The sequence below is a fragment of the Emys orbicularis genome, chromosome 2 (genome assembly GCF_028017835.1).
Source record: "Emys orbicularis isolate rEmyOrb1 chromosome 2, rEmyOrb1.hap1, whole genome shotgun sequence".
NCBI lineage: Eukaryota > Metazoa > Chordata > Testudines > Emydidae > Emys > Emys orbicularis.
In genome coordinates this window covers 65970935-66115113 of record NC_088684.1, presented here as the reverse complement: position 1 = coordinate 66115113, position 144179 = coordinate 65970935, and the positions used below count along the sequence as shown (strand labels likewise).

General features: G+C 42.4%; 1 protein-coding gene across 1 annotated transcript; it reads right to left on the bottom strand.

Moving 5' to 3' along the window:
- Nucleotides 1-45018: 45018 nt before the first annotated feature.
- Nucleotides 45019-93137, bottom strand: CA8 (carbonic anhydrase 8). Its single transcript, XM_065399774.1, has 8 exons — nt 92831-93137; nt 91892-92083; nt 87345-87469; nt 60284-60379; nt 56473-56535; nt 54233-54281; nt 52289-52401; nt 45019-45153 (listed from the first exon to the last, which is right to left on the bottom strand). Exons 1-8 carry the CDS (start codon nt 93135-93137, stop codon nt 45019-45021), a joined length of 1080 nt encoding a protein of 359 aa, XP_065255846.1.
- Between the last annotated feature and the right edge of the window lie 51042 nt (nt 93138-144179).

Below are 144179 nucleotides of genomic sequence, written 5' to 3'. Positions count from 1 at the left end.
GACCTAAGAGATGGGGTGGTGCAGACTTGACTTTGCAGTAAGGACCAACCAGACCACCAGGGGCAGAGTCGATGTTACAGAGTTGGACCACTAGCTTCACACTGGAGCAGAACCTGCTGGTGTGGACTTCTTTGGACAGGAGCACACAGATAGAGTAGAGTCACCCCTGATCCTCCCCTGACAACTGAGTCTAACTGGACCCATGAATGAGGTTTTAGGAGACTAGGGACTGTTTTGTGACTAATCAGCCCAGATCATCATCGGTATTTACAGGTATTGATTACAATGTAATAGAAGTTAGGAGCCTACATATCTCTGAGGGTCTGGGTCTAAGTTCTGGACCACAACAAGCCAGACGACTAATACTTTGAGCTGTGCTATATCCATGCTTTTGATACTGGTTGACATTTGCTCATTTAATTGTGTGTGGATCCTAAATAGGGATTTCCCATAATGGACTATAGAAACAGCCTTATGATTTGTTCACACACAACAAAAGTAGGGTACTAAACTGCCGGAGGATTTTCTGCGCTGCAGATTACTTCTGTTATCTGGTCCTGCTTCAAGGAGACACTGGATGGTGAGTTACCTTCCACCTTCAGAGGGAGAGATTGTGCCACCTGATGTGTTACACGGCCCAGCAGACATATATATGTGCTTTTGGCTGTCATCCTGTGTTCAAAGCTGGAGTAAGTGACTAGTTATATTGTTTAAAAAATCTGATGGGTTTAAAAAATGAATCCTAGTGGAAAATAATATGCTGTTAGTTAACAGAATTCACTGTATTGACTTAATGACTTTATTCCTAATATAATTTCTGTGTCAAATTAATATATTAATCCACTATTTTTACTACAGCAACTGAAGCTGCTCGTAGCACTATAATTGGGACAAAATTATTCTACTCATTTTTATATTGACAAAGCCATAAAAAATAAATGAAATTGCAACTTGTAATACACCCAGAATAACTTTTTTTCCACAGACTTTCAATATTCTGTTTATTTGATATACTACCATAGGAACAAATCTGGACTAGGAAAATAGGTTGTGTTTAAAATGTTTGCTAAGGTGTTTTAACTAAGACAGTTTTAAATAAGACACAAGATTTTGTTTAGTGTAAGAAGGGCAAATCATGTTTTAAAATGTTAGCTAGTCATGGTCAAAGTATAATACAACCAGCTAAAGTTTTTAAACATCATTTGTTCAGCCTACACTAGATGCAGAGTTCTGTTAAAAATCATCTTGGTTACAATGTGTTAGCACAATCAATTTTTCTGGTCTGGAAAAATAGCTAAATTAGGGCTTGATCTTGCACTATTGGATCCACTGAATTGTATGGGATCAGGGTCAGACCCTTAATGAGGTATAAAAGCAGAATTAATGCATGGTAAGCATACCTGAAATCTATCTGTATGATACATTCTCAAAGTACATATATTAAAGTATACTTGTAGTAGTCTAGAAGTATACAGTTTATTTAATAATAGGCAAAATTGGAGGGATGAAATGTGCTTTTTCAGCTACAAAGTATATGCTTTCTTATTGACATAGGATGTAACTATTAAGTAGTCTTTGACATTTCTCTTTGAGAAGATAACAGACCTTGCTCTAAGACACCAATTTTAAACGCTATCCTGTTATCTTCAGCTGAGGCTCTTACTACTCCTTTTTACTGTAACCATTTTTCAAATGACTGGGAGTCACTTTTTCAGTCTAGTAAACATTGTACTAGACTGTTACTTTAAGCACTCCTCATTCTTTGCTGCTCCTAAATAGCTGACTGTCCCAGATCTACCACATGAATTAGTGCAATGAAAAAAAAAATTCAACCACTAAAATGGCTGCTGTCTTTTCAAGAAACTGCAATAGAGACTGGACTTTGGTCTTGAATAGACATTCCCACTATTAACAGTGTTTTCAAGTAATGAATCAGACATTTTTGCCATTTAGTATCATGCTAATGACCCAAGAACAATTGGGAACAAGGCATCAGAAAATCTAATACATAACAACCCTCTTTGCTTCTCACTATGCTCTGTCTTTTTTATGACCTGTTGTTTACAATGAAATTTCTGATGTCTTTAGAGAAGTTATACTACCTCTGGTGGAAAGTCTGGTTATTTTAATCTGTTTATATGTTGATCCAACAAAAAATGTGCTTGGTACATCCTCTGGTGGCAGCATTTGGAAACATCAGTTTGATCTGTAAAGAACCAATTCTTTAGCTCAATGTCTTGTTGCATATGAGCTACCTTTTACAATTTATACAGCTCTAACTCTGAACAATGCATATTTCACAATGAAAGCATACAAGCACCAAGAAAAGCCACAGTCCCTCAACATACTAAAGTGGCTCAAGTTAACCACTGGAATGCATATTGGTTATATAGATTCAGAACAGCTGATGGCACTGTCACTCCACAGGTCTGAATTTGTATGTTGCTGTTATTCCATAATCTAAAATTTAGGAGTGCAGCTGTAACTCTAAAATGGAAGAGACAAAGCTATGTAGGTCCTGATTCCACCACCCTTAGACTAGTTAAGACTTAAACAAATAGTCCCAGTAAACTCAGTGGCACTGCCCATAGGAAAAAATACTACCCAGTGTGAATAAGGGTGGCAAAATCAGTTGCCAGGAAGTTAGCTAATTTTTAAAAGAGAATGTGGTCTCAACCTTGCTTCTCTATATATTTCAATATAAATGGACACAATTATTATTGCAGCACTTTTCCACTAGGCCAACTGGTCTAATTTGATTGTTTAGAAGTTGTGATGTCTCCTCACCTTTGACTGTATATTTCATTGCTTAGTATGACAGATGCCAATCCAGGACAGACAGTTCGTTGTAATATAGTAAACAACATTGACAGCGGTACTCCGAGTTGGATAAGTAAGGTGTCATTTATGAATGAATGAAATGTTTGTGGAAAGAGAAAACCATGAAATAGGTGTGAAGTGATATTAATTTTAAATCTGCTAATAAAAGGCTGTCTAAACAGCATTTGGAAATAGCATGCTTCTTGATCAGGAAACGGTTCCCTCCCCTCAAAATAGGACTTTTTTCATTTAGGAAGATATCTATATATAAATTTTTTGAATATACATATATATTTTCACAAAGCTATATAACTACCGTATATACTCGTTCATAAGCCGAATATTTTTGGTAAAAAAGTGACACATCAAAGAGCGGGGGTCGGCTTATAAATGGGTCTACACCAAAATTTGATGATTTTAAACTCTGTGGAATCATTGAATTGAATATCTAATACATTGTCATTTTGTTTACCTGGAGCATCTGCAGGCATGGAGCCCCTCAGCTCCCAGTGTCCGTGGTTCGCCGTTCCCAGCCAATGGGAGCTGTGGGAAGGAGCCAAAGTTTGCCAACACCTGAAATATAGGGTCAGCTTATGAAAGGGTCGTACAGTTTTTGCTATTTTTACCTAACCATCTTGGGGGGTCGGCTTATAAATGAACAGGATAATGAACGAGTATATACAGTATATATTTGTGGTGTGTGTGTGTGTGTGTGTATATATACATATACACTCATGTTTGTATGTGTTTATGTATACACATACACACATATATTGTCAATATCTCCTAAGATGACTTTTGGTTAATAATAATCACTCCTTTGCATTAGAGTGTAAGGTAATATAACATATTTTATATTTAGAAATTATAAAGTATATACATATAAAAGATGTATTGCCTTACACTCTAATGGAAAGGAGTGATTAAACCAAAAGTCTTCTTAGGAGATATTGACAATGCCTTCCGAAATAAAATAGGACAAATTTATCTTCTCACATCTACACAGTAGATTCTGACTCGATAGATTTTTTATCCTCATGCATTGAATATACAGCAGACAGACAAACAAGTAAGGAAAGCAGGCTGTTAGAGTCTTGAGATCAGCCATGCAGTTCTAAGAAGATATTTTTTGCTTATATACTCCAAGGTGACCTATGGATTGTACTAACATTATCTGGTGTTATTATTTAGTTGAATTACTGTTCCACCCAGAGGCCAGAATCAGGCTCAGGGCCTCATTGTTCTCGGTATTGTACATACATAAAATAAATTACAGTCTCTGCCCCAAAGAGCTTACTGTGTAAACAAAGATGAGACATGACAACAGAGACTGTCGGAAATAACTGAGGCAGGGAGGGGGCAGGAAGTGATGACAGCAACAGGAACACAAGACTGTGAATATTAGCAAGTGGATAATGTGGAAGCAGCACAGTTTTGGTGGTGGCTATTTTCAATAAATCAGATGAGTGAGCACTAGATTTTAATGAATAGCTAGTGGGCCATCTGACTGGCCCTCTTCATTAGACAGTTTGCCAGGAACTGTCATTAGGAACAGAAATTCTTGGATATCTGCTAGGTTTGGCCAATGTACATTGCAGAGGGGCATTGCTGGCACATAGTCCATTGGCCAAACCAGACAGTCTCTACGTAAAAGGATAAACGGACACAAATCAGACATCAGGAATGGTAACATACAAAAGCCAGTAGGAGAACACTTCAATCTCCCTGGATACTCAATAACAGATTTAAAAGTAGCCATACTTGAACAAAAAAACTTCAAACACAGACTTCAAAGAAAAACTGCTGATCTACAATTCATCAAAGTAGAGATGGGTTTTAAGATTGGATTTGAAGGAGGACAGGATAGCGGCATTGCCCCATTTGCCATAATACTCAGGGCCGCCCAGAGGGGGGAGCAAGTGGGGCAATTTGCCCCAGGCCCCGGGCCCCACAGGGGGCCCACGAGAATATAGTATTCTATAGTATTGCAACTTTTTTTTTATGGAAGGGGTCCCCAAAATTGCTTTGCCCCAGGCCCCCTGAATCCTCTGGGCGGCCCTGATAATACTTCTGAATTCTATTGGACCACACATACTGATCCTCCCATAACTGGAAAAAGGGTGAGGGCAAAAGGAGAAGTACCCTTTCTAAAATTCACTTAACAACTCTGTTGATATGTGAGCCAAACAAGACTCCAGCTCACCTGTCCATAGCTGTAAGGGAGTAAGTAGTAGTGAAAACTAACTTTTGTCAAGAAAGTGAGCAGATCTCACTCTGAATACACACACTGCAGAGTCAGAAGATGCCCTTTTTACACACACACACTTCCTTAGAGAAGTACTACACTTTAGTCAAAACTGTATTCCCAGCATCAGCCAGAGCAATAACCTAGTTGGGCCTGGGAAATAAAATAGGGAAGAAGAGAGGAAGAAATCCCACTCCCACAATGAGACAGAATCCAGGGAGTCCCAAGAGAACCAGGCTCTGTACTGTACAGGGGGCAGTGCAATCCAACTACCGGCTTCACAAATCCTAATCTCCCACACCACATACATTTTTGGACAGCAAAACTGCACTGGCTTTGCTGCACCAGGGACCTTGACACCCTTGAGCAAAGGGGGGAAAGACTATAAGCTCACTCCTGCTGTCTATGATTTATTTTCTCTATAATATCATTAGGAATAGAAATTTTTGGATATCTGGTAGGTGTCACCAATCCCTATTTTTAGGCTGGGATATAAAAAGTATTTGATTAATAATGGGTTGTCTGCACACTTGGTTTACTGTTGTGGACGGGTGAGGTTACATTAAAGGAGACACAAACACTGAGGAACAGATTTTTTAAAGTATTTTAATAATTAAGGAAATGGCCAGAACTTTTTGGGGTCCATCCATTTATTAGTAATTGCCATCCACACTACTGGGAATCCCAGTACATTTGCTGTGGAGCAATGGAAAAAGAACCATCTTGTGTTCAGTGAATTAATTTAGTCCAAAGCAGACTAAACCTCAGCCTTCGCAGGTGTCTAACCTGAACCCAATCTTCTGCTGAAATTTGGATTTGCTCTCAGAAAAACAAATGCTTACATTGTTTCCCAGATATAGACTGAACTCTGGCCACACAGCGAAGAGACGCCATTAACTTCACACGAGGACTTCCAGCGGAATCTCTCTCATCCAGTCCCTCAGCTGCCCGTCCAGTCTCACATGCATTTATTCACAGAAGATCATGACAATGTAGCCTAATAAAGTTTAGAGTTCAGCATTCTTTAAGCTTGGTCTAGAATTTGGTTATGGTTTTCTCCTAGATAAGGGTTGAGGTGCGTGTTGTTTTTTGTCCCCTCTCCCCCCGGTAGTTTCTTAGGTTATGTATTGCAATTTTCAGCATTGGTGGTACAACATTAATGATACAGCATCAGAGCTGCATTGATCACTCTTGGTACCATTGTATTATTTTATACTTTTTAAATATTTTTATCACAGAATTTGGGTACAAAAGCAATAATACTGCAAGTTGTTGGACTTGATATGGGTATTACTGGCTGAAAATCTGTGTTATGCAGGAGATCTGGTTAAATGATTATGATGGTCCCTTCTGGCCTTAAAATCTGTAGAATCCGTTATTTCAATAAAGCTACTCTGGATTTACATGGGTGTAACTTAGATCAGAATCTGGTCCATTGTGTTAAAATATAGGCACTATATTATTGAAAGAACAAACACATGAGAGAGAAGGGATCCAGAAGAAGTCAAAAAATTCTAAAAGCTCTAGGAAAAATGAAACAAGTTTGATAAGAAGAGCAGCAATATGAATAACATTTTCAGGATGCTAACCAAGATAATGTATATAAGTCTTTGAGGTCACATTAAATTTAAGAAGTTGAGAGCATGGGATTATGTACTGGACAAAAGCTCGGCCACAAGTTCTGGGCTTGATGTAGGAATTATTGAGTGAAATTCTATGGCCGGTGTTAGACTAGATTTTCATAATGGTCCCCTCTGGATTTAACATTGGTAGAGAGGTAAATAATAACAGGTTACTTCTACAAAGTGATATGAATCTCCTGGTAAGTGGGTCTCACTTGAAGGTCATGCATTTTAATGAAGCCAAATGTAAGGTCATACATCGAAGACCAAAAAACACAGGTCACAGTTATTTTGGGAAGCAGTGACATAGAAAGGGATATAGTTGAAGACGGGACCACCAGATCAATCAGTCTGACCTGCTGTGTATCACAGGCCACCTTCACCACCCAGTACCCACATGCTAAACCCAGCATACAGGACTGGCATCGTTGCTCACCCGAACCATGTCTACCCCCCGTGTGAGGCTGGGGCTGACGTCGCTGCTTGCCTGAGCCCTGTCTCCCCCCTCCTCACCCATGCGAGGCTGGCATCACTGCTCACTTCCCCACACATTCCTCCACATCCCACATTTTTTGACAAAAGTGGGCTTCTTTGGCTTGTTTGCTCTTGCCAACTTGGTCAGTTGGCAAAAGGAAATGGGACAAATGCCCACCTTTGTAAAAAAAAAGTCGGGATGGCTGGGACAGGACTTAATAAAGGGACTCTCCCGGTCAAAACGGGACATATGGTCACCCTACAGATAGTCCTGGCAAGTGACCTGCAGCCACACACTGCAGAGGAAGGGAAGAAAAAACCCAAGGTCACTGCCAATCTGACCTGAGGGAAAATTCCTTCCCAGACCCACATATGGCCATCAGTTAGACTTGAGTTTGTGAGCAAGAACCATCCAGCTAAGCACCAGAGACAGAAAATGTTTGGTGCCACCTTATAGCCCTGGTCTTCCCACCCATCGTCCAATCTCCAGTTGTGGCCATCCCTGATGCTTGAGAGAAACGAGGTAAAAAAAGCAACCCTAGAATACACTGAGTGTGGGGAAATCCCTTCCTGACCCATGTCAGTGGCCAGTTGAAACCCTGAAGCATGAGCTTTTAGAAACATAAGACATAAACCAGAAGTTTTAATATACAATAAAGCAAAAAAACTGAGCCCTGCCATCATAAGCAAATTGTCATACAATTGCACTCAAATTTTCCCAGTTCTCTCTTAAAACCAATTACATTGTTTGCCCCCCACAACTCCTATTGGCAGGTTGTTGCATAATCTCACCCTCGGATAGTTAGAAACATTATTCTAATTTTCAGCTTGAATGTGGTCATGTTTATATCTATTTGTTCTCCTGCCAACATTGTTCTTCAGCTTAAATAGCTCTTCACCCTCCCTGGTATTTACCCTATTAATGTCTATAAAGAGAGCAATTCTACCCCTCTCCGCCTTCTTTTTGCTAATCTAAACAAGCCAAGCTCTTCCAGTCTGCACTCATAAAATAGGCTCTCCATTCCTTTGAACATCCTAGTAGCTCTTCTCTGCACCTGTTCCAGTTTGAATTAATCTTTCTTAAAGTGACCAGAACTGTACACAGTATTCCAAATGAGATCTTACCAGTGCCTTGTACAATGGCATTAACACTTCTCTATCTCTTCTGGAAATACCTCTTCTGATACATTTGCCTTTTTCACAGCTGCATCACAGTGGTGACTCATAGTCATCCTGTGACTGACCCATACAACCAGGTCTGATTGGATAATCAACTGAACATGAGGTCACAGTATGATGACATGACTAAAAGAGCAATTGCTGTTCTTGGATGTAGAAGCAGGGGCTATCAAATCAAACTATGGAAACATTATTACCGCTATATATGGCATTAGTGAGATTTATTATGATACTGTGTCAAGTTCTGGTGTCAACCTTTTAAAAAAGATGTGGACAAACTGAAAGGGGTTTAGCAAAAAGCTACAAGAGTGATCTGAGGTCTGGAAAAAACAGCCTTATAGTAGACACTAAAGGAGCTCAATGTATTTGGTTTATCCAAGAGAAGGTTAAGAGGTGACTTGATCACAGACTATAAGTGACTACATGGGGAGATGACTGCTGACAGACGAGGACTCTGCAATCTAACAGACAAAGCAATAACAAGAGCCAATGGCTGGATGCTCAAGCTAGACAAATTAAACTAGAAATAAAGTGCAAATTTTCAACAGTCAGGATAAGTAATCATTGAAACAATTTACCTGGGTATGTGTTGGGTTCTCCATCACTTGAAGTCTTTAAATCAAGACTGGAAGCTCTAGTTCAAACATCTATTATGGGCCTGATGCAGGAATCACTTGGTCAAATTCTATGGCTTGTGTTATGCCGGAGATCAGGCTATATGATCATAATGCTCCCTTCTGGCCTTCGAATTTATGAAAAAAGAATTTAGGAACAACTAAGGGGATACAAAACTTTCATAACACTACAGAAAAAACATTCTACGTAGGTGATTTGGACTTGATGGGCTCATTAACCTCTTTCTTACTTCTAGGCCCAGCTCCTCCGAGCCTGGTGTGATCACTTTGTGGTGGTATGTTATGTCTCTAAACCTGTTATGTTGCTAAATCCTCCTAAACATGGGAGGATTATCACCAAGTAGTGGAATTTTCTGGTGTCAAGGAGTCTTTGTTTTTGGATACCCCTCTACCTACTTCTGGCACTCAGGGCCAGGGAAAGTGGAGGTGGCTGGGCATCCCACTACTTTCTGATCCCAGCTACTATATCAGTGTCTATGGCCTTGTCTACACTACGAGAGTACTTCGATTTTAGTTAATTCGACTATGTGGAATCGATATTACTAAGTCGAACGTGTGTGTCCACACTAAGGACAGTAATTCGACTTTGTGAGACTTTGTGAGTCCACACTAACGGGGCAAGCGTCGACATTGGAAGCGGTGCACTGTGGGCAGCTATCCCACAGTTCCCGCAGTCCCCCCTGCCCTTTGGAATTCTGGGTCGAGCCCCAAATGCCTTCTGGGTAAAAAAATGTGTCGAGGGTGCTTTTGGGCGCCTGTCGTCATCCGTCCGTCACTCAAGCCCTCCCTCCCTCCCTCCCTCCCTGAAAGCGCCGGCGGGAAATAATTTCGCGCGCTTTTCTGATTACTGACAGCGCGGACGCCACAGCAGTGCGAGCATGGATCCCGCTGCGACCATCGCTGCAGTTGTGGCAGTTCTCAACGCCTCGCAGCTTCTCCTCCACCTGTACCAGAGGCAGCTGCAGATCAATCATGAGAGGAGGCTACGGCACTACCGTGACGGCATGAAGTCGGACACTAGCTCCGACCTCTCTGAGAACATGAGACCCAGCGCCCAGGACATCTCGCTGTCACTGGGTCTTGTTGATACTGTTGAACGGCGATTCTGGGCCCGTGAAACCAGCACGGAATGGTGGGACCGCATAGTGCTGCAGGTCTGGGATGAATCCCAGTGGCTGCGCAACTTTCGCATGCGGAAGGGGACTTTCCTCGAACTGTGTGAGTTGCTGTCCCCTGCCCTGAAGCGAAAGGACACCCGGATGCGGGCAGCCCTGACTGTCCAGAAGCGAGTGGCCATAGCCCTCTGGAAGCTCGCAACGCCAGACAGCTACCGGTCCGTCGCTAACCAGTTTGGCGTGGGCAAGTCTACCGTGGGGGTTGCTGTTATGCAAGTAGCCAGGGCAATCGTCAAGCTACTGCTATCTAAGGTAGTGACCCTGGGAAACGTTGAGCTCATCAGAGATGGCTTTGCCGAGATGGGATTCCCAAACTGCGGTGGGGCTATAGATGGGACTCACATCCCTATCCTGGGACCGGACCACCAGGCCAGCCAGTACATAAACAGAAAGGGATACTTTTCCATGGTGCTGCAAGCACTGGTGGACCATCGGGGACGTTTTACCAATATCTACGTTGGATGGCCTGGCAAGGTTCATGACGCTAGGGTGTTCAGGAACTCTGGTCTGTGTAGACGGCTGCAGGAAGGTCTTTACTTCCCGGACCACAAAGTAACTGTTGGGGATGTGGAGATGCCTACAGTCATCCTCGGGGACCCTGCATACCCGCTAATGCCCTGGCTCATGAAGCCCTACACTGGCGCACTGGACTCAGGGAAAGAACTATTCAACTACCGGCTCAGCAAGTGCAGAATGGTGGTGGAGTGTGCTTTTGGCCGTCTCAAGGGCAGATGGAGAAGCCTACTCACTCGCTGTGATCTCAGCGAGACCAATATCCCCATTGTGATAGCTGCTTGCTGTGTGCTCCACAATTTGTGTGAGAGCAAGGGGGAGACCTATATGTCAGGGTGGGAGGTTGAGGCAAATAGCCTGGCTTCTGATTACGTCCAGCCAGACAGCAGGGCGATTAGAAGATCACAGCGGGACGCACTGTGCATCAGGGAGGCTTTGAAAGCCAGGTTCCTGACTGAACAGGGTCTCCAGTGACTTTTTACTTTGTGGACACAGATGCTGAACCTGCCCCCGTTTCTTTACCCAGTTACTGTTGACTATCCTTCCAAGTTACATACCCCCTTCCCCACCTTCCCAACAAATAAAATCTGTTCTGTTCTGTTAATGAACAAGGTTCTCTTTTTTACTGTTTTCGCGGGAATGTTTTAAACCGGGGACGCAGACTGTGGCGGGGGGCGGGCTTACTGTTTTGATGCAAATGATGCTTCTAAAGTCCGGGAATGACAGGCTCCGCAGTGCTGCATTGGTTGTTTCAACGCAGCCTGCCAGCAGTCCTGGGCGGGACTGGATGTATGTGTCGGCCAAGTGACTTTCTGGCAGGGGGCGGAGGGTAACAGATCCCCTGCTGCGTGGCTCTGTGATCCAGGATAAGGACCGCGGCATAGGATCTCTAACTGCCCTCCCCCGACACAAAGTCACAGATCAACCCCCTCGCACCCCAGAACAAGAAAACCGCCTCCCAGACTGACCAGGGTAACTGGTGACTGTGCTGTGTATGTGTCCTGATGCTGGACCTGCCCCCGCCTCTGTAGCCTGCTACAGGTGACTGTCCTGTCCAAGTAACAAACCCCTTCCCCCCCTTCAGACAGAATCCCCTCCAAAAGACACTCTCGGAAACAGTACTTAACAGAAACAGATGTTTTATTACGAACCGCACATGAAAAGGGGGGGGGGAAGGAAACTTAGACATGGGCTAGTGTGAGATGGGTAGGAAAGGACTTTTCAAAGTTTGGAACGAGAGCCTTCCATTGCTGCAGCAGTGTGCAGTGGCCGACTGACAGTTTTAACGGCCCTTGCCGCCCCTCCTTCTTTGTACTTTTGGTGAGGGGGGTGTGGGACTTGGTGGCGGGGGAGGGCGGTTAGAGATAGACAGCAGCAGTGCTCTGTCCTCCTGCCTCCGGTCTTGCAGAACATCCACTAGGCGCCGGAGCGTCTCCGTTTGCTCCCTCATTAGTCCAAGCAGGGTTTGAGTAGCCTGCTGGTCCTCCTGGCGCCACCTCTCCTCCCGTTCCATGACTGCTCTGTGCATTTGTGACAAGTTCTCCCTCCACTGTGTCGTCTGGGCTGCCTGCTCTCGTGAGCACTCCATAAGTTCATAAAACATGTCTTCACGAGTTTTTCTCTTCCTTCTTCTAATCTGCGCTAGCCTCTGGGAGTGTGATGCCAGGCTGGGTTGGGAGACAGTCGCAGATGTGTCTGTGGGAATGGGAAAAAGGGAGTAAATTCCTGAGACAGATAAATGAAGTTGCTAACAAAGAGCATAGTCTTTCTCTGTGAACAACACCATGCACTGCACCTTTCACATGCGCACTCAGGACAAGGTCGAATTTTCGGCCCTCGCCTTATGTGTCTGGGGTCCTGCAGTTGCGATCAGAGAAGCGTTGCAGGACACCTCTACTTCTGCTGCGGGAAAACATGGTAAGCCGTAGACTTGTGGCAGCTTAAACATGTAATAGTAGCACTGGGCTCCTTTCGCACTGAATGCAAGGCCACTCTCTGCTGGCAGCAATCAGGGAAGCATGAGCTCTGCCCCTGTCCCACCACCTCGCGGCTGTCCCCGGGAAAGATCCCTGTATGCTGCCCCTCTGCCGCCTCCACCGCGTGGCTGTAAAGCAGTCCAAATACTAACATTCCCCTCCCTAATTTAAAGCAGGGCGTCATGTGTGACATAACCCTCATGAGGATCTCGGAGACCGAGAGGGGAAGGATGCTGCGTGAATGCATGCAGAGGCCTGGGCCATATGCCGCCATGCTGTGCCGCGCACTGATCCCCGACTACCTCATGGACTCATGGCGTGGGAACGTGTGCTACCACGGGGGACCAAACAAGATTGCCCTGCCGTTGAACCTCGTGCGCATGCTGGAGCGGTACCTCCAGGAGAGCTATGCGGAGCTATCCCAGGAGGACTGTCTGTCCATTCCCGGGCACATTGACCGCCTTTTCCTTTAAGTTGAGCATAACGGACTACAGAGTGGAGGGGCCGTGTTGTGGACTAATCATGAATATCCGGACAGTACTTGATTTTCTATACATAGTTAGTAGTAAAAAGTTTACTAAGCCAACTAAATCATGAACAACAAATTACTGATATAGTTATTATTCCTGTTTTGTTATAAATAAAAGTTTCTATGTTTAACTGAGTGACTGAAAAGCCCATTCTTAACAATATAAATATTCCACTTATGTTAAAATGAAATGTTTAGATGTTTAAAGCACTCACTGCTTGATCCTTCCCCTGATTCGGTGTCCGGGGTAAGGGCTGTGGACGGTTGGTAGGGGATCTCGGTAAGGGTGATGAAGAGCTCCTGGCTGTCGTTGAAATCAGCGGTGCAAGCGCTGTCGACTGCCTCGTCCTCCTCATCTCCTTCCTCATCTTCCCCGTCACCTAACATTTCCGAGGAGGAACCGGCCGTGGACAATATCCCATCCTCGGAGTCCACGGTCACTGGTGGGGTAGTGGTGGCGGCCGCACCTAGGATGGAATGCAGTGCCTCGTAGAAACGTGATGTGTGGGGCTGGGATCCGGAGCGTCGGTTTGCCTCTTTGGTTTTTTGGTAGCCTTGTCTCAGCTCCTTGATTTTCACGCGGCACTGCGTTGCATCCCGGCTGTATCCTCTCTCTGCCATGGCTTTAGAGATCTTCTCATAGATCTTTGCATTCCTTCTTTTGGAGCGCAGCTCTGAAAGCACGGACTCATCGCCCCACACAGCGATGAGATCCAAGACCTCCCGATCAGTCCATGCTGGGGCCCTCTTTCTATTAGATTGCACGGCCAACTCTGCTGGAGAGCTCTGCATCGTTGCTAGTGCTGCTGAGCTCTCCACGCTGTCCAAACAGAAAATGAGATTCAAACTGGCCAGACAGGAAAAGGAATTCAAATTTTCCCGGGGCTTTTCCTGTGTGGCTGGTCAGAGCATCCGAGCTCTAAGTGCTGTCAAGAGCGTCAACAGAGTGGTGCACTGTGGGATAGCTCCCGGAGCTATTACCGTCGATTTCCATCCACACCTAGCCTAATTCGATATTGCCATTTCGAATTTAGCGCTACTCCTCTCGTTTTCGAGGATTACAGAAGTCGAATTTAAAAGAGCTCTATTTCGAACTAAGTAGCTTCCTGGTGTGGACGGGTGCAGGGTTAATTCGATGTAACGGCGCTAAATTCGATATAAGCTCCTAGTGTAGACCAGGCCTATGTCTAATAACTGGGGTCTGCTTTCAGACCCCATTGCTTTTTCCCTGGACTCCTTTCCACATCTTCTGGTTCACCCCCTCTCTGGGTTTACCAGCCCAAACTCCCTCCTCCCAGGAAGTGACTGCAGATTACTTCTCCTGTCACCCTTTTCTGCTGCCACCTTCCTGGCTTTATACCAGCCCTGCCCATTCCTTCTCAGCTTGGCTCCATCATCAATCAGCTTTTCAAGCCCTGGCTCTCCCTCAGGTACAGCCTATCAGGTTCATTAACCTAAGTTAACCTGCTCTGCCTTGGGTGCGGTGGATGTTCCATCACAGCTTGTGATGGCAGAGGGAGTTACTGGTTGTTCTGCACTTTTCAAAATCAGGCCACATACTTAGGTGCCTAAATATGGATTTTGAAGCCTAATTTTAAGCCTTCACTTTTAAAAATCTTGGTCCAGGTGTTTATTTACCTAGAATATGGGGGGAGGGGGGAATCATTCTATTTGTAGCGCCTCATATGACTAGCTGGGATTTCAGATGTTTTCCTGGTCTAGTAAATAATATGTGTAAATTTAGGTTATTTAAAAAATTCACCTCTTTCCATTTTTGGGTCTTTCTCTCCATAAAAATTGATAAAGTCAGAGATTTACTTTTACTTCAGTTGGAGGTAAAACTTGGAACTCTTCTTTAACAAAATGTCAAAAACTTTAAAATCATATCTCTTAATGAGAGAAATTGATTAAGCCTATAATGGGCAAAAACACATGAAGAACAGATGAGAAATTTCTATCAAACAGAGTCATAGAGTTTAAGGCCAGAAGGGAACACCAGAACATTTAGTCTGACCTCCTGTATAGCACAGACCACCAACACCACACAGCACCCAGACGCTAAACCCAACAATCAAAATTAGAGATTAGGAGGGACTGAGGTGCACCAACGCTAGAGGCCCCCACAGTGGCAAGGAAATTATTGAGATGTCTCTAGATAATCCTGGCAAGTGACCCACCCACATTGCAGAGGAGAGCAAAACAAACCCAAGGTCACTGCCGATCTGACGTGGGGGAAAATTCCTTCCTGATCCCATATATGGCAATCAGTTAGACCAGGGGTAGGCAACCTATGGCACGTGTGCCAAAGGCAGCACGCGAGCTGATTTTCTGTGGCACTCACACTGCCCGGGTCCTGGCCACTGGTCCGGGGAGTGGGGGGGCGCAGCTCTGCATTTTAATTTAATTTTAAATGAAGCTTCTTAAACATTTTAAAAACCTTATGTACTTTACATACAACAATAGTTTAGTATCAGAGGGGTAGCCGTGTAAGTCTGGATCTGTAAAAAGCAACGAAGAGTCCTGTGGCTTAAAGACTAACAGATGTATTGGAGCATAAGCTTTTGTGGGTGAATACCCATTTCATCAGGGCCATGCGTCTGACGAAGTGGGTATTCACCCATGAAAGCTTATGCTCCAATACATCTGTTAGTCTTTAAGGTGCCACAGGACTCTTTGTTGCTTTTAACAATAGTTTAGTTATACGTTATAGACTTATAGAAAGAGACCTTCTAAAAATGTTAAAATGTATTACTGGCATGTGAAACCTTAATTTAGAGTGAATAAATGAAGACTCGGCACACCACTTCTGAAAGGTTGCCAACCCCAGAGTTAGACCCTGAGCATGCGAGCAAGACCCAGCCAAGTACTTGAGACAGAGAATGCTCCATGCCCAGGGCCGGGTCTAGGATTTTGGCCGCCCAAAGCAAACACAATTTTGGCCGCCCCCCCCCCCTCCGTTTTTTAATTACCCCACCCCCGGCCCCGCCTCAACTCCGCCCCTTCCCCAAATCCCCAGCCCTGCCTCCTCCCCCCAGGCTCTCAAGCCTAGGAGGGAGGGGTAGAAGCGGCGCCCGCGCCGCAGCCACTCGGAGTCTCCCCCTCCCTCCCAGGTTTGAGAGCCAGGGAGGGAGGGGGAGACTCCGAGTGGCCGCGGCGCGGGCGCTGCTTCTCCCCCTCCCTCCCAGGCTCTCAAGTCTGGGAGGGAGGGGGAGCAGCGGCGCGCGAAACGGCCGCTCGGGATCTCCCCCTCCCTCCCAGGTTTGAGAGCCTGGGAGGGAGGGGGAGACTCCGAGTGGCCGCGGCGCGGGCGCCGCTTCTCCCCCTCCCTCCCAGGCTCTCAAGCCTGGGAGGGAGGGGGAGCAGCGGCGCGCGAAACAGCTGTTTCGCGCGCCGTGGCTGCTCGGGATCTCACCCTCCCTCCCAGGCAGCAGCAGCGGAGGTGAGCTAGGGCGGCCGCGGCACATTTTTAGGGGCGGCATTCTGGCGCCGGCCATGCCGCCCCTAAAAATGTGCCGCCCCAAGCACCAGCTTGTTTTGCTGGTTCCTAGAGCCGGCCCTGTCCATGCCACCTCAACTCTCTGGCCTACCCTGCCCAATGTCTCATCTCCTGGTGTGGCCATCTTCCATAGTTTGATCAAAAAATCTTGCATTCTGAGATGTCTACTGTATTTCCAAATCCCTGTGTACATGTAGGATGGTCTTCTGTTATTTGCTCATATATCTGTATGTTCTTCAGTTCCCCCAATTTCCACCTCAGATAGAAGGAGGGGGAGATAGTTTCTTTCTATGACCTAAGAACGATGGGAGAAGATTTAGAGCTGATCGCCAATAGACCCTTAATACCACTAGGGGTTCTAAACGTTATAAGACCAGAATCTTTATATTTTTTAACATTTGAATGTTGACTTACACAGGGGCAAAAAGAGTGTGTGTGGTGGGGAGAAGCTTTCCGTCCCTCCCTGCCCTGTAACGATTAATGCCGCTTATGCCTACTGTTGAGACACTGGGGTTAGGAAACATTGTAGGCTCTTCTTGTAAACTAGTTCATCCACCAACAATAATTTCAGGATTTCTGTGAATAAGAAAAGATGTCCCAGTAACGGAAGGCAGTGAACCTGGCCTGGTTGATCACTCCCACACAAACGGAAAAGGAATGCATGCAACTGTTCTGGTTTAAAAAGATGTGGCTGTTACTAGGGCTGTGAGGGTTTCTCCCTCCTAGGGAAAGACACCACTTAAAAGGAAAGGCTAAACTAACTGAAAAACTGTTCAATCCCTGTTCCTAGCTTAATTTAAGTGAAACACTCATAGTCTGATGCTCACTGTTACCAATGACTAAAGAAAACCTCTGGAACTATTGGCCAGAAAGAAAAGCAGTTTTCTCTTCTTTCACTGTGTTTAACAAATGAAATGGGTCTGAAATGAACATTTATAATGCTCATTAGCCATTAACTGACCCCCAAAAATGTAAATCTTGATGGTACGGTAAGCATAGCTATAGAAATCAATCCTAAAATGAGAATGAATGCTCTAGGATGAGATTAGATTTTGTAATTTTGTAAACAACTGGTGTATTTTTAATTGATCAACAGTTGTAAGGAAATGGGAAAAGCCTGAGAATGACTCATCAGCCAAGTCTATACAGAAATGACAAATTGCCCTGTACTGCTAAACTATAGAAAATCAGGCATGTTATAAACTATGCATCCACTGACTGAACCTATTTGAAAAAGGAATCCATAATACTAGGAATAGGCTCTATTAGGGAAAAGTGATAGGAGGGTGCATCTTGCAATGGAGAAAGAAAAGCAGGGTGAGATGAAAGGTGGAAAGCCATTGAAGACGGGAGTGGTTGTAAACCCAGAATTACAGGATGTTGAAGATGATCTGTGAATTTGCAATTTCTTCAGAGCCTAAGCCTCCTGTTGGAGGAAGGTTAAAAAATTATGTTGTTTGCAGCTAGAATTCCTTGACATCTGCTAGTGTTTATCACAGAGGCAACATCCATCCTGAGTATGTGAAGCATAGATGACAGGGACCTCTGTGTTTGTGTCTCAAACCTAGAGCAAAATTTGAGCTCTTTGAAATTGAAAAAGCTCTTTGCCAATCCATATACTCTTCTAGATTAAATTCTTGTAACTTTGACATAGTGTGCATACAGAAAGGAAGCGCTGGGCAATGTATCCTCAGTTGTCTCTTGGATAATTCAGTATGAAAGTTTCTTTGAAATAGAAATCTCAGATATTTCCTTATACACAATTTCTGCTTTTTGGTTAAGTATCTTGCTTGGGCTAGGATGCTCTGTCACACAGAAAAAGTAGTATGGGCAAAAAGGTGTGTTTATTGCATTAAATTAGCTCACATTAAAAATAAGAATAATTACAAAGGAGTATTATTTTGACCTCTAGATGTCCCAGTTTGTTCTGTCTTCTCAATGGGCTCTATTCTGTGAAGCACTGAGCACCCTCAAGTCTCACCTGAGTACTTCTGTACTTCTTGACCATCTTTGTTTCTTGCACAGTGCTGAACACATTATTTGCACTGGACAAATAAATAATAAATAACAGTTAAATTGCACAAGTATCAGCCAGCGTAAAAATGCAGCGAGAATGTCTTGCGATTTGCCACAAAGACAACTTCTGAAAGCATGGCAGGGGCTAAAAGTAACTGGAAGTTCAGCTACAGGCCCCCACAATAAATAGATCTCCATCGCAGTACAAGTGCTGCCAAGGAAACGGATGCTAGAAGCAGCAAATATGTGGAACACCCACAGAGGGAGCAGAATTGCACAGCTGCAGTTGCTACAGTACCTGTGGCTACTTGCTAGGGTATGTCTCAGTGAGTCTGTGTCATGGCTGGAGTTCTCAGATCTCAGGACCCGGTTCTGCCAGGGAGGTGGTGACCCTGCCCATTTCCCATGCTGAGTTTCTAACTTTCCTCTTGAGGACCCCCTTGTTAACATTGACATTGCATCCACCCTTACCCACATGTACACTTGCTACAGCTGCCTCACAGCAATCTTTGTTATGTTTACCGCCTCTTCTTTTGAGCCAAATAGCCTGCTTAATGGGAATTCATACCAATTTAGGCAGCAGTAATTTCTATTTGATTGTAGCCATCTCTTTCTGAATTTTCTTTGGGACATGATATGACCAGGAGAAAGGGTCCTATCCATAGATTCCTCTTAATTTTCATGGCTCTGTTTTTCCATATATAGGACTTCCCTGCAGGGTCTGTCCAGATCTATGCAATCAAAATCTTTCTTAAGCAAGGGGCACTTGTAAGAGAACACAGCTACCAACTTCAGACAGAATCCACACTGCTTGAGTTTCATCTTTGTCTTCCTTGTTTACCAAGGACCACACCCTGTCTGAAATGCTATATAGCACACAGACACCTACTGGCTGAATAATACATTGCAAGTAAACATCAGATCCATGCAAACTTTTCTCAACCTCCTCTTGGTCTGAAGGCATCATGCGTAGGACCCTATCAGCTTAGACTTCTGCTGCTTTTGAGTTTCTGTGTGAAATAAAACCCTTCACTTTGGTCCGTGCTGTGCTGTGGATCCTTTGGGATACCCTTGCCTCTTGTGTTTCTAGAGCTGATTTTTTTAAAATTCAGTGATGGCAGGTTGGCTAAAACATACAATGCTATGAAATCAAGTGGTTCAAAATGCTGAAGCACGTTTGCTAAATCACTTTCTCTAATATCACTCTAAACCTCATGCACTAGGTAATTGTTACTGTCTTCCTTCCCAATACTAGATTGCTTTCAGGATTTTTTGTGTTTGTTTTTGATTTGTCTCTTGAGTAAACATTTTCTTATCTGTGTGAGTTACTGCAATTTTCTAAGCCCCAACTAAACCTTTTCCCTACTTCTGGCTTGCTTTTTGCTCAACCCATATTAGATTGTTCAGCTAAAGAGATCAAGCCTTTCTCTAATTATGATCCACAATCATGGAATTCACTTTCCACTGATATTCTTCAATCCATCAGAAATAAAAATCAAGTTACATACACATTTTTCAAAGTTTCTTTTAAATATATCATATAAAATATTGTTGACATGACCTACCATATGCAATTGTATGTGTTTCACTCTGTTACCATACCTTTCATCTGTTTTATATTCAGCACTGTCAGATGTTTACAGGGGAGGCAGTTTAGAAAGCTCTATTTGTAGTGTATATTTATAGTAAAGCCTATGGGAAACTGGGCTTTACCTCTGTGTGAGAATAAGATGTTTTTGTCTCTGCCACAGAAACAGATATCATCTGAAATAATGAGGACATGCAATTCCCTTTGTGCTTCCGAAGCGCCATCCTTAGAAAACTCTTTGCTTTATAAATGCTGGAGTGTATGGTAACAAAGGGTGTCTATTGCACGTGGGATGAAATGCAGTTTCTCAAGTAAAGCTTTGTTTACTGTCTTCCTGGAGGAAACAAAGCAGAGAGTAATGTTGGGCAATGGACATGGGAATTTGCAAGATGCAAGTCTTGTATTATTATTATTAATAATAATAATAATAATAATAATAATAATAATAATAATAATAATTAATTAATTAATAATAGAAGAGCTCCCAACCACAGACTTGCTGCAAAGATGGAGGCTTAATAAGCAAATTCCTTTTTCCCCACTGTGATATTCAGAGGCTTGAACACTGATTATATATATATATTATACGCTGATTATATATATATATTATACGTGGGTAACACCACCTTTATTTAGGTTGCCCTATTATAGGGCCCTGTTATAACATTGCCAAACTTAAACCATTTGGACTGAAATTTTCCATACTGGGTATCTGCCTCAGACTGAACATGTAGGAAAATTCTAGCCAAAACAGTTCAGTTGTTTCTTAGTATAAGGCTAGGGAAAAAATCATTATTTTGTCCACTTTAAAAAATTCTGGTGACCTTTTATTTGAAAAGCGTCAGCGCCCCCCTGCTTTGGAGCAGGGACTTGAAATTTGAGAGGGTGGGGTGGCCTTTGTGTCATGAATGCAGCTTTTGGTGTCTTTGTGAAATTTGGCCAAGTTATAACCTCTTTGAAAAACTGCAGTTCACACATGCTCAGAGACTTCTTAGAATATAGCAGCTAAAATCTCCACGGCTCTGTGTGCACTGGGAATGCTCCAGCCTGAGTCTGAGCATTACTTTCTTAGCAATTATAGATCTGGGCTGCTCTGAGTCGAGACAGGACTGGACACCAGAACCAAGAGCAGGGAGCCTGTCTCTCCTGTGCTCTCAATGACTCCCTGCTAGGCCCAGCAGTATGGAGGAGGAAGCTGCCTGATTTAAATGCAGAGTAAATTGGGACAAGGAGTCTGGGGAGGAAACTGGAACAGGAATCTGTTGTGGTGGAGAGGGAAATAGGGACCGGCACTTGGTGGGGAGAGTGGGAGCAAGGGGAAGGAGACTGGGAGCTTGAGGGAGATCGGGACTGGCTGGGCAAAGAAACTGGGACTGTGAGCCAGCGGGACACTTGAACTGGCTGAGCAAGGATATTGGAACTGGGAACAGAAGAGGGGAATAGAGGGGAGCTAGGAGCCAGTGAGTTAAGAGAGAGACTGAAATCAGATGAGGAGCTGGGTCAGGGGAGACTGGGACTGGTTGGGCATGGAGACTGGATTAACAACCACAGGGCACAGGGGAAACACATCTGATGAGAAGCTGGGGTGTGAGGGGAGGACTAGTATAAGGAGATGGAGATGGAGAGAGGGGGTAATGAGATTACACAAAGAGCCTGGGGAGGAAAACTGGTACTTGGAGTCAGGAGAAACAGGAAACCGGGAGAGGGGCAGGGAAGAAAGGGTGCCTAGAAGCCAAGACTAAGAGACAGATAGGATGAAGAGAAGAGCCCATGAGGAAATTAATTATTCTATCTTCGGAGCAGGGTTTGAATATGTGTGGTAAAGAAGGTCTGGGGCCACACACTGAAGAACAGGGGAAAAACAAAAGGTTGAATCAGCACAATCCATCTTGTGCACTGAGTGAGAGAGGATTCCTGAGGGAAAAAATAGTATCTGATCATGTAATTAAACACTGTATTATAATGCCTATGCATTTGGGGGGGGGAGGATTAAGGTTGCACAGGCAGCCTTAATTCTAGTATTTCCTAACTTCTTGACTTTGCTTGACTTTGTAATCTTAACTACGTTCTTTTAATGCATTTTGTGTGCAATATATATAAAATTATATATAGACACATACACACTGTCTGTGTATTGTCCACCATTCCAACATAATGAGATGTGGTGTGAATTCTTCCTCAGCTGCCTGACATTCAATCAGCAGGGCACGACTGTAAAGGACTGACCCATCCCAAAGACCAATGCCTGGCTGACAGTTCCATTGTGGAACTCAGCTAGGGAGGAAAAAGCCATCCATCAGGTCAAAGATTTTCCTCTTGCCACACTTCCAAACCAAACAGTGATCTCTCTCCTCTTTCCCCCTCCCCATACCTGACAGTGAGGGAGTCCCTCATTTTTACAAGCCAGGAAGTCCTTTCTCTCTCCCGCTGTGGTGTACGTGACAACCATGGAAGGATTAATTTGTAAAAGGCCGCTGCCTCCACAATAACCTAGGAACAGCATCATGCTCTCCAGGTACAATCAACCAATGAGAGTTTGGTCTCATCATGTAATGCTCGACTTGATAGGCTATGGTAGAGTTTTGGTGGGTGGGGTTTCTGTGAGACAAGAAAGATCTGGAACTCACCCTCTCCAACTTGCTTATGCAGTGTCAATTAAGTTCAGTTTAATAATTCTCTCAATAAAATTTATTTTTCTAACTTGCGTCCTCATTTTTAAGCATTTTTACACTAAGCTCAACACATCTACAACAATGATGGGCCCTCAGTTACTCTTTGGAGGTGAGGCAGACACGCAGACAAACAGACACATACCAGATAGTCCTTTCTGAGACAATTTGTATGCCACCTGGAGCCTGTTCCGCTTCTCCTGTTGGGGTTACATCAGCTGGAAGGCTGTAAGAATTCCTGTGGGCTATCGAATGGGTCAAGGAAAAGAAATTTCAGCCCCTAGGCAGTGGGAAGACCAATTAAAGAAAAGGTTCTTCCCCACACACCTCCCTGCCCAGAGTTGGGTTTCTTTTGGTTTTCTGCCTCAAGACTAACATTCTCTTGAAGGCTATAGAAGGTTGGTTTGGATCATGCCAGGAATCTTTTGTCCTACACTGCAGAAATTTTGTCTGTGAAATTATTTTATGCCCAGCACCCTTAACTCAGTTTCAAAGAAGTCTTTGAAATAGTATTGAGAACTATAAAAATTAAATATATATCCTTAATATTCTTTAAGTGTTATATGGCAATCTGGATCAGAAACTTATGTTGTTTTTAAATGGAAATTATTAGTCTGTGACCATATATTGTCCTCAGTTCACATTTATTATGTACTATTGTTTCTTAGAATTTTTCAAATATATTAATAGGCACCCATACCTGTAGATGTCTCACTGAGGCGTTCTGTTACACTGCTCTACAGCCAAAATGCTTCTGAAATAAATGTAGTCAAACTTTACTAATTCTGGGTCACTGAGAACGAAAATGATGCTTAAAATTGTTGATTGGCTCTAGTTTTCAAGATATGCTATTGGGTCAGTATATACGACCCTTGACTTGGGAATGGCGGAGGATAAGTGAGTTATAAAGGGAAGGGATCTCAATTTAAACCAGAAATGACTAAAATACATCTTTGACTGGATCTATGAATAAATCTATGACTGGGTTTGGACAGTACTTGCTTTTTAGGCAAAACAATGAATGATGCAATCTGAAGCTGGTATTGCATCATACATGATATGAATTGCATCATGTTATTCCTAGAAGTCATGGATGATGCAATCATAATGAAGCTTACATCACTCTGCTGAACAAATTGCCCTATATCAGCTCTAGAAATCATACAGTGTCGTGCTCTCTTATTTGTCAGTGTTTGATTTTGCAAAGGGACACATTTCTGTTTAGCCAAAGTGAGCAGAGATGCCTCGTACTTGTGTGAACAGTGCAGATAACTTCTGCTATGTTTGTGGTGAAGTGACTTTTGCATCACAAAAGCACAGTATAACCACTATGGTTAAGAAACCCTATCACCTTTATTTTGGCTGCAAAATTGGAGATCAGGACAAGAGGTGGGCCCCACACATATGCTGCAACACTTGTGCAACAAATCTTCGCCAGTGGTTGAACAGGAAAAGGAAATCTATGCCTTTTGCAGTGCCAATGATTTGGAGAGAGCCAACAGATCATACCAGCAATTGTTACTTCTGCATGGTGCCTCCAGTTGGGAAAGGTGTGTCAAAGAAGAAAAAGTGGACTGTGCATTATCCAAACATTCCATCAGCTATACGCCCAGTACCCCACGGAGAAGAACTGCCAGTTCCTGATGCACCAGAATCATTCTCACTTGAGTCAGACGAGGAAGAGGAAGAGGATGAAACTTCTGGTCCTGAACCATCAATGTCACAGGACCCACATTTTCTCCCATCCTCCTCCTCTGAACCACACCTCATAACAAGGTGAACTGAATGACCTTGTCAGGGATTTGGAACTACCCAAGAGTAAGGCAGAGCTGTTGGGCTCCAGACTACAGCAGTGGAATCTCCTGGCAGGTGATGTTAGGGTTTCCATGTTCCGTGACCGTCAAAAGGATCATGTCCCATTCTTCTTCATGGAAGGTGATCTTGTAGCCTGCAACAACATCGATGGTGAGATGGCAGCCCTCAACATCGTTCACAATCCAGATGAGTGGAGACTGTTCATTGATTCATCGAAGATGAGTCTTAAAGCTGTTTTACTGCATAATGGCAATGTTTTGCCATCAATTCCAGTTGGTCATGCAGTCCATATGAAGGAAACCTATGACAACATGAAACAACTTTTGAGGTGCATAAACTATGACCAACATCAGTGGCAGCTTTGTGGTGATTTGAAGGTTGTTGCTCTCTTGCTTGGTCTGCAGACCGGATACACAAAGTACTGCTGTTTTCTCTGCGAATGGGATAGTCGTGCAAGAGATTCCCACTACATCAAGAAAGATTGGCCACTCCGACAGTCATTGGAGCCTGGGAGGGAAAGTGTTCAGCATCCACCACTTGTTGAATCAAGGAAGATTTTGTTACCACCCTTACACATCAAGCTGGGTCTGATGAAGAACTTTGTCAAGGCCATTGACAAAACACAAGCAGCTTTCAAGTAACCACCAAGGTTAAGTGAAGCTAAGATAAAGGAAGGTGTCTTTGTTGGTCCTCAGGTTCGTGAACTTCTTGGAGATGATGCATTTGACCATGAACTGTGTGGCAAGGAAAAGACGGCATGGAAAGCCTTCCAGTTAGTGGCAATAAATTTTCTCGGAAACAACAAGGCAGACAACTACAGGTTGTTGGTGGAAAACCTCCTCAAGGCATACAAAAGCCTTGGTTGCAACATGTCACTAAAGATACATTTTTTGCACTCTCATCTAGATTTTTTTCCACCGAACTGCGGAGCAGTGAGCGACGAGCACGGCGAGAGATTTCACCAGGACATTGCAACAATGGAGAAACGCTATCAGGGCAAATGGAGCCCATCAATGCTTGCAGACTATTGCTGGACAGTGACAAGAGATGCTCCATTTAATGAATACAAGAGACAAGCCAAGAAGCGTCGAGTAGACACTGAATAGGACTAAACTATGTACAGAATAGTTTTTTGCCTCTTGTTTCATAATAAATTTTATTTATATAACCCTTTTGCTGATTTTTAAAGTGTTACATAAACAGGACAGGTGAAATATTATCATGTAAAGCAACCATAAACACATGAAAAGACCTAGGTTTACAATTTATGATTAAAACTCTACTATCTACACAATATACATAGACATAAAATGTAAAAACTTAAATATCTTAGAAACAGTAGCCAATCAGTTGTTTTAATTGTCATATTTGAATTCAGCACATCAAAATACATAATAAATAGCACATTTTATCTCTGAAGCAAACGACTTCTCAAAAATTGTAGACCAGTGTTATCGATAGAAGCTGTGTGTGCAGAATGATGGTAGCATAAGACAAAGGACCAGGTCTGCAGACCTCACACCTGAAGAATTCATATTGAAGCCAGAGAGATTTATCCATCTTTATTTACCAAAAGGAAAGATTTCTTAACACACAGAAATCGGTTTGACAACAACCCTTTATAATTAGGACAGGTATGATATGTGACCATGTTTGCTGTTAGGATGAGGTTTAGCTGTAAATGCAAAATACAGTTTTATGCGATTGCTTTTTTGTTTTTCTTTCCTTCAAAAGTCTAACCTTCAAAAATAAAAATAATGTTGAAGAGCCAGGTCTGCTAAGCTCCCTCCCTTCCTCAGTGTAGCACTTTTACCATTATGACCATCAGTGCACAAAGCAATGCAACAAAGTACAGTAAACACAGGAATGGAGCACAGGAAAGAGAAATAATGGATTTTTTTAAGGGAGATATTACATCATTTGCTTGGCAATGTATTCCCTATTTCACAGCCAGGATAACATAGTACAGCCCAAGATAAGGGACACATTTTATTTGGAGAATATATATAGCTCAGATTTCATCATAAGCTCAATATTTATCATATTAAAATTATAGATCCATCAGCTAATATTCAGCCATTAACATGTTATGTGCAAATGGGGAAAGACCTACCACCAGTTTTCTTCTGAATGAGCTAAAGCTGGACCCAGGAAATCAATGAGTTCAGAGCTTGATTAGTTTACATTTTGAGGTTTCCCAAAGGTTAGAGACCCAGGGCCAGGTACCCAGCTGCCAAAAATTGGCCTAGGTCCATCGACTTCTGGCCCCTAATTATTTTTTAAATGAAAGCTGAGCTACTGGAGCACATCATGGCAGCTAGGAAACAGTAGCAGTTCACTGGCAAAAGTCTAGCCGATCCAATCCAGCCCCTGCAGAGTAGAGACTGCTTTATGTTTGTCAGTCCTGACCCTTTTCCCTGGAGGGGGAGTCAGAGACTCCACCTTCCCTGACAGATAGAGGCTCCTCAGTGGAGGAAGGATCTCAGGCAATTATTTTGTTGTTATCAGTGGTTGCTAACTGCTGCTGCAGATAGTGGGAGTTGCTGTCCAAGAGAGGAGGAAGCAGCAGCAGCAGGCAGTCAAGTGGCTCCTTTGTTAATAGGGTGGTAGGGGTAGCGAATGCTCCGATTATATGCATGCTGATTGCCAGTACTGAAAATTTGAGTCCCAACCAGATAACATGGTTGTTGGCCCCATGGGGAAAAGGTGCTAAAACCAGGTAAAAAACTGGGGGTGGCAGCAAGTTTAACCCTAAAAATTCAGGGTGAATTTTTCATAGGCATCCAACTCCCCTTTGAAAATCTCATCCAGTTATTAGTTATAAGGCATTGGCCTCTTGTATGCTGAAAACAAATGGGCAATTTCATTCTGAACATATGTCACATCTGCTGCTTATTGCATGTCCTGTGTGTATTTGTTGCATTGTATGGTATGACAGACAGTTTTATTTATGTCTGTGTTCCCTCTGTGTGATAGTGATGGCTTCTGTTATGTACAGCATGCCCCGGACACATACGGTAGTGTATAGCATCCACTCTGCTTCCCCACCTCTGTTTGATGTTTGGGTCTGCTCTATTGTTCCCAGCTGCCCTAATATGCACATAAATGATTGTGAGACTCCATAACTGTTTATGCAGCAACTGCTCATTATGCAGTGCTGAAAACCTGGATCAAACATGCATTGTGACACTGCGCCTAGCATAGCACGGTGATGCCTTTGTGATTGATGATTCACCAGTCTGCTCCTCTGTATTAACCCTCCTTTTGTGAGCCCTGTGTTTGCATCTCCATTGTGCCCCTGCATGGAGCTCACCATCTGTGACTGAGAGTTTTTCTGCTCACGCAGAACCACGCTCGAACCTGCCCTCTCAATCCCTGGCTCCAGCATTGATGATGCAGGGTACGCTGTTACCTATGTAGATCCAAGCCACCTCTGACAGCTTTACTTTACAAGATATTTTAATCATCTAGGCTGCAGGTTTCATCAATCTGGCTCTGCTTCCCTTTCCAAAAGCTACTCCCTTCTTCCCTGTGTTGTGTGTGGACTGGGCTCAGACACCAGATAGTGCTGCCCTCACTACAGTACAGAGTGCTAAGGGGCAGCACAGCATTGCACCGGTTTTAATCTAACTTGCCCCTTTCATCAATGTGCAGCACCATGTATAACCTCTCCCTTCCTTGTGAATGACACAGCACATACATGGATGAAGCCCTGTAATTTTCTGCATAAGGATAGAATATTTCTCTGCAAAACTCAACTATTCAATGCATAGAAAATAATTAACACAATTCAGTTTATTTCAACATCAGTTAATTTTCCATACTTTAAAAAGAATCCTAATAATGCAAACTGCATTCTGCTACATTTCAAATAAACTATGCATTGAGGTTTAAGGGCACAGTTTTTGCAGGGATGGTGAAGGGAGATTCCAACCAAGTTCTTTCCATCTCTGCAATTATTTCTGAAGTTGTATAAACTTCCCCATGAACAAACAATTATTTTAGTAACATTGTAGAATGCATCTTTGATCCCTCCTCTACAAGAGAAATGTTGGCTAGTGCCAACACATGAAGAGATACTACTAAATAAAATAAAAAAATCAAAATGTCCAAAACATGTGAATTTGATGTGTGTGTATATATTCACATTCAAACTTAAAACTAGTATTATTTGCATTGTAGACAGCTACAGAGTGCTACAATACAGAAACTGTAGTATGTCAGTAATAGTAATTAAAATGTAAAAAGATAACAGCGGTGACTGGGAGGTTTTTAATGTGTTTCCCAGAATTTCACTGGACCATGTGGACAGGCCAACTGTCACAGCTGTCTATCAAGACTGAATTAGATGAAGGCAGACAATACAGGCTTTGTGGTTAAACTGAAGCAGCAGTCTCAAAAGTTTCCATTTCTCATCCCAGGGCACTGTGGGAGCATTGTCTTCCCCCTCTCTGAAAGGAGAGTGGAACAATTATGTTACTGAAATTCCTCCACAGTGGGTCTGAAGGACTGTTTATGTCCTGCTAGGGAGACCAGGGAAACTGAAGCAGGAGTTCAATGACAGCAGGTGGGGAGAGTTGCAGAGTGTATCCTTCAATGACAGGATGGACTGATACTCACTTACACCAGTGTAAATCAGAAGGAAATTCACTGAAAGCAATGGAGAAAAACTGATGTGAGCAAGATCAGTCATGCCTGATATTTCTGTGTAAGTATTCCACAAAACCCACTGAAAAAAATTAAGCCTTTGTTGATCTGAATTTTATAGCAGTTCCTTCTCTTCTGTTTCCAGGAGAAGCTGAAACATTTAATAGAGAAGGAAAAAAGTCGACATGAACATGTCAAAATGTTAAGCATACTGGTAAAATAGTACCATCATCATAACTTCAAACCAACCCTAATGCTGTACCAAGCCGTGTGTTCCCCAGCCGGACCAGCTGGAAAACTGCTGTTAATGTGCATAATACAAGCGGTCACTAGAGAAATAAATGTAACTGTATAGCCTGAATTCAGGGGCCCAACTGTGTGAAGTGCTGAGCACCCAGTCATTGTATGTTTCTTGAGGTTACTGTGTACCTTGCAGGAATTGCTCAGCATGTTGCAGGCTGAAGTCCAATTTTCAATTAATAAGGAGATTCATTTAGGTCTATCCTATAGACATACCTAGGGAAATAATGTTATTATTTATTATTTGTATCTTGGCAATGTCTAGGATCTCAGTCATGGATCAGGTTCCCATTGTGCTAGGTGCTGTACAAACACGTATCATCCATATCCTTCCAATCAAATAACCTGTGATGCTCTTCACCTTACCTGTCCAGAAATGCTGGTGTGAATGTAATGAACTATTTCATTGTATTTGACAAGTAACCTTACTTTACTGTTAAAAATACCTCATCTAAATCTATAAACATGGAGCACCAAACGCTGAGGTGTGAATGTTCCTCTGAGAATGTGTTGGCTTTTAGGCAGAACCCCCTCCTCTCTGGAGAGCCCCAATTCTTTAAAAGGTCCCGGGACAGCTACTCCCTGGCAGTACGGCTATGCTGTGGCTGTCCTGTCAAGGAGCGAGGGAGAGCTGCAGGGAGCTAAGGGTCTAATGTGGAGGAGGCGCAAAGGCATCTATACAACTGTCCCCATGCTTCCAGGTTATTCCCTAATCTCCTCACAACTCTCAAGGGATCCATGGAGCTTGGGGATAGGCCCAATGGAAGGATGTGAAGTAAACACCCTGATGGCAGCCTTGCCGAGTTTTCCTCCCCCCGGGCTCCCACCACTGGATGTATCTTGGATTGTAAACTCAGGTGTTTATGCAGTGCCCAGCACAACACAGTGGCCCCCACAGCCTTACACATGGTACATACCACAGCCCTGAGAGGAGGAGGGAGGAGCAGTTTGCCTCAAGCCCCCCGTTTGAGAGGGTCCCCACAATGAGTGGTGTTGTGACCTGGCGCAGTAGGCTGCAATGACACTCAGTAACATTTGGCCTGGTGGCCCCTCCATCATGACAGAGGGGCAGCTGGGCCAAACCTGAATGGTGCTATGTTAAATTAAAGTGCGAGTGGTTCAGTTGTGTGTTCTGTGTGAAAAATGTCTAGGGGTGCCCCTGCAATGGATCCCCACTCCTCACTGTGGCTTCCTTGGGGCCATAGCCTAATAGCATTTCAAAAAATAAATAACTGGTATTGTCGGCATAGTTATTGAGGGGGTTATTAGGCAGCTAGGGCATAATCACTGAAGTGAAAACATCAATAGCCTTAGTTTACAAGTTCTGGACCACAGTTCTCAAAAACAGCTCTATGTAGGCAAACCTACGTTATGCCACATTGACACTTTCTCAATCTCAATTAGTGCTAAACTAATTAACAAAACTGTTCTATACACTACAGTGAGTAGAATCTCTCTTCTTTCTTGGCTAATCCCTCGTGTGATGTAAGGGTGATTGAGAATCTAATTACTCCTTAATTGAATGCACACATGATACATTTTTCACTACTTCAAGCTTAATGCTTTTGGTCCAGAAATCAAAGTCAGTGAAATTAAGTTGAATTGGGATTTGGGCAACTATTGTATTAAAGGAAGGTTTGTGGTAAGGAGTCTAGTTAAGCATAAATGTGAGGATTTTGTATTGTGTTTATTATGCAAATATATGTAAAGTAAAGTATTATGCGACAAAATGTTAATTTTGTTAATTAATAGTATTACAAGTTTACCATTTATTCTTGTTTAAGGATAATTTTACTACCATGTTATATTAAAAGTAGTAATGTTCTATTAGATAAATCTTGCACTAGAGATAAATATTGTACAAGATTTTTATCAGCCAAAACAACAGCTTTTTTTTATGTTTATGAAACGTGTTTGGAAAAAAATGTGTGTGTGTAATAATCAGAAAATTCCCCAGGTGAAATGTTTCTTTTCAGTTTATGCCCCTGATCCTGGAGGCTGCTTTCCATGGGTAGAACCTGTACCCATATCGAGTCTCATTGATTCCAGTGAGGTACTATGCAGGTAAATTCATAGACAGCAGCTTGCAAGATCAGGGCCATAAACTGTAAACATTTTACCTGGGAAATTTTGGGGGCCTATTATTAGAATACCGCAGTTTAAAACAATGGCAAAAGAAGTAAATATTAACACATATAAATAGCCATAAAAAACAACCGATAATTCATTCCAAATTCTGAAAAGCATTGTTTCCAAGGCAATTCTGCTGATCTCTTATTTCAAAGGTCATTTCTTGCATTAAAGAATTTATTGCTTAGGAGATTACAGAAGCATCTTGATCAAAACTTTTGAAATCACAATGCTCCACCCAGTTGGTAGTTTTTGTGTCACAAACATAAGTCTGGGACTTCAGATAGGAAATTAGCAGTGGAGGAAGTAGAAATCATTTCTTGGCAGCATGCTGCACTCATGGGAGGGACACAAGGGGGGGGCATATGACCTCTCCATGTGACCCGCTACATGACTCCTCCCCACCCTGCCCCCAGCCCGAGATCCCCGCGCTGTCCCCATCCCCTCCCCATGATCCACATCTATTCCATGTTGCCTGTGCGGGGACTCTGTCCTCCTCCCACTGCACTGGAGACTTCTTCTGTACAGACCCCAGGCGGGAGGACTCAGGAGACGCAGCTGCATGGAAGGGATGCGGGCTGGGCTGGGGGTGGTATAGCCGCGCCTGAGGAGCTGCTGGTGTGGGGCCACCTGGCAGCCCCACGTTCTGCTCCTTTTGCTGCTGTGGTTCCCGGGAGATCAGGGCTCTCTGGAACCTCAGCGGCGAAAGGAGCAGAAGATCATGGGGCTGCTATCTGTGATGATGGTTTTTATGATGTGGATTCTTGTCTACATGGAACTAAATGAAAATATGTACTAGTGACCTAAAGGTAATGACCCCAAGCCATCTCTTGATTTTGTTTAGCTTTAGAAAGAAAGCAAAATATTTTGTTGTTGTTGTTAATAGTCTAAAAGATTTTGACGTGCTATGTATGTATCTCTCTACCTATCTCTATTTAGGTATTTATAAAGCAGTTCAACTACAGGTTAAACAAAGACAATTTCAACACTGTGTTCATTCTGAAAATGTAATTCCAGCTCAGAGACAATTCCCTCCTTCTCATAGGGATTCATAGATTCATAGATTCTAGGACTGGAAGGGACCTCGAGAGGTCATCGAATCCAGTCCCCTGCCCGCATGGCAGGACCAAATACTGTCTAGACCATCCCTGATAGACATTTATCTAACCTACTCTTAAATATCTCCAGAGATGGAGATTCCACAACCTCCCTAGGCAATTTATTCCAGTGTTTAACCACCCTGACAGTTAGGAACTTTTTCCTAATGTCCAACCTAGACCTCCCTTGCTGCAGTTTAAGCCCATTGCTTCTTGTTCTATCCTTAGAGGCTAAGGTGAACAAGTTTTCTCCCTCCTCCTTATGACACCCTTTTAGATACCTGAAAACTGCTATCATGTCCCCTCTCAGTCTTCTCTTTTCCAAACTAAACAAACCCAATTCTTTCAGCCTTCCTTCATAGGTCATGTTCTCAAGACCTTTAATCATTCTTGTTGCTCTTCTCTGGACCCTTTCCAGTTTCTCCACATCTTTCTTGAAATGCGGTGCCCAGAACTGGACACAATACTCCAGCTGAGGCCTAACCAGAGCACAGTAGAGAGGAAGAATGGCTTCTCGTGTCTTGCTCACAACACACCTGTTAATACATCCCAGAAACATGTTTGCTTTTTTTGCAACAGCATCACACTGTTGACTCATATTTAGCTTGTGGTCCACTATAACCCCTTGATCATACCTGGTGAGAAGCACTCTGGCCCAGATCCAGCGACACAAAATCATAGAAATGTAGGTCTGAAAGACATCTTGAGAGGTCATCTAGTCCATCCTCCCTGTGCTGAGGCTGTTTTAATTATACCTAGACCATACCTGACAGGTGTTCATTTAACCTACTTTTAAAAACCTCCAATGACAGAAATTCCACAACTACTTAGATAACCTCCAGTGCTCAACTACCCTTACCGTTAGAAAGATATTCCTAATATCTAACCTAAATCTTTGCTGCAGACTGTCGATTACTTTTTGTCATATCCTCAGTGAACTTGGAGAACAACTGATCACAGTCCTCTTTCTAACAACCTTTTACATATTTTAAGACTGTTATGTACCTGCTCAGTCTTCTCTTCTGAGGACTAACCAGGCCCAGTTCTTTTAACCTTTCCTTACAGGTCAGTTTTTCTAAATCTCTTATTATTTTTGTTGCTCTCCTCTGGACACTCTCCAGTTTGTCCACATCTTTCTTAAAGTGTGGCAACCAAAACTGGGCACAGTAATCCAGCTGTGGCCTTATCAGTTCCAAGCAGAGCAGAACAAAAACTACCCATGTCTTATATTCCTGTTAATACATCCCAAAATGAGATTTTCCAACAGCATCACAGTTGACTCACATTCAATGTGTGATCCACTATCTCTGCAAGATCCTTTTCTGTGGTATTTCTATCTAGCCAGTTATTCCCCATTCTGTATTTGTACATTTGATATTTTTTCCTTCCTAAGTGTAGAACTTTGTACTTGTCTTTACTGAATTTCATCTTATTGATTTCAGACCAATCTTCCAACATACCAAGATCATTTTGTGTTCTAATCCTGTCCTCCAAAGTGCTTGCAACCCCTCCCAGCTTGGTGTTATACACAAATTTTATGTATTCACTCTACTCCATTATCCAAGTCATTAATGAAGATATTGAATAGTATTGGATCCAATACATATTTAAGCACACACAGTGTAAGTGTAACGCTGACAGACCCTGGTTGTTGGTGGGTGGGATGAACCTGGGACCTCTGGAGCTTAGTGCATGAACCTTTACTGCATGACCTAAAAGCCACATGGCTATTAGCTTAGGCTGTAGAGCAGACTCATTAATCTCTAAGTGGTCTCAGTGCCACTAGAGGGGACAGAGCACCACACCCAGGAAGTGTGTGAGTTACATAAGCATGTAGGTTGTCCTGTTGACTTCAATGGGACTAGTGCTGTGCTCAAAGGTAAGCGTATGTTCAAGTACTTTGCTGAATTGGGGCCAGAGAGCTAAGTCCCATACAGCAGTCTTTGCAAAAGGAGGAAACCCAACACTAGATTTTGGCAATATACAGTACAGCCTTTTTTAAACCTGAAACTTAACAGTAAAACTAACCTGTTTTTTAAATACTGAACCTTAACCAGTGGATACAGTAAGAGGAATTGAAATGGCTGTGATGGAGTCATTAACTGAAAAATGGAACAAGGTTTAAATGCGCAAATGTTCCTATTTCTTCACTTCTAAGACATCAGTCTGTACATTTCGAACAAACACATGTTGATAGTATTTCTTAAAACTAGGGAGAAGAGAAGAATGGTAATCACATCAGAGTGATGAATGACTGATGAAAGCTTGTTCCAGCTTCTGTATCAACATAACAGGAAAGAATAAAATCCCAATGTGTTGGAATTTCCCCAGGGCAGCTTCTTTGTGAGCCTCAAGAACCGCAAAGGCTTCTAGTAACTGGGAAAAAAGATACTTATTGATTGGTAATGTCAACATCTGTGAAATGTCAAGTTTGCAGAAATCTGCCTCAGCTGTTTACTCAGCAACAACAAACTAACAGAACCATAGTTTCCTTAATTCAGTCTCATAATGGCAATGCATTGCTGCATATACCATCCCTTGCCTGGGTTTCCATTCATGCTCTGCAGTGTGACATACTTTACAAACATTATATGAAATGTATGGATCACATCTATTTATATGATGCTCATTCCTGTGGGCTACACTGACCCTTTCCGCTGTGTAGGGGGAGGTGTCTAGTTGCACCATCCCAGGACAGCTCTCTAGCTCATGAAGGGAAACATTTGCACCACCTGTTTATTGGGTGTAGACTATTACAGTGTCTTCTCCCCTCACTCTGACATCCTGCCAACTCTACTGACTAATATGTTAGGGGTGGCACCAAGGCTCCACACAATCTATGCCCCTGCTCAGACATGCAGCTCCATGAGGGCAGGGGACTGGACGCAATGACCTCTCGAGGTCCCTTCCAGTCCTAGAATCTATGAATCTATGAGTCTACTTCTCCCCACACCAAGTTACTCCGCTCCCTGCTCTCCTGTGCAGCCATCAGAAGGCCAAGCCTAATTTCACCCAATGGTATTTTAACACCTACTATTTATTTTTCCTACTACTTCCATTCCATAGTTTGGAACACTAGTGATTTTATTGATCAAATTATTTATAATCCGAGTTACTTTCTGTTACTGCAATAAAGGCTGGTGTACATTGGACAAACATTCAGTTATTGACACATTTAGTATTAGTTAAGGCTGAGTACATCAGCAGTTCCATTGTAAATAACATGTTTTCAGAAACTTTTAAATCATCCATAAAAATCAGCATAGGCTGTGACTTGGAGGAAAAAGTGTCATTATATCTGAAAAAAATCTATTTGATTTAGGGCTACAATATAGAAAGAAGTTATTTTTAACTGCAAAAATACTTACATCTGCAAATATTTTTCCACCAACAATTTTTTTAGCACATGAACTTGGGGCCTGATCCCATTGCAGTCAATGGAAAGATACATGGCCTTTAGATCAGGCACTCCTGGCCTCATCCTGCACCATCCAGGTTTATGGGAGGTCTGCCATTAACTACAATGTGCACAGGATCAGGGTCATAGACCCCAGTTCTGCAAGGTACTTAAAAATGTGTCTAACTTTCCACTGAATGCAAAAGTTTAAAGTGGGAAACATGCTTAAAGACCTTGCTGATTCAGGTCTAGAATGTTCAGCACCTTCAGGATCAATAACAAAGGGTACGTCTACACTAGGGTTACCATATTTAAAAAATAAAAAAAGAGGACACTCCACGGGGCCCTGGCCCCTCCCCTTTCCCACCCCGCCCCAACTCCGCCCCTTCCCGCCCCAACTCCACCCATTCCCCGCCCCTTCCCCAAAGTCCCTGCCCTAACTCCCCCTCCTCCCTCCCAGCCACACGAAAAGGGCTGCCCGAGAGCTACTGGCTTCACGGTTTGCCGGGCAGCCCCCAGACCCTGCGCCCCTGGCCGGCGCTTCCCCAGCGCAGCTGGAGCCCGGGAGGGGAAGCGCCCAGCCGGGGGCGCAGGGTCTGGAGGCTGCCCGGCAAACCGTGAAGCCGGTAGCGCTCGGGCTTCGGGCAGCCCCCATGCCTCCGGACCCTGCGCCCCCGGCCGGGCACTTCCCCTCCCGGGCTCCGGCTGCTGTGCTCCTCCCCTGACTCTTCGGCTCTGTTTAAGAGCCAAGCTGCCCGAGCGCTACTGGCTTCGGGCAGCCCCCATGCCTCCGGACCCCGAGCCGCCAGCCGGGCACTTCTCCTCCCCGGCTCCAGCTGCCTCTGTTCCTCCCCTCTCAGACTTCGGCTCTGTTTAAGAGCCAAGCTGCCCGAGCCAGCGCTACCGGCTTCGGGCAGCCCCCCTTGCCTCCGGACCCCAGCCGCCAGCCGGGCACTTCTCCTCCCCGGCTCCAGCTGCCTCTGTTCCTCCCCTCTCAGACTTCGGCTCTGTTTAAGAGCCAAGCTACCCGAGCCAGCGCTACCGGCTTCGGGCAGCCCCCCTTGCCTCCGGACCCTGCGCCGCCGGAGCAGAGCAGCTGGAGCTGGGGAGGAGAAGTGCCCGGCCGGCGGCTGGGGTCCGGAGGCAAGGGGGCTGCCCGAAGCCGGTAGCGCTGGCTCGGGCAGCTTGGCTCTTAAACAGAGCCGAAGTCTGAGAGGGGAGGAACAGAGGCAGCTGGGCTGGAGCCGGGGAGGAGAAGTGCCCGGCCGGCGGCTGGGGTCCGGAGGCAAGGGGGGCTGCCCGAAGCCGGTAGCGCTGGCTCGGGCAGCTTGGCTCTTAAACAGAGCCGAAGGCTGAGAGGGGAGGAGCAGAGCAGCCACGGGAGGGGAAGTGCCCGGACAGTATTTTTCCCGGACATGTTCGGCTTTTGGGCAATTCCCCCCAGACGGGGGTTTGATTGCCGAAAAGCCGGACATGTCCGGGAAAAAACGGACGTATGGTAATCCTAGTCTACACCAGGGGTGGGCAAAATATGGCCTACGGGCCGGATTCGGCTTGTCTAACATTTCTGTCCGGCCTGCCATGACTAACATATCTGTCTGGCCTCCTCTGCCACCTCATGATCTCCGAGTCCGGGCCACTAAAAGTCCCGCTGTGCAGTGGGACACTCAGGCAGGCTGTCTGCCTGCCATGGCCCCACGCCGCTCCCGGAAGCGGCCGGCTGCTGCTGGCATGTCTCTGCACACCCATGGCGGGGGGAGGCGGCTTTGCATGCTGCCCCTGGCCCCAGCACCATCCTCACAGCTCCCATTGGCTGGAAACTAGCCAATGGGAGCTGGGGGGCAGTGCTTGTGGGTGCGGGCAGTGCACAGAGACCCGCTGCCCTCCCCTCCAGGGATGCGCAAAGATGTGCCAGCAGCAGCCGTCCGCTTCCGGGAGCGGCGTGGGGCCATGGCATGCAGGCAGCTTGTCTGAGCCCTGCTGTGCCACCGGCCGGGAACCGACTGTGGTAAGCGCCTCCCGGCCACAGCCTGCATCTTGCACCCCCTCCGACATCCCAAGCCCCTGCCACAGGTCAGAACCCACTCCTGCACCCCCTCCTGCACCCCAATCCTCTATCCCAGCCTGGAGCCCCCTCCTGCACCAAACTCCCTCCCAGAGCCCACACCCCTCACCCTCTGCCTGCACCCCAACACTCTGCCCCAGCCCGGAGCTCCCTCCTGCACCCAAACTCCCTCCCAGACCCCACTCCCCCTCCGTTAATATAGTAGAAATGTGCGGTCCATGACAACTTACCAAAATTCATGGAGTGGCCCCCCTGCAAAAATTATTGCCCACCCTGGTCTACACTGTAGCTGGTGGTGGCACAGGTGGCGGCTCAGTCTAGCTGCCCGAATATGTACCCAAAGGTCTGGGTGGGTTTATACTCAGGTAACTAGCCCAAGCTGCGGCTCATTCTACCCCCAGCTACTCTGGTATTTTTAGTGCACTAGCTTGAGTAGAGCTAGAGCATGTCTGTCAACCCGGGCTGGGAAGCATGCTCCCAGTTGCAGCGTAGACATACCCTTACTGAGTATTCAAAGAGGCCGCATTGATACTATAGAGCAAAAGCAGAGCAAAAAGCATGTCTATCAAGTCAGTGGCTGACAAAATATTGAAGATTATCATGAAAATAGAGGGTAATAGAGCCATAGGAAATTATATACAATGCAATCTCCAGTCAAAAATACATGATTGAAAAAATGCCTATCTGCACATTAGATAAATATTAGCCCATTTCTGTGTTAGATCATTTGTGTGTAAGACTCACACATTCAAAAATTGTGAGTCAGGCCCCAAATGACATTATAAACTCATGTGTTTTAAAAAATAATAAATATGAGGGTTTTTTTATTTGCCTTCTAGTGTTGCAGCATTTAGGGTTCACAGTTTGTAGCTTTTCTCAGCACCTATGGAAGCTGGTAACATACTTTTTTCTAAAGACAGCTGAGATTATTGGGTAACAATTGCATTCCAGCAAAGGAGGTTCTTGGAAAAACACCATATATTGAAAGATTTGCGATATCGGTCATAAAGGTTCACAACACTGCTCCTGTTTTCAGTTGCTCAGAACTTCCTGAAATGAATTGCTATTGAGCTGAAAACTGCTTGTGTGGTATTTGCCCCAAAATGATTTTTTAAATAAAAGTTTTATTGGAATCTGTGGATTTTTTTTTAAGTCCTGCATGTCGTAGGACAAATATACTGCAATGAGCTTTTCCTGCACTAGTTGTGTTGCAGGTGGTGGGTGTGGTCTGAGAGAGACTGGAAATGGAAACAAGTCTTCTGGGATATGTGTGTGTGGTGGGGGAGAGGGGCTACCTGTCACCACAAGCTCTAGGAGAGGCAGGTACTATTGTGTAAGGGATCTGGCTCTACTATGGTCATGTTGACAATATGGCTTCACCTCAATTATTTGAAACCCCCTGCGGCAACATCTTTTCTCATGGGTAATAGTAGTTCAGAAGAGGGGACCCAGCTTCAGCAACTTCACATAATAAACCCCGATCTCAGATATTAACACTATCAGGTACTGGTGTTAACTCAGAAGTTGAGATGTCAGACTACTAGCACTGAGAGATAACACTACCTAGGTAATTTTCACTTTATAGAGCTGCTAGTGGATTGTTGAGAGTAGAAGGCAACTGCAAAAGAAATGACTCATTTGTTTAAAATTTGAATGAAAAACCCCTACCCAGAAATATGTTCTCTATATCATCTCTTCCTTTAATTTTTGTAGCTCATTAAATCCACTACCATATATTGCCATCAATGTATAACACATCGTTTGATGATAATCGCCTAGACCTTTGCTCAGCTCTGTAAAGATTTCAGTCAATGTTGAGGAGCAGATGTTCTGCAAATTTATGAATGTGGCATACACAGAGCCCACATCCTGATTCACTAGGAAACAATGAAACCTTTCAAGCACCCTCTTCTCTTCCTTGCTACACAATACATTCGTCTGAATCATTTGGTTCCTCCTCCCCCGATAGACTGGTGAACTCGGGGGGAACTCTGATGTTACTGGAGGGAGCCTCCATACTCAATGGCAGCAAGCCTGCTGCCAAACCATGCTAACTTAAATAATGGGAGAAAATGGTCAGCTCACCTACTCATAGGAATACTGATAACCCTGTGTGTACAGAGTCTGCCAGCCTTTATAGATATAATAGCTAAGGAATAATAAAACCAGAAATATATATGAGTGGAAGTGACCCTCCAAAAAGTAACCTTCCCTGCGAAGGGAGGGAGCACTCCCTCCCTGGCCATTATGTAGATGCCACTCTGTGAATTACTGGGGGGAGAGCTGGGTCAAAGAGATGTGCAATACAAGAGATGGTGCTATCACTGGCATCATTCGCTGTTCTTTTCCGGTCGGAGCTCTGAATTCCACAGCTGCTATTAAGTAGAGCTGGTCCAAAGCTTTTGGGAAAACATTTTTCTGTTGGAAAATGCTGTGTAAGCAAAACTGAATTTTTTTTGCCAAATTGTTTAGATTTTGACAAAAATGGTTTTGGAGAAAAACTGTTTTGAAAAGGTCAAAACATCCTGTTTTGATGTTTTCAGAATGAACATTTTCATTTTTTTATTTCAAAATGTCTTTTTGTTTAGCAATGTACTTTATTTTGTATAAAAATAAATAGGGTAAAAATCACAATGAAACATTTTGATTAACCCGAAAAGAAAATTTTTTTTTTGACATTTTTGTCTTTTTATCCCAATTTTGGATGCTTTTTTCCCCAAATCTCCAAATTTTTCATGGGACAGAAAATCCATTTTCCGACTGGCTTTAATAAAATTCACAGGAGGATCCAGCCAGTGTCAACACAGTTCTTATTGACGCTACACTGTCATTGGGGAGAAGAAAATGCAGAGCATTAGCCATCCTGATGTGATTGCTCTACATAGTAGGGTAGGTGCCTTCCCCATGGATCCCTGATGCTATAGTTCCTCAACCCCTCCCACCAGTGAGGACAGTGCCAGGAACACTCTAGAAAGTGAACATAGAAGTGAGATGGGGGAAGAAGACAGGAAACTCTTTTCTCTAGACAGGGATGATCAAGGCTGGACTGTGAAGGGGCAGTTTTTAGCCTTCATAAATCATACTCTGAGTTCCTCAGAGACAAACTCAACAGTGAGGATATACTCTTCCCCCTTGATTAGCTTGATGCTATCTTGACTAATGCATCCAAAACTAAAAAGAAGACTGCCCTTGGCAAAATGAATTTCTGATAAATAATTCAATCAGGTGTAGAGTCGAGATCCATGTTTTCTGTAGACTTATAAAATGCCCAGAGCCACAGATCTTTCTCAGTACTGTAGAGTCCTTAACTAGCACAGCCCGACAGCGAATACTAGCATTTTACATATAAAAATCCATCATTTGGCAATTGAAACTACAAGTTATTTTGTGAAGCAAGGCCAAGGCAAATCTGATTATTTAAAACCATTATTTGTAGGTGTTGACAAATGTAATAAAATTTCAAACATAAAAGCAAAGGGGGACGTTTTCACATTTCAATTCCAACAGTTATAAAAGAAACTCTTTCATGCTTAAAATTCAAAGTCAGCATGTAAAGTAATTTCACTGTTTCGGAGACCTGAATTACCTGCAATGGCCTTAGGGCATTATTCACTCACAGAGGGAAAAAATGTAGTTAAATATTGCTGTGATTTTCCTAAGTAATTTTTCTGCAGGAGACAAGTTGATTTGAATCACCCATTTCAAGATTAAAGTGATGACATTTTGTGACTGCAGAGGCCCATGTAATTGAGGTTTCAGTGGGCTTAGGGATGTGTCCAAAAATTAAATATAGGAGTGTGGAAGCAATGCTGACAGAGAGACCAGTATTTCATTTTCACTGTTAAAATCTGTGCAGCCGGTACATGACACAGGTATGAAATACATGGTAAGTACTTACCTAGAAAATGTTTTTAAGGATTGATTAAAGCCCTCCACCAGAATGCTAGGCCACTGCACTAGCCTGTTTAACGGTTTCTGTCATTCATATTATCTCTATATAAAGGATTACTACACTAAGGGTATGTCTACACTGCCGCGCTAGTTCGGCGGCTGGGGATCGAAGTTCCGGGTTCGATTTATCGCGTCTGGTGTGGACGCGATAAATCGAACCAGGAAGTGCTCGCCGTCGACTGCGGTACTCCAGCTAGACGAGAGGAGTACCGCGGAGTCGACGGGGGAGCCTGCCTGCCGCGTGTGGACCGCGTCTGAACCGCGGTAAGTTCGAAGTAAGGTATGTCGAATTCAGCTACATTATTCACGTAGCTGAATTTGCGTACCTTACTTCGACTTGGGGGGTAAGTGTAGACCAAGCCTAAGAGAGACCATTTATAACCCATTGGTTTTAATGTCTCCATTTTCTGATCGTTTCAAGTTACCAATCTACCTGAGGGGCCATCTTCTGCCTGATCACTTGTTATGCCAATCAAGATTCGGAGCTGGAGCTCAAAACATAATCTCATAAAGATGAGGGATGAAATCCTGGTCCCACTGAAGTCAAGTGGGAGTTTTGCCATTGAATTAATCAGGCTAAGATTTCACACTCCAGCAGGATTCTGAAGTACTCTCCCCTCTACGTATAACAAACCAAATGGTGGCATTCTTCCAAGTGAGGTTCAATATGTGCTTGTTTTCTTTTTAACCAGTGGTTCCTGGGGCTACGGAAATTGTTGCTTTTATGTATTTGGATTCTTCCTGCAGAGCTGAGCAGTTTATTGGATAACTGTAGCCTAATTGCTCTTGTATTTTGGTACAAAACTCAGACACTCCAGGGCTAGAGAAGTTTTATAGATGTTCTACTCATCCATTTGCCCAGGGTGAGAACTTTTCTTAGTGGTTGAGCAGAATGTTATTAGTTTTTCTCTTTTGTTTGCAGTGTTGTTGTAGCTGTGTTGGTCCCAGGATATTAGAGAGGCAATGTGGGCGAGGTAATATCTTTTATTGACCAACTTCTGTTGTTGAGAGAGACAAGCTTTTGAGTTTACACAGACCTCTGCTTCAGGTATGGGAAAGTTACTCAGAGTGTCACAGCTAAATACAAATTGTTAAGCATAAGGAGTTAACATAAGTTGCCAGAGACCATTCAAGGTGAAGTGGGCAGTTAACACCTCTGCAGTCATAGAACAAAGGAGGGTTAGTGAGTTACCGATTGTTGTAATGAGCCATAAACCTGATGTTTTTACTGAGTCCATGATTTTTAGTGTCTAGCAAAGTTATGAATTTAAGCTCCCAGACTCACCTTTTGAAAGTGTTGTTCAGGTTTGCTTTGTGGCCTGAGAGGTCAGAGATGGAGTGATCACTTTGTGAAAAGTGTTTGGCCATGGATGATATGATGTTTTTGTCTTTTATCATTTTTCTGTGAGTTAATTCAAGAAACATAATGATTGTCTCATTTCACCCACTGGATGAGGTACATCACATTATTGTGACAGGTATGTGTAAGACCTATGGATCCTGAAATGTATGTTGTGGGGGGAGTGTGTTGATCATTGTAGCTATGGAGATATGTCTACTTATTGTGCATCATCAGGCATTACAGAGAGCAAGTGAGTAGCTTGTGCATCTGGAATGGACCATTTTCTTGACAATGTTGGAGGGCTGTTAAATAATAATGTTGGTTACCAAGTTGGGGCTGATCCTATTGTCTGCATAGTAAGTTCTCTTTTATTCAGTGTTAGTATATCCCATCACCAGGCTGCTGTGTAGTACACTGATTATCTAAGTGTAATGAGGGTTGGTGAATTATGCTGGAATATTGAGGGATTTTTAAACGTAAGTTCAGGGGAAATAGACTGTGGGAATTTTGATTAACTGACGTGTGGGTAGTGAAGGTTCAAATGTGTATTTGCACCTATGCACGGGACCCAAAGTCATCTTTTACTTCTTGTTCTTCAAGCCCGTGGAAGCTAAAAACATTACCTAGGCAAGAAACAATCATAACTACTCTAATTAATGGAACAACAGATTAACATTAGCCATGAAAAGGCCAAATATTCAGCATCCTCTTCTGCATGCATTGGCTGTGCCTAACTAAACATGCAGCATTTGGAGTAAAAGAGTAACATTTAAACAGAGGACAGAGGAGATCCAAATGAAACAATCCTCCTTTGAGACGAGGTCATTTTCTTCCATCTTTATCAGTCTCAAGGAGTGGAGCTCTGTAACACTAAAACGACTCATTGGTGACTGGAGTCCTAAAAATACAAAATGTAAAAATCAACCAGTGCATCCAACTAGGCAAATCTCACTTGTCCTCAGGTTTAGCACACTTCTTGTCACAGGAAACCAAATTGCTCTAACAGGGCCCAATCCAATGTTCACTGAAATCAATGAAAAGACTCCAATTGACTTTACTAAGTATTGGACAGAGCCTATATTGAACCTAATTATTACAAGGTGTTTGGGAGTGCACATAAAGGCAAAACATATTGTGGTATCAGATGAAAAATTAAAATAATGCAAGGCTCAAAGTACGTGGGTTACCCAGAGCATTTGTCTAAAAGCATTGTCTCCTAAAACACAATCTCTATCATGAAAATTGTTTGAATAGACTTACTTTCCACTTTTTTTTTTTTTTTTTGAACTTTCCCTTACCTGAATAAAGCTTTGTTTTCATTGTTGTTTTTTCTTTTGCTACTGGAATGCAGCCCTGATAACTCTGTCGCTAAGTGGCTGAGTTGGTCTAAAGTTATCTCCTAACATCCCATCACAGCCTTCTAAAAGTTCTGCACCTTTAACGTGTGTCCTCAGTCTTCGAAACTCTTCTATCTGAAAAAGTAAAGAAATGACATGCAGAATATTTTAGATATTTTGTTCACGGTGGGGCCAATGATCTAATCTTAACTATAGTTGAATGTGTGGTTTTCAATGCCTAAATATCTGAGCATATAAATTCTCATAATCAAGTAATTGTGGGTGGATAAATTAATTTGTACACAAAAACTGCATTTGCCTGGGCAAAATGATTAGCAATTACAACAGATGTCAACCTATTCGATTGTGTGCATAATGTCCCAAAGAGTTCTAGCTCAAACTACAGCTTGCTCTTGAAAAAGTGCTCGCCAAATATTTGGACATTCATACCTCTCCATGCAATTTTAGAAACTTCTTTTGAAAAATTAAATCAATAGATTAAAAACTGAACATAACTGGGGAAGAAAATGCAGATTAGCCAATGTCTGTATTTTTTAAATTGTTGGTATAACATGAATATGGTATTTTGAGCCAATTATTTTTAAAATAAATGCCTACATTGTAACTGCAGAAAAATAATTGCACATGTAGAATATGTAGCTGTGTGGGCAAAAGAAGAAAGTGTGCGCATATGGTTTTGAAAGCTAATCTCTGCATATTTTATCACCACTTTTTTTAGAGCATATATTCAGGGCCAGCCTTTGGGGTGGGCAATTGGTGCAGCTACCCTGACTGCCAACATTTAGGGGTGCCAAATGATCACATTCAGGGGTGCCAAATCCCTGGTGTGTTAGTTTTTTCTAGTTGTTGTGTTTTGCGTGTGCATTTTGGGTTGGTGCAGGAGGGGCCACCGAAAACGTTTTCTGCCATGGGCAACAAAGCACCTAAGGCCTGTCGTGCAGATATTTCCCTATCTTGCATTTCATTTTAGATCACCTCCTATATATGCAATAACACAACAGACAGGGGGCCTCTTTCTGCTCTCACTTAGAGGATGGTAAATCAGGGATAGCTCCTTTAATAGCAGCATAAGTCCTCTGTGATATCAGAAACGGTGCCAGAGGGTAAGTTCATAGTGACATATCTTCATTTGTTAAGCATGAGACAAAAAGTAGTCTTGCAGCACTACTGAACCAGTCTGTGCACGTTGCTGCAATAGCACACTCTTTTTGACAGTTTGTTTTTAAAATAGGATTTTAAATGAATGCAAATCACATGTATTTTAAACAGAAAAGAACATCATAGTAGAAGGAAAGTAACATGAAAGAGTGATCTGTTAAATAATTAAACTTCATAGAAGAATTACATTTCTTATCTTTTCTTTGGCATAATAACAAAATATAGAGGGTAGATTCTCCCCACTCAAAGTAAAACCCACCCAAGGGGGCTTTTTGCATGGAAATCTCTATAATGATTCTCTCACAGAGACTCCATTGTGTGTGGAAAACCATTCAAAAACTTTGCCATTTTACATTGAGCTTCTGTATCTCTGCCCTGGCACCCAACTCCCCAGCAACCCAACTCTATTGCATCCCTAGACTGGAGCTCCACAGAAAAAGTGATGGAGCCTAGGATCATATCATCATTTCCATGTAACGTCTGTGAGGCCAGGGTGGGGGGGATGATGGGTATTCCTACTATCCATTCATCCTCCTGCATGACTCTGTTTCCACACTGATCCCCCAGCATGCAGAAAGGGCTCTGCCAGCCCCAAGAAGGGAAGTGTGTCACAGAGGACTCCTCTATGCATGTATAATAGAGACCAAGGGGCATGTAAATCTAACCCCAGATTTTTAGGAAAGTGAAGTGTTCCAAGATAGCTAGTGGTATTTTCTAGAATCTTTGTAGCTGCTATATTGGCTGGGGACACAGTTTCCAATTGTAATTCAGAAGATAACCACGATCACTGTTATTTACTCCAAAAAAGTACAGAGTCGCTTCTTTTCAGATGTATGTGTTTGATTTAGCAGCTAGCTCTTCCCTGTAGCTGAGATTCTCTTTCCTCAGAGAGCAGCATGTTGTGCCTCTCACAGCTGAGATGTAAGGAAGACAGCTTGGACTGAAAAGATGAAAGGAGGGAAGAGTGGTGAGGCTCTTTTAGAATGCTTTTAAAGGTAGAGCTGTTGTATTAATTTAGCTGGAATACAGACGCCTATTCTTGAAGATTTTTTTTTATTATTTTATGATTATTTAACTCAAACTGAAAATAAACACATTTCAGGCCTGGGGACTGAAGAAACCTGCAGAAGTCAAGTGCTGGTAGAAGCAGTGAGCGGCTTTTCTGAAGGTGGCCTCTTCCACCAGAGCTGAACTGAATCAATAGTGGAATCGTCTGAAACCACTGTAGTTTGGGAAGAAGCATTTCACAAGAGCACAGCTTTTGTTTGATCTTTGGAGGCTTGGAGACTTCAAATAAAAACAAATCAAGCAGGAAAAAGCCTTTCTGTAAAGCCAATATTTTGGAATTATCCACTGCTGCAACTTCAAATGCGCTGCAGTGTACGCCGAGCTGGATCACTCACCTCCTGGAGGCTTTCCTCACAGAGCAGCTCCAACACCATTCAGTCAGGAGGGCAGGGTTCACCCCAGTCCCACATACTGAGTTCTGGGGCCCTATCACAAACCTTTGATCTGCAGAGGGTCAGAGCCATTGCACTGAGACGCACTGTGCGTCTGCATCAGCTTTGGAGCCCCACTGTCTGCCTGCCCAATTCCTGATAGCATGGTTCCAGGCCAGACACACTCCATGGGCTCTGCTAGCCACGGCTGTCCTCATGACCACTGAGGAAGTGGCTCTGTGGGAAAGATAATACAGGCCCAGGCTCTATTACCTTTCTCAGATAACTTCCACAGGGAAGAGAAGGGAAACTGTGTAACCCATTGGCTCTGTCCCACCCAATGTGTAGTTTGCCACCCTCTGCCAACCTTCCCATGCCTCCCCCCTCCCACAGACACCACCATTTGAAACACACTCTGCAAGGCCCTGCAGGGAAAAAGGATGTTTCGGTAGAGGTGGTTCCCTCTCCCGGCAAAAACCCATTCCACCTGGGAGCGGAGATCCAGGCACAGAGGGTTCCATCCATGTTCAGATCCAGGGTGCATGAGCTGACCTTTTGAATGGAATAAGAAGGCCCAATCCTGGTCCCACTAAAATCCATCCTAACAGTCCCTTAGAATTCTATTGAGAACCAATTCAAGCCCAAAATGTTAACTATATAGAACCCTAAACCAGATTAAAGCTCTTTGCTGTATTATAAACACTGTGTAGACACAGCTCATCATTTATATCACAGCTGGTGACAAAAACACGATTAGCTTCTATTTTTCAGAATTAACATTTAGGTCAGATTTCCTGATTTCAGACTTTAAATTTTGCTTTATTTATGGTTTCAATTAAATGGCTATTTTCTTCATAGCACAACACAAACCCAAGAATGTTTCCTCTGTGAAAATCAGATTTGCTTGGAAAATGGACCCATTATCATGTAGGTGTTTTTTTGTTTCCAGTTTTGTTTGAAAATTGCATGTACCTTAGTGACACATTCTATGAAAACAGGTACTTTTTTGAGTGAACAAAATACTATGAATCTCCCATAGTTCTTTATTTTGCTGAACATATTTCCACACCACTCCAGCCACAATCATCTATTCCAGTGACTATTTATTTTCTTTTAAAATGATTCGGTACGAATGAGCTAGACAAAGGGGCTAGAGATCTAACCACTCAATTCAAAACTAGCTAACTCTGGCAGTGAGTATAGTGGAATGACAGCTGCTCACTGTATCACTGTTAGAAAGCCACATTCTGACTGGCTCAGAGGATGCAATTGTTCTGTGCTTCAGTGAACCACAAAGCAAATTCTTCGTAAGTGTCCAGTTAGAAAAACAAATTGTCCAGGAAAGTCTGAACAAGCTTTTCCCTTTTTTTCCTTTCCTTTGGGAACACTAATACTATTTGGGGAGAATACTATTGGGGAGAATACTATTCTTATTACAATGTTATATTTCTGTAGTGCATAGGAATGTGCTCGGTGTCTCCCAAAACAAATTAAGACATTGTCCTTCCCATTGAAATAAAGGTAACATGAGACAAGTGAGGGTCATAAACAGACAAGAGAAGGGAAGGGCGGAAGAAGGAGAAGGTTGACACTAGGAGGGAGCAGTTATCCAGTAAAGGCTTGATCTTCTTCCTATTGACATGAGTGAAAAAACTCCAAGGGCCAGAGTGTGAACCCCTTGTTCCCACTGCTGAACAGTTACTGGCAAAAGCCATCCAGACTTCAATAGGACTGCTTGTGAAAACAACTGCGCAGTCGGGTCCCAGTTGACTGCCGGGGGAGTAGGATCAGGCCCTAGCATCCTGATAGTTCTGTTCCTTGTTTGTTCTTTTGTTACTCAGGTAATTAATAGGTTCCAATCTCAGCTACCAAAGTGACAAATATGTATTGGACCTGATTCTCCTCTTACACTGGTGTAATCAGGAGTAACTCCACTGCAGTCAATGGAGTATAAAACTATCATAAGTAAGAGGAGAATCAGGCCAACTGGTTGGAATCCTTATCAGCCACTCATAATTAAGTCTAGATCAAACCAGTTTATACAAGAACTTCTCTACCATCTTTGTGCCCATATTGAGCAAAAATGAAAATGTGTTGGAATGTATAGGAATGGGAGATCTAAACTTATGTTACATAATCTTTATACCCTTCAACTGAGGTGATATTCCCTGAGCTGTTTAGGCCAAGTTAAGGCCTAATCCAACCAACAGTGCAGCTGAAAGATCTGGCCTACTGACACTAATCACTTTTCTTTCCTTTCTCTGCACATCATGTATTCCTGCTTTCTTTCTTAAAGAAACCTGACTGAAAGTGAACTTGGGTAATCAAGGTGAGAGGATGAGGCTGAACCATTGATTAATATAATAGCAGCATAATATGGGCCACATTAAGCTCTATCCCCTTCACAATACATCCTAGCATCTAGTTTGCTTTTTCAACCATTGCTGTGAATTTGTGTGTCTTCATTGTAGTAGCCATGACCTCTAGAACTTTTTTTTCTGTATGTTAACTAGTGTGGAATCATCGGTGTGTAGGTAGCTTAAATTGTGCCAGCCACTGTGCACTAATTGCCTTAATTTGCCTATCATATACTGAATTACTCATGGCTAGCTAACAGGACACAGGGTTGCCTGAGCTAGTGACTTAGGGCAAAATGGCCACCTATCGAGGTGAATAAGGGACAACTTAGTCCTTTTATTTCATCATGAGAATAGCCTCTCTCATATTGCTAGCAATATTTCTCCTAATAAATACCAAAATCTCCAGGAATTTCTGTGATGAAAAAAGAGATTTAGTAAACTTCTCTCCACAATAGCCCGCAAAATCTATTAGCATTTTCAGTTGTGTGCATTGTGTTCAAGGCTTTGTATTTACATACTAAAATATTTTATTAACTATCAGGAAATACAGAATATAGGCTAAAAATATCTAAGTAGTGTAAAGCAGAATGTCATTCAAGGCCTCAATCTGATAGCCACAGTATTATTTGATGCAGCTGAAGAAGTGGTTTTTTACCCACGAAAGCTTATGCCCAAATAAATCTGTTAGTCTTTAAGGTGCTACCGGACTCCTTGTTGTTTTTGTGGATACAGACTAACATGGCTACCCCTCTGATACTTGAGTATTGTTTTGTTTACATTCATATTTAAGACCTTTTAACACTATCATACTAGGATGGTTATAGCAGGTGACATAGATTAATACAGAGTACATTTTTCACAACAGTTATTCTGAGTCTGCTGATATCAACAGATGTGTTTTCATTCAATCAGTGCTAAACTGTCATGAGACCTGTCCTTTCAGCAAGAAAAGAAGTGTCAGACTCATGATTAGATATTTTTTAGTTGCAGTCACTTAATTTAAAAATAAGTTTACTGGGAGCTAGTGCTTTTATTCTATGATCAATCATAGAATATCAGGGATGGAAAGGACCTCAGGAGATCATCTAGTCCAACCCCCTGATCAATGAATTATATTGTTGAATTAACGTCTCATATTAAAACAAACACTGTCAACTTAAAATAAATTGTGAACAAACACATTTCTTTACTTGTGTTACAAGTAATACCTTAGATCAGGGGTGGGCAACCTATGACACGCCTGTCGAAGGCGGCACACGAACTGATTTTCAGTGGCACTCACAGTGCCCGGGTCCTGGCCACCGGTCCAGGGGGCTCTGCATTTTAATTTAATTTTAAATAAAGCTTCTTAAACATTTTAAAAACCTTATTTACTTTACATACAACGATAGTTTAGTTATATATTATAGACTTATAGAAAGAGACCTTCTACAAACATTAAAATGTATTACTGGCACGCGAAACCTTAAATTAGAGTGAATAAATGAAGACTCGGCACAACACTTCTGAAAGGTTGCCGACCCCTGTCTTAGATTATTAAAAGTGAAAAAAAAATTAAAAATCCAGTTCGTCACTGTTTATGTTCTTTTGTCTCTACTGTTTTGCCTTCTCTCAGCACGGACAATGAAAAATCAATGCATTCATATTCTGTGTTATAGTTAGGTTCACCTTGCTCATTGCTGGTGTTCCTATGACTGGGTTTCAAACACTGCCGGGGAATATTTATGTGCTCAGCACCAACAGTTTTCTTTGGTATTTTTTATTTATGTTGTGCAGAAAGGCTTATATATATTATAAAAGCATATTTTTTTAAAAAATGGGCCAAATTTATATTGACTGTTCATTTGCCAACTTTTATTATGTAGGATTAAGAAAAGAGTAAGATAAATTAAATATAGTCCAAAGTAATAGAGTTAACCTGCACTATTAACAATTTCATTCTCCAGGACACTGTCTCCTAGTGTGTCTTTGTTCCTTTAACATCAAAAAGGAGTGCTATTTGAAAGCTTTTGATTACAAAGGATTGAATTTCTTTAGCTCATTGATTTCTTGCTTTCACTTTAGTAAAGAATTATTTTAAATGCAGATGATAAATGATAACAAGATTTGTTTCCATCTTTGACCTTTCCCTGCATTCACTGACTCAAAAGGTTTAACATTTACTTGAAAAGCCATGTACAGATCTAATGGGATCTTCAAGAAAAACTAGGTATAGCATCCTGCTATATATTTGCACGCTATAACCTTTAGCTCAGAACCATATTCTCAGGTCACTTTAAGCACAGTTATTACCTGCAGTTGGGATACAGTCAATGGATATCGAAATAATATCCAGGTAACACTTTCACTGCAAGGAGGGATGGTAAGGGAGCCCTCATATACCCAATAATCACGTAAAAGAGGATCTGAAATTAAAAGGATAATTTAATGTTAATGTAGTAATTAAGGAGTTTCTATTCACATATACACAGATTTTATTATAATAATTTATACTTACTCTGTCCAAGAATCTAAAACTGCTAAAATCTACAAAAATGGCTATTATTATCCCTATATTACAGATGTGAAAAACAAGGTTCAGAGAGTGTACGTCCTCAGTCACACAGCAAATATATGACAGAGTGGAAAACCGATTCCAGGTCTTTTGAGTCCCTGGTTCTCTGCTCTAATCATTAGTAAGTGCTGCCTCCCTTGTGCCTAACCCTGCCTGTATAAAAGGGAAGATGAAAGAATTAGTTCCTTTCTTGTTCCCTGGTCAGAGGAGATCAGACACAGTTTCTGGCTCTGATCCTGCAAGGAGCTCAGAGCTCTTTGCTGGATTGGGGTTTAAATTCTTGTGCTCCCACAGTGATAGGGCCAAGAGCTGCAACAGAAACCCCATGAGGAGGAGCAGGTATGGCTAGGGCTGTAGTTATACACTCCCTCCATATCCACATGTGCACCTTGGCCATCATGAGGAAGAACACTTGCTGCACCCTGTAAAGGTGCCACTGTATGCATTCTCCTAGTTCTCCCGTAGGCATTGTTCCACTGCAAACATCTTCACCCTCACCCAACATGGGCACTGACTTAAAGCCACAATCCAGTCCTTAATTTTAGGCAGAGCTGGTAGGCAAGGGTCCTGTGGAAAAAAACAGTATGTGAGCATGTAATTAAAGACTGTATCATAATGCATATGCAACAGGGGGCTGAATTAAGGTTGCATTTGCAGCCTTAATTCTGGCATTTCCTATCTTTTGAGTACTTGACTTTCCAAACTTAAAAATGTTCTTTTAATGTAGTTTTGGGTCTGTACTGTGGAAAGAGACTTCCACAATGGCATGGAATTTGGCATGGAGGCAGCCCTTACAATGGAAGCTTTGTTCTGAAGGAAATTGGTAGAACTGGTCAAAAAAGGGGTCAAATTTTCATGACAACCTGCAATGGGGTTGGTTACAATTATTTGTCTTTGTTGATCTAAGACTTATTCGCTGTGTGACTTTGAGCAAGTCACTTAACTTCTCTGTTACCCATGTGTGATGTAGATATCCTAGCATTTGGGGCATGCTTTCCATTGACATCAAGCCCAACGGAGCTGTGGGGATTAATTATCAAACGTTGTACAGTAGTTGTTTAGAAAAACAGCTCTGTATAAAGAATTACTCATATCTACCTCTGAAGCCTGGAGTAGTAGAGAGCACTGCACAAAGAAAACACAGAGAGCCAGCAGGGATGGGAGATTATCAAGCTGGCTGGCCAGAAAGTAGTGGATGCTGTACAATCTTAAAGGATGTACTGGCATCCACACGCCCCAGGTACACTAGAATGCTCAGGGAAACACTGTACCTCCACATCACCCCAGGCTGGGTCTGTGCCTCGAGGGGACCAAAGAAGCCACTGATGTAAATTGTGACTTCCTGTGAGTATCATGGTTGTCAACTGCATGGCAGAGGCCGCAATCTTGGAAACAATGATTCCACACGATGAGAAATATAATGGGTACTCAATGGGTAAATTGCTGATAGCCAGACACTGTTCATCTCCACTGTTGGTCAATGGAGCACTCATGTCCAGATCTACAGAGAGTTGTGCTGTTGATTCAACTACATTAAAGCTGTTCTCCAGGAAAGAATGAGTTGCAACAGGATTTTATAAAGTGGCACAAGGCGTTCGACTGTTCAGAACGCATATGTAACATATGTAACAGTACATCTACACTAGTAAGTAAAGGTTTGCTGTATATGAAACAACACCTACCTGGTAATAAAGAGTTGGGATTAAAACAGGGTATTGTTTTGGACTTCCCCTGAAAAATCAATACAAATCCATCTCATCTCCAGTTCTCATTAAAAAGATGTTGAAGGGGAAAAAAAGGAGCCTTTGAATGTTGTCATCACAGTAAGCCTTGAATTTCTATCCCTGGCAACCACTGATGACAGTCTCCATTGAATCATCATTACATTAGTCCTTGCAGCTATACAACCCTTTTATTTATTTATTTTATATTTTCTGTCTAAGGCTACCCAGCCCATTTTTGTAGATCTCTGCTAGCTTAGTCTCTCCTTTTGGCATGGAGCCCTCTGTAAGGCCTTGATCCTGCAGCTCACTGCATTAGCTTCAGTGGGGTTCCACATAGGTGAAGCTGTGTGCCTACACGCAGTGAACTGAAGGAATGGCCCCTAAGTGAGCTTTGTCCCAAGCAGCCTGTTTACTCCATTATTTCTAAGGGCCAAATTCTGCCCATAGATTTCTAATAGCAGGTGGCCTTTGAGATCATGGATGACAACATGTGCATCGAAGGACAGAGTTAACTGCACAATTGAAAATGTCTTTGATTTTCAAAAGTGAATTTCAAAGCTTTGGGGGGTTTTGCAAAAAGGTGTTTTACACCAACATTAATGCTTTATAAATGTAAAAATTACCAGTGAGTGTGTGTGTGGGGGGAAGGGTTATCCCCTAGAGGAATATTTTGTTATATGTTGCATGTGGGTTTTTATTTAGTAGCAGATGGTGGGATCTCTGCAGTGGCTGCCTTGCTCAAGGGAAGGGGAAGCATTTTAAGGAAGCTCCTTTTAATTGTTCTTTGTTTACATTTGATTTCATTTTTATTTTAAATTGGAAGCACCTAGAGATTATTAACAGGTGCAGTAAAATTAATTAACTAAAAATGCGTTTTAAAACAAAGCATCTGAAAATCAGTTCCCTCCTACACTTACATGCCAAATCCTGAGCTTCTGGATTTGTATTTCCCACATCAAAATGCCTAACACAAATCCAATCCAAAGCCCATTGACTTCCACTGACTTCAGTGGGTTTGGATCAGGCCCACTGAGCAGGAAGTGTTGTGCTTCACTCTGTGATTTGGAAAGCTTATTAGAAAAACATGTAACATACCAATTCTAAGTATTCGCGAATATATTATCATAAACTTCTCATTAATCTCTTTTGATTATGGCAAAATTGGGTTGAAATTGAAGATGTGACTTTTGGGTGTGACACTTTATAATATAAGACTATGTTGATGTGCTTAGTGCAAATAAAATGTATATATTCACAAAGCACGTATCATGCTGGCCCTCTGAATTCATGAGTGAGCATTCATGATCTTCCTATTTTTATCTGTGCTACCAATAGAGTATAAAGAGTTCTATACAATCTCTTTCTCTCTCTCTCTCTCTCTCTCAGACACACACGTACACAAACACATACACAAAATAATAGTTTGTAGAAATGAATGCTACACCTGGAGTACATGAGATATTGTTCAACTAAAACAAGATTTAAAATTCAGATTAATTAATAATAATACATAGTTCCTAAAATTCCTATACTTCTGTCTTTTCAGACCTATACAGTGCTTTTCATTCATTGATCTCAAAGCCCTTTATAATCATTATCCCCATTTTACAGATGGGGACAGTGAGGCAGGGAGATTCAGTGTCTTGATTAAGTGGTCACAGAATAAATCAGTGTCAAAGCTGGGAAGAAAACCCAGATCCCCTGAATCCTATTCCAATGCCATATCTAATTCATTGACTTTCTTAACAGGGTTCCACTATGCTATAGCCATATTGCAGTTGTGATTTTGCCTGGGTGTTCGCTTTGCATATTCTGCTCTTGTATAACTTGAAACCTGACAGGTTGGGGAATACTGACACTGGGGTTCTCTGAACATTCAGTACAGATCTTTCTTGGTGGTTGAGTTCACACTGACAAAGTATTGGTATCATTAAAAAAATCAATACTTGTGAACCGTCACTGGTATATGAGATTAAAACTTTCCCTGCAGTCAGAATAGGAAATAACTGTACTAATTGAGTGGAATTTATTGTTAAATGTTGACTTTTAATGGTGACCACTGTATTATGCCTCCCACATGATATCTTAGCACAAACATTTCTGATACTGTACTCTCTGCTTCAGTTTATCTTCTTTGCCCTTCCCCCATTCAGTCCATCTCTGTCAAGTATTTCTGTTTCCCTCAGACAATTCCTCACCTTGTACTGGATGTCCTGGAGAATTTCAGTTACGGCCTTTAGGCCTAAATGTTCCTTTCCTATCTGAAACATAACAAACAAACAAGCAAACCCAAAAATGAACTTCACTGCTGTGTTGTTTCTGAAAACTAAGAGAGAGGTCAACAAGTCTGGCCAGTTCAGTGCTTGTTTGTACACAACCTTGGATTAACCAACTATTCTGTTACATGGCAAATTCAAACAAGAGGTACTAATTCCCATACAATAAAGACCTTGGCCAGAATGAAACTAGGTTTAAGTAACTTTAAAACAGTAACGGAAACTGACAGAATTAAAAAAAAAAAAGTCAAAGTCAAGGCTGATAAGCCTGAACTCACCTTGTTTTGCCTCAATAGTGCAGCACATGCTTCATGTAAGGGTCAAAGCCATGCAGCATTGTGAGATATAAATGCCAAGGCTACAATTTGTCCTTACACATTTTTGTTAGAAAAGTACATAGAAAAGAACTTAGTACACAAGCATGACAGAAACCTTTGAGTTTGTTCCCATAGTATTGCATAGCTGAGGCTGTGTGCTCCACTCCTTATTGAGGATAACCTCTCATTGAAGCTAAGGAAAGTTTGTTTGGATGAGAAGTGCAGAATCATAGTTCACCCCTTTCTTCCCCACTCCCCCCCCCATACACACCCACACCCCTTTTATACTCCCAAAACATTCCCATTGACTTGAATGGGGCCAGGATTTCACCCCACATCTTTATTGAATGTCTTTGAGAAGCGGACAAAAGACACATGTAGAAAGAAATGTTTAAGGTGAGAGATCCTGATTATTTAATGTAGATGTAAAGTAGCCAGGTTGCATTGTAGAATCAGGATTTGATTCTAACCTGAGATATATACATATGCTCACACATACATGCACGCCTGCCATTGACTTCATTAAGAGCTGTATGCACATGTACATGGGCACAAATGCGCTCAGATAGTTTACAAAATGTCATTGTTTAAATGCAGTATGTTTCTGAGCTAGGTACATAAGCACTAATAGAGCAGCATGGGCATATTTTAAAAAAAAACCTACAGAAGCCAAACACTTCACTGCGCACACACAATTCTCCCCCTCTGGAGAGGATGAGAGAAAGAATGAACCACATATGACCAATGTTACTCACATTGCTTAATGCCTTATCAGATACTAAGATGGTGAAGGGGGTGTGAGAGTCCATAAAGAATAGAATCATAGATTCACAGTTTCCTAGGATCAAAAGGGACCATTGTGATCATCTAATCAGACCTCCTGTATAACAAGGGCAATAGAATAAAATACAGGGAGCATTTTCAAAAGCACATAAGTGATCTAGGAGCACAGGACCCATTGACTTTCAGTGGGACTCATGCTCTTAAGTAGGTGATTTTGAAAATCCCTCCCCCCTAAAAATCAGGAACTCACAAAACTTCCTGGGCTTGATTTTGATGTCACCATGCATCATGATTTCAGCGGAGTTATTCCTAACTTACACCATGCATTGTGAGAGCAGAACAAGCCCCCTCCTCTCCCCCCCACACAGTGATTTTACATTCATAAGAACGCTAACAAGATTGAAAGACCTAAAATTTGACTTTTTTTCTAATCTGCCAAATTTTTGTAAATGCCCGTGCATGAGTGGAATTGGAGTGCAGGGGGAACTGGCACCAAGGCAGGAATAGTTTTTTTTTAAAAAAGCACCCAACACTTCAACTGACTAGTGGTGTTGGGGGTGTTAGAGCATGTGTTTGTGCGTATAGGTTTTTAGGAGGAAAAAAGTTTCAGTAGGAGTTTGAAACCTCCAAGAAGCAATTATAAACAGTGGCTTAAAAAAATCACTCTTTCTGCCTTTAACAGAATTGAAAAGAAATGTGACTTAATTTGTTTTCTCACTGGACCATTAATAAGTAGCATAAAGCAAACTATGATTTTTTAGACAATTTTTAATTATGTGGAGCCTTTCTTGGCTAATAAGAAAACACCATGGAATGCTTACGGCGAGAGACAGAAGTAGAAAAAAAGATATTGGTTACGTTTCAAAGATTTATTTAAGAATTGTATGTAACTTTGTACGTGACTCCAAAGTTACCTCTGCTGGAATTAGAGGGCGACTTACATAAGCAATTATGACATAAGCCTGTAGGATACGAAGCTGAGAGAACTGAGAATTTCTAGCATTACTGTTTAACAATTCTATCTCAGCGCTGAGACTGTAACCAATGTCCCTTTACATTCAAATACAGGTAAATCTCAGAGGTACTCAGAAGCTCATTATGGAATATGACTAATTAACAGTACAACTGTGAAAGAAAATCCATTTGATCTAAATGTGAATCATAACTCTCTTCCTCAAACCTCCTTAAACGGAACCGTTCACTGCTTGTCATGACTAGGGCTATGTGAAATCGATGCTTTGGGTTCACGGGGGGTTTGGGAATCAAAACTGGTTGGCTTTGTTCATAGCGTTCACAGCTCTTGAAGCCACTTAGTGTCACTTAGAGTCAGGGGATCACATGAACACCCAATTAACACCCAGGGTCACCAACAGGCCACACAGCTCCTTTATTTTTGACTTTTCAGGAAGGGCTGCCCTGTGAGCCCCATCACCCAGCATCTCCCAGTCCAATGTCTCTGAAGAGGGAAAGTCTCTCCCCACCTTATACTCCTGTGCAGAGGCCATACTATGCTGGTGTCCTTGGGTCTAGCACAAACTCTCTACAGGGTTACCCCCACTGGCAGCACTGGGGCCAGAAAGTAAGTGGAGACTAATCCACACAACACTCCTCCCGTCCCCGTATCTCCCAGGGCCTGAATAACAGGATTGGCCAAGAATGTAAGGGAGCAAACTTTAAGTGGACATGGTCCCTGAGAGCTCTAGGAGGTGTCATATCCCAGGGGCACACTACCTCCTTCTGTTCCCACTGGAAGGGTGTGATTCCACACCTGTCCCAGCAAAGGCCTGTGTTTTACTGCCACCATTTACAGGTAGCACCATGCCGCTGTACACAACAGTTTAGGACAAGAAACTAAGAATTTCCTTTTCCAATTGAAACTTCAGGGTGAACTGAGGTAGACAGGATGTAATTACCCCAACGGAAGTTTGGCCAGAACATCAGAGCTAACCGCCTATTTCTTATTAAGAGTGCTGTGGGACTTTTAACGAACAAAAGAGTGGTCAGCACTTCAGTTTTTATACAGCACCTGCAGCAGCACAGTACCACCTAGCACTGACTGAGTGAGAAGGCAGCGTGGCACCTTCTAAATTTCCTACACCACTTCCTGCTGCCACCTAAGTGTTCTTTAAAGGTATGTCATCCAAGTACCCAGCCAGCCCACTGCTCTTTAGCTTATATGACATGACAAGGCTGCAGGACAAGACTGTTAGATGGTACGTTTTCCATTCTTTAGTTACATTATTTTAAATACACCTCTGCCCCGATATAACGTGACCCGATATAACACTAATTCAGATATAACGCAGTAAAGCAGCGCTTCGGGGGGGTGGGGCTGTGCACTCCGGTGGATCAAAGCAAGTTTGATATAACGCGGTTTCACCTATAACACAGTAAGATTTTTTGGCTCCCGAGGACAGCATTATATCGGGATAGAGGTGTATGTTGCTTTTAATCAAATATCATTTTAGTTACCATTTGCACTGAAGATACGTGTAGACAAATACTTGTTGTATTAGAATACAAGCAACTGTCGATTTCTTTTGTTTTCTGAAATCACTAACAGTAGAAAGTAGAAGGGGACTCTTTTATAGGAGCCAAATGATAACATGTGATTACCACAGTAAAATATTTACCTGCACAAACAGAGCAATGATAGCTATCCCGTGCTTCTTCCCCACTGCCTCATCAATACTGCTGTACAGTGTAGAGTTCCAGTGGATTAGATGGAGCTAAAACAAAATGATGCAGACAATGTCACCAGTAGGTAAAAGTTTGTGTGTGCCTGAGAAACAGGAAGGTGATTTTAGCTAACAAAGCCAGCACATATTATAAAAGATGGAATCCCATGATGACCATTATAAGTCCAGTAAGAAAGAAGGTACTGTTGATAACTTCCCCTCCTATTTTAACCACAGAAAGGATGTCTTGCATTCAGCTGCCAAGTATCCATGACAAAGGCATGGATCAATGTGGTAACAGACAGTGCATTACAAATGGTGTACTCCCTCATTTTGAGGCACTGAAATAAACTCTGCAAACTCAACCCATCGACATGGCCTCTGTCACTGCCAGTTAGCTCTCTTCCAAGCCACAAATTCATATTCGTCACGTTAGAGTATGGCTGTGGACATAGATTTTCCTAACATTCATTTAATTGGTTGGCTGTGCCTTTTTGATAGTACATGTCTCATGAACTACCACTGCAATAGTGAACCGCTGGGACCTCATCAATGAACAACAATCCCTCCCCCCCCTACCCCCACCCCCATCCCCACTCATTGAATGTAATGGGTTGGGAAAAGGGGAAATGGGGAAAAGGTAAACACAGGCAGCATGACTGGGGAGAAGTGGAGACAGGCAGCTTGCAGATGCAAGAGATGAAGATATTGGTGGATAATAAGTGTGTATTAAACTGCCTTCACCCCTCTCCCTCCTCCCCCCCCCCCCCCCCAAAGTGCCAATAAAAGCCTGTGGACATCCAGCTACTTTTAACCAGCTTCCCTGAATCAGGGCTTGCATTAGTAGCAGCACATGTAAACAGGAAGCAGTAGTCACTGGCTGGTAAAAGGGAGGTCTTATTCTGGCAAACTGGTACAGCTGCCCAGCAAGAATTGGGAACCCCTGTCTTAGAAGCAATCTGTTAATGAAAAGAAAGAAAGGGGAACACTGACAGCTTTATATAGTCAATGGCAATATGCATTTCAAACAGCTGACTGTTTCCAGCTCTAATGATAACATGTTATCTCCTTGGCTATGGCTCATAGCATTGCAGAGGTTTCCCCCACTCAAGCATGTCTGCTTTTAAGTTTATCTAGGAGCAGCCCTGGCACATTCCATGCAGATAAAACAGCTACAAAAAACTAAATTTAATTCCCTGATGTAAAATCGAGTGATTGATGTTTTGCATTGTTAGGTGTTTGAGGGGTGAAAATGTCACCTGCTTAGCTAGCATTTTTCCCAGTTTCACAAAAAAATAGTTTTTTAAAATAGAGTTTTTCTCTGTCTTACTATTTCTGCCTGGCACCCCCAAGCAGTGATGACTGCTCTCCACCCCCAGAGAGTTCGCTTAGATTGCTCAGCATCTCCCATGATCAGGCCCTCAGACTGCTGCCTCATCCCTTATTTCAGTTCGGATAGAAACCAAACATACAACTCTGATTATCATTCTTTCAGAAACGTTCAATAAAGGATTTTTAAATGTACTGTTGCGAATCAAATTAGCATAATAGATCATTTTGTTCATTCTGAACACAAATATTTGACATGATAAAGAAAACTCCAAGCTAAGTTTCATTAGAAAGGCTCATGCATTGAGCAGTGCTAATATAAAAAAACACTTACCCATAGCTACAGGAGTTATAGGCAAATAAATTACCAGCTAAAACAAGACACAGAACTAAGTTGTGTCCCTGAACGTCCTGCATTCATAAAACCTTACTTGGAAGCAAATCAGTGTGAAGGAGCAAATCAGTCTATTTGACATCTTGTTTAAGTTTACTATTTAAATGGGTCCTTTTGTAACTTTGTTCTGTTCATACATTTGAAACTTTCACAAAATGACCTTTATTTCCATTTTCACTTTTTAATATTAAATGATTCTTTAAAAAGCAAAACAAAAAATCAAATAAAGACAATTTAGTTACTAATACTGTCTCTAGGAAAAAGATGAACTAATACAATCCAATTAGTTTAGAAGGCAATGCTATACTTTAAGTCAGACTATTTGTCCAAAATGCTACATTATTTGATTAGACTGGAATTTGCAGATATTACATTAGCCACTAGAGGGGGCTCATGCAATCCCATGAACATAACAAACCCTGAAATTAACAAGGAAAAATCTACTTCCTACAAACAGGTTTGTACAGACACCCAAAAAAGAACAACATTCCAGTGACTGCAGTTGTGATGGCAATGTCCTTGGTACTGCAGAAAACAATACTCCATATCACTGCTATTAATTTTATTTTAAATGTCAGCATAAACCTTTCCTTCTGTGACCGTAACAATGGTCTTGAACGTTTAGAGAGCCCATTACTTTGACTAAGTCAACAGGCAGATCTGAGCTAAAGCCACCATGACATTCAATGTGTTGTTACGTTCAAAGAGGTAACATTTGTAAAATGACATTTTTCTGCATTCTGACAGCAACGTTGCAACAAGTCGTTTTCTGAAGTTCTAAAAGGAAAATGCATGACTTCAGATTTTGCTCAATCAGGGGGGAGAATGTACAAGCCCCATATAGCACTTCAGCACCCTTTACTTGTTGAGAGGCAGACTGGCCTAGTAGCTAGGGCCCTAGACTCGGGTATAGGAGGCCTGGGTTCTATTTCTGAAGCTGACCGGCTGTGTACTGGGGAGCGCAAATTACTTCACTTCTCTGTGCCTTCCCCGCTGTGTCTCGCCTATCTATTTAGATTGTAAGCTCTTCAGGGCAGAGACTATCCACTACTATGAGTTTGTATGTTGTCCAGTACAATGGGGCTCCAATCTCTGTTTAACATGACTGATAATTGTAGCTCCATTATTAAGAAAAACATTAGTGATCAAATTTTGCTGTGGACAGTCTACAAGGAGGAGCAGAAATACTGTGAGGTGCGTCCTGTGCTACAGAAACCCTGGTGGGGATTTGTGCTGTGAAGTGCACCTTGCTGCTGCTCTGAACTGGAGCAAAGCTCATGACTACCTGTTTCTAGCTAGCACATACAGTTAACCACAGGATGTATCAGCTAGCTGGAGAGCAGTCACATCCCCACAGCCCACTAACACTTGGGGTACGTCTTCACTTACATCCGGGTCCGGATGTAAGCAATCGATTTTCTGAGTTCGATTTATCGCGTCTGGTTAAGACGCGATAAATCGATCCCGGATCGATCCCGGAAGTGCCCCGGATCGATCCCGGAAGTGCTCGCCTTCGACGCTGGTACTCCAGCTCGGCGAGCGGAGTACGCAGCATCGACGGGGGAGCCTTCCTGCCGCGTCTGGACCGCGGTAACGTCGGACTAAGGTACTTCGAATTCAGCTACGTTATTAACGTAGCTGAATTTGCGTACCTTAGTCCGAAGTGGGGGGGTTAGTGTAGACCAGCCCTTGGAGAGGTAGTGCTGTGAGCTGACATGCTAGCATGCTATCTCTAGGGCTCTCCTTAGTACTATAGAGATATTCTGCCCTAAAGTTTTCCAGGAGGGAAGAGGCTCCATATGCCTTTTCCTCACCTCTTTCCCTCCCTTCCCTTCACTAGTTACGCATCGATGTAGTAGACGTCAGTATTTAGTCCTAAAACATAAAGAGAAGTTAGACAAGAGAACAAACTGCCAAAGGGAGGTGTGGAAATGTCCACACTGGAGATATTCAGGATTAGTGTAGACACCAATCAATTAGAAACAGGTTAAGTAATTATTAAATCAATCCTGCCACAAGGCCTGGGCAGGAACTAGGGGGACATTTGTAGGACTTTCCAACCCAAAAGTTTCTAAGACTTCAGGACTCTGGTCATGGATGCCCTAGGTTTAGATTGTAAGCTCTGTGGGGGCAGGGACCATCTTTTTGTTCTGTGTTTGCACAGCACTTAGCACAATGGGCCCTGGCCCATGACTACAGCGCTGCTGTAATAGAAATAAATAACAATAGTAATAGGCTGGTGGAAATCAGGATGATTATGGTCCACATCAGAGGAGGAGAACTGCTCTTTTCTTCTTGTAGCTATAGAGCCCTGTAGTGGATAGCCACATCCACAGACCATTTTTGTGGCTCATGGATCAGATGAGGAGACAAATTTTGTATCTGTGTAGGGCTCTATGTACCTGGTTCTGTCCCTTGGCTTCAAAGGTTGCTTGAGCCACCTTGTGGGTGCAGAAACCAAGCACTGAGATGACAGTTACTACTAGGAGATAAAAATGGATGCAGAAGGGAATAAGAGAGTGGCGGGATAGGATGGGAAGAATTAAAAGACTCCTGAATTTAACTGTGATGACAGATGGGAGCATATGAGCATTAGTTAGGGACAGATTGGGCCTGGTTTTTGCATGTGCAAGGAGCCTTCCCTCCCTCACGCTCACTGAGACAGGGGCCAGCTACAGTGGGAGGCCCGGTATTCTCCTGAGCACAGGCGCTACTCTCTGCTAGTGACCACTACATAGCTCGGAGTGGCATGAAAAATATGGGGGGACAGCGCCACCCCCGCAGGTAAACACACAGTGCATGCTCCTAATGGGGTTACAGAGAGAATGCTCCCAGTGCCTGCTGGAAGAGCTCCAGGAGACATTGTGCATGGTACTTCACAGACAAGTAAGGAGACAAAGGCCTTGTCCTCAGGAGTTTACAATCTGAATTAGACAGGCAACAGAATGAGAAATGACCACAAATCATACTATTAGAATGACCACACACCTCACTGCATTCACTCTAGCACTGATGACTTTATACATGCACATTTAAACAAATAAATAGATTTATAGCTTCATTAAAAAAACAATCAAGCTAATTCTCCTCCAGACTGGGGAGGAAGAAAGAAAGTTCAAAACTGTACCTCTTCCTTCTATTCTTATATGCTTGGGAATCATTCAGAGGCTAAATTGATGGAGGCCATATAAGTATAAGTAATAAGGAGGAGGGATAGCTCAGTGGTTTGAGCATTGGCCTGCTAAATCCAGGGTTGTGAGGTTTAATCCCTTGAGGGGGCCATCTGGGGCAAAATCAGTACTTGGTCCTGCTAATGAAGGCAGGGGGCTAGACTCAATGACCTTTCACGGTCCCTTCCAGTTCTATGAGATAGGTATCTCTATATATTATAAGTAGATAGGTGAACCAAGAAAGGAAGACATCAGAAAACAAGTAGAAAAACAATTCTGCTCTTAGGAAACTATCATTTATTTTTTACTTTTTTTGTTTGCCTGTTCTTTTGTTTGTTAGTTGTTTTATTTGTAATATGGGTAGGCATACAGAAGTCAGGTGACAACATGAGATACAAAAATAAAAACAACTACTGGTGGCAAAAAAAAGAAAACCCATCTACCAACAAAGATTATACAATTTGAACTCTAAGGCCTACATTCCGCAGTTGATAGAACAAACAACTCCTGTTAATATTAATGGAGTAGGAGGTCCACCTTGGGAGAACTGATCCCAACACTTTTGCAGATTTTTATAATACAAATATATGATGCATTTGTAAACTGTACATTTCATAGCTTCACTTCCCATCCAACATGCAACAATTTATATTCACTACACCTCTACCCCGATATAACACGAATTCGGATATAACGCGATAAAGCAGTGCTCCGGGGGGGCGGGGCTGCCCACTCCAGTGGATCAAAGCAAGTTCGATATAACTCGGTTTCACCTATAACGCAGTAAGATTTTTTGGCTTCCAAGGACAGCGTTATATCGAGGTAGAGGTGTATTCTGAGAGTGATGCTAACTTTTTGATCCTTATCAGACTAATGCACAATATTCTGCTAACCTTCATTTTACATTGATGTGAGGCAGTCATATAAAGAGCACATATTGGTGATACCAGACTGATATGAATATAACCACAGATCTGGTAAAATAATAGATTAAAACCACTAGACTGTACTGGCAGTTTACCATTATGTGGTTTTAAAGCATCCATCATTCAGAGTAGAAACAAGCTGAGCATGTCAGTACAGCAGGAAAGGTTCTGTACAATTTACTCAGCTAAAGTTTTGATTTTCAGTGGTTATGCTGTTTTTATTGAGCCAAAAAGAGTCAGCTACTCTGCTACTCTGCCAGTCGGGTGCACAATGGTAAGTATTTTCACAAACTATTTATAAAACTAGGAAAAGGTCCTTAGCTGTCAAAGAATAACTTATTTTCTTTGGAGGAGAAAATAATAATTCAGAGGATTTTATTGTAGCTGGATGAGTGGCAAGTTAGTAGCGAATTCCTTTCAAGGTGAACTGAAGCCTTAAAAATGGTAAATAAATAACACAGTGCTGATTACATTGACTTGTTCTGCCATCAGTTAGAGAGAAGTTTCTTCTTAAGTATCACTAAGAAACTCAGAATTGAGCCTAGGAGAAATATTTCTTTCTGTAGGGGACATAGCCTGAGGACCTTACTTAGTTTTTTACTCCATCCTTCCTTAATCCAAACACGCGCTGATCTCAGTTCTTATGGCTTTACTCAGACAAAATCCTTGCTGACATTAACTTGAAGTTTGCATCTGTAAGGACTGAATACGAACTCAGTAAGGACCTGAGCTTCAGGCCCTATGTTAACGATGTACCTGCAACTTTAGAATGATCAACTCGCCCTGATTTAGGAAACCATGCCTTTCTGTTTCCAGGCCACCACAGCAAGATCTTTTATGTCTGAATGAAAAGATGGGGCTCTGGGATGCTGGAGCCTGACATGGAATCAGAGGCATTCTCTGTACTGCTGATAGGTTTATTAGATCTGGCAGCCAGCTTCTTTGGATAACAAACAGAGTCACAGAATTTTGTAAAAGTTTACTCCTGACTACGGCAATGGCTGTTCTATGCAGCTCAGAGGGGTCATGAGTTCACAGAGAACAAAAGTGATCAATTAAGCTCTGATGTCAGCCAGTCTTATTCTTACACATCGAGAAACCTAGTCAGGAAGTGCTATATCAGGTACCTGGCTGCAGACATCCAGCAGTGCAAACTCTGGATTGCAATGTTACCTAGTCTTCTCAGCTATGCCTGACTTGACTCACTATTAGCCCTGCCCTGTACTGCCACATTCCCATATCCAGCTGTCATCTGAGTGACAGACCCCTCCTGAGATGCTGTATGGAAAAGCTCCCTATGAAATAAATCGCAGCCCATTGTTTATGATGACACATCTGATTAACAGTAAAGATTGGTGTAGGATCTTGCCCAGTGGCTGTGGTGGGCAAATGGGAGCCAGTTACCTACTAGGGTGAGTTGGCCTGTTTCTCTTCTGAGAAAGGGAATGGGCTCACCCTTAGGAGGAAGTCTGTCTGGGAAAGGGAGGCTGAGGAAGCCATCTGTCTAGGGAGATAGGCGCACAAAGGTTTGGTGGATCTAAACCCCATTTAGCTTTAATCCAGCCCTGACTATAAGTATGTTATACATTTACACAATAGGGAATAATTTGCCCAGTTTTTCTACATTAAAAAGTATTATATATACTTTTTTTTACTTCCTTTAACTGTTATGAGAGGAATTCTGAAACCCTCATTTGCTATTTGGACAAACATAAGGAACTATTCATCCTGCACTAGTCAAAGGACAGTTTTAATAGTAAACTAAGCAGCTGGGACTGGAAAGGCAATTACAGGCCAGCTCATGCTCCCTCAAAGGCAAACTTCTATTGACCTCAGTGGCAGCAGGACTGGGCCCTGACAGAAAAAGTCTGCACAAGGCAACAGCATTTTGGTTGAGAGAACAGAATGCAGCATGAAGCACCTGCACAACCTGGCTGTAGCCACTTCCCCCAGTCCAGCTAGCAGCCATGGCCCATGGCACCCCTTTAACATGGTGATGTGATCCTGAGGATTAGTTCTGCTCATGAGCCTACCAGTTGTGCTCTTCCCACACTGAGTTCTTCTCCATGCTTCTGTGAATAGTATGGCTGAGGATTTAAACGTCACAGTTGTGACACTCTGTGCCTCGGGGGAACCCCCTGCACCTCTATGTTCATCCTTATAAAATGATTGTATGGTATCCAATGCAAAGTTTGTCATGTCGGGTGTCTTCGGAAGGCTCATGATGCACTGAGCATTGTTGTTATAGTAATGTTATAGATTGTAATTTCATGTATATAGTTATGAGGCTGAAAATGTGGCTTAAAACAAGTCCAGGCAAAACTCTCCAGAAACAGAGGGGCAGTTCACACTTCATCAGGGCATGTATGGGACAAACCCAGCCCAGCCTCACAGGAACAAAGGACACTGGCCTAGGCAGCAACAACGGATCTGTTGGACTCTTGAGTGAGTCACCCCTCTTCCCTTGGTCAGTCAGGGACTGCGATGAGGTAATACTCATCTGACTCTGAAGTGGGGGGGACAAAGCCAAGAGGGAAGAAAGAACATGATAAACGGGAGAGACATTTGTCATGCTCTTCCTCTCTCTTCCACCTACATCTACAGACATCACCTCCAAGTGACTGAAGTGCTGATCAAAGGGGAGAGCCTGGCTGAAGGGCAACCAGCCAGCCTGTGGTGAGAAGCATCTAAGTTTGTAAGGGCACTGAAAGTGTTAAGATCAGCTAAGAATGCGTTTTGCCTTTATTTCATTTGGTTGCACAATCAAATCAGCTTACATGCCAGAGGCTGTGCATGAACAGCCCAGGAGTGGGGGTTCTCAGAGCAGAGCAGGGTAAGGCTGGCTCCCAGAGTCAAGGATTGGAGTGACCTACCAGATCACTAGTCCAGAGAACACCAGGGGAACGTCACAACAGTATGCTGTGGATTCTCTCTATATATCTGCTCCACTACTTGTTCCCCATGGGAAGGCAGAAATGTGGCATGCCCTTGTTGGGTTTTGTGGGAGGGGCAAGGAGGGTCTGACAATGCTGGACCAGAATCAGGATCATAGTGAGCAGATATGTACAATAATATGGTGCCATTTATGAAGAATTATTTTTCAGATCCACAGCTTAAACTGTATCAAAGTTAGAAAAACATCTTGTTGCTACTGTAACTTCACTATGATTACTGATCATGTGCTAATGTGCTATTTTTGTAATCAGCTATTCATTTTCTTCCATTGCCTGAATTCTTACTCTCATTGAGGGGCTAATTATTACAAAGACTCCCTTCTTTTATGCAAGCAATGTCAAATGTAAATTAATCCTTGGGAGCTTGTTTGTTTCTCTGTCAGAACTAGGTTACACAGAAATTTCCCATTAACTGTGCAACAAGGTACTGTAATCTCTGGAACAGTTTGTTTAGGCCAGTATTGTTGTCAGCTAAGCATGTGTCTAAAGGCTTAAGACAAAGACTGTCCCTATTAGTTCTGTGTGTATCTCAAGCTCAAGAGATTCCAAGGTTCTGTTTGGGTGAGCTAAGCATCACAAAGCTTATCGAGAGGGGTATCCAAATGTATCCTATCAAACCTGATTTCACTCTGGTTTTAAATATTGTATGAATACTGTGGACTGGCCCTCTCAGACAAAGACGAAGTGCAATACAAGCATGGAGTAGAAGTTACAGCTGCTAAGATCAGCATTAACTTCCAGACATATCTGCATGAATAGCAACCCAGTTCAGAGGGAAGCCTGCCCTTCAACAATGACTGCAGTCCAGCACCCCCTTTGAATTTCCCTCCTCCAAATTGCTGAGCTCCTCCATCATGTGGCATGGCTGCAGAGGAGCCTCTTCTGGGTCCCAAAATGGAGGGTGAGTCACAGACTCGACTCCTGAGCTTTTCCACCTTGTTGTATTCTTCCTTGCTCTCCTTCACATTTCGCATCCGAGGGCATGCTCTAATTTAGGTTGCACCAGAAGAAAGGCAGAGAAATCCAGTATAGGCATCCCAGTGCAAAGGGTTACATATAAATGAGTGCATCATTACACATAAAGACTACAAATGCCTATATACCAATGCCAGAAGCTTGAAAACACAAATAGATGAGCTGGAAAGCCTGAGATTTGGAGAAGATCTCATAATAATTGGCTTTTGTGTACTAGTTAGATGAGAATGAACTGCATTATACCATGATTTCCGGATGCAAGTTATACTAGAAAGATGGTTTTGGTAGAAGAAGAAGAGAAGTATTACTACGTATTAAAGAATCTATGGGATATAGAGAGAGCTTCTTAGGAAGAATAGGTTTTCTGTGTAGAGAATAGTACTTATGAGGTAGATTCAGCATGAATACAAATCTGAGTTTATTAAAATTAGGATGCACATGGGGCTCTCAATGAGAACAAAGATGAAGTCAAAGGGCACAACTGTGGGGGAAAGCAAAAGCTGTGGTGAGCCATCATCACCCTTGCCCTTGGTCTTGGGGCTGAACCTGCCCTTGACATCAATTGGAGCATCCTAAGGACTGCTCTAACTTATACTAGCCAGTAGAGTCCTCTAGAGCAGTGTTTCTCAACAACCGATCTGTGGACTGGCACCGGTCCCTGAGATCTCCCTGGCACAATTTAGGAAGGCAGCAAGCCAGTCCCTGATATCAAAAAGGTGGAGGAACACTGCCCTTAAAGGACGTTCCATAGGTTCAGGTTTTCTAGAGGGCATCATGTTTTGGTTCCACCCACAACATGATACAAAAGTGGAGGAGAGTGTATGAAGTAAAGGGAATCTTCACCTGCCCATTTGGAACTGGTATGATGTTCCTTTTATTGATTCTACAGTGCAAAGGGACCTTAGTGAAAGCTTAGGACAGGGGTTCTCAACTGGGGGTCAGAATCCCTCAGGAGATCACGAGGTTCTTATATGGGGGGATCACAAACTGTCAGCCTCCACCCCAAATCCCACTTTGCCTCTGGTATTTATAATGGTGTTAAATATATTAAAAAGTGTTTTTAATTTATAAGGGGGGCGGGGGTCGCACTCAGAGGCTTGCTATGTGAAAGGGGTCACCAGTACAAAAGTTTGAGAACCACTGGCTTAGGATATGGCCCAGAAATGTATGTGAGATCAGAAAGGCAATAGAAGCTAGTAGAATGGTAATGTGTAATTTCAGCTACCCAAATACTGAGTAAACAATGTCACATGAGGCCTTGACTTGGAAAAACAATTTCTTACTACCATAACCAATAGTTTGTGTGAGCATTTAAAAGGGAGAAACTTGACTTACTGCTGAATTGTTTTAAGAAGCAAGTGTGTTTGAGCCACTAAGACTGACCATAATATACAGTAATTAAGTTCCACATCCTCATAGGGGGATCATACCAAGGAATACTACCATGGCACTCAATTTCAAAATGGTGATTTTTTTTTAAAATAGGAAGTTAGTTATTAACAGCCTGAAGGGAAAAGTTAGGAAATTAAAATTCATAGAAGCAGTATAGAGGCTGTTGGAGAATATCTTAGCGGTGAGGCAGAAGGCCTGTGCATCCCACAACACAAAAAGGAAGCAAAAAAGTGAATGAGCAAAGCCTGTGTGGTTAAATGGCAAGGTGCAGGTGTTCAGTCAGGCTAAAAATATATCATTTAACCATGCAAATTCAGTCTGAGTGAAGCTAAGTGATAACAGAACAGAACATCCACTTTGGCCAGAACTTGTCTTCCCTCCCTAGTCCCTTCCATGGGTGCAGAAGGCTTGATGGGAACTATCTTTTTGTTCTGTGTTTGTAAAGCACCTAGCGCCATGGGGCCATGGTCCAGGACTGGGGCTTTAGGTGCTACCACAAGACAAATAAATAATAGTGAAACCAATGTGGCTCTGATTCCAGTGTGGCTCTGAGGAATAGGGTACAAGGATCTTGAGCTGAGCATCCACATCAGCTGTACAGTTTTGTTCCACGTGGGATACTTGCAGACGGTTGAGGAGAGGTCTCAGTGGATGGAGACGCACCTGGGATGCTAACAAAGCTATATAGTTTATCATTACAGGCTGGGCTTTTCAAATGAACCCCAGGGATGCTGAAATCCCACTGAATTTTAACAGGAGTTGGGCACCTAACTCCCTTAGTCTCCTTTAAAACCAGACAAAAATGACTGCTATACAGAGAAGTGAATAGAACTCTGTGCCCATGTGACAGAGTGCTATCAGCAGCACCCTAAACACTGACATTGCTGCAGCCTGGAGAAGGCTGCAGGTCCAGCTGAGGACAATTATACACTTTCGGGGGGCGGGGCGGGGGGCATTGTGAGCACTTGGGTGACAATCAGTGGGCTAGCAAGGTAATTGGAGAGAACATAAGGGGAGGAAACAGGAAGCAAGGGGCAGCTCAGAAGGAAGCAAATAGAGTTTGCATGGGCTGCAGAGAAGCCTACCCCGGCTGTAAGACTGCATTGTGTGGTATTACTATGTAAGAGAGGAGGAAATACACACCTTGGTATAAGATAAGCAGCCCAGTGTGTGTGGCTGGCTGCGAAACTACCAGAGCTAGTTAGGCAGTGAGGTTCACTGGATAGTAACAAAGGCACCCTGTGACAGCCCATCTTTGAAAACAATGTTAAAGGTGATCCTGAGAAGTATGGACTGGAGAGCAGCATTTCAGTGCTAGGAAACATAGTTGACAAATCATTAGAGTTAGAAGGCACCTCAATGAGTATAATGGGGAAAAAACAGCACATCTTCTGCTAGGGTAAATGGTATCTCTCTAACCTGTTATAATTCACTGAATGAGAAAGAACCATTGGATATAATTGACTTTGAAAGTCTAAGGGCTGGTGATATAAAATCCCTCAGAATTAGTATGACTATTCATATGTTTATTTATTTGTATTGCAGTAATCTTTACAGGTCCAGTTAATGATTGGGGCCCTCTTGTGCTAGGTTCTGTAAACATACACAACAGAAAGATAAGTCTCTGACCAAAAGAGACAACAGGTGGGTACAATGAACAGATGTGAGGAGAGCACAAGGTAACAGTGAGATGCTGTTCAGCAATTTTCATTCTGAATCATGGAATAAAAACTAGCTAAGAGATAGAAAGCGTAGATTAGGAATAAATGGCCTGTTCTATAGCAAGAGGCTGGTAGTGGTGTAGCCCAAAACCAGCACTGACTAGTGTTGTTCAATTTATTTACTAGCAACCTCGAAGAAGGGTTGAAGATCTGCTGGCAACGCAAAATGAGGTAACGAGTCAATAAAGGGAAAGACTGCAAGGCACACACCAAAGGGCCTGAACAAAACTTGATAACTGCGTGGCACACCTACAGTTGAGATTTCAATTTATACGAGTGAAAGCGTAAGGAACAGCTGGAACTATCCATACGCACGGTGATGGGTTCTGAATTAGTTGTACCATTTCAGACAAAGCCCTAGGTGTCATTGTGGACAATCCAGTGTGCTTAAGCAGTCAGAGTAACTAAGCTGTTAGGCTTTTGTTAAGGAAGGGATAGAGAATTGAGACATTACATATAAATCAGTGATATGTCCTCGTGCTGAACAGTAAATTCACACACGGCAATCTCATCTCAAATAAGACATACCAGAAATATTGACAGTCCTTTGAAAAACAGAATTAACAGCAGGAAGGGCTTCCATAGAGGGAAAGACTCTAAAGACTAGAACTATTTTTAGCAGGCTGGAAAGAAGAGTAAAAAGAGATACAGAAAAGGATGAGGAATACAGAAAAGGCCAGCCAAATTCTCCTCTTCACCCCATCTTACAATACAAGATGGGATTAATCTTAGCAGAAATACTTCATTTTAGGGCTGTCAAGCGATTAAAAAATTTAATCACGATTAATCACGCAATTAAAAAAATTAATCATGTGATTAATCACACTGTTAAACAATAACAGAATACCATTTATTTAAATATTTTGGATGTTTTCTACATTTTCAAATATATTGATTTCAATTACAACACAGAATACAAAGTGTGCAGTGCTCACTTTATATTTATTTTTATTACAAATATTTGCACTGTAAAAAAAACATAAGAAATAGTATTTTTCAATTCACCTAATACAAGTACTATAGTACGATCTCTTTATCATGAAATTTGAACTTACAAATGTAGAATTATATAAAAAAAAATGAATTCAATAATAAAACAATGTAAAATTTTAGAGCCTGCAAGTCCACTCAGTCCTACTTCTTGTTCAGCCAATCGCTCAGACAAACAAGTTTGTTTACATTTGCAGGAGATAATGCTGCCTGCTTCTTGCTTACAGTGTCACCTGAAACTGAGAACAAGTGTTTTCATGGCACTGTTGTAGTTAGCATCGCAAGATATTTACATGCTAGATGCACTAAAGATTCATATGTCCCTTCATGCTTCAATCACCATTCCAGGGCACATGCCCCCATGCTGATGACGGGTTCTGCTTGATAACAATCCAAAGCAGTGCAGACCAACACATGTTCATTTTCATTATCTGAGTCAGATGCCACCAGCAGGAGGTTGATTTTCTTTTTTGGTGGTTCAGGCTCTGTAGTTGCCACATCGGAGTGTTGCTCTGTTTAGACTTCTGAAAGCATGCTCCACAACTTGTCCCTCTCAGATTGTGGAAGGCACTTCAGCTTCTTAAACCTTGGGTCGAGTGCTGTAGCTGTCTTTAGAAATCTCACATTGGTACCTTCTTTGCATTTTGTCAAATCTGCAGTGAAAGTGTTCTTAAAATGAACAACATGTGCTGGGTCATCATCCGAGACTGCTATAACATGAAATATATGGCAGAAGGTGGATAAAACAGAGCAGGGACATACAATTTTCCCCCACAGAGTTCAGTCACAAATTTAATTAACACATTATTTTTTTAATGAGCGTCATCAGTATGGAAGCATGTCCTCTGGAATGGTGGCCGAAGCATAAGGGGGCATACGAATGTTTAGCATATCTGGCACCTAAACACCTTTCAATGCCAGCTACAAAAGTGCCATGCAAATACCTGTTCTCACTTTATGGTGACATTGTAAATAAGAAGAGGGCAGCATTACCTCCTGTAAATGTAAAATAACTTGTCTTAGCGATTGGCTGAACAAGAAGTAGGACTGAGTGGACTTGTAGGCTCTGAAGATTTACATTGTTTTGGTTTTGAGTGCAGTTATATAACAAAAAAAATCTACATTTGCAAGTTGCACTTTCACAACAAAAAGATTGCAGTACTTGGATAAGGTGAATTGAAAAATACGATTTCTTTTGTTTATCATTTTTACAGTGCAAATATTTATAATGAAAAATAATATACATTTTGATTTCAATTACAACATAGAATACAACATATATGAAAATGTAGAAAAACATCCAAAATATTTAATACATTTCAATTGGTATTCTATTGTTTAACAGTGCGATTTAAACTGATTAATCGTGATTAATTGTTTTGAGTTAATCGCATGAGTTAACTGCGATTAATCGACAGCCCTACTTCATTTCCATTGTGCGTGAGATCAGGAAACAGGGAGGCCACACAGGGAGTCTCTGATGGACACAGAGATGAATGCTGAGCAGCCCTCTCAATACCGATGGGACTGGCAAGATGTGGCCTTGAGCCACCTGCACGTAATGTAGTAAGCCACAGCTGCCACTGCAGTCCACGGGCCTTAGTATCTCCTGTGGCAAGCTGCAAGGTTCTCCTCTCTATGCCTTGGTTTGCAGGGAGAAGGACCTGATCCCCCGCAAAATCTTTTAAGCTCTCCACACACAAAACCTTTTTACTCCAGTTTTGCATAGGAGACCAAAATATCATCAATATGATTAACAGGCAGGGCTCACTGCCATAGAGTACTGTGGGGGCAAACAGCTCAGTATGATTGGTAGAGGAACTAAGAGAAGGTTGTGCAGTTAGGCCATCAAAGGTAACAATACAAGGGTCTCATGTGTCAGGTCACATGGTGTTCACTAGTTATGGGAGGAATAAATTTCACCCCCACAATTGTATAATTAAGGGATGCATTAAAGTAAAGTATTGGGAGTGTTCTACAATTTTTCTTTAGTGAACAGCTTGGACTATGATAATTCATTCAATTCATTTCATTTGAATGTTCCTGTTTGTGAACAGATCATGATTTTACCAAACGTATGTGCTATTTGTGAATAAGTATTTCATTTAATCAACTAGCTCTATAGTAGGTTGGATTATATTTTGTGAATAATATTCAAATTTTGGCATTTTTCATCAAATAATTATATGCATTTTCAATGGTACAGCAGCTTCTACCTTAGAGGACCTAAATGTATTTTAAAACTTAGCTACTGGGGTGGAGGGGCAGGGAAACTGAGGGTTCCTAAGATGAGCTATGCACCAAATTTGTGCAAATCTCATTTTATTCCTGTTTACAAAGACAAACTCCACTATTTCCAGGTTTTCAACTTTTCACCTTGAGTGTGCAGGAGATACAATGAAAACAGGAATCATCTCAAAATGAAGACTGTTTCCACCATTAATAAATATTCTATATAGTAACAAAAGAAGAAAAAAGCAAATATGTCATTACTTGGCTCCTGATTGTTGGCTTTTTGCACCAAACCCTTCACCAGGAAAGTGAAATGCTGTGTAAATCCTGCGGTCAGATTTATAGACCAGATTCTTTGCTGTGCCAAGTTTCCGCCCAGGTGATACAGCACCCTTGGAGCTGCTCTAATCTGTGCCAGCTGATAATAGTACTCAAGATTCTGTACTTCAACTGGAGATAGCTGGAGTACAGTACACTCCAGCCTTGCCTCCCACTGCCCCTTAATTAGGATGACTAGGAAGGGGTGTGTGGGAAAGATGGGGATTTCTGTAAAAGTCTCTCCAGTCTATTTTTGCTATGTAGATGTCTTTGCTGTGTGTGTGTGTGTGTGTTGCTATATTATTTTTAAGCTTTGAGAGACCAAAACCTGGCAAGAAGACTGGATTAATATAGTGATTATTAATGCATACAAGTTTGCTGCATCTTGTGGAAGAGTCAACTATATTGTGTGCTATCAGAGTCACCAGTTTTCTAAGCTGCAAAGAAAACATGAAGAGGTGTGATTTAAGAGAGTAATTCTGGAAAATGTATTCACATGACCAGCTTCTCAACTGAAATCAGTGGGCCTAAGGAAACTGCAATTAATTTCCAGGGATTTAAAACCAGACTATTCACCTGAGGAAGGACTTGTCGTTTAAACAAGGGCTGCAGGGCAGGGGATCTTAATCTCACTGATTTTATTTTTATACATAAATTTATCTAATGAAGGCAGAATAACACAATGATCACTCCCATCTGTTTATTTCATTTTTTCAGGTAATTTGGTTTGATATTTGCTGTAAGGTGACCTGAGGTTCTTTCTAAATGGATGACAGTAACAGCAAGAGTAGGTTATTTTCCAAACATAATCTTGACTTCTCTCCAATGAGCAGTTATACTTAAATAGTACACACTTCAAGGAAGCTCAGAACAATTTTCAGTTCAATACTGCCCAACTTTCCAACAATAATAATCTTCACTGTGTATCTTTAATGGCCTGCTGTTGAATTGCAGTTTTACATGCTGCATTAGTATTGTATAATGGCTTTTCTCTGAGATTGAGGTACTAGATTGGGCCTCAGGAGAATGGTCTGTCTATATAGATGCTTATTAGAGCTGGTTGAAACTCAGAATTTTAAATCCATGAGGAATTCTGACATTTCAAAATTTCCATTCATCCTAAATCATAATGAAAAGTCATTTTCCACAAAATGGGGACATTTTTCATTTCAGAAATATCTAAATGATCTTATGAAAACATTTCATTTTGACATTATTATTTTGACTATATTACAGTATGTTATACTGAACTTCATATAGCATAAAAGTTGAAACAATAATGTTGAAATGAAGTGCTTTGGCCATATGGAAACTAAAGATTTTGACTTTACCCAAACAAAATATTTAGATAATTATTGGTCAAAAATGTCAATGAAATCGATACATTCCCACAAAACATTTCAATTTAATCAAATCAGCATTTCCCTCATCTACTCAAGGGGTGGAGGAGATAATGCTGAATCCTTTAAAGAGGTCTCAGAAATTGCATTCCCTTCAACACAGCCAGGGAACTGTGAGACATTCCACCTTCGGTGCTTCCCCTAGGATGATGCAGTTCCAGATCAGCCATTACTACACACTGTGGCTAAGTGCAACAGCATAGCCCTAAGTGAATACAATAAGATTTGGTCCTAGTGTGTTGGCCTTCTAGGCAAAGATTAGCCCTCAACCGCAGACCTCTCCCATGGCTTGCTACTCATTTCCTTCTACCAAACATTCCCTATGTGTCATTTCTTACCCAAAAGGGTACCTTGCTTTCTGGCTGATTTATCTGTAGTGGGGACCTTCCAGTTCTTAAATGCATAATCCTTTGCACTGTTAACAGTGGTCCTTCAGAGGAACTATTGCAGCAGCCAGCCCAAAAGATTCTGAGGTGCGCATGAGACTCAAAAGCATCTGCTGCACAATTGGGAAAAAAACAGGAAAATCCCTGGAAAAGGGAGCAGATGGGCAATGAGCAGTTTGGGACCCACCTGCTGGTGACTTTTCCCTTAAATGGTGGTGGCTGAGTAGTATCGTGGATGTCTTCCCAGCATCACCCCTGGATTAAATTGCAGTTTTTGCTCACAAAGAAGGCCCCAAACACATTTGACATAAGCACATGAATACCCTTCTTTCAAAGAGCTGGAAGAAGCATTTCTCCCTACATCCAGCTATATCAAAGCCATCCCCGCCTGCTAGCATATCAACCATTAATGCACCTGGTGTGCCTTATGAATCAACACTGCAATACAAAGTTCTTAAATGTATTCTTTGCAAAGTATAAACTATGTGTGACTGAGCTAAGCCATAAGCACTCAATGTTCATATTGGTGAATTACCTAGAATCAAAGTACAATTTGGGGACTGTGAGTGATCATTTGGATCAAATTATCTGTCAGCAACAAATAACAAATCTAATACTGAAAGAGCTTAGCAACTGGTAACAAAGCTATTTCAGGAATCATATGCTGCTCATATTACTTTTAAAATGATGATAATGAATGTATTTCGTTTTGTCCGTTTCTCTTTGGTCTACTGAGAGGGGGAGAGAGGGATTCCAGTTTTGCACAACAGCCAAAAAACAAAACACAAACCAGTAAATAAGGGGGAAATCTGAAGTTCATACTAAGTGAAAAACTGCTGGAAAATACTTTTTTGCAGAGCATCAGCTAGATTCAACCCCCAGTGTAACTCCAGTGATGATTCTGGAGTTGTACCAGGAATCAGTCTGATTCATAAAGTATTATGTAAGGGGTACAGATTATGATTATACCTTCATTCTATATAAGAGGTAAAATTATGTATTTCTTTTTCATCAGTGATGGTTTGAATCTGGATCCGGTTGTGAATAAAAGAATAGTTGTTAGTCATAAAAACACTACTTTAAACACTACATTACTAATCAACAATGATACTAGACTGAACAGTCATTTAGTTATTTGAATATTAAGTTAATATTCTATTAGGGAACTTTCTTTATTAAAAATACTTCTAAAAATTATGAGCAGAAAAACCTAAAATTGAAATTTAAAATAGCAGAATTAAGTTTTGTTAAAGCACTCTGAGCCAATTCCTGCTTGTAAAGAGTGAAATTCACCCCCTTATTTTGAGATCGTAAGTGGATCTTAAGCAATTCATAAGCTTTGTGCTGCCCCTCTGCAAAGGAGTGAATTCCATCCTTTACAAGCAGGAAATCAATGAGATCATTGAGGTGAATGAGATGTAGGCCTGTGTTTAAAACATTCCCATTTGAGTTTATGGCCCAGATCAGGGGTCGGCAACCTTTCAGAAGTGATGTGACGAGTCTTCATTTATTCACTTTAATTTAAGGTTTTGCGTGCCAGTAATACATTTTAATGTTTTTAGAAGGTCTCTCTCTATAAGTCTATAATATATAACTAAACTATTGTTGTATGTAAAGTAAATAAGGTTTTTAAAATGTTCAAGAAGCTTAATTTAAAATTAAATTAAAATGCAGAGCCCCCCGGACCGGTGGCCAGGACCCGGGCAGTGTGAGTGCCACTGAAAATCAGCTCGCGTGCCGCCTTTGGCACGCGTGCCACAGGTTGCCTACCCCGGCCCAGATCATAGTCACATTAAAGTTACTGGCAAAACTCCCACTGATTTCAGTGGTGCAAGATTGGTGCCTAATCTTGGAAACAAGTGTTATTAAAATGGGCCTGCTTGCCTTACTCCTCTCACCAGACTCACTGAGGTCAAAGGGAGTACTTGTGTGAGATAAATGGAGTAGGATTTGTGTGTGCATGGAGGGGAGTAGACATTGCCGACCTGGTGTTACAATTACATGTATTTTGTTTCTTTGCTTTGTTTTATCAAGCAAATTTACAAATGAAGCAATAAATCATTGAATAAAATAAACAGCACAGAGGCCTCTGAACTACATATATAGGGTGACCATATTTCCCTATGCTGAGTATGGGACACCTGGAAAAATTACTTGTTTTTAAGCAAATTCAATGGCAATCAGAACTATGCAGTACAAACGTTCAAATTAACATCAAGATGTCTGAGCCCCTGTCAAAAAGAAATACTGTGTAGTTGGATTCTTTTTATTTATCTTCTTATCTTTAAGGCTTTGGGGTTCATACAGGGAGAGGTGACACACACACACTTACATACACCTTTCTCACACAGGGGGATGACCGACTGACCTGACCCTCCCTGCCCGGCGCTCTCCACCCTCCATGCCTCGCTGGGCCCCTGGAATGGACCCGCCTCTCCTGATACATGGCGCCACGTCTTCCCGAGGTAACACGTGGGGGAGGGGCACACGCAGGGTCACATGCTCCCCCTCCCCAGATTTCTGCCAGGGTTCACACCAGAATGTGTCCAGCAACAACCTTTCAGCACTGTGCCGGAGGGAAGGGATGGGAGCTGCTTCCAGCCGCAGGGGCAGGAGGGGGGAAGGGATGACCTGGACCATGTCTTTGCAGAGCTCATCTCTTCTCCCTACCCCACTCCCCTGTGGTTGGAAGCAGCTTGTTCCTTCCTTCCCGCACAGTGTTGAAAGGCAGCTAATACCTCCAGGCTGCTGCTGGCCACCGACATAACCCAGCCGCCTCCTGTCCCCTAGCTACAGCGAGGGCAGGGAGGGGTTAAGCCCTATAGATGCATTGTGCACCAAGGCCCAGGGAACCTGACTGCAGGGGCTTCAGCTAACCTGGCCAGAGAGGTGGCTCAGCAGCGGAGGATGACTAGGGGATGGAGCAGCAGCCTTGCACTCCCTGGGGGAAGGACGGGGGGGCAGGTGAAGAGGGTGCTAAGCTGTGAGGCCTGCAGGTTTGGGGCATGAACAGGCTGGAAATCGCTTTCCCCACACACACTCCAGAGCTTAGCTGAGGGATGGAGAGGCTTCCCCATGCCAGCACTGTGCGGGGGGGTTGGCACATGCAGGGCTCAGCTCCTCCTGGCCAGTGCCCTGGGCCGGAGGGTCTTGGGTTTTTCAAGGGTGCCGGCCCAGCCAGAGGCAGTGCGGGATGGAAGGAGCCTGCCGGCCAGGCTGCTGGTGAGCTGAGCACCCCAACCAACGGCTGGTTCTCTGCACAGCGCTGGGAACAGGACGCACCCCGCCGAGGGGGGATATGGAGGAGCAGTGGGGCTAGGGGGATGTGAAAGGGCAAAGCAAGGAGAGGACAGCAAGAGGGGCAGCACGTAAAGGGCTGATGGGTGGGCAGCAGAGGCCACCGGCTAGCGCCTGCACACACTCACCAGCTATCGCAGTGTGCAGCCAATGCCGGCCAGAAACGGGGTGGAGGGGCAGGGCCTGCTGGCCAAGAGCCAGCACACAGCAGGGGCTGTGCTGACAGACCAGCATGGGGAGCAGCCAGCCCCACCAGCAGCCTTGCACACCCACCCCCATTGTCGGCCACTGGACCCCCCCTCCCCAACTCACCGCTGGTGGGCGGGCAGCTAGTGATCAGGGATCTGGCCAGCAGCAGGACCCACCAGTACTGATGGTTGGGGGAGACAGAAAATACGGGATAATTTGCCTTTTTTTAAAGAGAAAGTTGGGACACCTGCAGAAGAGCTTAAATATGGGACTGTCCCTTTAAAAACGGGATGTCTGGTCACCCTATACATATATGCAAAATAAGGGGTGAATTTCACTCAAGGACATGTCTACATTGCAATAAAACACTCACAGATGGCCCATGTCAGTTGACTTGGGCTCGTGGGGCTTCAGATGTGGAGCTACAAAACTGCAGTATAGACATTTGGGCTCAGGCTGGAGATTGGGCTCTGGGACCCTCCCTCCTCAGGGTCCCAGAACCCAGGCTCCAGCATGAGCCCAAACATCTGTACTGCAATTTTATAGCCCTGCGGCCCAAGCCCAAGCCAACTGATATGAGCCATTCACAGGTGTTTTACTGCAGTGTAGACATACCAAAGGTGAGCAGAATTTGGTCCAAAATGCTTTAACAAAACCTAATTCAGACATTTCAAGATTAAGGTAAAGTTGAGTATAAACCTGTGCGTTAGGGGCATGGAATTTTTTCTCACAGAAATGAAAAAGGGCAGATTGGTACAGTCTATATATCTGATTTGAAAGCTGTGCTAAAACCAAACCCTATGTATTGCTAAACAGATGGTGAAGATGTTTGAGGGAGAGAAATGTAATATCATAATTTTAGTCTGAAGCCATAAAATAGTACTTTGTCTCAATTAAATACTTAAGATGGCATCATTTCAGATGAGCAAAAGAAAATATAATTGTTTCATTTAGACTGGGTGAGTTTTACGTATTTATTACAGCATTTTTAGTGATAGTTATTGTCGTGATGAAAAATACAACAGAACAAACGAGTTTGTTTTATATTACATTACGCAAAAGACAATTTTATTTTATTTTTTACTTTTGTTTGGCTTTGCTGTTCAAAACTCATTCGGACTCCGCAGGCAACTGTGAGGTTGGTTTTTTTTAATTGAAAATTTATGACAGCAAAAGGGAAGGTGTTTCTCTTCTCTACATCTTGGAAAGGCTTGGAAATGATTTGCAGCTTATTCCCTTCCACTGATAGTTTGCACAAGGTTTGGAAAAAAACATACTGCAGCTGGCTAGTAACGTGTGTACAAAACAAGCTAACATCAGCCAATATTTTAAAGGGTTGGATTCTACAGAATTCTCCACTCTGCTCCCAGTCAAGTTGCTAGCATTGCGAGGAACCATTTTTGACCAGTGTCAGTTTTATTTTATAGCAGCTTCCTGTGATTGACTCTAAAAATTAATTGTTCTTTTAGGGTTAAATTGTGCTGTTTGGCCCAGTCCTGAGCAAGTACCAGTGTGTAAGCTACACCGTCCTAGGACAAGTTCAGGGACATACTATGACATTCAGAGACACGTCTCTGAGGCACAATTCCCTCCAGGCTTCTCCCTTGCTCCAGTAGGGTGGTAATTTGCTGTTGGCCTATATCAGCAGTAAATTCTTAACCTCCATTCCTGCACCAGGCAACAAGTAGGAGGGGGAGAATCAAGGTTCCACACATTTGCCACCCCTTCCTTCCCATTCCCCACCCACCTTCTGGAGGGGGTGAAGAGTAAGGAGCTTGCAGCACCCACTTACTCGTTCATCTCCACACTCAAGGCTTGGGTAGTTCATGCACAGGTAGAAGAGTAGCTCTTACTCCCTTTTCTCCCCTGTATAGGTGTGTACTCCAAGTCACAGTCTAGCCTTTGTATCTTTCAAGGAAATGGAACTAGATACTAATCTTCTATTGTTGAGCTCTTTATCAAACTTTTAACATCAACAGCAGCCTGAGAGAGTAAAGTATCCCTGATTATGCTCAGTAGAATACTGCATATGATTTCTGAGGAAGGCTGTATGAAATACCTCCTCCCAGTTTTTGGCTGCAAGGCAAGATTGGGCATTGTATTTCTTTCTAGGAACAAAGGGAGGAGGATTGTGAACAACATGTACAGTACATGTTAAAAAAGGTGTTACAAAGTTTACATTAGACTGCAGTTTGCTGCTTTGTCTGGCTTATCTTGGTTATTGCAACTACAAGGGTTTCAATTAAAATGATAACATATATATTAAAGTCAACATTTTGATTTCTTCCACTGGGGAAGCTGAAAAAACAAGACTTTACCGAATTTCTGATAATAATAAAAACAACAATAAATTTAGCCTCTGAGTCACATGAACAGCAGTTTTGTTAAAACAACATTGTAAATCATTTCAAGTGTTTGTCCCAGAGGTCACAGTACAAACCTAATTTGCTAATCTATTTAGCCATGAACCTGAATGTCCTAACCCTGTGCAAGATTCCAAGATGTCTAGTCAGAAAATAATAGATTGTTACACTTAGAGATACAGGATATTGCTTAATTCCTATCTAATAGTTATATCAAGGGTAAAGAACCAGAGGAAGGAACTAAGCAGTAATCCTCTTCCAAACATTGAGAAGTAACATTCCTGTCTAAAGTCAGACTTTACAAGGGTTGTTGCTCTGATATTCTGTAGCTGTTCTGTAATAGCTGGCCCAGTTTATTAATGTAAGGGTGTGTAGGATGGTTCCTATATCTTAGAGTCGGAATTCAAAATCAAACTGCTGCTCTGATCAATAAATACAGAGAGCCAAATCAGATATATCAGTTGAAATCCAGAGTTACTACATTGGCTTCAATAGAATTACTCGGGATTTTAATGGAATAATAGAGATTACAATATGGTCCCAGTTTGGTGTGTTGCTAATAGATTTAGTAAAAACCATGCAGTTTTGTTTATCATTTGTTCATATACTTGGTTTGTGTCCTCCTGAAAGTCTTATCATCCAATGTTTTTTATTCTCAGTGACAGAAATGCATTTCAGGCTTCTAAGGCAAAAATCAGCAGTTGGGCCAGACATTCTCTTCTAGTGGAAAAGCCAGGCACAGCTCTCAGGGGCCTGATTCTCAGGCTTGCATTTGTGTATACCCATTTACACATACACACTACAAGATGAGAACACATACTCCACAGATGGGTATGCAACTGGGTAGACACCTATCACTATCTATTAGTGTACACATTAAATTACTGTTACCTACCAACCCACTGAAAATGAGGCCCTAAAATACATACTATGACCACCAGCTCCTGAACAAAAAGATGCCCGTATAACAGGCAAGAAAATAGCTCTACTGATCAAAGTGACTGTTCTTGATAAAAGTAATGTGTGGAATCCCCAGAATGAAGACAGTGATTAGATGTAAGATGTTCTGTAAGATGTGACATAAATCATACTATTGAAGGAACATATGTGTTTGTCATGAGCACCTACTTTCACCCTCCTCAATTTTTACAGTATGATATTTGGACCAAAATTTAGCTGCCCTGTATGCCTAAGACTAGAAAACTCATAGGTAGAAGGGGAACATGGAGCAGAAGTTTTCTACAGAAAGTGTGGTTCCTCCACCATTTCAATCTCCCCAAAAGACATGCAAAGAAGTCAATCTGCAGTCTGTCAAAGCAGGATCGTGTGGGAATAAGGGACATGGGGTTACGGCCTGTATATCTGTCTGTACATGACTTCTAACCCAAGAGTGATAACGTCCCACAAAAGAAATCTACTTGGAGACCTGTGTGTAAGGCTGCATGTGTATGCTGCTTTTACAATGTATTTTAAATAAATCAATAAATCTTAACTTCCAGCCATTAGACCTATCCTACTGTCACCAGTAAGCAAGATCCTAGGATCAGAACTTAGCCAAAAATGGCTTTGATGCAAGAGATGAAGTGGAAACCAATTTGCTCTTCTATAGATCTATATACACACTTCTGTGCTAACTGTAATGAAATCTTGGGTTTGACATCCCTCACTTTGTCAGGACGTTTTAGCACAGCTGTCATGCTGCCCTTAAAGGAGACGCAGCATGGGTTTCCACTGAGGCTGATCAGATCTGTTGGCTAATCCCTGGACCTTTTTCATGGCTTGCCTCCATGCTGACCCTTTTTTACATACTGATTTATTTTTTAAATGGACATTAACTTACTGGGGCAGGTTTGCTTTATCTTGCATCAGTTGCCCACTGTCACAAGGGGCCACTGGAACTGCTTTGGCGTGGGGATGCATCTATACAGGGTCCAGTAAAAGGGGGCGTAGAAGCTGTTACTCTGGCCCTACATTACCTGGTGAGTCCCCCATGTAGGGGTAACTTTCCTGAAGCCAGTTCTGCAGTGGACTGATACAAAACTGTCACAGCAGAGGCCAAGATCTGACCAATGTTCCTAACCCAGTTATTTAAGCTATGCATTAAACCTGTATCTATTCCACAAGTCCGTGTGGATTTTTATATTTATTTTTTAAATAAACGCTGATTTTTATCCTTTTTCTTTTAAAAAATTCTATTCCAGCAGAGTGGGCTCCATGTGTAACCAGTCAGTAACAAATGCCCAAGCACTTGAAGAGGAGAGCATAAATAGAGCTTCTAAGGGATTATGATAAATAGCAAGGCAAAAATAATTTTTAAACCTCTGAAAAAAGGCATGAAAGTCTCCTTATAATACAAAAGATGAAGTGCACAGTAAATGAAAATACTGGAATGATCTTCTGCAGTACAGTTGCAATCGTGGAACATAAAGCTGAGTATCTGTGGAACAGCTCAAATTTTAAGATTGCAGAACATTTGTACCCTTCTTTCCAAAGCTGAGCTTCACTCCATGCTATGATTATATAGAAGAATTTCATACATCCTCCAGTTTTCAGATGTCTAAAGCTTTTCATGAACAATTTATTTATGCTTTTTTAAAACAAGTTTATTATTTAATTATTATTTACCATGGAAAGGCTTCCAGCAGCTATTTCCCTCCACTTATAGCTATTAGTCAAGGTGACATAGGAAGTGTTGAAATAGCAGATCTTGTTAGAATGCTAATATTACTAAGACAGAAGTTAATAGTTCTGCAAGTTAACTTTATGGCCAATTAATCATGCAATACGATGTATGCTAGAGGCACATTACTAAAGACTCAAATCTCAATTTACTGGCACTAAAGCACACTTCAGCAGACGGTTTTTTCATATGAAAAATGCTGAGCTAAAATAAAAGCTGTTTTGAACTACCAGGTTATCAAGCAATGATTTAACATCTTATGCATAGCACAGGTTTTTTGTAATGTGTTATCATTCTTACCTCCATGGGAAAAGCTTTAAAATTAACAGTGTGTTCAGAGCCACGCTGGTTTTCTCTCCCCCAGTGAAACTGAACATCATGTAGTTCAAATTCATGTCCCCGAGGTAATGGCCCACCTACTAACACTGGAAAAGAACACAAATGAAGACATACTTAGTTTTCCAAGCAAACAAGCTGCTGAGTACATTGTCCACAAACAATTGGGAGATTGTTGCAAACTTCTTTATTACGATCTATCTAAGAGAGAATGGGAGCAAAGCTAACATACCTGCTGCCTTTTCTCCTGTGTTATTACCCATCTGCAGAATCCCAATTCATTCTCAGTTATATAATGCTATGAAAATGGTATTATCCTGCATTCTGAGTTTTACAAGGTGGAACAGCTAGTCATATTGCAAGATAAAAGCATTGTATGCTTATCACTCCAAAGAGTGAATAGGTTTATAGATTGATAACCAAACAGACGCTCTGTGTTCTAACCAGATGATGTGGTTTCCTTCTGGTGTCAAACTGCATAATTGCCTCGTAGCTGTACAAATGCCTCACCTGTATCACCTATGTTTGTTGTGCGGAAATTGGTCATGAAACTCTGGCATTCTTGGCTGCCAATGTTTTGTTAGATAATGATATTTTGATAGACAACACCTGCCAGGCTTGTGAGATATAGGTTGCCCTTATGTTCCGTGAGCTCATAATAAATAATCTTAAGATTCAATATCAACACTATACTATATTTACTTAAAGTAAACCACTAGGAAGATGCTTCACAGTACTCTAGACCGCCAGAATATTCTTACTGCTGTTTCTAAAACCCACAGTTGTGAATGTGGGATAATGCTTTAAAATTAAACAACAAAAAGATCCATCCCCCAGTCATAAAAAATGAAAAGAAGTATAAATTATAACTTGAACATTTGACATTAATCTATCTTTTCGCAATGGTATATACACATAGGTGTACAGATCTGAAGCCAAACTTTGGTCCTCACTTCCATCCTATACCAGAGTTTGGTCCAGTGAGTCCTGAAGCTGCTTAGGAACAAATATTGCATTCAGGTACATGCTTAAAACTCTTCACTGAAGTCAGTAGGAGTAATGTTCTCATATACAAGGGCCGATTTGGGGCTTAGAATGCTTACAGGTCTGCTCCAAACCCTATCAAACTCTAGTCTCTCACTGTCTTCAATGTGATAAACATTGAGGAAACCAACATGTCCAGAATACAGCAAAATCTGATAATGTGTTATATTAATATTATATCTTTAGTAACACAGATTTTTTTGGTGAAAGGAAATATTATTCCCATTATATGTGTGACTGGAAGTGCTCTCTACTGTAATATTGTTTTGGACTTACAGGACCATCACCAAACCTATCTCTGAGGCTTAATTCATAACACTCATCTCATGTTAAGAGTATTTATTATCAGTGCATAGAACATATTCATGTGCACTTTGCCTCTCTGCAATGTGTGATTCCCTATTGGAAAATCATTCTGAAACTTTTTTCAGAGTAGCAGCCGTGTTAGTCTGTATCCGCAAAAAGAACAGGAGTACTTGTGGCACCTTAGAGACTAACGAATTTATTTGAGCTTAAGCTTTCGTGGGCTACAGCCTACTTCATCGGATGCATAGAATGGAACACACAGAAAGAAGATATTTATACATGAAAAGAGAACATGAAAAGGTGGGAGTAGCCATACCAACTGTAAGAGGCCAATCAATTGAGATGAGCTATCATCAGCAGGAGAGAGAAAAAAACCTTTGAAGTGATAATCGAGATGACCCACAGAAGGTGTGAGGATATTTTAACATATTTTAACATGAGGAAATAGATTCAATTAGTGTAATGACCCAACCATTCCCAGTCTCTGTTCAAACCTAAGTTAATTGTATCTAATTTGCAAATAATTCAAGTTAAGCTGTCTCTCTTTGGAGTCTGTTCTTGAAGTTTTTTTGTTGCATTCTGAAACTGAAACTGTCACTCCTTGTAAAGTATACTTGACCTGCATTGTGGTCAAAGGAGAAGTGTTTCTGCTAGTAGAATACCCCTAAAATATTTCTGAAATATTCAAGAAGGCTCTCAATCATATCTATTCTCCTCCATTGTAAAGTCAGTCATGCTTTCTCCATCTTATATATCATACATGCACAGTGCCCAAACTGGATGCAGCCTGTAAAATGTTTATAAAGTCAAATGAAGAGTCTGAATGTATGTTCTGAATTAAGGATCAAAAGAACCATCATTAATGATAGCTCTATAGATGACAACAATATGTGCACTGTGCAATGATACAGCTGAAAAATGTATAGTCTGAAATGGAATAACTATTGATTTTAATATACACCTTTACCCCGATATAACGCGACCCGATATAACACGAATTCGGATATAACGTGGTAAAGCAGCGCTCCGGGGGGCAGGGCTGCACGCTCCGGCGGATCAAAGCAAGTTCGATATAATGCGGTTTCACCTATAACGCGGTAAGATTATTTGGCTCCCAAGGACAGCATTATATCGGGGTAGAGGTGTATATTTTAGTCATTCCACTTTATATATTTGTAGGCTTTTCTATGGCTACTACACCATGTATATGGGAACCTCTCATACATTAATTGGCCATATTTTCAAAAGTGCTCAGTGCTCAGGAGCTCCCATTTAGAAAATCTGGCTAAATGGATTTGTCTTCACAGTACCCCATGAGGTGGCAAGCTGTGGGAGCCGCAGCAAGATCCTGGGTTTGGCCAGTTTAGGGAACTGGACACAGAGGCGTTCTATTGTTGTGGTCTTTAAGCTTAAGGGAGCTTATATTAACTCCTTCCTCCCCCTCCTGGAGGCAGAAGACATACACCTGTAATGAAAGATCTATCCTGATTTTACAGATGGAGAACGGGGGCACAGAATGATTAAGCGACAGGAAATCTGTGGCAGACCTAGGAACAGAAGATGGGATTTAACTGAGACTGCCAGCTTATTTCCCACATGTCACCAAAGACAGTAACAGTTAGGCACTATCACTCTGAATTCACGGTGGTGACCTAGAGGTGACTGTACTCCTTTTCAAGGACCTCATATCCAGACATGTATAACTTTTTAACTCTCTGTAAAAATCCCCCCCAACAGAAGTTCCCAAACAATGGCCCATGTATCACTGGTGGCCCTCAGAACACTTGCTGTGGTGAATTGACTGGTCACATCATGCAAGTTTTCATCCTGGTTAAAATATGGTAAACACCGTACTTTCTGAATATTAACATGAATCCCTAGTGCTATCTTGACAGACTAAAGCTCATCTCAAAGATGTACATTGCATGCCTGTTTCTCCTTCCACTATACAAATCCGCCACCTATATTATTGGTTTGATGAAAATAAACATCACAGGCCAGATCCTGGGCCCTTGCTCTGACCTCTTTGCACTAACAGAGCAACTGGGGATTCCCCCAGAACAGATGAATAACCAGCTGGCATAAAGCTGGCTCTGCATCATCCTTCCCAGACTGCTTTGAGTAGGTGGCATGTCAGGCATGGCTGGAAAGCCTTGGGCTCTAGCAGTCTTGTGCTTCATAACAGCCTCTACAAGGCTGTTACCAGTCAGCACAGTTCTGAGACTCCTCTAATGCAGGGTCTGAACTGGCCCCTGTCCACCACAGGACTGGAAGGTCACAAAGGATTGCCTCTCTCCACCTTCCCTCCAGACTTTTAAGTCCTGCACTGAGCATAGCTCATCCAGATGCAAAGTTCTGATCACAGAATTCCTCACCCAAGATTTCAACTTTCAGTTAAGCTGGAAATGGTGTTTTTATTGCTTTCTAGGGTTTTTTTGGGGGGGGGGCGGGAAGAGCCGGGGGGGGGGGGGCAAATACTGATGCAATACCCTTTACAAATGAAGGCCTATCAACATCCTAAGTATAATTCAAGCATCTTATCCTAAATGAACCATCAAGGTCCACAGTTATCCATATAGTGCATCATCAAAAGCCATGGAAGTCAATGGAAAACTCCTGTTGATTTCCATAGACTTTGGATCAGGTCCACAGTTTCTGTCAGTCATAAGTATAAAATACAATTTGGGTTCCACAACATCTTAGTTATATTCTGGACAATTTCTAAACTTCAAACACTGTTGGCTCAAGTGAATTAGGTCACACCATCATAAGCGGAAATTTTGAACAATGCTGCATGTTGTGAACCAGGCTGGCATCAGCAAACTTTCTTGACATAAGGATTAATTATTAGATTTCTAACAGCAGCAAACTTTCTTGACATAGGATTAATTATTAGATTTCTAACAGTATCACAAAAATGAATGTCCAGTTTTGAACCACAACAATCCAGCTACCCACAAAGCTCACTCCTGCTTCCATTAAAGTCAGTGGCAAAACTACTATTGACTAAAATGATGCAGGATCTGGATCACAGCTCATTTATAGAAGTGAATGTTCTTTCTCAGTTCAGTTACTGTGCAGAGAATATTCCTTAAGACAATCTAAACTTTATCATCCATTTTATTGTGTTGGGAAAAAATGTAAACAATGATTAAGCATACCTGATTTTGACTTAAGGATAATTTGAATGGAATGCCCATCATTAATTACTTCGCAGTCACGGCAAACAACATAGTTTGGTGATAAACGTACTTCTAGTAGTGAGGGGTCATATTTGGCTTCTCTTGAATTCAAGTTAATAGGAGACTGGTATTCTCCATTAGCATCAGGAAAGATCAACCCCCATTCGACTCCTAAAAATAAAATGAAAAGCTAGCATGTGGAAATAAAATATGATTGTTTTTCATGAAGGGCATGCAGCTTTAACCTTTACATACATGCAAAAATATATAATTGAATAGACCCTTTCACTTAAAGGGACACTGTCAAAAAATGCTGTAAACAAACAAATTCCTTTACCCCTGTTACTAATACTGTTAGATAGTTCAACATGAATTAATTTTTAAAATCCCATTGGCTACTCATAATTTATTATCAGTTTGCCTTTTTTGCATTTCTCTGAACTTGGACAATGAAATCAACTAAATCAGTTCTACTTTGTTTTATAGTCGGTTTCACTATCAGGTTCTTAGTGCTCCAGTGTCTGAATTTTAAAGGCAGCAGAGGAATATTTATTTATTTTTAAAATACCTGATTTCTCCTGTTAGGTTTTTGTTTGTTTGTTTAATGGGGAAAATATTTCTGTTGGTCTTAGGTTGCATAAAAGGGTGTTTGTACCACATATGGATTTGGGGACAAATGAAAGTTGACAGTGCCCCTTGACACCATGATCTCAGCTTCGATATTACCCTGAAAGTTTAGCTGCTAAGGAGGAACCCGACAAGCCAGCACTACGACGGTGTGATGATGGTCTGCATGTCACTGTACTTTGCCTTTCCATAGGTGAAACGTCCCTTTCTCCCCCGCACAATGAAATTTCTCCCTCCTTCAGCCCCAGCCAGCAGCTCGGGGAGCCCGCTGCCTTCCCACCCTCTCCTTACCTTCCTCGTAGCCCCACTCCAAAGCCTCCTCCTTCTGCGGGAAGGGCTCGGGTTTCTCAATGAAGCTCTTGTCAGCCATGGGCAGAGTCTCCACACCTGCTGTGTCCCTCGGAGCGTCCCGGGGTCTCCCTCTCTGAGCGGGGCTGCCTTGCGGAAGCCTGTTCACTTCGGACGGGAGAGGGGGGTTAGTTTGCAGCGCTCTGGGCATGTGAGTGTGTGTGTGTGTGTCTGTGCTGCGCGTGTCAAGCAGTGGCTGGAGGTTTGGTTTGCAGAGCAGCCGGTGTGTGTCTTCCTGTGGCACACACATAGCGGGGGGGTTGTGGGACTGTAACACTGTGTAACTGTGTAACTAATCAGAGGTGATTAGACAGATTCGATCTCTGGATGCTCTATGCGGAGATGTCCTGAGACGGAGTTGTGAGGACAATAGTGGAGAGAAAATCAAGGGGGGGGGGGGGAGAAAGAGAGAGAGAATATAGCCTGAGTAGACGGACAGGTCGATACTACACAGACCTACAGGTGCTGTAAACGGAGTGGGATGATGCTGTTGATCTGGCCCTGTGTCCGTCTGTCTGGCGATGCTGCAAGCAGGATTATACTGCAGGTAAATTTAGTTAATGCAGAAACTCCAGTGAGTGTGTGTTGGGGCTGTACTGAGCCATCCCACTGGCAGCAGCTCATAGCCAGATATGAGATCAGAAGTGAACTCTTGCAAGAAGCAATGGGCTTAAATTGCAGCAAGGGCCGTTTAGGTTGGACATTAGGAAAAACTTCCTGTCAGGGTAGTTAAACGCTGGAATAAATTGCCAAGGGAAGCTGTGAATCTCTGTCACTGGAGGTTTTTAAGAACACATTAGAACATGTGTCAGGAATGGTCTAGTTATTATGTAGTCCTGTCTTGAGTGCAGAGGACTGGACGAGATGACTATTTGAGGCCCTTCCCAGTCCTACACTTCTCTGATTCTTACCTGAATCTGATCACAGGTCTGATCTTCTCCCTGTAACCCCCATCTCTGTCCCCCCTCACCATATCTGTTTCGCTCATATCTGTAAATATCCTCACAATCTCAACTGTCCCTAACCAGAGCTGGATTAAGGCAGTTGAGGATCCTAGACACACCCACTCAGAGAACCCCAGAGGTGGCCCCACTCCATCCCATGTGACTCTGCCCCTACTTAGATTCTAAACTCCTTGGGACAAGGTCTTTTTGTTCTGTGTTTATCCAGCACCTAGCACAATAGGGTCCTGCTTTCTGACTGGGTCCTGCTCCTAGCTGCTATGATAATAAAAACAATAAATAATCATAATACTTGTGTTGGTGATGAAAGGGGCCTTCAAATAGGCTGATGGGGCCCACTGCCTGTTCATAAACCCCAGCTATTGCTGCTTTTCAGGGAGGCTGGGGCCTCCTTGTTCCCTAGTCCAGTGTTCCCCATACTTGGGTAGGCTGGGTGCATCCAGGAGGAGGGAGGCCTCAGCCCTTCCCACTCCAGCAGAGTGCTCACTATTGGGCAGCATACTGTTGAAGGGAGGTCCCTCCCCACAAACAGGACCCCCCCCCCCCAATCCAAGTGTGGCAGGCAGCCTCCTCACAGGGCCCGGCCCCCAGAGCACCTGTGGAGGTGACAGCCCTCAGCTCTGGTGGGGGGAAGTGAACCAGTCTCATCACAGGGCTCCCTGCTTCAGAGGGTATAAAGATGAAAAGTGATCCAGGCCGTTGCATAAGCTGCACCAGTGGCAATTGGGTAGGAGGGAGCCCAACAGTGGCAGTCAGCGCTCCCATCTCCACCCAGAGAGGGCAGAAGCAGTTAGGAAGTTCCCCCAGCCACCTGTAGCCAAGTAGCTGTGGCAGCTGGGAGCCCCCACTCCCCCATACACACACTCCATCCTCAGCCACTCAAAGGAGGCAGCGGATCCTGACCACATGGTAATGTCACTGATGTCATCATATTCCTCCTGGAGCCATTTGTGCCTCTTGGTGAACCAGGGCCTTCCCCAGCTCACCTGTAATGCCTATGATTACTGGGCAGGACAGTAACAAGAGTAAAAGTTAATGTCAGTCTTGGATTGCTATTGCAGGAAAGGAAGGAATGGGTTGGAAAAGGGGTCTCGAAATACAATGATAAATCAAGAGCTAATGAGTATCTCATTTGAGAGATATATGCAAATACACAAGGTAGAAAGAGGATGGGGCAAATTAGGAAGAGCACACTCAGGTCTGCTTCCCGTTCTTGGACAGGAATACAAATACAGGTTTCTTTCTGAAAGACCTTTATTATTTATTCTTCTGAGCTCATCAAGGGAATGAAACTACATAATGAGCTATGTTCAAGGGCAGCAGCTTGTTGGATCCTTTCTAAACCAAGATGTTATTTTCCTTCCTACGTTTATTTCAGGGTCGCTTGCCTTGCACAATTGCAGCTTTGCTTGACCATGAGGGTAGCACTGCAAACCTAAATTCCATAATTCATCATCTAATGAATCCTTGACATTTGTACAAATGAAACACACACATTATATAACAGAAACTTTTGGCACTAAGGAGATCATGTTATCCATCCATGTCTGTTTTTTCCAACTGTATCTTGTAATATATTTTTCCCTCTAGGCATTTCTTAAATATACATATTGATGTTTAAACCAATTGATTCTACACACTAATCATCCCCGTGAAAAAACAAGTTCCTCCTAAAGCTCCTTTGATCCTGGCCTACCAGACTGCAAATTCATTTCCCTTTCCTTCCAGAATCTCACACATCTCAAAACATTCTGGGGCATCTATAGTCTTCCCATCATACCTTTTAGATACAGTGTTTCATTCATGTCCTATATTAAGTCAGCTCCTGTAGTAGTTTTCCTTTCGGGGGGGGAGGGTCCATGCTTGAATTTCATACATGGACGACTGCATGATTGGACCTGCAATTTCCTGATTTGTAATAAATACTCAAGACTAGTTTTTCTAGCCTCCATTCACTGCTTAAGAAGCTACATATATTTGTTCCCCTTCATTTTTACCTTTCCATCTTTTCACTATCTTTCTGCAATACTAGGCACAGTAGGCAAAATCCTATTGAATATTTGGCATTGCATTTTCCCTTAGCATATGTTTAATTTCTCCACGCATTCAAATATCTTATTACTTCCTTGATTGTGGCCAGGCACTCAGTCATCAGGTTTCAGATTTCTGTTAATATACCAGCACCTCTGCAGTCCTTTTACTGCTGACTTTCTTGTGAATCAGATGTAGGTGCTGGGTAAAATTTTCAAAAACACCTATGTGACTAAAGAAGCTAAGTCTTCTTGAAAGTCAAAGGGATTTAGGGTCCTAAATTAGAGCCAGGTGAAAATGTTCAGCCAAAACTTTTTGTCTGTGAAATATGCAGATTCAGCAACATCAAGACATTTTGTGAATTCATTTCAGTTTTGTTCATTTTGAAAACAAACAAAAACATTCTGGAAAAGATAAAATATTTCATTTCAACATTTTTTTAAATGGAAAGTTCTGATTTAGGGTGTTGAAATGACTGTGTGTAGAAATTTTCTTCATTTTATTTTTAAAAATGCAAATAGTTTAAAAAGGCTCAGGAAACATTTTGATTCCGGTCAAACAAAAAGTTTTGTTCTACCCAAAATGAATTTTTTTCTTTTACGTTTCAATTTGCCATGTCTGTTTGGTGTTTTAAATTATTTGCAGGTTGACCCAAAGCAATTTCCCCCCACTTTTCTGGAATTGTCAGCAAACCAAAAAAAGTATTATTTGCACAGCTCTCTCTGAAGTGACTTAGGCACTTTTGAAAATGGGGCTTGAGCTTCTAAGTCACTTAGGCTCTTCTGAAAATTTTACCCTCTAGCCCCATTCCTGTTCTGTGACATAGGTGTGATATACTGAATGTGCATATATTCTGCATATTGCTACATATTCCTATAATACTCAGCCCTACACATTCTAAAAAACCTATTCCATGCTATTAACTAACTAATAGTATGCTAACACATAGTAAGAGATAGTCCCTGCCCTCAAGAGGCATATATTGTCTATATATAGAAGAACGATAGAGAGGAAGCGTAGGAACAGTGGCTTGTACAAAGCCACGCAGCAGGTCATTGGCAGAACTGGTAACAGAACTCAGGTCTCCTGAATTTCAGGCCAATGCTCTACTCTTTAGACCATGCTGCCTCTCGGGTATCTAATGCTCCCTCAGGTTAGAGTCCTTAAACAACCATTTGTGGAAAACAGCAATAAAAAGTCTATGAGGAACTTCATAACCTAACACAAGTTCATTTTCCTGTTGCATAATCCAGTCTCTTGGAAATGAGAGGACAATTTAGCCCAAAGACAGCTGAGTCTCCTGGATTCCAGTGGTCTCACATCTGCTGTTGCAAGCTGAAGAGTTGTATTTTAGAACATTTTCAATGTCTGAGAATGCAATATTTAATTGTCATTAGATTGCAATCAGCCATTCTTGTGTTACCCATTATCTAGTTTGTAATTATTATTGCTTGTTTATTGTTTTATTTACAGATTCTTATTTGTATAGCATCAACACTGTGCTAGGCTTGGAACTTTACAGACAGGTGCTTTCTGAAGACGCTATCCCAGTTTCAAAGATCTTACAATTTAAATACTGCTAGACAAGCCTGAACCAAACCTCTGGATCCAAACACCTGTAAGGAATTTTGGATCCATACATTTCCACTGACAATGATCCCAAGTTTTCTAGATCTGAATACCAAACTTTTTAAAGCATTTTAGTTCCAGCCCTCACAACCCACAGGAGGATGAGCTGGTGGAGAGAGCAGTAAAGAGTGCTTAAAAAAAAAATCCTCTACAGCAAAAAGACCCCATATTAGTTCTGCTGAGCTGTAGGGTAATCCTCATGTCAATCACTGGAGTAAGCCCAACTAGGATGCCTCTGGGTTGACAGACCAAAACAACTCTGCCGACCTTAAAGGTTGTGAAGCTGAGAGATAACAAATCCTAAGAGGCCTCAAACTTTCTTCTTACAGTGTTGGTACACAGTCCATGATTAAAGCAGGGGCCCCGGTTTGGATCAGTATTTTTTGTTAATAATTTTGCTGATGCAGAAAAAAGGGGTGAAGACATGATATTATGTGTACTGTTTCTTTCAATTGACTCAGAAAGCCGGACAGGATGGCGCTGGGACAGTGAAGCAGACAGAGTAGCTTTAGTGATAAAAATGTTTTCCTTATCCTTGTGCTGCGTTAGAAGAAAGCAGTTGTAACATTCCCTGCCCTCTCTGTTGCTCCAGCCCCACCCCATCCTTTGCAGGCCACTGAAAGAGGAGAGAAGGAAGAGGATGCCTTGCATGCCAAGTATAGCTCCTCTTCCCCAAAATTTACTTCCTGGTGCCTCCCCACCCCCCAGAAACCAGCATGCTAATGCTTGGTGGTGGCTGCAGAAGTCACAGCTATTTCTCTGACTCTCAGGAAAAAATAGGATTGGTTTGTGATAGGAATGGGATTCCTTCATGATTTACTTTTCCGTTTTTTAAGACGTTCCTGGAAATGGGGCCCCTAATGAAGGGTGGAAAGGGGACACTAGGGATTTATATCTGCCTTTGGGGAGAAGAGAAGTGCCCCAAGGAGTAGTAAGAGATGTAATGTTGGCCAGCTGTGCTGAAATGTCAGCCTAAAGAAAGAGCTAATTTAGAGTCTAAGAGAGTGAGGAGCACCTGGCTTTCTGAATGAATAGCTTTTTTTATTTTTGCTTTGACTATCTCTGTCTGAGGCTGGCTAGCCACCATCCCTCTCTCACACACTGTCTGGCTGTTTCTCTCTTGATTTCTTGCCAAGTTGCTTCCTCAACTAAGCTTTGTGGGGGATAAAGGGATGTTTTGTTTTGTTTTGTTTTATTCAGATTGAAGAGAATAATTCGAAATGTTGCTAGATTTGTCTGTTAGACCGTGGGGTTAATTATGATAAGGTAGAAAATTTAGCTGCACATTTTAAAGGGCAAGGGTTCAACAGAAATGGCTGATTTCTAAGGAAGGTTCTACAGACAGTACCACTTCTGGGATGGCAATAGTTGCTCATAATTTTCTCTGTGATTGGAGCACTGGATTATGGGAGAAACAAGCTGTGATCAGGTGGTATAAAAACCTGACCCATGGTGGAGAAAGGGAGACAGTCTGATTATGGTTAGGTAAAGAGAAATGCTTCTCAGTGACAGGTTCCATATGTGTTTATATTTCACGCTTGTGCTGGCAAATGCTACCCTAGTATGTTGACCAGAGCTCTGCAAGACCACTACCCACAGAATTTTCATTTTCTTCAGTATAAGAGTTCCAGATACAGAGAATTTTCAAAATTGGGCCATCTGTTTGGGGTTTTGGGGGGGGGGGTTAGTTTGTTTGTTTAATAAACCAACCATTTTAGCTAACTCAGCACCCACCTATGTTTCATGGTTTTGTATGAAACCTGTTAGTTTAAGTTCCATTGAGAAACATTCCTATGAAATTTTATGACGTTCTACACAAAGAACCCTTTAAAATGGTTATAGCGTATGATATATTGAAATATTACTGGTTTCTAAGGCCTGATTCTCCTATGTAGAACCTGAGTATCTCCTGTGGAAATCAATAGGTGTTGTTTGAATCCTGTAGATAGAGAAACTGTCTTCCTATTTTTACCAAGCGATTGAACCAAAGACCCTGATCCTGAAAACCCTTACACATGTTTCACTTTACATACATTCGTAGTCCAATTTTAAATTGATAGGTTTGCTCACAGGCATGAAAGCTTGTGCATAAGTGTTTTCAGGCTCTGAGCATAAAGTGATCTTATGTAAAATCATCTGTGTCCAGGCAGCAAAAGAGAAATGTTGAACTGATGGACACAATAGGCACATATTCTCCTTATGATTCAAATGTGTATAACAGAAGCACTGAACTACCAACTGGAGTCCACACGTGCATCTAGGAAACTATAAATCCAAGAAAGGATAGCTCATACTTGTTTAAAAGAAAAATATCGGTATGGGAAACCTAATGTTAAACCTGAAGCCTAAAAAGGAACAATCCTAATCAAAAGAAAAACCGTAAATAGTAACAAGACACTTGATGTGGTTAAAAGGAGGTATACAAAAGAAATTAAGGGAATAATCCAATGGTGCCCATTGAAACTAATTTGACCCTTTCCACTAACATCAGTTGATAGCGGATCAGGCCCTACATTTGTAGAATTTCTACGTGAGTGATGCCAAATGCAGAATGCATAACACCCATCAAGAAGGGTATGAAAAATAAGAGAAGCTAAAAATAAAAAATAAAAAAACAGCAAAATCCTGGTGACTGTAGGTGTGATGGAGAGATAAGAGTTTTCCTAATATATTCAGGGGAAAAGACAGACAGAGGATGAAATAGGATGTAGAACACAGAAGAGAAAACAATATCCAAGGGCTCTAACATGGCAGAACTCCTACATAAATATGTCTTCATTTTTAATAGGAAGGACAAGGATTAGAGATACACAGGGAGCCAAATTAAAAGGAATAAAATAGACCATGCAGAAAAAAAAAGTGCAGTAAGGAGGTGGTAAAAAGTATTCACCTGACCTTCACCAATACAAATCTTGAAGACCAGGTGGGATTCCTGAAGGACTATGGGAGCCTCATCCAATACCGATTGATGTCAAGCGGAGTCTTTCCACTGAAGCCAATGGGCTTGGGATCAGGCCCTAGCAAAGGAAATCGAGAAAGCAGTAGTGATTACATTTGACAGATCATGGAAATCAGGTGAAACGTCCAAGGACGGGGGGCTGGGGGGGGGGGGCAATTAATATAGGTCCAGTGCTTAAAAAGCAAAAGAAGAATGATCTGAGTAATTAACCTGACCTCTATCCCTGGTAAAATTCTTGAAAACACAATGGCTGATACCCTACCTGATTTTATTGAGGTGAACAATCCCACTGAAAACAGTGGGATTTTTCATGTGAGGAAGGTGAACAGTGTTGCTGTATTAAGGGAATCCATTTTTTGGAGCACATCTACAGAGGAAAGCAGTGCACAAAAAGCAAGTGGGGTTAAGGGTACAGGACCCACATTTTCTATTATATAGAATGATAGCAAAGAGATGCTCAGATCTTCATTTCATTAATTTTACTTCTCAGTGTGTAAACATGTGGGGATGACTAACGTACCCATGTGACCTATTTATATTTATAGAATTTAAGGCTAAAAGGGACTATTAGATCATCTAATCTATCTCTTGTATATCACAGGACATTACATTTCACCCAGTAACTGAGCCCAGTAACTTGGGTTTGACTAAAGCATAACTTCCAGAAAGGCATCTAGTCCAGATCTGAAGACATCTAGGGATGCAGAATTCACCACTTCCTGTGGTACTTTGTTCCAGTGCTTAATCACCCTCACTGTTGAAAATTTGTGTCTAATTCGAATGTTATTGCCTTCAGCCTCCAGGTACTGGTTCTTGTTATGCCTTTCTCCACTAGAGTAAAGAGCACTTTAGTACCAGATATTTCTCCCTGTAAGGCACTTATACATGGTAATCAAGTTACTTCTCAGTTTTTTTCAGTCTTCTTTTTGATAAGTTAAATAGATTGAGCTTGTTAAGTCTCTCATTTTCTCTAGCTCTTTTTTTTTTTTTTTTTTTTGGTAGCTCTTTTCTGCATTCTCTCCAATTTTTCCACATCCTTTTCAAAATGTGGACACCAGAACTGTGCCCAGTATTCTTGTATCACTTTCATCAATGTTGTATATAGAGGAAAAATCACCTCCCTGCTCTTACTCACTACTCCCCTGTTTACACACCCAAGGACCACATTCGGTCTTTTGGGCACAGCATAGCCCTGGGAGCTCATGTTCAATTTATTTTCCACTATGATCCCTAAGTCTTTTTTGGAGTCACTGCTTTTCAGAATACAGTCCATCCTTCTGAAATTATGGCCTGCATTCCTTGTTCTTAGATGTATAACTCTGCATTAAAACACCTTTTGTTTGAATGGGCCCAGGTTACCAAGCAAACCAGATCACTCTGTATGAGTACCTCATTATTTACCACTCTACCAATCCTTAAATCATCTGCACATTTTATCAGCAATTATTTTTACATTCATTTTCAGATCATTGATGAAAATGTTGAATAGCACTGGTCTTTATGGAACCCCACTGGAAAACACCTCCATTCAATGATGATTCCCCTTTGACTATGTTTTGAGATCGGTCATTGAGCCAGTTCTCCATTCATTTCATGAGTGCACTATTGATATTGTACAGTGCTCATATTTTAATCAGAATGTCATGTGGTATAAAGTCAAATGCCTTAAAAAGCCTAAGTCTATTACATGTGTGCAACTACCTTATCAACCATATTGTAATCTCCTCAAAGAATGAAATCAGATTTGTTTGACAAGACCTATTCTACATAAAACCAAGTTGAATGGCATTAATTGTACCCCTGTTCTTTAATTCTTTAAAAATTGAATCCTGTATCAACTTTTTTCTTTATTTTGTGTGGGACTGATTTCAGGCCAAACAGCCTATAGTTACTTGGGTTGTCCCTTTGTCCTTTTTGAATATTGGCACAACAGTAGCACTTTTCCAGTCTTCTGAAATTTCTCCATTATTCTAATATTTATTAATAATTAACATCAGGAGGCCAGACATCTCCTCAGCCAACTCATTTAGGACTCCTGGCTGCCAGTTGTCCTAGCCTGCTCATTTAAAAATGTTTATCCCTAGTAGATGTTGGACTAGAAAGCACTTCATTATTCTCATATAAAACTACTACATCATCCTGCTTCTTTATAAATACAGAACAGAAATATTTATTGAACAATTCTGCCTTTTCTGCATCATTTAAGGCTTGGCAGAATTTGCCTTTTTTAATTTTATTTTTATAATTTTGATGGATATTGATGTTTATTTTTAAACATTTTTTTCAATTTTTATCTATTTAAATTTTCACAGTTCTGGGACATTGGGCAAATTGTGGGGGAGGGTTAGACAATAATTATTTAATGACAATAGATGTTGAGATTTTAATAGTTAAAGCTTTATAACCATTATAACACAAATTGTCGACATCACATACCAAAATATACAAAGTAAATATTCTTAAATCAAACTCTAATAAGTTCTCAAGCAGTATTTTTCTTACTTTGCCTATCTGTAAATTTCAGATTTTTTGTTGGCTTGTGTGTGTGTGTGTATGGTGAAATTGATGTTTACCAATATTTACCAATAAAAAATCTAATCCTTCCAAGCCTAATCATTAACTGTTTTACCATTTCATATAGTAATGGGCCTATATCATTGCTAGGATTTCTGTCATTCCTAATATACTTTTAAAAGATTCCTCCTTATTGGTCTTAGTCCCACCAGACATGGATTTTCCCCAATGTCTTTAACTTCCCTTATCAATTTTCTGCATTCATACCTTCTGATTTATATTGATTGCTATCTATTCACCCCTTTTTCTGTTATTATTTATTGCTTTTTATTTCTAATAGCGGTCTGCACTTCACCACTGAATCAGGATGGGCTTTAGCAAACTCATCCTCTTTCTTCACCGTGAAATTGCGACTTGTTAACCATCTAATACATTCTTTTTAAAGAACTCCCAATTTTCATACATATTTTCCTATCTACATTTTTCCTCCCAATCAATTGTGCTCATAATTTTCCTAAATACTGGGAAATAAGCTCTTTTGAAGCACCAACTATAAACAAGAAAAAACATAGCAATAGTAAGATACAGCAATAAGGTTTTTTTTTTTTTTAATTTTCAGACCAATATCTATAAACATCCAGGGAGCAACTGTAGATAATAATTAGAGGGAGAAAGCATTCATAGAGTGTCCAGGTGGTAAAAGGATAGCAAAGACTATGAGATTACCATGTGATGCTGCTGCAAAGATCAATAGGCCAGACTTCCAACTGGTATAAATCAGCATAGTTCTATTGAAGCCAGAATGGTGGGCAATTTAGGATTGTCAGTGATAATGTCAGTAATTGTCGTGTGGGGGGTTTGTCCTAATGGTTGTAGCAAGCATCTGAACTATCAGTTAGAGCTGGATCCAGAGGGGGAGGGCTAGGAACAAAGCCAAGAGTCAGAGCCAGGAGTCACAAGCCAAAGCCTAAGCCCAAGAGCTAACTGGAATCACAGTCACAAGTCATAGGCAAGGGTCTGAGCCAAGAGCCAGAAGTCAAGAAGTGGGGGCTAGAGCAGGTACAAGCTGTAACTGTAGTGAGGCTAGAGACTGCAGAGGCAGGGACTGGACCAAGCGTAACTGTGGGTAGGAAGGCTTTGAATGGCTGCTTGACTGCTGCTGCTACTGAACTGAAGTGTCAGCCCACTGACTCCTGCAAGCAATGAGGTGGTGCAGTCAGACAGCTTCGTTCAGGACCAGCTGTGCTCATTAGGTTGCCCTGAAACTAGCTCTGCTGTAGGCTGGCCCCCTTCAAAGACACCTCCTAGGGGCCATGGGACCTGGTTTCAGGGGGTGGTTTTGATTTAAGACACATATGAGATACATGGAGCATGGACATTTTCTACATGATCCCATGATCGTTCTTGCAGTCCATAGCCCTTCCAATCCCACAGATAACAGAGTTTGCTTTAAACTTCCTTGAAGTGTAGGATTTCCCAGATGTTGTACTCCTCTTGGCCCTGGACATCGGCGGGAAGTAGTGGTGAAGTGGAGTGGCCAGGAAAGGGATTCTCTGCATAAGGTTTCAGAAGGGACATATGGAAGACCCGGTGGACCTCCAAGGATTCTGGCAACTGTAGCCTAAAGTCTCTGTTTATGTCAGGAGGATGTCCTAGTCATCTTGACGATAACTGAGAAAGCAACAGTGGTATTGTTCGAGGACCTGGTTCTCCTGTTCTTTCTGCCTAGTCTGTGGGTGATAGGTCAAGGAGGTAAGCAGTTCCATTTCTGAAAGTTTGCACCAAAAATAGGAAGTGAATTGCCAACCTCAAGCTGAGACTATTCCTGTTGGCAGCACACGGAGCGAAAAAACATGATCTAGAAAAAGGTGGGCCATTGCCTGCATGGTTGGGGAGTAGCGAATGCAAATAAAATGTGCCATTGTAGTGACTGTGATGAGGATGACAGTGCAACCCTGGGAGTGAACTAGCTCGACAATGAAATTAAAGGACAGCAAGAACGAGGACCAAGATGGGATAGGAAAAGGCTGGAGAAGACTGAGTGGTTTGGCATGTGGGCACTTGCTCTGACAGCACAGATAGCAGGAACTAAACATCAGTACTCAACACTGGCCACCAGAAATTCCGTAATATTAGGTCTTGGGTCTAGAGTGTCTGAAGTGAATGGCAGCCAGTGTATTATGACACAACTTTAACACCTCAAGTCTGAGCTGGCCTTCTGGGATGTAAAGGTGCCTTCCATAATGAAGTAGACCATCCTTCAAATGAAGCCCCCAACTGGGCAGAACAGGAAGAGAATTTAGGGTTTGACAGTTCTTAGTAGTTTGCACATCTTGGGGAAGCAGGGACTGGAGAAGAGACATCAGATCTTTGTTTGTTGTCCCTTGAATAAAATTTGATGGCATAAAATGGTAGTCAAGAGAGCCACATCTGACTCAGAGTATTCATCCTTGCGGGATAGGGCATCTGCCTTCCCATTCTGTGATCCAGCGCAGTAGGTGATGAGGAAGTTGAATCTGGCAAAGAAATGCAACCAGCGGATCTGTTGCTGGTTAATTTTACGAGCAGTTCAGAGATATTCCAGATTCTTGTGGTTGGTAAGAACCTGTACTGGGGACCAAGTTCTTTGCAGAATGTGTCTCCATTCTTCAAATGCTACTTTTCTTGCAAAGAATTATTTGTCCCAGATATCATAATTCTTCTCAGTGGGGGTTAGTGCTCGCAAATAGAAGGCACAAGGCTGGAATGGGTTATTATGAGGGCCAGTATGTGTGACAGAATGGCTCAGATGGCAAAGTTCAAAGCCCCAAATGTGAAAAGCATGGCATGACCTGGGTGCCCAAAAAGAGGTAAAAAAATTTCTTTAGCTCATCAAATGCTGTGCCCCTGGAGACCAGATGAAGTGAAATTATCAGGGCTACTAGGTCAGAGAATCCTTTGATAAAACACCTGTAGAAATTGGTAAATCTGAGAAATCGCTGAATGCCTCCTATATCCTTTGAGGCATTCCACCCAGAGATGGCAGATTCCTTTCATGGGCCCATTGTTAGCTCTCTGGGGAAGTGATATACCCCAAGGAACTCAACTGTGTCTTTGTGATAGTTCTCTGAAAACATCCTCTCAGTGTACAGCAGCAGTCAAAAAAGCTAACAGAATGTTAGGAACCATTAGGAAAGGGGTAGAAACTACACAGATAATGTCATAATGCCACTATATAAATCCATGGTATCCCCAACACCTTAAATACTGCATGCAGTGCTGGCCATCCCATCTCAAAAAAGATACATTAGAATTGGAAAAGGTGCAGATAAGAGCAATGCAAATCATTAGGGATATGGAACAGCTTCCATATGAGGAGAGATTAAAAAGACTGGGACTGTTCATCTTAAAATTGATGACTAAGGAGGGATATGATAAAGATCTATAAAATCATGAATGGAATGGAAAAAAAGTGAATAGGAAAGTGTTATTTACCCCTTCACATAACACAAGAAACAGAGGTCACCTGATAAAAGTAACAGGCAGCAGGTATAAAACAAACAAAAGGAAGTACTTCTTCATAGAATCATAGAATATCAGGGTTGGAAGGGACCTCAGGAGGTCATCTAGTCCAACCCCCTGCTCAAAGCAGGACCAATTCCCAACTAAATCATCCCAGCCAGGGCTTTGTCAAGCCGGGCCTTAAAAACCTCCAAGGAAGGAGACTCCACCAACCTCCCTAGGTAACGCATTCCAGTGCTTCACCACCCTCCTAGTGAAATAGTGTTTCCTAATATCCAACCTAGACCTCCCCCACTGCAACTTGAGACCATTGCTCCTTGTTCTGTCATCTGCCACCACTGAGAACAGCCGAGCTCCATCCTCTTTGGAACCCCCCCTCAGGTAGTTGAAAGCAGCTATCAAATCCCCCCTCATTCTTCTCTTCTGGAGACTAAACAGTCCCAGTTCCCTCAGCCTCTCCTCATAAGTCATGTGCTCCAGACCCCTAATCATTTTTGTTGCCCTCCGCTGGACTCTTTCCAATTTTTCCACATCCTTCTTGTAGTGTGGGGCCCAAAACTGGACACAGTACTCCAGATGAGGCCTCACCAATGTCGAATAAAGGGGAACGATCACGTTCCTCGATCTGCTGGCAATGCCCCTACTTATACAGCCCAAAATGCCGTTAGCCTTCTTGGCAACAAGAGCACACTGTTGACTCATATCCAGCTTCTCGTCCACTGTGACCCCTAGGTCCTTTTCTGCAGAACTGCTACCTAGCCATTCAGTCCCTAGTCCGTAGCCGTGCATGGGATTCTTCCGTCCTAAGTGCAGGACTCTGCACTTGTCCTTGTTGAACCTCATCAGGTTTTTTTTTGGCCCAATCCTCTAATTTGTCTAGGTCCCTCTGTATCCGATCCCTACCCTCTAGTGTATCTACCACGCCTCCCAGTTTAGTGTAATCTGAAAACTTGCTGAGAGTGCAGTCCACACCATCCTCCAGATCATTAATAAAGATATTAAACAAAACTGGCCCCAGGACCGACCCTTGGGGCACTCCGCTTGAAACCGGCTGCCAACTAGACATGGATCCATTGATCACTACCCGTTGAGCCCGACGATCTAGCCAGCTTTCTATCCACCTTATAGTCCATTCATCCAGCCCATACTTCTTTAACTTGCCGGCAAGAAAACTGTGGGATGATGCACAGTCAGCCTGTGTAGCTCATTCCCATGGGATGTTCTGAAAGCCAAAAATATAAGTGGGTTCAGAAAAGAATTAGATAAGTTCATAAAAACAGGTCCATCAATGGCTAGTAGCTAAGATGGTCAGAAATGCAATGCCATGCTCCAGGTGTCTCTAACCCTCCAACTACCAGAAGCATCTGGCACTGGCCACAGTGAGAGACCAGATACTGGGCTAGATGGACCATTGGTCTGATTCAGTATGGTCATTCTTATGTCAAACTCACATTTCTCCAGTTGGGCATAGAGATGGTTTTGGCAGAGTCTGCTGAGAACGTGGCATACATGTTGCTCGTGCAGAGTCTGGTTTCCAGAAAAAACAAGAATAACATCCAAATAAATAATCACAAACGGGTTCAAAATGTTCCAGAAGATAACATTGAAAAAATTCTGGAACATGACTGGAGTGTTACACAACCCAAAAGGCATAACAAAATACTGAAAATGTCTGTATCATGTGTAGAACACAGTCTTCCATTTGTCCTTTTCCCTGGTTCAGACCAGACTGTAGGCCCCACGAAGATCCCACTTAGTAACAATCTTGGTTGAACAGAGGCTCTCAAAGACTTTATTAATAAGTGGCAAGGGGTAGTGATTTCAGACCATCACTTTGTTCAGAGCTCGATAGTCAACATAAAGAGCCATCCTTCTTTGCCACAGAGATGATTGGAGCCACTGCCAGAGAAGTGGAGGGGCAAATGAACTCTTTCTCCAGGTTCTCACAGAGGTACTCCTGGAGCATCTGGAGTTCAGGTTCCAAAGGGGAGTACATAAAGCCAAAAGGGATCTCAGCTCCAGATTGCAAGTCAACTGGACAATCATAACTGTGATGGGGTGACAAAGTATCAGCCCTCTTTCTATAAAAAACATCAGTGTAATCTCAGTATTTCACCAGGATTCCTGAAGCAATTGAGGAGATCATAGGGATGGCTCCCCAAGTACATCCTGAGGTCTCTGAACTCACAGGTAGCTGGTAGAGATTGTGGGGGCTTCTGGTCCGGGACATGATTTTAAGAGGCAAAACTGACAGCAGAGTCTCAATGCAAACAGGACAGTGCTGGGCCCCCAGTTAATGCATGGATCATGGGTGATGAGCCAAGAAATAATAAGGATAATGCGAGAGTCAGATGTATGGATCAGACTAAACTGTAGGTCCTGTGACCCTAAAGCATGATAACAATCAAGGGTGCCATTTGATAAGTTAGGCCAGAGGATAAGGGGGATCCATTGATAAACTCCACCAAAATGGGGGTGCTCTTGTACTGAGTTTGAATGTTGTGAACCAGGGCAAAGTCTAAGTCCATGAAATTGTCGAGGCCCTCTGAGTCCACCAGCACCCTCAGCTCAACCTCTGATATGGTGGGATGTTGTAAGTGGAGGGGAAGTTGGACAGTGCTGGCATAGTGGCCATCCATAGCCAGAATACTGGTAGATAAAGCGGGGTTCAGGGCCCTGGAGTGAAGACGACCCCCTGCATCAGGGCTGAGACCTGCAGTCTTTCTGGTTGAAACAAGCCCCAGTTCTTAGTGGGGTAATCCATGTCATAGTGTCCAGATTCCCCATAATACAGGCATAAACCTAAAACATGATGCCAGCCCTTCTCCATGTCAGAGAAATGAGGCCAAAGCTAGCTGATCTGCCCCGACCCCTGGGAGGAGAGCGTGGAAGGGGATTGGGAATTTAACTCTCTCTCAGGTGGCGCTTAGTCAGTATGGATACAAAGCTTGATCAAGGTGCCCAGGTTGGGCAGCGGTTTCACCCCTGTCACCTCATCCTTGATTTCCTCACTTAGGGCATGTCAGAAGTGGTAGTGCCGGGCTGCTTCATTCCATTGGGTATCTGCTGCCAGGCACTGGAACAGCAGATACCCAAACTAGATGGCTGAGCTGTTCCCTGACATACCCCCACAAAGCTCATTCACAGTGGACCATGTGCAATTTAGATAATCACCATGGCTCGAACAAACTCTGAACTTCTCCAGCAGGAGGTGGGGACTAGAAGTCTCCTGGAAGGGAAGAATCATAGAATATCAGGGTTGGAAGGGACCTCAGGAGGTCATCTAGTCCAACCCCCTGCACAAAGTAGGACCATTCCCCAACTAAATCATCCCAGCCAGGGCTTTGTCAAGCCTGACCTTAAAAACCTCTAAGGAAGGAGATTCCACTACCTCCCTAGGTAACCCATTCCAGTGCTTCACCACCCTCCTAGTGAAAAAGTTTTTCCTAATATCCAACCTAAACCTCCCCCACTGCAACTTGAGACCATTACTCCTTGTTCTGTCATCTGGTACCACTAAGAACAGTCTAGATCCATCCTCTTTGGAACCCCCTTTCAGGTAGTTGAAAGCAGCTATCAAATCCCCCCTCATTCTTCTCTTTTGCAGACTAAACAATCCCAGTTCCCTCAGCCTCTCCTCATAAATCATGTGCTCCAGTCTTCTAATCATTTTTGTTGCCCTCTGCTGGACTCTTTCCAATTTTTCCACATCCTTCTTGTAGTGTGGGGCCCAAAACTGGACACAGTACTCCAGATGAGGCCTCACCAATGTCGAATAGAGGGGAATGATCACATCCCTTGATCTGCTGGCAATGCCCCTACTTATAGAGCCCAAAATGCCGTTAGCCTTCTTGGCAACAAGGGCACACTGTTGACTTATATCCAACTTCTCGTCCACTGTAACCTCCTAGGTCCTTTTCTGCAGAACTGCTGCCAAGCCATTTGGTCCCTAGTCTGTAGCAGTGCATGGGATTCTTCCATCCTAAGTGCAGGACTCTGCACTTGTCCTTGTTGAACCTCATCAGATTTCTTTTGGCCCAATCCTCTGGCCTCCTTTGGCCAGGGCCTCTCCAGTTAACATCTGGAGAAAGGATGGGGATATCCATTGGCACTGGTTCATGAAACTGCAGAACTTGTTATGGTTCCTGTCAAACTTACCTGACACTGGAGTCTCTGGCTCCCTAGAAGCCAGAGGGGCAGACACAGTCTGGATGGTAGGGCTGCAGTTTGTATCCACACAGCCATAATCAGGGCCCATAGACTCTGCAGGATTCCCACAATGTCTGGCAGGAGCACAGCCACCCTTATGGAATCATCTGAAGGGCAGTCCGGCCCCCTACCCACTCACATTTAATTTCTTGGGCTGTTCAAACTACCAGCAACTAGGTCATGGGCCGTCTTGCCTAATGGTTGGAGCAAAAGCCTGGCCTAGCAGCTACAGCTGGATCCAAACTGGAAGGCAGGGGAGGGCAGGAGCAAAGCCAAGGGTCAGAGCCAGGAGTCAGAAGCCAAAGCCTAAGCGCAAGGGTTAACTGGAGTCACAGTCAGAAGGCGGAGCCAAGGGTCTGAGCCAGGAGTCAGAAAGAAGCTAGGGGCTAGAGCAAGAAGCGGGTACAGGCTGGGGATGGAGCAGGGCTAGAAACAGGACAAAGCACAGCTGCGAGCTAGGACTGCATTGAGCAACCGCTTGACTTTCTTGTTCTTTCTTTTCCTGATGTTTTATGGTGCAGCAGCCTCAGCTTGTGAGGCTATGACTACCACCTTACCGCAGCTTTAACATATTCAAAAATCTGCATCTTCTTACTCTGTCCTGTACTCTTAAGAAAACCGCAGTAGTGCTTTTTTTAATGCTACCCACATTTTCCCCAGTACTCTCACCAATCCTGTCAGACTATATTCTTTCACCTTGAGGCATCTCCATTCTCCATAAAGAATCTTTCTTTCTAATTCTCCCTGCATTGCCATAGCGGATGCCCAACTGTTTCTTTAGCTTTGCACGTTTCACACAACTCATCTTTGTAAGCCACTGGACTGCTGTGGCTGCTGCTGCTACTGATCTTAGGTATCAGCCTGCTGACTCCTGCAGCCAATCTGGGGGTGCAGTCAGACAGCTTCTTTCAGGAGCAGCTGCATTCAATCAGGTTGCCCAGAGACTGGCTCAGCTGCACATTGGCTCCTGACAGGGCTTAGTTTTTATTTGTAGTTGGTCATATTTTGAGAAGCTGCTGGTTTCATTCTGATCTGTATGATCCGGGCTTTAGCTCATATAAAAAGCACTTAGCACTTTTCTTCAACACTTTTGTTGTAATGTATATACATTAGAAGAAATAAATTAATAAATAAGCCTACTCTTCTATGCAAAACCCGGCTAGAAGGGGTTGAACTGTCAGCCACTGGCTGCTGAATTCCCTTAAGGAGGTTTTCACTGTCAGGTGGCAAGAGACAAGTGAGAATGGTAATGTTGAGTCAGCATGAACTTAAAGATGTTTCATTTCGCAGATGGGGAAACTGAGACAGGTGACATGTTGTGACAAAGTAGAGAGGGATAGAATGCAAGTCTATCAAGTTCTGGTTCAGTGCCCTTTTCAATGAACTACAATGCCTCCCTTTATACTATAACTCATGATTAATCATAATTGTTTTTAAAGCCTGAGAAAACTTATGACAACTGTGACCGCTTTTTTACCAAACAGGAACACAATACCATGCAACAAGAAGATGTTAATCTCTATCTTAAAATCAAATCGGCCATAAAAACAATCACTAAAGAGTTTTGTCCTGTGATATCAAAGCTTTAAAAACTCAGATCTTCCACACATATATACATGTGCGCTTTTGGAATTGCAGAGGGACTACTCCCAGCATTCCAAAACTCAGAGCAGCTGCAAACAGCTGCCATTTATATATAAATAAATAAATAAAATATTCCACCCACACACCAAATGCAGAATTTTCCACCCAAACCCCACTGGACCGAAGTGAAGTACAGCCAGCTAAGGACACGTTTCAGCATCAGTATCTTATGACCCACCAGGAAACAGCAGTTTCAAATCACCAAAAAGGGAAGATTGTTGCTGAGTTTCTCTTTTCCCTTTGATTTCAGTGAGGGTGATCGGTACCTTTTAGGATCAGGTCTTGGATGGTTCAGAGGAAGGGGAAAATGCATAAATATGTTTTCAGGTGTGCAACCATCCTTTAGGTCTTAGGTTGATGTAATGTGCTGCAATACATTGCAGTAAGTAGAGTAAATTTCATAATAAAATCACTGGTACTAATCTCTAATTTGGGCATGGTTAGTGAACCATAAGAATCTGCAACGCCTCTGAGAGTAACACGTCTCAGTAGCTATGACCAGCTCTCTCTCCTCTGAGTTTCCCCTTGTTCATTAGTGGTTGGTGTTGATGCTGAGCTTTGTTAGAGACTATTAGCCTGTGGCAATGAGAGCTGACGTGCAACTTCACTATGTTACAGATTACTAAATAAATGTGTCTATGTGTGTATATATATATATATATATATATAAAAGTACATTCTTTTATATGTCGATTGTTGCTGACAGAGTATCTGAAGCAGCTTGTTGTGTAACTATATTGTTACAGTACTTTTTTTCAATATAATGGGGAAAATGAAATCTGTCAGACAATGCCCAATGTACTAAGCCCAAAACACTGCAAACATTAAAAAAAATGCACCTTATTTAAAAGCCTACAAAATCACTGTAGCATCACTTTTTAAATGATGCACTGCATGAAATGGCAAATTCCTACTAAAAAAGCACTTTTCTACTGATGAGATTATGTGTCTGCTCTTTGCCAAGGATAGCATGTTCTGCCCCACTCATATGCAGGGAGAAGTAGCGGGAGCCATCACTTTGCCTACTATGTGCCCCTTCCCATCAACTTGCTGCTTGGCAAGCAGACCTGCTCTTTCTCATGGGGTCAGACCTGAGATCTGGTAGCTCCCACACAGCCACATATGGAGTAGAGGAAGGGCTTTACTTTCTCCCCTGCATAGACTCATAAGAGCAGGGCACAATCTGGCTGTCAATGATGTTAAAACAGGTTTAAGGTTTTTTTCACTGTTCAAAAATAAAAAAAGAAAGTTGAATTTGATGTCAGTGCCTTTTTCCAAACCACTCCTCACAACTGAAATGCCTTTTCCGAGGGTTGATGGTAGCACTAGCCCAGGCCCACCACTCTCAGAGTAGCTAGATATTGCTGCTAAATTAATCAGCAATGAAATAGTTAACTTGTGGACATTGTTGATGTCACTATTAGCTTCCAGAGTTAACATTCCATTGAAATGAATGGGGATTAGTGCCTGTTAGAGCTATTGTTTCAAGCTGTCTGTCTGCATACTGTGACAACACTGCATGGCACAGGCAACTGTAACTCTGGTATTTTCTAACTGCTGAGTGTTGATTTCGCAACCTTAATAACATTCTATCAGTGTACCTTTTTTTGTATATAGTATAGAGATATATGGGAAAATATGCATTTATTTTATAAATGTTCTTTCTTATTATTCATCAAGTTATTTTATCTTCTGTCAAAATGTCTCTCTTATAAATAATTCTCAGAAATCAGTGTGTCGATATTGTAAATATCTTCATTTTTTTCCTCTTAAAAAATATGTAACACTTGTTGGAGTATTCCCCATGGCCTCTCTACTAGCTTTGCTTCCTATTGGTTCTCAAAGCAATTTAAACACACACCCCACATACCTGATTATTCCTTATATTTTCAGCTGTTTCTAAACAGGGGAAAAAATCAATAGATTTTAGGTTGAGGGAGGGTCTTTCTATTCACACTCACACAGATTCTCAGCATGCAAAATCAGTTCCACTTCAGCGTCTTTCATTTTTCACTGTAACAGTGGAGACAAAGAAAGCATTCATAGCCAGAACACATGTGACATGGGCCAGCCACTCTAATGGCTCTAGAGCAGTTCAGTGAAGCATTAATGAAGTTAGAGAGATGACAGCACTACGCTGCTGGAAACTAATCTACCCTGTGCTTTTTACAAGTAACCTTCCTCTCAAATAACCAGCCAAGAAACTAACTGAAATGTTTTCTTTTCACATTTGTTTTCTGTCAAAATGTTTTCAACTAGTTTCCTTTTGAAAGCCATAGTTGACTTCTCACTTGATACATTACATTACATTAGGAGGTCACATAAGTCCATGTCACACCTCAAATCATTCTCCCTAAGTGTATCCTGAGGTGTCCAAATGAAATTTCAGATGCTCCAGATATCAGACATTTGAAAATTATTATTGCCTATGCTCTCCGTCTCCTCCAGTTTCCTCATGCCACTGGTCTCAGCTGATGATTGAAAGTGATAGCCTAGCCAAAATCTTGCATAGATAAATATGAAACCCACATCACAAGTATCAAATTCCTTATAACGTGTTAATCCCATCCCTGCTTCACATCCATGCTTCCTTTTCTTCGCTGCCATTGCCTCTTCTGAACTCAGCTACAGATACACATTCTGTCTATCCTGTGTGTCACAGGGTAAGCTGGGCCCATTAGGGGATAAGGTTTCAGATCTGGCATGCAGCTCAGTGAGGAGACTAAGAATCACATGTTGGCAGCCCACAGATAGCACCAAGAGAGTCTGAAAGCTCACTCAGGCCCTGATCCTGCACCATTTAAATGAGAGGGAGCTTTTCCATTGGCTTACACGGGCACAGGATCAAGCCCACAGTGAAGGAAGTAGGGAGCAGGTAGTAATGAGAGGCTGTTCATGTGTAGTAACCTGGAAAGGACTGTATTGGGCTTAGGGAGAATAGAAGGCCTGTAGAGCTCACAAAGGATTCAGCCTGAGGATGACCAGAGATCTAAGGAGAAGAGGGCACCCATATACCTTCGGTTGTGCCTCCTGGATGAGGCAAGTGAACAATCCTGCATCAAGGGGGTAGAGCCGTGGGCTGTGTCATAGAGTTTAAGGCCTGAAGTGACCACCATATCATCCAGTCTGACCTCCTGTGTATCACAGGCCACCAATGTCACCCAGCACCCACACAATAAACCCAACAACCAAAATTAGATCAAAGTATTACAGCCCACAGGAAACTAGACTATTATGTGCTACGCAGGGGCGGCTCTAGGCACCAGCAAAGCAAGCAGGTGCTTGGGGCAGCCCCTTTGCAGGGGTGGCAGCCGGCAGAGAGCCAGCATGCGAGCTGAGAACCAACAGGGGGCCCTGGGAGCTGTAGTTCCTTGGTTAGCTCCCTGCCTATAGACCCAGCCCTGGAGCAGGGAAAGAACTACATTTCCCAGCATTCCCTTGGCCGCTGTCAACAGGAAAGGGAGGGGGAGGGAGTGAGGTAGCTGAGCTATGCTGCAGCTTGCTGTGAATGGAGAGCTCACTGCTAGAACGGGGAACAAGTGTGCCCAAGGAGTAGAAGGCTTTGCCCCAGATATCCCCTTCAGAAGACATCCCCAGCCTGGATTAGGGATACTGGTGTGACCTCACCTTGCAGCCCCCAAAGAAAGAATTGGGTGGACTAAATGGACAGTGCCCCTCTCTATCTGAAGCCTAGCAAGGGAGGTACGTGGATCCCACTAGAATTTAAAATGAAAAGTAAGGGAGGGGAGGCTCTGGACCTGGGCAGCTTTAGAAACAGTACCAGGCACGTAGGAGGATTTCCACTCCTGAGCCATGGAAGCAGAAATTGACTTTTCCTTTCCAGATATAGCTAATATTCAGAAAGGGAATCTAGCACCTGCCTTCCAGATTTGAACACCTCAAAATTCAGGAGTGCTCAAGCTCAATTTGGGCAGCTGTTACTTCATTTCTCCCAAATCAAATATACTGATCCACTGTAACTTGCTGTAGAAAAAGTAGGATAAAATTGAGCAAGAAATGCTTCCCAGTGGTTATTAGGACTGGAATTGCTATTTTCAACAGCCATTGCCATTTTGTTTTTGTTTTTGTTTTTTAGTTTTATTTGTTTAAAAGGAAGACAGTGATATTGCATTGGCAAATTCCCCATAGAAAGAAAGAGTGGACCAAAAGAATAATAAAGGCACCTCAACTTTTCCTCATTTATGGAGGACAGTCTTATAATATGCATCCAGATATCCTCCAATCACACACGCTGAAAATTGTTCCACTTTACTGCAGTTCTGTAACCATATAGGAACCAATCCTGTCTGTGTTCTGTGCACATCTAAAATTCCTGCTGAATGACCCGCCCTGGGAGCGAGTTACCAGTGACCCAGGGCTGGTGCGGAAGGTGGGTGCAGTTGGCAGGGGAGAGCCCAGGGCTGGGGCAGCAGGGGGTGCGGGTGGAGGGGGGAGAGCCCAGGGCTGGGGCGGCAGGGTGTGTGTGTGTGGGAGGGGCACTGGGGGGGGGGGGAAGGGAGGAGCCCAGAGTGGCAGGGATGCCACATATGCCAACCAGTTAGACCCTGAGCATGTGAGCAAGAACCAGCCAGCCATGCATCTGAGAAAGAGAAAGAGAATACTCAATGCCACCTCAGTGCCCTGGCCCACGACCCCACAATGTCCTATCTCCAGCTATAGCCATCCTTGATGCTTCAGAAGAAGGAGATTAAAAATATACAGAATACACTGGGGGAAGAAAACCCTAGGTTTTAGGCTGTCTGAAACCCTGAGGCATGAACTTTTTAGGAACATAAGATATAAACCAGAAGTGAGCTCGGATGTAGCTGAGCCCTGCCCCCTACAATCACAAGCAACCTCACCCTACATTCACACTCATAAATTTGTCCATCTCTCTCTTAAAAGTAATTAAGTTGTTTGCCCCCACAACTCCTAGTGGGAGGCTGTTCCAGAGCCTCTGATGGTTAGAAACCTTCTTCTAAGATCCAGTCTGAATTTGTTCATGGCCAGTTTATACCCATTGGTTCTTGTGCCAACACAGTGCTTTAGCTTAAATAGCATTTCACCCTCCCTGGGATTTATAGAGAGCAATCATATCCCCTCCCAGGCTTCTTTTTGCTAGACTAAATAAGCCAAACTCTTCCAGTCTCCTCTCATAAAATAGGCCCTCCATTCCCTTGAGCATCCTAGTAGCTCTTCTCTGCACCTGTTCTAGTCTGAATTAATCTTTTTTAAACATGAGTGACCAGAATTATACACAGTATTTCAAATGAGGTCTTCCAGTGCCTTGTACAATGGCATTAACACTTCTCTATCGCTACTGGAAATGCCTCAGGTGGATAACATTTGCCTTTTTTCACAGCCACATCACATTGTGTGGGCCAAAAAGGACTAAGCACAGAGGAGTGAAAGGAATTGTGAAATCCTGCTGTCTAGGGAATAACTGCTTGTTTCAGAGAGAGACAAAGTACTTGCTTATGATTTGTTATGACTTAATAAATCAAACTTCAAGAGGCGGAACATGATTTTAAATCACAGAAGTGTAGGAATGGAAGGGACATCAATAGGTCATCTAGTCCAGTCCCCTACATTCAAAGCATTACTAAGTAATAACTAGACCATTCCTGACAGGTGTATGTCTAACCTGTTCTTAAAAACCTCCAATGATGGAGATTCCATAGCCTCCATAGGCAAGTTGTTCCAGTGCTTAACTACCTTGACAGGAAGTTTTTCCTAATATCCAACCTAAACCTCCCTTACTGCAATTTAAGCCCATTGCTTCTTGTTCTATCCTCAGGGGTTAAAGAGAACAATTTTTCACTCTCCTCCTTGTAACAACCTTTTATGTACTTGAAAATTGCTAATGCCATCATGTCCTCCCTCAGTCTTCTCTTCTCCAGACTAAACAAACCCAATTTTTTCAATCTTCTGTCATAGGTCATGTTTTCTAGCCCTTTAATCATTTGTGTTGCTCTTCTCTGGACTTCCTCCAATTTGTCCCCATCTTTCCTGAAATGTGGTGTCCAGAACTGGACCCAGTTCTCTCTCTCAGGTGCTTGAGGTTGTATCAGTGTGAACTAGAGTGGAAAAATTACTTCTCAGGTCTTGCTTATAGCACTCGTGCTAATACATCTCAGAATGTTGTTTGCTTTTTTTGCAACAGTGTCACATTGTTGACTCATATTTACCTTGTGATCCACTTTAATTCCCAGATCTCGTTCCACAGTACTCCTTCCTAGGCAGTCATTTCCCATTTTGTATGTGTGTAAATGATTGTTCCTTCCTAAGTGGAATACTTTGCATTTGTCCTTATTGACTTTCATCCTATTTACTTCAGACCATTTCTCCAGTTTGTCCAGATCCTTTTGAATTTTAATCCTATCCTCCAAAGCACTTGCAACCTCTCCCAGCTTGGTATCGTCCGCAAACTTTATAATTGTACTCTCTATGCCATTATCTAGATCATTGATGAAGATACTGAACAGAACCAGACCCAGGACCAATCTCTGTAGGACCCCACTCAATATGCCCTTCTAACTTGACTGATAACTACTCTCTGGGAATGGTTTTCCAACCAGTTATGCATCCACCTTGTAGTAGCTCCATCTAGGCTACTATAAGTTGGGTGCATAACTGGTTGGAAATGCCTGAGTGCACGAGTATGTCTGTGGATCAGAAGTAGAACTCAAGGCCAGGATGACTGGAGGTTGGGATGTGGTAGGACCCTCAGATACTGTGAAACTTGGGAACTCCACAAGGTTACTACCCACAAGGTTATCACCATTATTGCTAATATCATTGGCGACATCTGATATTAATGGCATGATTATGCATTGCCATGCCCCACACTAAACATAAGGAAAGTGCTTCTGTGATTGCTTCTGTGTCCATTTTCCCTAATACTTTCAATGAAACTGTTATGAAGAAATGTATGTTTTTCACTATGTTACCAAGATAAAAATCATAAGTCTAATTCTCCCTTTCCTTAAAGTGAGTGAAGCAAACTGGCATGGACACAAGGCAAATAGCACAAAAGGTAATAGAGCAGCTCTGTTACATGGGCCTGGTCTACACTACGACTTTAATTCGGATTTAGCTGCTTTAATTCGAATTAACGCTTGACCCGTCCACACAACGAAGCCATTTAATTCGAATTAAAGAGCCCTTTAATTCGATTTCTGTACTCCTCCTCGACGAGAGGAGTAGCGTCAAAATCGGTATTGTTAATCCGAATTAAGGTTAGTGTGGCCGCAATTCGATGTTATTGGCAATTAGATGTTATTGGCTACCCACAATGCAACGCTCTGGAAATCGATGCTACTATGGTAGCTTGGACGCACACCACCGAATTAATGGTGCCTAGTGTGGCCGAATACATTCGAATTTATAAAATCGGTTTCCTAAATTCGAATTATATAAATTCGGATTAATCCTGTAGTGTAGTGTGGTCTCCTGTACCTGCAGAATCCCTTCCGTGTCAAATCTAAGAAGGTAGTAGGCCTCTGCTACTCAGGTGACGGCAAGCTGGGGTGGATGAAAGGGATCCTACACAGTCACAGGGATGCACAGTAAGTCAGGGATAGTGGGGTTCCTAAGGAATTTACACTGCCATGAGAAGGGGGTGCTAAGAAGCATGCAGAACAAAAGGCCATCCCTGAGGATGCTTTCCCTTCCCCACAGAGCCTTTGTCAATTGATTTCAATGGGACTTCTCAGAGTGAGCAAGGGGTGATGAAGACTCTTGTTATCAGAAATACATGATGGAAACAGCCCTCCAGAAGCAGACTTATAAAGTTAGGATCTCACAGAATCAATTGCCTACATTAACCTCATTTCTTCATTGAAGTAATTTCAATATTAGTTAATAAATCAAAGATATAAGGTTTTATAAGAAGTTTCATATTTACCAATATCACAACAGCACACTTAAAAAAATATTGTTTTTCATCACCAGACCCATTGTCATATTACCTCATTCATCATACTATAGGGACCTGAGCAAAACTGAAGCACTGGAGAAGAACAACATTTAATAAATGTTTCTTACAGTATGAGCCTTTCCCTCTTCCACATCTTATCTTAGCCTGTTTTCTTTCATTCTTTTTTTCCAGAGTTATTGTAGTCAGGTGAATATAAATACTGGAAACATTGTAAAACATAGAAATATTTACTTCAGACCATAATTTATTGTATCAGACCTTAAAAATACATTAAGGAAAACATCCACTATCGCTATAGTTTTTTTATTTTTGTTTTTGCTTGCTACTGTGTGAAATTAATGTGTTCCTCATGCAGGTTTGTATAGGAATTCCTTCTAATAGAAATTAATGATAAATACCAGCAGCAAGATACAATTAAATGCATACCTGTAATTTGGGGGCTACCTATTTACAGAGAATATAAGCAATATTTTGTCTCATGTATCCCTATTGTTTTCTAACTTTAGCTTCCGTGTCCTGATGTATTCAAAAGTGAATTTTCTCCTTTTTCTTTATCCATCCAAACTGAATGGGCAACAAACAAAAAAATCCATTTCTCAGTACTACTGCAGAGTGCATGTACAGCCATCAGATACATCCTACACTGCTATTAGTTCTGCAACAAAGAAATGCTTCTATCAGATGGTTCTTATCAACAAAATTAAACAGGAATGATAAATGGCGTGCTAATATTCTCCCGTGAGGGAGTTTTTAAATGGGTCACATTGTTCTTCTCTTTACTGGTAACCTAAAATAGAAGTTATTATATCAACAGTGGTTTGAGGATAATGAAACATTATCTGATATTGAGTTTGGGCTATATGTTTCATTGAAACTGAAGGCTACACAGGTGCAGCGATTGAAAATTATTATAATTTAATTTTTGATTTTTCTATTTATGGTCCACATCCTCCATAGTAAAAAATGCAGCCAGAACTTTGATTAAAGAAAAATGCTCCCTGTCTTTAGAAGATGAAAAAAATCAGAGTTCGTTGTGAGAGCATGGTATTGCAGAGCTTTCTTTTCCCTCTTTGTAGACCTAGGGGCCAAATTCTCTGCTGGTGTAAACTGGTGCAGCTTCACTGATTTCAATGGTGAGGCCCCAATTTGCACCAGCAACGAATTTGGTTCCATTAGTTTGCAGCCAAAGTTGCCTCAAGTTCTAAGAAAGAGAGTGTAATATAAGTAAAAACACTAATTGTATTTTTCTCACAAATCTGAAATGAACTAAGAGATTATTAGTACAAACTGAACACAATCTCATTTTACACTGCACTAGCTAGCAGATGCACAGCTGCATCTTAACAGCAGCAAGGCAAACACAAGCTGCCCACAAACACCAAAAAATGATCATGAAGATATAGCGCCCCCCAGACAAACGTAGGCCATTCAGTAGTCGCCAGCACTTCAAGGAGGGTTATTGACATTCATCTTCTCACGCTTAGGAGAAATGGAAATGAAAGCTCTCTTACACATGAAATTCAGGGCCTGTGAGAAAAGTCCTACTTAAGATTGTACTCAGGCAGTGCCACGTGTTAAGATTCTGGCCATAAGTGGCCAGGAGAGAATTCCTCTGGCAGAGGGGATGTACCTTCTGACATAGGACTGGCTCCTGCTCCAGATGTGCCCCCACCTCCAGCAAAGGTGGCACACCAGTGGAGGGAAAGTGTGTGTCAGGGACAGGGGAAGCCTAGGGACCTTATGCCATTCTGCCCTAGGCTGCTCACAATCATGCTGCAGCCAGCCAGTGAGAATCAGGAAGCCATAACCATCTCCCTGATGGCCCCACCCCCCTACCATCTACTATGCTGAGCAAAGCTTGGACACAGGAGAGACCAGACTCACACCCAAAGCCTTAAAATAAGGCTGACGTGGGACTTAAGTAGCACAGTAGCCTTATTTGGAACCTCTGCACAGGGGGGAATTTCGCCCAAAGAGAGAGACTAATAAAATCTGCACATTAAATCCATTTCTTATGGGGGAAAGTGCTTGTTAATGTCTCCAATGTGCAACTGACAAGTGTTTGAAAGTCACAGGAAAATGAAGTGCTGAAAGACTAAATATTTAAGGCTTCTTTTTCTATTTATATGCACTTTATTCCCACTGATCCCAGCAGTTTGCAGCACAGGGACAGCCAGAGAGATTTTGGGCTCTACTAAATTAGTAGTTAGTGTAAGTCTCAAGGTAGATCAGCAGAGCTAAATTAATACAGGGCCCCTCAGGTGAGACCTAGAGAACTTGAATAGCAGAGATATTTAGAGATGATCTAATTGTGGTTGGAAATGAGGGATTAAATGGACACAGGTAAAGTCCAAGAGTTACAGGAGATTGTGCTGTAGTGAGAGCAACACAGGGCTCAGTGTGATGAGAAGCCAGCCCAGATGACAAGGCCCAGTAATACAACCAGCAGGCCAGGAGTCAAAAATGTCTAGACAGCTTCAGGAATTAGTCATGATAATGAGCAGGATTTCAATCGCTGTGTAGGGTCTTGGGGGTGACGTTTAAAGAAAAATAGGGAATTTGGAGGGTGGGGGGGAAAGGGAAGGGATGTGCTGCTGATTACTCAGAATTCTGTATATGATGGGGTTGCTGTTTCTCATGTTGATTTCTTGTATTTTTAAGTATGAGTCAGAGGTGCCTCTTGTTAATGTTGTTTTCTAAATCTAAAGAATGAATCCATAAATATAGTGCCTATCAGGGCTGGCCTTACCATGAGGTGAACTGAGGCGGCCACCTCAGGTGCCAGACTGTGGGGGGCGCCACTAGGACCCAGAGTGTAGAAAATTGTGTCTGCTGCTGGTGCATATGTATTCTCTCTGCTCTAGATGCACAGAGATGGTGGAGTGCTGTGCTGGAGGAAGGAGGGCATAAGAGACATAACAGGCAGGCAGGAGAAAAGGTGAGAGGGAATAACAGAAAGCAGCAGGACCTGCAGGTAGAGAGAGGAGGAGGAGCCTCTTATGTACCTCTCTAGCATCCCAGGAGCCTGCACTGATTAACACCAGCTTCTCAGGGAGCTTCCTGTTTCCTGCTGCTTCTCTGAACCCACTTGAGGAGAACAGGCAGTCAACTGAAGTAGTAGGAGCCAGTTAGGCCCTTAAGACGCTGATATCTTCCCTCACTCAGGCCCTGCTACCAGCCTGCTTATTTGTCCCCTTCAATTGAGTGTTGAGAGCCACTATAGCTGGCACAGAACAGCAGTCATGAGTGAAAGAAGAAAACGCCCCTCTGGGGCAGCATTCAGAAAAAGAAAGAAAGCAAAGGAAGCTTTCCTATCTAAGCAGGAAGGAGCTCTCCTGAGATACATAGACACAAATGTTCACGGTGAGCCTTCCAGCCCCAGTGAGGATGTGAGTGGTGAGGAGATGCCTGATCTTCCAGTTAGTCAGAGTGCAGGTGACCTATCAGCTACTGCAGCATCCATATCTCCATCTCAAATAGATGTAACCAAGCACATTCCTGAAGAAAAGTGTAGATCAGAGAAGAGTGTGGTGGAGACGCAAGAAACAGCTGCTGCTGAGTTTAGTTCCTTAAGTCTAGATGATCCAGGACTGTGGAGCCACTTGAGCAGTAGCCTGAGGGACTTCCTTGTACTGCATGGGCCACAGTAAATGAAAAATGTCATGTTCCCCAAAGACAATGAAAATAGAAGTTTCCATCCAACACATTACTGGTGTGAAATCCCCAATGGTGACAAAGTGGAGAGGCCATGGCTTATGTTCTCAAAAACCCAGAATGCTGCTTACTGTTTTTGTTGCAAACTCTTCCAGTCTAATGTTCCAGCCACATTGGGTTCTACAGGAACAAAGGACTGGAAAAATCTGGCTAGAAATCTGGCATGCCATGAGAAGGCAGCAAATCACCAGAGAGCATTCCATAGGTGGAAAGAGCCACCATAGATGATCAGCATCAAGAGAAGATTGTATCAGAGTCTCTTTATTGGCAAAATGTTCTGAAAAGGCTCATTGCCATTGTGAGAATGCTTGCGACCCAAAACCTAGCACTGTGTGGCACTTCAGATCAGCTGTATGTGCCAAACAATGGAAACTTCCTTAAAATTGTGGAGCTGATGGCTGAGTTTGATGCTGTGCTCCAGGAGCATCTAAGAAGAGTCACCACCCAAGAAATGTACACACACCACTACCTTGGAAAAACAATTCAAAATGAGATCATACAGTTACTGGCAACAAAAGTCAAACAGAAGATTGTGGCAGATCTGAAGTCAGCAAGATATTACTCTGTTATTCTGGACTGCACACCTGACATCAGCCATACGGAACAAATAACTTTAATGGTGCGTTTTATAACAACAACAGAACCTAGTGAAAATGTCCCTGCAATGGTGACTGTCAGAGAGCATTTTCTAGAATTTATTGACGTTGATGATACTACAGGAGCTGGTATGACAAATGTGCTTCAAAGCTGGAAGATACGGGAATTGCGATAGCTGACATGAGAGGTCAGGGCTACGATAATGGTGCCAACATGAGAGGAAAGAACAGAGGAGTGCAGACACGGATCCGAGAGTTAAACCTTCAAGCTTTTTTTTGTCCCATGCAGTTCTCATTCATTGAACTTGGTCATCAGTGATGCAGCATCAGCTTCCAGTGAGGCTGCTGAATTTTTTAATGTAATTCAAAGCATCTGTGTATTTTTGTCTGCATCAACTCATCGATGGCAAATTTTGAAGCAACATCTGGGAACATCCTCTCTGACACTGAAACCACTGAGTGTCACATGATGGGAAAGTCGAGTGGAGGCGATAAAGCCTATCAAACACCAAATTGGGAAGATAGATGATGCCATAGTTGCCATTATGAAGGATAATGCTATGACAGAAACTGTTCGTGGGAGAACAGTGGCAGTGGGAAATGGAATCACCAGAAACATACATAACTTCAAATTTCTGTGTGGCTTAGTGTTGTGGCATGACATACTATTTGAAATAAATTTTGTAAGCAAGAGACTCCAAGGTGTTGACCTTGATCTATCTAGAGCAATGGAACAACTGGACAAAGCAAAGTCATACCTACAGTCTTACCAGTCAGATGAGGGATTTCAAAACGTTCTGAAGAGTGCACAGAAGTTGGCAGAGGAACTTCACTCTGAAGCTATTTTCCCACCCATTCAAGAATACAAGAGTCACTGAAGAAGAAGACATTTTGATTACAAGGCATGGGATAATCCCATAAGAGACCCCAAACAACAATTCAAAGTTGAATTCTTTAACCAGGTGCTAGATTGTGCAATACAGTCAGTTGAAGAATGTTTCATGCAACTCAAGGAACACAGCAGTATATTTGGGATGTTGTATGATATTCCAAAACTCCTCACTATACCTGAAGAAAACCTACACCAGCAATGCAGGGCACTAGAGACAGTGTTGACACATGATGACATGTGCGATATTGATGCGAGTGATTTTGGTGATGAACTGAAAGCCCTTTCAAGATACATTTCAGCAGGATCAACTCCAAAGGCTGTTCTGGAATATATGTGCACAAATAATTATTTGTATATATGACCACCCTCTTTCCAAATGCTTTTGTTGCTCTGCGCATAATTCTAACACTTCCTGTATCAGTTGCCAGTGGAGAACACAGCTTCTCCAAGCTGAAGTTAATAAAAACAAAATCTATGCTCCACAATGACACGGGAGAGGCTGGTCGGCCTTGCAACCATCTCAATAGAGCATGAGCTGGCCCAGACTGTGGACCTTCAGGAAGCAGTTCAAATCTTTGCAACCAAGGCATGGAAAGCACCACTTTGATTATTCAAACAGATAAAAATGCCAGTGTTTACTATGCAGATAAGAAAAGTTCCGTTTGCTGCTCAGGCATTTGAAAGTTAAGTGTTACTTAAAATTTTTGAACAAGGCATTTTAAGTTGTTATTTCTCCTTTATTGGGGTAGGTAGCAGCAGGGCCGCCGAGAGCGGGTTCGGGCCCCGGTGAAAAAAAATTTTCGGGCCCCCCAGCAAGGGCAGACCGGTTAAACAGGGCCGACGAGAGGGGGGGGAAGCCGGGCCCCGGGCCCCCTTCCAGACCGCCGGGCCCCAGTAATTTGTACCAGCTTCCCCCGCCTCTCGTCGGCCCTGGGTAGCAGAGCAGTACCATGAGAGGAGTAGAACAGGAAGAAGGCAGAATTGAGACCTTTCAAAGTTTTGGCCCAAGCAAGGGGGTATGGGGGCGTCATTTGAGCTCCCTGCCTCTGGTGCCAAAATGTTGTGGGCTGGCCCTAGTGCCTATCACCACAGCAAGTGCAAGAATGTGTATTGTTTCTTTAAAATTGTATTAAGAAGCTAGGCAGAAGGGGCGTGGACAAGGTTTTAAGCAGATGCTGTACAGTGAAGCAGAGAGGGAGAAAGGGAGTGAATAGTTTTATGGATAATATAGTTTTCTATATTCTAACAGAGTTTCTTGTTCAGTGTTAAAAGAAAGCATCTCTTTATGATTCTTTACCATGATAAACCATTACAGTATCTAAGCACTTTCTCCATTCTCATTCCTAATGCTGAAACTACCAAATTGGGTGCTAATTGTCATGGTGGCATGTGCAATATGGCTATCATTACACAGTACTCTGGTCTTGGACTGAAACTGTTAAATCCATTTCCAGACTCTCACAGAAGGTTCTGAAAGTTTTGAGAGAGCAACAGTGATGAAACTGGTCAGAAAATAAATAACACCAAAAAAAATCACATTATTTGATGATTGATGGAAAAATGAGTCAGAAATATTACTTGCTGCATACTATTTGATCATTTATAACAGCAGGTCAATAATGAAAAATGCAATTTGTGATTAATTTACTTGTGGAAAAATACCCAAAAATCCTCATATAAATTTTCCCCAATGAATAATTCAAACAGCTCTTCTTCATAGGCAAACAAGGATTGCAGCTGAAAAAGCTAATTTAAATGTGCTGTTGGCAAATGTCAAATTTATTTTGTGTTAGCATAATTTTAGTTTAGTGAATTCTGTTTATGCATTAAAATAGATTTTGTAATAAATCTTCTGGGGTTATAGTTTGTGTTTTGAAATCTTCTCATGAAGGGAAGACAAGAGTTTAAAAATACCATGTTTAAGACCAAGAGTGAAATTAATAATCCTTTCACATTTTGTGCTCCTTCCTGATGTGTTAATCATCCTACTGCAGTAGGTCAATCTCTGCTATAGAAATGCTTCAGATAATCTTCAGTGGCATTTCCTAAACCATCCATAACAATGTCTAAATCGAGATTTGGAAGGAGTGGACAAGGCTTAGACAACAATATACCATTTCTTTTTCAAAAACAGCTGACAGAAGGAAATTGATATAAAATGAATTAATGCATTAGAACAGTAGTTCACATTAGAAAATTCAAAACAGACTGCCTGGAATGGTTTAGGTCTAGCATGGGGTTAACGTCAATTCCTTGTTTAGGTGTGCCAGTGTTCTAATCTTTTGCTCCAATTACAGAAAGGTTCATGAGCACAATATACTGGCGTGTTCATGTTCAGATGACCTTATACTTTACTATCTACAAGGGTAAAATACTATGTGCAGTTGACACACACACATACACACTCTTGTTGAGATTTGGCTTGATATATGTGAAGACTGGTGTAATTTATTTCATTAAGAGACTGGTTGGCAGAGGACCGTGCTGTAAACATGTTCTATTTAGGAAGTTGTATTAGTATCTAGTCCAGAAATTTAGCAAACACATCAATGAATCAAGGATTCTTCTCATGGCTGATTTACAGTCAGCAGGGGATTTCTTAAAAATTGGGCTTCTATATGCTCACCATCTGTCATCTTCTGGCTGTCAGACTAGGCTCCTGAGTCTACTTGTAAGTTTGATCTCTGTTTCTCCAAGTGTATCACAAAATGTACTCTCTTCATTTTGAGAAGTAACAGGTGTCAGTCAAACTACTAGATGGAACTTCCTAGTCTATGATAAAGGTATTGTAGTGTAATTTTGTAAAAATAATGGATTTTTAATAATATGAAACCTCACTGCAGCCCTGTGTCTCATATTTGCTGACAAGTGCCTTTGTGTGCAAATAATAGAGGGCCAGGTTGTACCTTCAGAGACTGGCCCAAATTGACCTACCCCTTAAGAGGGTGTGTGCAACACCCTCTTATGTATGCCATCCCTTTGAGATGGTGAGTGTTCCTAGGCTGGCAGCAGTCCTTGTACTCATAAGAGCCCATGTGTTGAAGTTTGCCTGTCCCCTGCATCAGGGGGAGCGAGGAAGGATCCTTGCATCCTCTCCTCACCACCATGTGTATTTAGCCAAGGGCCAGACATAGATTATCCCAAATCATGTTGTTTATTAAGGATTATGGTGAGGAGGTTGTATATGTTATGTGTTTCTGTGCTGAGGCTATGTTCTAATTGTGACAACATATAAAGTGGTGTGCAGTTAAAAATCATTTTGGGGAAATCCCCTTTAGGATTGTGAAATGATACGATCAGTGCAAATGGTGATCAATAAAATCAAATTCCATGAAATGTGAGGGGGTTTGTAATGTATCTGAAAAGGATGTGAAATATCGATAGTGTTTGTCTTCCACATATGGTATATTAAAAGTGCTGAAAACCTTTTTCTTACATTTTAAAGGCTTCCCCCTTCTGGAATCTGTTATAATATGTCCCAACGTGTTTTTGGGGAAAGCTCCATCACTGGGTTCCCTAAACTAAATGTTTGTATTTGTGTTTCAAGAACATACTGTATATATTCCAATTCTTGCACAATAGGTGCAACATTTCAGCTTGAGGCAAGCTTCTTGCAAACTGCTATACCAGTCTTCCTTATAAACGGAAAACCAGGATCAGACATCATAATTTTTTTAAAGGATTGTTGGCCTAAACAGCACCCTGGGATCACATTCAATCCCATACAACCCCTCTAAAGACATTGAAGGCTAGATTTGGCATTTGGATCACAGATTTAGCTGATGGATGTCGTTATTGAACTCCCTAATGACTACTGAGCAGCAGCTGCTGAAGAATGCAAATTTGCAGCTGAGTCCGGCATTCATTTGTGCTCCAAATCCCCCACTCCAGAGCTGTCTCTTTCTGTTGTTTGCTGCTTCCAACCACTTTAGGGCAAATTTTCAAAACTAGGAGGCAGACCATGGCTATCAGTGAATACACATGCAAGTATGCATCTGTATTTGCTTATGTAAATATCTATTGAAGTCAACTAATATCCTATATATGAGTGTATATGTGAGTACAGGCCGGCTGCCACTGTTAAAATAGTGATGTTTTAACCCACTTCCCTCTTTGAGGCATTTTCAGCAAGCTCTTTGGGGCAGAAACTATCTTTTTGTTCAGTGTTTGTACAGCACCTAGCTCAGTGGGGTCCTGATCCATGTCTGGGGCTCGTAAGTGCTGCAGTAATACAAATAACAAATAATAATGAATACAGAAGACATGTAATCATGGAGAACTCTACAGCAACAAGCAACAGAGGGTCCTGTAAGAATCTCACTTCTTCAGATGCAAGAAGTGAGGTTCTTACCCACGAAAGCTTATGCTCCCAATACTTCTGTTAGTCTTAAAGGTGCCACAGGACCCTCTGTTGCTTTTTACAGATTCAGACTAACACGGCTACCCCTCTGATACTCTACAGCAACAGTTCCTCAATTAACTGTGGGTGCTATTGTCAGCCATTCGACAGGCTCCTCGTGGTTGGCAGGTTAGGTTTTGAGATATGATCTTTACTCCGTGTGGTAAACTTTTGCCCACCCATATTCAGAGGTCATCAGCTCCAGGGCCTCCTAGACACTGTCAATGAGCACCATTGAAAACTGTACATTTACTATCTATAGTAGCTGAATTTACCAAGGTTTTTGGAGTATATTCCATTCTAAGTATAGGGAATCCCTCAAATAGCAAGTAAAGGCAAGTGACACAGTGAGCATCTATTTTAATGGCACTCAAAGTAAATGAAGCCAGATTTCTGACATCCACCTGTTGTGGGCCTAAGTATGGAAATTAGACTTTTTTCTCATGTTGATAAGATTCATGTATGTATTCATCTCATCTTCCCCTATATAAGTAATCATCTTAATCTTGAATTCACTGAACTCTCAACCTTGTAAGTAATAAACATAATCTTCCCAGAGACCTGTACACCACTCCTGACTTTCAGCCATGTCTCTGATTTGTACGTCAAATTTTTTTATTCATCCTAGGGTTGGTCCCAAGCCTAGTGCTCTTCCATACAAGTAATTCTCATTAGGGCACCAGAAGTTTGCAGGCATTAGTCACAGGTCCAGGCCCCAAATTTGAATCAGTAGTATCTTTCCTTAAAGGAAAAACAAAAAAACCACCAAACAAACACCAATAAAAATCCCTGAAATTTGGCAACCACGAGGAAATATCAGATTTTAAAGCAACTGCAGCATCTCTCTTTTTTTGAAGGGGGAGGGGGGTCAGAAATCACTTCAGTGTACAGGATTTTCAACCCTTCAAGAGTGCTGTTTTGTTGTTGTTGTTTTGGTGTGGTTTTTCTGTTGATCTTGTTTGTAATATTGTCCCTAAATGTTACAGCACCTGGACCAAATCCAGTTGACTGTAGTCTAACCCTGATATTCAATGATTCTATGTAGCCAAATAAATTTCAACCAAATTGCTTCTGTGGCTAAGACCACAGGATCTGCTCGCATATAAGAAACTTGAGTGGAATATTTGTGTGTCAGCTAAACCAGGTAGTTAGTAGTTATTGTGGCATGGCAAAAATATGAATGATGTTGGATTAATATGATATTGGAGAGGAGAACTGAATCCCTCAAATGTGGCTTAAGAAATTTATAACCAAGACCAGAATCATGCTCTTATTATATAATATTTATTACATAACCTGATCTATAGGTATTCAAAATGTGCACGGTACACTGAATGGAGGCCATTTCTCTGCTTTCTCATATTTATGAGCTGATATCATGGGCTGGTCCACAAGAAAGAAGTTACTGGCAAAAAAACGTGAAGTGACTTGTCTTCTCTGAGGTGCTAAGGGTGACTTTCAGGCACTGTAAAAATGACATTCAATATATGTCAGTTTAAATAGGTGGCAATTTAAGGTAAAATACACGTGGCAGGCTTTTATAGTAAGCACTAGCAGGGACGCTCCATCTATCACATGGGTGGGCAAACTACGGCCCGCGGGCCACATCCGGCCTGCAGGACCCTCCTGCCCGGCCCCTGAGCTCCTGCCCCGGGAGGCTCGCCCCCGGCCCCTCCCCTGCTATCCCTCCTCCCCTGCAGCCTCAGCTCGCTCGCTCCGCCGCCGGTGCAATGCTCTGAGTGGCGGGGCTGTGAGCTCCTGGGGCAGCGCAGCTGCAGAGCCCGGCCTGACTCAGTGCTCTGTGTTGCTTGGTGGCAGCGGCGGCGGCAGCGGCAGCATGGCCCGGCTCCAGCCACCAGTACTCCAGGCAGTGCGGTAAGGGGGCAGGGATCAGGGGGATTGGATAGAGGGCAGGGGAGTTTGGGGTGGTGGTCAGGGGGCGGGGATGTGGATGGAGGTTGGGGGGAAAACAGGGGGTTGAATGGGGGTCCTGGGGAGCAGTCAGGAAGGAGGGGGGTTGGATGGGACGGCGGGGGCAGTCAGGGGCAGGGATTACGGGGGCAGTCAGGGGACAGGGAGAAGGGGTAGTTGGATGGGGCAGGGGTCCTGGGGGGGGGGCTGTCAGGAATGAGAGGAAGGGTTGGATGGGGCGGCAGGGGTCTGGGGGCAGTCAGGGGACAGGGAGCGGGGGGCTGTGGATGGGGCAGGCGTCCCAGAGGGGCCGTCAGGGAACGGGGGGGTTGGATGGGGCAGGAGTCCCGGGGGGGGCAGATAGGAGGTGGGGGCTGGGCCACGACCCCCTCCCCTAACCGGCCCTCCATACAATTTACTAAACCCGATGCGACCCTCAGGCCAAAAAGTTTACCCACCCTTGATCTATCAACTAGAAAGGAAGGAGAACATTTTAAACACCTTGTGAGGGATAATGTGACCTGACACAAATACTCTCAGTGACATTTTAAGATCAAATAGTCCAAGCAATAAGTACATGTACTTCATGACCACATATCTGAGTCAAAAGTGACAAGTTCTGCTTGATCTCTAAACAAACTGGCCAACCCATGTGCTAGAGATTTATTCAGTTCCAGGTTCCAGAAATGTGTATCTGGGGATTTTACATGTAGCCAAGGACTGTGTGTACTTGTATTTCTGACCCCAAATCAGCTGACTGCTCTGTGATTGATTTCCTAATGATATTTCTTAATACAGTATTTAGAACTGCTTTTATAAGGTTCTTTTTTCCTAAATCAATCCCTGCTTACCCAGTGTCAGGGTAAGTGAATTATTTACCAAGAAAAAATGAAATGTTTCTGCTTTTGAATATAAAGAAAGACATGTTCAGAGATATAAAAGACCATTTGGAGATGACATTTAAGAGAGAGATCCCAAAGAACAAGAAAAGAAATGTAGGATATTCAGCAAAGACTAACGAAAGATGAAACAGTGAGAAAGGCAGGCTAGACAGGGAGATTTTTAAAGGTTGCCAAGAAATACACTAAATCTCAGGCACAGAGTATAGGAACAGGATGATGACGCTGAGGTCATTAGGGGTCAGCAGAAGAATGAAGTGAGAATTGTGCCCTGAAAGTAAAACAAAAGAGATGTCTGAGGAGGGAATTTCAAAAAGCGTAAACTGAAAGCAAGTCACGCAGGAAAGTTAAGAGGGCTGGAGAAGGGTCTCAGTAGTGGCAAGTACACCACAAAACGACCTTACTAATTTTCCTGTGAGGAAAAAAGTGGTGTCTCCTGAACAAATCATTGAACGGCTATATTAAAAGTTCCTGCCCTTCAGAAGGCATCAGTTCATATGAAAGGTAGAGTGTATTAATTCAGACTGTCTCTCACTATTCTTATGAAACACCATTTCTTCTGAAAAGGAAATTAGAATTTTCAAACAACATTAAGTTGGTGCGTGAATACACAACAAAATACTATCATCTATTTGGATATCTATTTTAAACTCAGCTAGTCTCTGATTTAGAAATAGGACTTAAGCATATGTTCAAAGTTAACATAGCATTTGTTTAAGTGCTTTGATGAATTGGGGCCACTGTGACATTCTATATCTTAGGGGAGCATCTTGTAACCCCCATATTTCTCATTTTTATATAATCGGGACCTTATATATAAAGCATGCCTTGTAAAGTATCAGGGGAAAGGTTATGATCTGCTGAAAGTCATTTCTCTATCCATATATGTATATCATTAATGCATATGAAGTTATGAGAATTCTGTTGTATGGTTGTCACTAAAACGTGCTGTAAATTGGGGAATTAGCCAGATATTAGCTCCCCAGAGCCAACAGTAAGGAAAGTAACCAACACCCAGGTGGGGTTTCAAACAACCCATCAACAACCATTGTCCAGCAAGGGAGCTACAATTCAGTGACTCACCTGCATGAGGCCACATCAGGGGAATTGCTCAACCTTGCCTGTAGACTCAGCAATGCCCCCAGACATGCCTTGACTTCTGCTCCCCAAGCACATAGGACTGAGGGTATAAAACAGACACAGTGGCCACATGCTTGGCCTTTCTCCTTCATCCACCTACACTGCAAGCAACAAGGATACTCTGAAGACTCCAACTGAGGGGACTGCCCCAGATTTCAAGGGGGAAATCTGTGTATTATGAACTGCAATATCCAGTGGGGTGAGAAAAACTGCTTAATCTAGTTGTTGCCCAGTCTGATAGGGTTGAGAGTTTAGACTGCGTGCTTATATTTTATTTCTTTTGGTAACTAACTCTGACTTTTGCCTATCACTTAATATCACTTAAAATCTATCTTTTGTAGTCAATAAACTTGTTTAACTGTTTATCTTTACCAGTAAGTTTGTATGAAGTGTGTGACAAATCTACTCAGGTTTTGCAAAGGCTGGTGTCTATCGACTTTCCATTGATAAAGTGGTGAACGAATTAATAAATTGGCAGAGCTCATCTGGAGCAGTGCAAGACTGTATATTCCTGAGGTACAGTGCTGGGAGCTGGGGGGATTTGGCGCTGGTGCCTTTCTCTGTGTTATTCATGAGTGGCTCTGGGAGCATTCATACAATCTAGCTGGAAGTGGGGCTCCACATACAGTTGTGCTGAGTGATAACAGCGCCTGGAGGGGCTTGCTGCTTGTCACTAGCAAAGCCTTGTGAGAGACAGCCCAGGCTGGAGATAGTTAAGGGGACCAGTGGTCCCACAGTCCCAGGCTGCACCCTGGGGTCCAGTCACCGCCACAATGAACAATTATCATGCTACTGGATCAATATTCATTATATAAAATCAGATACGTCTATAGTTACATACATATACAGTTACACCATATGCCAGCAATAAATTCATTATGATAAAACTTTATTCCAGGATTGATGTTTCCTGCTTGGAGAATAGATGTCTCTACTTTACTTCATCTAATAGCCACAAGAGTCCATTATTCTGTGAAAACATTCTGTTTCAGTTACATTATCTCGTATGTATTTTATGAGCATTTTCTGTTCTGTCTTGATGCAGTAAATCAAATAAACAGATGATAGTCACTAGGTGTAAAGTAGGCAACAATGTACATCATTTCTTATATGCTTTGGATCTTACTCTGAAGTTTTCATTTCAACTTTGTATAAATTTTACTATGCTGACACAATAATGATACCAACAATTATGTACATTCATATTGTATTGTAAAATGCTAGATCAAGCCATTGCTCAATCTGCATATTACAAGTTTTTGATGACAGGATACAGGAAACACATTTTTTAGAAGTCCTTATCTCCGAGATTTGGCCTTCCTAATTCTTGTAAAGCCATTTAAAAATTACTTCCCCCCCCCACCACACACACACTCAGACTGAAACTATGACAATCCAGCATATTGCCTCTACCTGTAACTCCACATTTTAGCTAGTTTAGAATCAGGTGCTGTTTTTAACTTACCTGAAAAAGATGGCAGAAGATTGTTTTAAGGGCTAAATGTAATTGGGTTTTATAATGCCCTCCATCACTAATCTCATATGAGTGTCTCTTTCAAGTCTTGGCCTTTATACTTTAAAATGTTGTTCTTGTTCTAAAAGTCATTCTGTAAAAATGACATTGTGTGGCTCCATGTTTATTGTCATTCAACAATTTCTCCATCAAGTATGCTTTGTTAGCAACTGTTGGTGAAAAGTACTACTCATCATTAGTATGCTGATCAGAATCTGCTCCTCATCTCGGGATCTGAAAGTCAAACTGGGCTGTCTTGTGTGTAATGAAGCTTCTCTTGGCCAAGTTATGTTCTTATTCAAAAGTGCAATGCTACTGTCTTCACATTATACCCTCAATGACACCTATGCAAACCCATTGTTTTCAGTGTATTTGCACAGTATAACTCTGGTCCTAAAATTGAAACTGGCAAAAACATATGCTGATAATGCACAAAGTTGAATGCAGCTCACTCTCCGGTAGCTGGCTTGGCTCTCTGGGGCTAATGAGCAAAACGCAATTTATTTTATCACTAAAGGCAGCATATGTGAATACACATAAGGAGCAAATCTTTCGGGTAAGAAAATGCCAGTTTTATATCGTCATTTTTTCCAAGTAGAACAATACTTTAAGGACCTGATCATTCTCACACTGAAGTCAATTCACATAAGTCATTTCCACACAGAGCCGACGCTGGCACTTGGCAGTGAAAAGTATGCCAGGAGCAGGTTAAATCAGCACCAAGAGGACACTACTTCCTTCTAAGTAGATGACATTCCAATCTTGTTCCAAACACAGTACACCCACTGAGTCTATGCTAAACTATACAGGATTCTTCTGTGCCTGACCCTAGTCCCCTCTGCCCCAAAGAGGCACAGAAACCTTTTTGATACTCCTGGCTTGGATCTAATAGGATCTGATGTCAAAGTGACACACAAGAAATAATTCTTTGATATCACTGCACCTGTAAGCAGAATCCTAGACATGGCTAGGCAGTGCTGCACTTCCCTCACGCTGACAGAGGTGGGCCAACACATCCCACAAAAGTCAGCAGTACTTGCTGGATATTGAGAAGGGGCAGTGGCCCCAGGACATCCTGAGGATGTACTGATTGAGTACATCTCCTGAACAGCCACTGCCAATCGGGTTCTTTTGAAGCAACCTGTCTCGGCTGGCAGAAATCCAGGTGGAGGATAGATTGTGATAACATTGCCTGCCTTCTTGTGATGGGACTCCCAGTTGGGTGAAGGGGTCCAGACTGGTGCAGGGAGATATAATTTGAATTTTGGGCCAAACCAGCCCAGTAATTTAAATAGAAGCAGGAAGTTTTCAAGAGCTATTTGTTAAAAGGGTAATAGAAGACTGGCATCCTAGGGCAGGGCAAAGTTAAGATTTTGGTGCATGGTAATCTGGCAAAGTCTGGCCCATTCACTAGAACTGTTGAAGTGGTAACTTCATGGTCTACATGTATAATTATTCCTAATATTTCTTTCCAAAAATATATAATATCCAACAGTGTATTCTTCATCTTAGCTTTACTGTTATTCTAGATGGTTCATTTATCACTTAACTACAGAAACAGGAATATTTTCTCTGACACAGACTTTAAAAGATGCTATTGAAGAGATGTATAGTATGATTGTTCTTCTTTTACAGCACAAAACCACACTGACTGACATGACAATGTTATTATAAAGAAAAAAATAAAAGGTCCAAAAATAAGTATACTAAGTATACCGTATGTCGTTCTTTGCAAACTTGGGCAGGCTGGCAATTCTATTTGTCAGCAAAGTTAGCGCTTAATTTTATTTCTAGAAAAGAGCATTTGACTGTTTGCTTTACCACTTATTGGGTTTGCATGCCAGCCAGCGTGCAGTAATAACAAGCTGACAGTTCAGCATGGTGGTGGCACCAGTTGTCTCCTGTGTTATCAAGAGATAACACAATCATATACCCACAGGCCACAATGACTCAGTTCTAGTTGCCATAGTTTCTTTAGCTAGCTTGTATTAAGGGCCCACCACAGCATAGCAGCAAAATCTAGTTTACAGCCTCAAGGAAAGGTGAATGGTCATTTTCTGGTGCTGTAAAGATGTGTGCAAGGACTTCCTTTTTGATATCTTTTTTTCTGGGGCAGCTCCTCTGCTGGTATAAATTGTCTTAGCTCCACTGAAGTCAGCTGAAGGCACCAGCTGGGGATCTGCCCCTATTTCCTTCCATTTATAATTGAGCGCCTATTCCATCACTCTAGATGACTTTGTCAACTTTAAAATAAACACATACATGCTTCTTATATTCCCTTCATCACCCATCTAACCACTAATGATTGAGCAAAAAACAAATGACCATTACCCCCACCTCACCTCCAACACTTACAACTCTCCTCCCCTCAACTCCTTAAAAGCTTTGCAATATAGCCTGAATATCAAAGGATTTCAGCTCTTTTGGACCAAAAAGTTCCAAAACTTAGAACCCCTCACGGAGAAAATCCTGCCAGCAGCTCCCTTTTTTAAATCAGAGGCGCTCCACAGACCAACACTGTGGCACAATGGCACAGAGAGAAAGGCTAATGGGGGAATACACATCAGCTTCTAACTCCCCTGGCCAGAGCCCTGACATTCAGGCAACTGAGATGGAGAGGTAGATGCACCCTTCACAAATAGCAAAGTTCGTATACATAAAATGCAAATACTTCCTGTTATGACAAGAAAAATGTGAATGTAAAGTCCTATTACTAGCCAATAAGAGTGACTTCTATGTCTTTCTCTCTGATTCAGGAAGGAACCAAGGGATTTTTAAATCTGGATTTCCAATACACAGCCAACCATAATGTTCTTTCTTGTGAAGAAGAGGATAGGAAACAAATTTATATCCTTAAATTTCCAAGGCCTGCTTATCTCATCTGCCTCTCTCTCCTTACTTTATTCCTTCCCAATCCACCTTCTCCCTGAGAGAATCAAAGTTCCAATGATTTCTATAAGAACACTTCCTGTTTGTAAAGGTTAGGTCATCCAGAAGAAGCACACACTGTCATTTAGGTGATAAAACACACAGGTTGAAAATAGGGAATTCTGATCACTGACTAAGCAAATCAGAAACACCAGAGCATCAACTTTTCTTTGGCATTTCGTTTCTGTTTCCAATTCTCACCAAACTAGGAAATGCCGAATGTAGAAAAGGAGGGATGGGGTGGAATTTTTTAACCTTATTGTTATTATTGCTGTATATAACGTATTGTTATACTTATTAAACTTGTTGTTTTTATAACCTTAGCTTAACACAAAAGGCCTGTTCCTGCCGGATCTTATGCAAGGCAAATTTTCTTTTGATTCCAATTAGAGTTTTGCTCGAGTAAAGAGTGCAGCAGCAAGCTCCAATACACTGAACTTGAATTGCTCCATCTTTCCCACTGCTTCATGGGCCCCTACATGCCAAAACAGAGACCTATAAAGAGAACAATTACTTGACTGCAATAACTAGGTTGGGAAATAAAGCATTGTGTTTAGGCTGTTTGCTTTTGGGGAGGGTTAAATCTAAAGTCATGTTTTTGTCACCTCAGCTGAACCACTGGAAGAGGCTACACCCCTGTTTTCTCACCCATAGAGTACCATGAAGAAATGCCAGTTAGCTTTAAAGGGAGCACAGTGGTTGTCCTATGATTCTGAAGCAAAACTTGTTCAAGATTCTTCTGTGACTCCTTTAAAAATAGTGTGACAATCCTATAACCTTGGTAGTAAATTTGTATTGTGTATTGGATAGCTTTGCAGCCAAGAGTGCACTAAGCTTTGTTTACTAAGGGTATATCTACACTACCCACCACTTTCAGCAGCATGTAGGGTATGTGTAACTAAACTCTTCATTGAAAAGCAGGCTGCATCCATGCTGGAGTGTGTAGCTACATGTCAATGAAAAACTCTGACAGTAGGGAAGCAGTGGGGAAAGGCTTCAGCAGCTCCCCATTGCTAAAGCTTTTCACTGTGGTGAGGAAAATTTCTGATGGGGGAAGGCAGTGGAAGCCTTTTCGCTGCCGGAGTCTTTACCTGTGGTGGAGAAGGGCTTCAGCAGCAGCGAGTTGGTGGAGCCTTTCCCCACTGCCAGAGTCTTTCCCTGCAATGGGGAAAGTTTCTAGCAGTGGGAAACTGGCAGAGCCTTTGCTCCCAGCTGAAGCCTTTGCTGGCTGCCAGAGGCTTTTCCTGTGGTGGGGAAAGGCTCCAGCAGCTTGGAGGCAGTGGGACACTACATGGCTAAAAATAGCAGTGTAGCAAGTAGAGAGCCATGTAGGGTACATACTCCAGTACATACATACACCATTCAAGCATGTCCATATTCTACTCACCAAAACCATGTATCCTCATCTATACTACTACTTAAACCCATGTTAAGGGGGCTGCCCAAGTACATACTCTATGTGTACCAAAAAAAGCGTGCAGTGCAGACGTAGCCTAAGAGTAGCCCCAGCATCTCAAAACAAGGCTTACACAACAGGACATTCAGAAGAGAATGAGTCTGTGCAGTTCATTTTCTTCATAGAATCATAGAATATCAGGGTTGGAAGGGACCTCAGGAGGTCATCTAGTCCAACCCCCTGCTCAAAGCAGGACCAACTTCAACTAAATCATCCCAGCCAGGGCTTTGTCAAGCTGGGTCTTAAAAACCTCTAAGGATGGAGATTCCATCACCTCCCTAGGTAACCCATTCCAGTGCTTCACCACCCTCCTAGTGAAATAGTTTTTCCTAATATCCAACCTAGATCTCCCCCACTGCAACTTGAGACCATTGCTCCTTGTTCTGTCATCTGCCACCACTGAGAACAGCCAAGCTCCATCCTCTTTTAAACCTCCCTTCAGATAGTTGAAGGCTGCTATCAAATCCCACCTCACTCTTCTCTTCTGCAGACTAAATAACCCCAGTTCCCTCAGCCTCTCCTCATGAATCATGTGCAGCCCCCTAATTATTTTCGTTGCCCTCCGCTGGACTCTCTCCAATTTGTCCACATCCTTTCTGTAGTGGGGGGCCTGAAACTGGATGCAATACTCCAGATGTGGCCTCCCCAGTGCCAAATAGAGGGAAATAATCACTTCCCTCAATCTGCTGGCAATGCTCCTACTAATGCAGCCCAAAGGGCAACAAGGTCACACTGTTGACTCATATCCAGCTTCTCGTCCACTGTAATCCCCAGGTCCTTTTCTGCAGAATTGCCACTTAGCCAGTCAGTCCCCAGCCTGTAGCAGTGCATGGGATTCTTTCATCCTAAATGCAGGACTCTGCACTTGTCCTTGTTGAACCTCATCAGATTTCTATTGGCCCAATCCTCCAATTTGTCTAGGTCACTCTGGACCCTATCCCTACCCTCCAGCGTAGCTACCTCTCCCCCCAGCTTAGTGTCTTCTGCGAACTTGCTGAGGGTGCAATCCATCCCATCATGCAGATCATTAATGAAGATGTTGAACAAAACCAACCCCAGGACCGACCCCTGGAGCATTCCACTTGATACCGGCTGCCAACTAGACATTGAGTCATTGATCACTCACTGCTGAATCCCACGCCACACCCAAGATTTTGAGAAAACAGAAGTGTTTACATTCCATTTCATCACATTGTGACCCAACAGGCAAAAAATCTTAGAGTCTAAATGATCATTTATTTATATTTGTATGAATATACCTGAATTTCTTGGCCATACTATCAAAGATGGGTGCATGTATAACTATGCACACCTAAGTTATGTTTGCAAACAGCCAATGTGCACAAAGCAGTGATGTTTATGTATTGATAGGTATACAATAAATACAAAATAAAAAAGGTATTTCTCCAAAAACAGAATAGATGTGGCCTTGGCTCAGTATCCCTGAGCTGTAGGGGGTTCTGCTAGGGCTTTTGTTGTCTTATCTAATATAATACTGACCCATCAAACTTAATACATTTTGGAATGACATTTAGAGACCTTAAATTAGTATAGTCGTAGCTCCCCAAACTTCCTTTAATCTGGATAAAATGTGGGATGATTTAAAGTATTAATTAATTAATAGTATATGGGCCCACTTCCTGGACTATTCTTATTTTCTTTATAAATGTAAGCAGAGTCAGAATGAGCTCTCCCCTGACATCTGGTGGTGAGCTGTGGAAAGGGATTTCAGGGGCTGATCTCGTTTGCATGGGCACACCCACCCTGCCTAGCATGATGGACTGCTTGCCCAAATGGTCACTTTGGCTGCTGTGGGATCCCCAGTCTCTTTGTTATTGGGGCAGGAGTAATAAAGGGTTGTTATCCTGGTTATGTGAATCAAGGACAGTAGAACTGTACTTGGCCTTTTATGATGGAGGGACTTGCCTTCAACTAAGTAGCACTCACTAGGCAAGGGACATGGGTTCCAAACCCCAGTGAATTGAGAGAGGCTGGGGGCAGGTAGTTGTAACTGGTAATGTGGGCCCCTTTTGAGGGTTCTAAAATTACTGAGAGCTGAAGTCACTAAAGAGCTGTGATTGCTGAGAGCTGTGTTAAGTGGGGGGGCCTGAAGACAAGTTGGTGAGCAGCTAGCGGAGAGGTGTGGATAGCGGAGAGGTGTGGCAAGCAGAGTAGAGTGGCTAGCATGATGGCTAGCGGAGAGGAGCAGATAGCGGAGAGGCGTGGCAAGTGGAGTGGATAGCAGGGCGGCTGGCAGAGAGATGCGGCTGGCGGTGAAGACTGCAGCAGAACCCCACGGAGAGGCGTGGCAATCGGCCATCAACCTGAGCAGCGGAGCATGTAAGATGCCCCCATACCTCCCCCCACTTCCACCCAGACAGGGAGGTAAACTCTGCAGAGGAACTTCTGAACTCTGGGGGCTGCACTAACCAAGGTCAGAAACTGTGGGTGGGGTGACTGTTGGGTTGCTGGACTTAAGACCCTGAGGGGAAAAGGACACTTCCAAACTTACTTGGGGGAGGGTCTTTTGCTCATGGTTTGTGTTATGAATCCTGTTTGTGGTGTTTCCCCAACATAATGCCGCATTGTTTCCCTCCTTTTTTAAAAGGCTTTTGCTACACTCAGACTCTGTGCTTGCGAGAGGGGAAGTATTGCCTCATAGAGGCGCCCAGGGGGGTGGTATGTAATTGTCCCAGGTCACTGGGTGGGGGCTCGAGATGGTTTTGTATTGTGTTATTGAAATGGAACCCCTAGATACTGAACCCGGCCCTTGTTGCTGCCAACTCTGAGGGGCAGAAGGGTTACATACAAATAAACTTCTTTGAGAACAAGGAGGAAGTTATGTATTAGTTAACAGCAATGTTCCAGATGAGGATCAAAACATTCTGTCAGCTATTAAAACAGAAAAACAAAATCTGCATTCATATCTTTCAAGCATGCCTGTGCCAAAACAAGCTGTAAATCGCTGTTGCTATACATTATGCATGGAGTATGTAATGTTCAAATTTGATTATGATTGATGACAAATATATACATATGTATAAAATTGCACATGAGATGCAGTTTTAAATTCTGTCCTAATATTCTGTGCTAAAGTTAGGAGTCTCTGTGTGTGTATGTATGTAAGAAAATCATCCTTTTTTTACAGATTTTTTCCTATTGGGCATTCTAAGGTGTTATGTAAAAAAGCATCATTACCCAAATAAGTTGTTCCAAAAGTTGTATGAAAAATGTTTACGGGCCATTTTGGAACACATATTGGATATGAAAGAGACAGCAGTAAACTAGCAAATAATCATAGCTTCACTGCCAGGATTTGGCCATTTATCTGTCAAGCAGACCTTAGCAGATGACAGACAAGTAATAATTCAACATAGTTGGATGAAATATCCTTGAACTAGTCCAAACTATGATGCAAAATAAACCTTGAGATTTGCTGAATGGAAACATTTAGCAACATAAGCAGGATGCCAGAATTTCTGTGTAACATTCTTAATTACAAAATTAACATTTCAGTGCACAAGGTTTTAACAACAGTTCCTGGAGCCCATTTATGAACATCAGGAGCACACACGTACATACAAATGTTGGGCCAAATTCTGCCCTTAGGCAGACACACAAGACTCCAATCTGTGCATATCTGAGTAGAATTTGGCACTTAATACCTCGCAGATAAAGAGAAAAGAACTTGGTGCAGCCAATATCATGCCTAGACCTTTATGCTGGGTCTCAGTGCTGCCCTGTATAACAACCACGGGGCGGGGGGGGGGGGGGGGGAAAGAGTGCATGCGTGCATGTACTCCCACACCACCTCCCAGGAGCAGAATCTGACCTTTACAGAAAGGCAGAGACACTCTCTGACACACCCTTTTCTCACTTTTGACCTCAGGAGAGCCCTGTTCAATGCTGCAGAGAGAATGGAATGAGTATTGCTGTGGGGCAAAAATCTCACATGAGATCCTCAGGGTAATGGTTTCAAGGGAGCTTGGATCAGAGGAAAGAGGAGGTATTTTGCAATGGAATAGGAATTTAGTGTTTATCCATATTATAAGAAATAATAATTCTAAAGAAAAAGATAATTACACATTTTTACAGATAGGATAATAGTGAGTGTGCATTAATGGGTGGTTATGCAATGGTTGGGGAAATAGACTCTATAATAAAACTAGAACTGGTTGAAAATTGAAAATAAATGTGTGACTATTTCAAAAATGGCTAATGCTTTTTTAAAATTTCAGAAAAAGTTGATATTTCAAAATTTTGATGAAAATATTTTGATCATCAACAAATGTTAATTAATTTTGTAGTTGGTCAAAAAATATGTTTTGTTGGGGCCGTGTGTCAAAATTTTGAAATAAAATGCAGGTTTTCCATTATGAATGTAAATGTATTTGGGTTTTGGTGCTGGACTTGATGCAGATACAAATGAATGGCCCAAGTGTAGATGCATTCTTCA

What these genes read in the sequence shown, in the direction of transcription:
- CA8 (XM_065399774.1), bottom strand. Translation starts at nt 93,137, where the DNA reads ATGTGTGTGCCACAGGAAGACACACACCGGCTGCTCTGCAAACCAAAC. An exon ending in GGAGTGGGGCTACGAGGAAG is followed by an intron (nt 92,084 to 92,830) that starts GTAAGGAGAGGG and finishes TTTTATTTTTAG; the next exon opens with GAGTCGAATGGGGGTTGATC. An exon ending in TATCCTTAAGTCAAAATCAG is followed by an intron (nt 87,470 to 91,891) that starts GTATGCTTAATC and finishes GTTCTTTTCCAG; the next exon opens with TGTTAGTAGGTGGGCCATTA.